Source organism: Moschus berezovskii, chromosome 9, assembly GCF_049115385.1.
Source record: "Moschus berezovskii isolate FMDL1 chromosome 9, NW_MosBer_1.0, whole genome shotgun sequence".
In the NCBI taxonomy this organism is placed as follows: Eukaryota; Metazoa; Chordata; class Mammalia; order Artiodactyla; family Moschidae; genus Moschus; species Moschus berezovskii.
Window position 1 is genome coordinate 43913258 of NC_142468.1, and position 144179 is coordinate 44057436.

At 40.6% G+C, this 144179-nt stretch overlaps 3 protein-coding genes and 1 pseudogene across 10 annotated transcripts in view; 2 read left to right on the forward strand and 2 right to left on the reverse strand.

Moving 5' to 3' along the window:
* The first annotated feature begins 612 nt into the window (after positions 1-612).
* On the forward strand, positions 613-55563 carry SLC27A2 (solute carrier family 27 member 2). The gene is made up of 10 exons (XM_055436079.2): positions 613-1296; positions 16020-16229; positions 20141-20299; positions 25912-26036; positions 36760-36954; positions 40789-40879; positions 43519-43717; positions 45394-45491; positions 53317-53447; positions 54735-55563. The coding sequence occupies exons 1-10, from the start codon at positions 819-821 to the stop codon at positions 54909-54911; spliced, it is 1863 nt and encodes a 620-aa protein (XP_055292054.2). The 5' UTR covers positions 613-818; the 3' UTR covers positions 54912-55563.
* Positions 55564-62619: 7056 nt separating this feature from the next.
* HDC (histidine decarboxylase) lies at positions 62620-85975 on the reverse strand. Its single transcript, XM_055436155.2, has 12 exons — positions 85772-85975; positions 82843-83015; positions 79428-79541; positions 78367-78489; positions 74990-75124; positions 74599-74742; positions 72969-73035; positions 71961-72123; positions 71778-71868; positions 67447-67545; positions 63804-63905; positions 62620-63670 (listed from the first exon to the last, which is right to left on the reverse strand). Exons 1-12 carry the CDS (start codon positions 85800-85802, stop codon positions 62936-62938), a joined length of 1977 nt encoding a protein of 658 aa, XP_055292130.2. The 5' UTR covers positions 85803-85975; the 3' UTR covers positions 62620-62935.
* A 6937-nt stretch (positions 85976-92912) lies between these two features.
* The window catches only part of GABPB1 (GA binding protein transcription factor subunit beta 1), an 80125-nt gene continuing 28858 nt past the window's right edge, over positions 92913-144179 (reverse strand). For 4 of the 8 annotated variants that reach the window (XM_055437484.2, XM_088839602.1, XM_055437483.2 and 1 more), the window contains 8 exons: positions 138501-138608; positions 133061-133228; positions 130021-130215; positions 127949-128096; positions 127483-127596; positions 107071-107256; positions 104130-104245; positions 92917-99278 (listed from right to left, as the gene is read on the reverse strand). In XM_055437484.2, the coding sequence (XP_055293459.1) occupies positions 99126-99278; positions 104130-104245; positions 107071-107256; positions 127483-127596; positions 127949-128096; positions 130021-130215; positions 133061-133228; positions 138501-138608 (1188 nt within the window). In that variant the 3' untranslated portion in view covers positions 92917-99125. Of the gene's footprint in view, positions 99279-104110; positions 104246-107070; positions 107257-127482; positions 127597-127948; positions 128097-130020; positions 130216-133060; positions 133229-138500; positions 138609-144179 lie in introns of all 8 variants that reach the window. The other 4 variants (XM_055437489.2, XM_055437488.2, XM_055437485.2 and 1 more) reach the window with 4 other exon arrangements.
* LOC148776440 (mitochondrial import receptor subunit TOM6 homolog pseudogene) lies at positions 140554-144122 on the forward strand (annotated as a pseudogene).

Below are 144179 nucleotides of genomic sequence, written 5' to 3' on the forward strand. Positions count from 1 at the left end.
AAGCTTGATTTCATGTGGCAAAGTGTGGCGCCACCTCCAGCCTAATCTGGGCTCGCTGGGCCCTGCAGGAGGTCTCGGATTAGAGCGCCCGGGCCTCGAGCATTGCCGCCCCGGGCAGGGATGAGCTGGAGGCGCCAATCGAAGGCGCTTTTGTTCACCCTTGAATTCTTTATCACTAGAGCCTGCCTGGCAATTAGCTCGGCGTGGGAGTGGCGGAAAGCAAATGTGGGAAACAGAGACCAGGCGGAAAGCCCCTGAGACCAGGAAGGAGAGACGGGACTCTGATTTGGCAGTGGCACCTGCTACCCGCTACTAGGAAATCAGAGGACTGTTCTCCTATTTATAAGGCACTTTATTAGTAATAACCATCAGTCATCTCTAAAAGGTACACTAGCAGCGCTGCGCCTGTATTATCCCCTCTAATCTTCTCAGCGTCTTCTAAGGCGTCTTACGGTCTCCATTTTTATGAGGTCACACCGTCGGGGAGCCCAGCTTTGCCCCCAGCCCTCCAGGCTCGGGCGGGGAGGTGGCCGAGGCCGCAGCGAGCCGCGGCGCCGCCCTCCCAGCCCGCGGAGGACCGCCGGGGCGGGGCAAACGCGCAGGTGGCGGCACCCTCACCAGCGGGCAGGCTCAGCCGGCCTGTCACACCCAGCAGCCAGCACCGCAGCTGCCTCTGCCAGAGATCCCGCAGCGGTGCGCCGGCGGCCCGAAAGCGCCACTGTCGCCCCCTCCTCGCTGTGCCTCCCCGCTCCGCCGCCGCCCTGCTCTCCCGCAGTGCGCCCACCACCCTGGAGGGGCTAGGGGGCCCAGCCGCCGTCATGTGGCCAGTCGTCTACGCGGTTCTGGCGGGGTTGTTGATGCTCCCGCTGCTGGTGAACCTCTGCTGCCCTTACTTCTTCCAGGACTTGCGCTACTTCCTGCGGGTAGCCGGCGTGGCCCGGCGGGCGAGGAGGAATGCGAAGAGCCGGCCGGTGCGCACCATCCTCTACGCGTTTCTGGAGAAAGTGCAGCAGACGCCACACAAGCCTTTCCTGCTCTTCGGCGACGAGACGCTCACCTACTCGCAGGTGGACCGACGCAGCAACCAAGCGGCTCGGGCGCTGCGCGACCACCTCGGCCTGCGGCAGGGAGACTGCGTGGCAGTTTTCATGGGCAATGAACCAGCTTACGTATGGCTGTGGCTGGGACTGATCAAGCTGGGCTGTGCCATGGCGTGCCTCAACTACAACATCCGCGGGAAGTCCCTATTGCACTGCTTTCAGTGCTCTGGGGCGAAGGTCCTACTGGTCTCACCAGGTGAGCCTGGGGACCACCTCACCCTGGCACTGGGCTCCTCTTCTTGACAGCCTGGCATAGGGGTTGCAGGAGACGAGGGTTCAGATCGGAACTAGAGATGGAGAGAGGGGATGGCAACCCTTCCTCCAAATGCTAATTAATGGTCATTAGAACCTTCTGTTGTACAAGCTGATCAAGCCAGAAACTACGTGAATCGCAGTACATATAGTGTTGCTGGTATTACTTAGAACAGATAGGGCTGACTTTGCAGATGAAACCAGTCAGGCCAGAGAGGTGACGCTTTAAGTCCCAGATCACAGAATTGGGAGGAGGGGATTGACTAGATCTGCCTACCTCCAGAATTCAAGTTCCTAGCTGGTGCTGACGGAGAAGGCAATGGCAATCCACTCCAGTACTATTGCCTAGAAAATCCCATGGATGGAGGAGCCTGGTAGGCTGCAGTCCGTGGGGTCCCTAAGGGTCGGACACGACTGAGCGACTTCACTTTCACTTTTCACTTTCACACATTGGAGAAGGAAATAGCAACCCACTCCAGTGTTCTTGCCTGGAGAATCCCAGGGACGGGGGAGCCTGGTGGGCTTCCGTCTATGGGGTCACACAGAGTCGGACACGACTGAAGTGACTTAGCAGCAGCAGCAGCAGCAGCTGGTGCTGACAATGTCTGCATTAAAATGCAGAGGGTCTAGAGTGTGAAGTCCAGAGGATCCAGAGAGACTGTTCTCCCCTCTGCTCCTTGATTGACTGTATAATCCTGGGAAAGTCACTTTCCCTCTCCATATCTTGGTTTCCTCTTCTATAATGGTCTTCAAGACTGCTTCCAGCTCTCAAATTCTGTTAGCCTCCCTGGATTCTCACTGCAGAGAGAATCCACCTGATCCCGATCCCCGAGAAGACTTTGATCACCTGCTGCAAGCCCTAGTGAGCTCTCATTATGTTTATAGCAACAGTGACCTTTAGTTCTGTAGTTGCCTCCTGCAACTTTTCAACAAGACCTGAAATGGTAACTTCATGCTCCAGTGGTGACCAGGTCAGGAAGAATCCGAGAACCTGTTACCCAAAGGACTAGTTGGGCTTCCTATCCCAGGAAGCTTGTCCCTACACTTGAATAAGGACCAGGGATTGCTTTTCATTCTCTCAGTAAGAGGAGGCCTACACAGTAGGCTAAAACATGTGGAGAAATAGGGAGCCAGGAAGTCTCACCTTTCTGGAATGTCTTTCTTTCTGTGCCAAGCTCTATGCTGGATGCTTTTATTACCCTTAGAATTAATATATCATTACTCCCTGTCACACAGCTGAAGAAACTGAGGCTTAAAATTCCAGCCTAGGTCTGTCTAGTTTCAGAGCCCATGATTCTCCCTACACCATGCTACCTTTCTCTTCACAAATGAGAAGTGTTTGAGCTGGAACAGACTAAGCATCCATCTTTTCTCCGCCTTCATTTCATAATTGAGGACTCTGAAGTACGCTAAGGAGTTTGCCCAGTTAGAGTAAGTCAACATGTCTATTCATTTTGGGAAGCCAGGAAACTACACACCTGTTTCATCGGACATAAACAATCCAAAAAGAAATGAAGGCTTTGTATAAAAGCTGAAAAGCAAAGGGGTAATTTTAAAGGCATTATTTTAGGGCTTCTCATGTCGCATAATGGAGAAGGCAATGGCACCCCACTCCAGTACTCTTGCCTGGGAAATCCCATGGATGGAGGAGCCTGGTGGGCTGCAGTCCATGGGGTCACGAAGAGTCTGACATGACTGAGCGACTCCACTTTCACTTTTCACTTTCATGCATTGGAGAAGGAAAGGGCAACCCACTCCAGTGTTCTTGCCTGGAGAATCCCAGGGATGGGGGAGCCTGGTGGGCTGCCATCTATGGGGTCGCACAGAGTCGGACACGACTGAAGTGACTTAGCAGCAGCAGCATGTGGTATAATGGTAAAGAATCCGCCTGCCAGTGCAGGAGAGGCAAGAGACTCAGGTTCAACCCCTGGGTCGGGAAGATACCCTGGAGAAGAGCATGGCTACACACTCCAGTATTCTTGCCTGGAGAACCCCATGGACAGAGGAGCCTGGTGGGCTACAGTCTGTGGGGTCACAAAGAGTTGAACAAAACTGAGCACCTGAGCACGCACATGCACGTGCACATGTGCGTGCACACACACACACACACACACACATTATTTGAAAGGGATAGCCTTTTGAAGAAAATTCCAAACAATTTCTAGTTGCCTGGGAAGAGAGACAACTTCACTATTTAGTAACTGGAAGAGACTCTTAAACCTATTTACCAGTTGATTCAGAGGAAAGTTATTAACACAGTGATCTGTGTACCACTTCAGGAGAGATTTAAGTACTTTTTACCTGCATATTATCCCAGGTTCCCCCGTGAGGGAGTCAAGGCCTGGGAGTTTTGTTGACAAAGAAGCTTCGATTTAAATGACTATACTGGAGTTTGCTTCTGTAATCAAATCAGAAATACAACCAGATATCTCCCTTTATGCCCAGGCAATGGTCTTCTGTCACTGAGTATTATGCTTTGGTCAGCATACGTAGACAGTATAAATGAAATTCCAACTTTCAGGTCAAATTTGAATGACTTTCCAGTGGACCCAAAGCACTCTGACAGTAAACTGACCTTTGAGAGAGGCCACACATTTGAAAACCATTCTGTTTTTGCAAATCACTGCGAGACCATTACACCACATGCAGAATTACACTCTGATCCAAAACAGTCACTGCCATGGGGGTAACAGAGTCCAAAGTCGCATGCTGATTAGTAAATGTGCCCATGTGCAAATGTGTTGAATGGACTGATTCTTCAAATTCTTTAAAGTTGGAAAGAATCTTAGAGATATCCTAAGATTAACAAGTGTGTTATATAACAACTGTGTTGTTTATATAACTCTTAACAAGTGTATTATACTGCAGTAAAAAGTTTAGAAGAGTCACTTTAATGAGTGGAAGAATCACCTGGGGAGCTCATTTTAAAAAACAATTTTCTGAGCCTCATCCCCCGAAAAACACTCATTCAGCAGAACCATGGGGGAGGCAGGAAATTATATATTTATAGCAAGCCCCATCCGATTCCTAGATGATCTGGAAGCAGATCATCTAAAGAATAGGCTTTGAGTCTGGCAATTCCCACTTTGTTTAATAGTTGTTTGTTTAATACTTGAATGAACAAAGGCCCAGAGGAGTGATAGCAATTGCCCAGGGTCAGAGAGAGCTAGAGACAGAACCCAGTTATCTTTGCCTCACTTCTAGGATGCTTTTTATATTCTATTATACCATCTAAACATGGGACAGAAAGATGAGACGTTTTACAAATGTTGGAGGGGTGACTGTTCAACAGGATTTGATTCTTTACTTCAAATTTCAGCCTCAGGGCTCATGGGTTTCTTGAGTTTCAACTGTGTCAAATTCTGGAGCATATGCAAAGGACTAGCACAGTGGTGTTTATGATGAAGATTGGTCCCTTTGTCATGAATTTTGGAGACTCGTCACAAAACTTAATAGGGCTTAACCCTGTCAGGCATTTCAGTGCCCAATTTTTTCCATCAGAACTTACTATACTTAGAGAAAGCCAAAGACTCACAACACCTCCCCGCAACAAGCAGAAACACCCATCTCCCAGAGAACAGAATTTTTTCTGTGTGGTACATTTCAGGATCCTTCTCCTTAGAAGGCTCTAATGTAAGTAATCACATGGTAAAATTACCTTCAGCTACTGGAACCTCCATCAGTGTTGTAGTTGATAGAAACCAATTTTTTGGGCCAGTAGTTTTTCAAGCAGTTTCCCAAAACAGGTAAGACAACATAGAATATTAAAAAAAGAGTCCCCCAAATAGTGAAATTGCTTTGTTTCCGTTTATGCTAACATTAAGATTGTTGCTAACCTAGTTCTTCTCCTGGAAGGATAACTCCTTCATTAGCTCACTGGCCAGGTCTACCTTGCATGGCACCCCCCAGCATTGATACTACTCTTGTATAAGGCTTTAGTAACAAAGATGGGCTTCCCAGGTGGCACTAGTGGTAAAGAGCCCACCTGCCAATTCAATAAGAGACCTAGGTTTGATTCCTGAGTTGGAAAGATCCCTTGGAGAAGGGCACAGCAACCCACTCCAGTATTCTTGTCTGAAGAATCCCATGGACAGAAGAGCCTGGCAAGCTGCAGAATATAGGGGCACACAGAGTCAGAGACGACTGAAGCAACTTAGCACGCATGCAACAATTAAAGATACACGCATGCAACAATTAAAGATACACGCATGCAACAATTAAAGATACTTTGTATTTCAAGATTGAGATCCAGAGAGGTTATAAAATGTTCCCAATTATCTTTGACCTGGCCTTTCAGGGCTGTGAAAAATAAAATTTGACCTCTTTTAAATAATGTGATAAGATAAAATGCTTCCAATAACTTTCAAAAATATTGCATAACTCAATGTTCTAAAAGAGGAGAATGTTCTGAAACTAGTGTCAGGACCAAAGAGAACTCTTGTCAAATAAACTTTTGAGGTTAGATGCAGAAAAGCAGATGGTATAACAATTTGATATCATATCAAGAAACATTTCCCACAAGGTACAAGCTAATTGCCCTGGTGTGAGGCAGAAAGAAAAAGCTAAATTAGTTTAAGGATCTTACAGTCCAGTTGAAGAACTAAGTCATATATACACAAATGATTGGAATGACCAGGAGAATGTAATAAGTATACTGGGAGGGCTTCAGAATGCTATAGAGGAAAAAGAACAGAGGATGAATGTTTCTTGGGGGCAATGACAACAGAGCTGCTGCTGCTGCTGCTGCTAAGTTGCTTCACTAGTGACTGACTCTGTGTGACCCCATAGATAGCAGCCCATCAGGCTCCTCTGCCCATGGGATTCTCCAGGCAAGAATACTGGAGTGGGTTGCCATTTCCTTCTCCGTGACAACAGAGCTAGGTAAGTGCAATTGGGGAGCAGGAATTCTAGGCAGGAGCCCAGAGGCATTTTTCATCAGGTCTCCAACTCACTCCAGTATTCTTGCCTGGTGAATCCCATGGACAGAGGAGCCTGGCAGGCTTCAGATCACAGAGTCGCAAGAGTCAGATGTGACTTAGTGACTAAACCACTGCCAACACAATGAGATGCTTTGTTAATGAGTTTTACAATGTAAGGACTACAGCAGGCTGGACTTAAATGTTTAGTCATTTTTAAACTATTTACTGAGGAAACTCTACTGTAGAGAAAATAGGAATCAGAGAACCCAAGGAATGGCCAACAGTGGTGGCCTCACACTCATGCAAGGAGATAATTTTCTAGTGCAAACTTCAGTCAAGAATCAGGGCATAGAGGTAGCCTGTCTCCATTCCTCTTCTGGGCTGCTCAAGGAGTAACTTAGGTGTGTTGCAACTTAGGTGTGTTGCTTCAGTATACTTTGTCTCAGCAGCTTACAGTTCTCTCATATATCTTTGAATAATGCCTTAGTAATACGTAGCACATAGTCGTCACTCAGTAAATGTTTGTGGCATTAATCAATTCAGTTCAGTCGCTCAGTCGTGTCCGACTCTTTGTGACCCCATGAATCGCAGCATGCCAGGCCTCCCTGTCCATCACCAACTCCCGGAGTTCACTCAAACTCATGTCCATTGAGTCAGTGATGCCATCCAACCATCTCATCCTCTGTCGTCCCCTTCTCCTCCTGCCTTCAGTCTTGCCCAGCATCAGGGGCTTTCCTAATGGTTCAGTTCTTCGCATCAGGTGGCCAAAGTATTGGAGTTTCAGCTTCGGCTTCAGTCCTTCCAATGAATATTCAGGACTGATTTCCTTTAGAATGGACTGGTTGAATCTCCATGCAGTCCAAGGAACTCTCAAGAGTCTTCTCCAACACCACAGTTCAAAGCATCAATTCTTCAGTATCCAGCTTTCTTTATAGTCCAGCTCTCACATCCATACATGACTACCGGAAAAACCATAGCTTTGACTAGACAGACCTTTGTTGGTGGCATTAATAAGTTCCATTTTAAAAAAGTTCCATTATTTTGGTTGGTTGTAACAGGCTTTCTTCTTTGAAGTTTAAGAACTATTGGAATGGTCATGCGGGCATGAAAAAAAATGATGTTAAAACAGTCAAATATATCCTGATTTGAGAAAATCCATTTAGACCCAATCTGCCCCAGGCCCAGCCTCTCCCTCCCACAGACTTTTTTTTTAACTTTTTATTTTATATTGGGATATAGCCAATCAACAAGCAGTGTTGTGATAGTTTCAGGTGAACAGCAAAGGGATTCAGCCATACATATACATGTATCCATTCTTCCCTAAACCCCCCTCCCTTCCAGGCTGCCACATAACATTGAGCGGAGTTCCCTGTGCTAGTAGGTCCTTGTTGGTTATACATTTTAAATATAGCAGTGTGTAGGTGCCCATCCCAAACTCCCTAACTATCCCTTCTCCCCATCCTTCCCCTCAGCCCCGGCAACCATAAGTTCATTCTCTAAGTCTGTGAGTCTGTTTCTGCTCTATAAGTAAGTTCATTTGTATCATCTTTTTTAGATTCCACATATGAGGGATGTCATACAATATTTCTCCTTCTCTGACTTACTTCACTCAGTATGACACTCTCTAGGTCCATCCATGTGACTGCAAATGCATTATTTCTTTTTTACATCACAGACTTATTTTACCTCCCAGTTTTCTTCTGGCAGAGGGCTACAAGAAAGACTCTCTCTCCAGGACTCAGAGAGGGAGCTGGTGATGGGCACAGAATGGGCTGCTGGGGAGAGGAGTCTGTGCCTAGGATGGAAGGTCACAGAAACCCGGACAACAAATGAGGAGGGTATTCAAGAGCTAGGATCCCAGCCAAGTAACCCACGGTCTGAAGGGAGAGCTTGCTTAAAGACGTTCTGTAAAATTTTTCTTCTTGACCTGCTCATAACTAAAGCTTGCAAGGGAGGACGATTGTACATCTCCATTCAAAAACAAACCAGCACATTGCTGGCATGTTTGGGAATGTTTATCAGTTTATTTTCTTTAGCAATAAGAAAGGAGTGAAGGGGTAAAGACAAAATAAATTCTAAATCCACAGTGAATGTTATTGAATCCGGAAGAAGGATTGAGTTCAAATTATTCTGCATAATGAATGTAAGCAGCCAGTGTTTGAAAAAGACCTCCCACAGCCTCTGAGAAACCAGGAAGTACACAGTTGGTAGATAGGTGACTTGTTTGCCTACGGATATCAAATGATTATAATTATACAGGACCTGGTATGATCTGGTAATCTCTGACAAGGAATTACCTTTGATTCTAGGGCTAGTTAGAAAGCAAGATATTTTGACCAAGAACTTTAACTGAGAGAAGTGAAAAATAATGTTAAGAAATTATGTAACTATATAAATATGAAATGAGTGTATATCTCCCTGCTAAAAGTTTCTTTACTCCTGAGGGACTTAGCCTTGATTCAATGTCTTTCTGACCTCAGGGTGATTTGCATTGTGGAGGGAAGGTGAAGGTATGAGAAAAGTGAAAGTGTCAGTCATTCAGTTGTGTCTCTTTGAGAACTCATGAGCTGTAGCCCCAAAGGCTGTAGCCTGTCAGGCTCCTCTGTCTTTGGGATTTTCCAGACAAGAATACCAGAGTGGGTTGCCATGATCTTCCTGACCCAGAGATTGAACCCAGGTCTCCTGCATTACAAAAAGATTCTTTTCCATCTGAGCCACCAAGGAAGCCCTGGGGAGATTATGCATGCCTCTATCTAAAGGGTGGTCTATGACATTATGTTGATGTACAGACTATACGCTAGATTATTAATTACTATAATTCCAAACTGCCAATAATAGAAATGAGAAATCACAGTTACAAACTGTATTTTTAAAACTATTTTCAGACTGTCTCCATGATCTGTGTTAGAACCAGTTTGTTTCAGTTGCCTTTCTGACTGAAGGAAAGTCTTCAATCCTAATTTGTTCATCCGCCAACCAGTTCACATCATCCTGAAATTCTGATCAAAACCATTTCCTTTCACTACCTTCTTTTCAAATCTTACTTTATTGGTAAACATTTCTGGGGTGTTTTATGTAACTAACTTGGTTAGTTACTCGCTCCATGAGGCAATCTAATAGCAAAACAAGCTACTAGATTGAGTGCTTTTCCTATTTAAAAGCAGTGGGTTTAGCCAGTAACATTTTGCCACTATGGTGATGAAGATTGATTCAGCTTACTACCCACCCTCTCTCCCTGCTTTCGAGGAATGGGCCTGTGTCCTCAGAAATTTCTCTTCTGACCTTCTTTAAAAATTAAAAAAAAAAAAGTTGTAAGTGGGAGAGGAAACTTCATATGCTAACTTGATTTTTTCTTTTCTATAAAATGGATTTTAAGGAGTGCGGATTTTATAATAAGTTGATTTTCCATCATCCAAATGTGTACTGCTTTCTCTGAGGTTCTATAAGTGAAAGTGTTAGTCACTCAATCATGTCCAACTCTTGTCTCCTACATTGCAAGCAGATTCTTTACCATCTGAGCCACCAAGGGAGCTCTCTGAGGTTCTACACCCATCCATGATTTCAGCTCAGGCTAATGAAGAAAGGACAGATCTACTGTACACCCTTCAGGTGCAGGCAGCTTTCTTTGAATACTGTTTCTCATACCCATGCTTTTCATAAAACTTGAGGTTATTCTCTTCATCAGAAAGACAAATAAGAGATGATCCATATTACTATTGAAAGGCAGATCTGAATGCTTTCACAAGCACTGAGCATGTCAAGTAGACAGTGTCTTCCAAAATCTCAAGGTCCTTTACCGAAACTTGAATGACTAGTACAAGAAAGTGGTAATCCTAGAAGCCCAGTATAATTCTTTTCATTTTGTATGTAATGATCCATATAGAGACTCACTGAGCTTCTGTCCTCATTTGTAGAAACAAGGTTACCATCGTCTCTAACACAGGGTTGTTGTGAAAATTATGTGAGGTGATGTATGTAAAGCTACTATACAAACTGTCCTCCACAAAAGAAATTTGTAAATTTTTAATCAGTAAGAATGAAAGGTGTGGTGGATGCTGTGATACGCTGCCCAATTCCCCACTCCAGGACTGAGGTATCCCTTCTTCTGCTGCTGGAGGCATTGGCAACTGCCAGCCGTCAGTTGAGAACCATTCCAGGACTTGCCGCTGGTTGAAGAAAGCCGCTTTGCCCAAGGTCAAGCACTGCCGCCCCAATCTGCATCCAGTGACTGGTTGGTGGTAGACACAGAGGTAGAACCCACTTCGTTTCATTTGGGACAGCCTGTAGGTCCATCCTGGGCCCAGAGTCCCTATAAGATCAATTGAGGGAGGCCACTGTGTGGCTTCATCGAAGCACAATCTCTTCCTCCATCCAGTCTACCTCCATTGCAGCCCCACAGGCATCATTCCCAAGAGCACCCCTACACAAAAATCTCAGAATTCCAGGGAGCTCAACCTGTGTCAAGTAGAATTATTTTATCTTATGTGTCCTTGTTGATTGCCACGTCTATCTTAAGTGGGTTTCCCTGGTGACTCAGATGGTAAAGAATCTGCCTGCAATGCAGGAGACTCAGGTTTGATCCCTGGGTTGGGAAGATCCCCTGGAGAAGGGAATGGCTACCCACTCCAGTGTGCTTGCTTGGGAAATTCCATAGACAGAGGAGCCTGGTAGGCTACAGTCCATGGGCACAGAAAGACACAACGATATGGGCACATGGACACAACTGAGCAACTGACACTTTCACTTTTCACTTACTCTTCAGTAAGCAGACTTTACAGTAATAATTACCAAAAAAATACATGTGTGAAGCAGAAAACATGAGGACCAGTCCTATTTATAACAGATTTAAGAAAAGACATTAAACATTAAATATACAGTTAACGAGTTGCATTCACATTCAGAATTTCCCTTCCAATCTCAGTTTATATATGTGCATATAGATGTATTTATATAAATATTGTATCTTTAGCTTAAAGGGGAAAAGTCTGCTACCATACGACATATGTTGTTCAGTCTTTGACTCTTTGGCACCCCATGGACTGCAGTACACCAGCTTTCCCTGTCCTTCACTATCTCCCTGAGTTTGCTCAAACTCATGTCCATTGAATCCATGATGCCATCCAACCATCTCATTCTCTGACAACCCCTTCTCCTCCTGCCCCGAATCTTTTCCAGCATCAGGGACTTTCCCAATGAGTTGGCTCTTTGCATCAGGTAGCCAAAGTAAAAGTCAGTATAGGACATATGAGGTATGCCTTGATATGATTGGGAGCCACTCGGACCTCAAGTCAATATCCAAACGTAAATTCTACACCAGCAGCCCAGAGGTCAAGTAAAGAAACTGTGTTGGGCAGGGGCAAAGGCCTTCCCTTCAGATAAGATGATCTCTGAAAGGTCAGGGATTATAAACCAAAAGCATGCAGAGGGCCAAGTAGAAATATGAGGGAACAGAAGCCACAATTGTCCAAATTACTTGAACTGTGATCAAGCCTACCAGATTACTTGCATTTCCTTTTATCTTTATTATTCTGTTGTTGTTCAGTCACTAAACTGTTACATGGACTGAAGCATACCAGGCCTCCCTGACCCTCACTATCTCCTGGAGTTTGTCCAAGTTCATGTCATTGAATCAGGTGATGCTATCCAACCATCTATCTCATCCTCTGCTGCCTTTTGCCTTCAATCTTTCCCAGCATCAGGGTCTTTTCCAGTGAGTTGGCTGTTTATTATTAGTATTATTATTTTATATAATAATTATAAATTATATAAGAAACTACTAATTTTAGATATATCACTAATGCCTGCATACATCTTCTTTCAAAAAATTACAGAAAAAATTAAAGTCTCTTTTGACATAATTTTTCTCTCATCAGGACTTACCAAATCTTGTCTGTTCTACCTCCCAAACATCTCTTAAATGCATCTACTTCTCTCTAGGCTCTGTGGCTACCTTAATGCAAAGTTTGATCTACCAAATGATCTCCCTACCTCTGGTCCTTGCCTTCTCCAACCCACGTACCTGACGTAAGCCAGAGACCTGGTCCCTACCTACATCCAATTTCTTCTTCCAACCTTTTTCCCTCTCATTCTATGTTGCTGTCTGCTTTAGCCTCTTTGAGCTGCTCTGGCATCCTGCTGTTTGCCTCTGGGCTTCCCTGGTGGCTCAAACAGTAAGGAATCTGTCTGCAGCATGGGAGACGGAGTTTTGATTCCTAGGTCAGGAAGATCCCCTGGAGAAGGGAATGACTATCCACTCCAGTATTCTTGCCTGGAGAACCCCATGACAGAGGAACCTGACAGGCTACAGTCCATTGGGGTCACAAAGAGTCAGACTCGACTGAGTAACTAAAGTTCACTTGTTTGCCTGTGGGTCTTTACATAAGCAGTCCCTTGGCTACAAACAGATTCAGTCCATCTCAGGTGATGTTTATCTTGCCAGCTCCTACTCACCCTTGAGGTCTCAGTTGAGATAACACTTCCTCTGGGTTGTTTTCATGTGCCTCCTCCATGCTTCCAAAACACCACCTATGACACCTTATTTTAATGGATTATTTCTTGATTCCTCCCTCTTAGACCTGGACTCTGTGAAAACAGCATTTGCTGTACACACTCTTGCTTCCAGTGCTGAGAACCGTGCACACAGGAAACACACTTTAAATAGATGTCAAATAGCAGTTGGGAGAGAGAGAGGAGAGGAATAAGAAATAATCCAGACAATTTATGAACACACTAACTAAATAGGCTCAGTCTCAGGTAGAAAAGAGGGCGGGAGAGAGATTTCTCAATTCTTTAAGTAGCAATAGTAGTTTTGTTTTGTTTTTAATTTACTTTCTTGTCCCTTACTTGGATGTAAGACATACCTCTATCACAAAAATGATTTAATTTTGCATTTTACTGGAGATTTACCAACTCACAGTATTGCAATATCTAAATTCTTTAAAGTCAACGGCTTTAGCTTATTCCTCTGTCTCTTCCCCAGTGGCTAATACAATACTTTATGTAGCTTCTTTCAGCTGTAAACATTTGCTGAGCACTTAACAAGATGATCAAGTTATAATCCCTTAACCTCAAAGTTTTCACTGCTAAATAGAGGAGAAAAAGAAGTGAAGCATGTCACACTACATACTAAACATACTGCTAGACGTATAATGCAAACTCCTGTGGGAGGACCACAGAGTTAAATGCAATGAGGCTGCTTTGAAGGATGAACAGAAGTTTTTCCAGTGACCAGGGGGTGGGGGCAGGAGGGCATTCCAAGCAGATGAAACCACCGGACAAAGGTGGTAAAATGTGAGAATTATGACTCCATTCCCTGGTGGCTCAGCCGGTAAAGCGTCTGCTTGTAGTGCGGGAGAGCCGGGTTCCATCCCTGGGTTGGGAAGATCCCCTGGAGAAGGAAATGGCAACCCACTTCAGTACTCTTGCCTGGAAAATTCCATGGACTGAGGAGCCTGGTAAGCTACAGTCTATGGGGCCGCAAAGAGTCAGACACCACTGAGCGACTTCACTTTCACTTCACATAAATCAGTGTGGTTAGAAGAAAGGGAACAAGGGTAGTTAAGAAGATGACATCAGAAAAATTAGGGCGGGGGATGAAGGCTGAGAAGAACCTTAGAACCATCCACTGCATTAGAAATATTCTATCACAAGGGATATGCAACCACTGAAGGATTTTAAACAAGGCAGGAACAAGAAGTCGGGCAGTGGGGTCACTGATACTGGAAGCAGGGAGAGGTCAGAAGCAAGGAGATCAGCCAGGAAGCTATTGTGCCCATTTTGGTAGGAAATAATGAGAGTCTGAACCACGGCACTGGCAAGGGACCTTAGCACTCCAGTTACTGTTTTTACAACAGTAATATTTCTGATGATCTTCTCGAAATACTGAAGAACTAGAGAGCAACCATTCAAAATGAAAGAGGAGAGGAGAGCATCAGAAGGAATAAGCTGACCTGATGGAGGTTGAAAAAGAACTGAGACAAACAGTACATTAAGGAATGATACCCAGTAGACACTCCAGGAGAAAACTGTTCAAGAGAGGAAAGATGATTATAGTGTGTTACTTGGCTCTCCAGTCGTATTTGAAATAATTACATTGTCATAATCTTGTCAATCCTGATTATTTGTTCTAGAATTTCTAGAGTCAACACATCCGTTCCGTTCCGTTCCGTTCCGTCGCTCAGTCGTGTCCGACTCTTTGTGACCCCGTGGACTGTAGCCTACCAGGCTTCTCTGTCCATGGGATTCTCCAGGCAAGAATACTGGAGTGGTTACCATTTCCTTCTCCAGGGGATCTTAAAGCTAGAAAGACAGAAATATAGTCTCAGAATAGATAAAAAATACCATTAACCCTGATAACATAAAGTGAAAATAACAACTGTTGGGGGTGAACAAGGGGGGAATGGGGGTGGGTTTCAAAAATTGTAAGTCACGAGATAGCAGGAAAAGTATGTAATTTGGTGATGAAGAAGTGACTGCTAGAAGAAACAGCTAAAAAAAAAAAAAAACCCTAAAAGTTATTGCCTCCAGGCAGCAGGTTTATTTGTGAGATAAGGGCCTACTGACTTGCATTATAAACTCTTCTGTACTATTTCATTTATATTTATCAGGTGCATAACTGCTTTGGTTAAAAAATTTTTAAACTTCTTAAATGTATCTGTCCAGATGCTAGCTCATGTTTTGATGGAGACATCGTACGTAAATATCTAAAAAACAAAGCATATAATATGAGTCAGATATAGCCTCCCTAAGGTAATTCCCTGGGATATTGAGTCACCTTCCTATTAAGAATAAGCCTATTCACTTCAGTTATCACAATTCAAGACAAAGAAGCTTAAAGAGCATCTCATCTTATGATTTAAAATCTAAAATAAAATTTAAAATGGCACAAAAATTCAAGTAACAAACTTGAAATGTGATTTGCACATTACGTCAATGCCTTTAAAATTTTTTACCTTGACCCCTATAAAAACTACGTTTGTGTGTAGCTCAGCGCTCGCTCACACACTCACATAGCTGAAACTCAAAAAACAAAAAGAATACTTACCTCTTCCTATGTATGATATAGTTTCTATTTTATTTTTTAGAATAATCATCTCTTTAAATGATTTTAACAATCCACTGCTGTATTGTGACTCAGAGTTTGAAAAACATGCTAATCAGTCCCTTTTTTTCTTAGGTCAGATAATGTGCTTATGAAATTTGGAGCTTATGTCTCAGATCAGCTGAACCTTCCTAGTAGAACTACTTGTTGCTGATATTTTAAAAATGTGTTACATAAAGTTAGCTTCTATTATCCTTTCAGTAGCATGGTTCCCTTCATTTCTCTTTTTCCTTAAAATTTTCTTTTTTTTAAATCTCTGGTCCTGTGGGACATACATTGGGAATAACTAAATTCATTTCTGGAGTGTTTTGAGATATATATATGTCAGATATGCATATAAGTCATACACATATAATCTTGGTTTTTACCCTTATGTGATTTGTTTGCACTTGCCATGTAATGTACAGATTTCAATCATCTGTCGCTTTTTAAACCATCTAAACTCAGCCTTCCCTTAAAGATTTGGATCTTGTGATATTTTCAGACATGGTAAATTCCATGTTAGAAATACATAACTATAAACATTACTGGGTCTACATGTTTTAACAATGCTTAGTGGAAACAAAATCACTACAAATTTTATTGCACTAATAGAGCTTGAATGGACTAATTTAGTTTGTTTGGATTTTTTTCTCTTATTAAATTAAGAACTACAAGCCGCTGTTGAAGAGGTACTGCCAAGCTTGAAGAAAGATGATGTGGCTGTCTATTATGTGAGCAGAACTTCTAACACAGATGGGGTCAACTCTTTCTTAGACAAAATGGATGAAGTGTCAAGTGAACCTGTCCCAGAATCCTGGAGGTCGGAAGTTACCTTTTTCACTCCTGCCTTATATATTTATACTTCTGGAACCACAGGTAAAAAATAAAGAGAGGATTCTCAAAGCAATGGACCTATCCTGAAAGAGTTAAATGTTGGGTTAGATTTTTAAATGCTCTCTTTCTTTGGCAAAGCTTATCAGATAACTAATACTTCAGGGGATTTAGCTCATTGCCTGTGGGAAGTATGATCTTATTCCACAGCATATGAAACCGTTTGGGTTTCTCTGAGGTATGTATACTTCCCCCAGTTGGTGTATAGAATAGGTAGAGAGGTTAACCAAGAACTACAAAAATAATTATGGTGATGATAAGATTTGGCGCTGAATAGGTTGTTAGGATTTTTTTCCAAATGATTGTTGCTTTTTGATTAAGATTTGGCGCTGAACAGATTTTAGAATCTTTTTAATGATCGCTACATTTTGATTATACTCTAGCATCCAAATATAATGTATAACCAATTATAAGTGGACCACCAAAGAAGACTATAGAACAATAATGGGGTTATATTTGTACAAACATTTTGATCACTGTCTTTCCATGCAACAATGACTTGAAGCTGTTTGGTTCTGTGGGTGTAGAATGGCTCTTAGCTCAGGGCCTAAAGTGGTGTATTTCATCAAATCTAGGATGTCTTACACCTTCGGTGTAAGCTGTACTATTATTTTAAGTAAGCCGCTAAGAGAAAACACTGCCAACTGTCGTATTAGTGAAACACTGCTATGTGGGACAGGCAACATTAAAGGTAGGATGTACTAGGTGCTCTTCTAGGAGCTCTGTGGTATTTGTTCATACATTTCTCCCACTACTCTTAAGACAGGTACTACTCTTACTCCTGTTTTACAGATTCAGAAACTGATGCCTAGAGAGTTTAAGAACTTCCCAAGATAGGCAGTAGAAGTGTCAGGCTTCACTTTGCTAGGCTGACTCCACAGCTCATACAACTGACCTCTCTGCCAGAATACCTCCTAGTTCATCAGTCTGATAGCTATTTGGTGTCTGGCTCAGAGGTTAAAGCGTCTGCCTGCAATGCGGGAGACCTGGGTTAGATCCCTGGGTCAGGAAGATCCCCCAGAGAAGGAAATGGCAACCAACTCCAGTATTCTTGCCCGGAGAATCCCATGGACGGAGGAACCTGGTGGGCTACAGTCCATGGGGTCGCAAAGAGTCAGACATGACTGAGCGACTTCACTCTCACTTTACTGAAGGTCGGGGGAAATGTTACCAAAATGTAATTATATGAAGACTGAGAGATGCGTTTAAGAAAGGATAGGAAGCTACCCCCAGCATCCCAATTTTTCTTAATAATATTGGGAAGTTGAATATGTGAGTCATTTGGTTAAAATTTTAACTCAAGCAGATAATTCTAGCATGCATTTTCCTAGTAAAATAATCAAACATTAGAGATAAGGGTTACTTTGAGCCTTATGAGGAGGGGTGGCTTGGGATGACCTATTAAAGCTAATCTCCAGAGCATAATAGCTATCATTCTTTTATTTGTCAAAAGTTCTATTTCACCATGTCAACAGAATGGTAGGATGACATGGTTTAACCAGATGCTTCCACTACATCCAGAACTACCTCAACATATGGAACTTATACCCGCATTTTTTAATAGAATGGTAAAACTAAACTGTAAACTTTGATTTGAAAAGTAATTGAGGTAAAACAAGCCCTTAACTAGTGACTGGGAGTTCTAGTCTTAATACTAAATAGATAAGTACAGAACTTGTTCACAACTGCAGGTTTTGCCATGAAGTATAAAACCCATTTTAAGGGAAAAAGAGAATAAGCACTCTTTCATCCAATCCCATAATTCAGAATTTAGATTTAATTGGAATATAATTGGGTTGATGTTTATTTTACCTTTCTTCCTATCTCTGAATATAATATCTGCCAAGTTACTAGTATAAACATTAATAAAAAGAATTCATTTAAGCAATCCGAAAACAAAATGTTTTCCCTGTTCCTCAAAGGCAGTCATTAGCACAAAATTATATAATAGTTACCAAATATTATTTCTTTATTAATACAAAAGTTTAAATTAGGAAGTTTTCTTTTTTTTTTTTTTTTGCTTTTTTTTTATTGGAGGCTAATTACTTTACAATATTATATTGGTTGGTTTTGCCATACATTGAGGAAGTTTTCTGAAAGTGCTTAACACCAGCAAAAGATGTATGTTTCTTTTTTTAAAAAATATAATTCCGAGTTTTTACTATCTGGATAATTTTTTTTCAAGGTGAATACAATTGATTTGTTGATGCTTTCTTTTGTTTCTCATTATTAGTATAGAATGGAGCATTAATACTAATGACATCAAAGACCATGAATTGTGAACTGTGTTTACGATGATGGTAGTTTGCCAGTCATACTGCTTTGCCTTACAACAAATTGCTTTTATCTAGGCAATACTATCAAATATTGAAGCATCTTAATCTAAACAGAATTGCCTTTCTCTTCACAAAGCCAACTGACCCACTCAGGTTTTAAACTCTGGACCCATCTGCTTTGCAATGACTTCATGCCCTCCCCAACTAAACTGACTCCCATGGGCAACAATATAAGCATACTCTTTCAATTGAGTCTTATAAAAAATTTACATGAATTATAGTTAAGAAAATACAAATATACTTAGTGTACTAAAAATATACTAAGATACCATTTTTTCACCTGTCAGATTGGCAAAAATTCCAACATTTGAAAGGACACCTTGGAAGAGCTATGAGGAAACAGATGCACTCATGTATTACTGATGGGGGAGTCAGTGGGGACAGCCCTGATAACTGGCGAAGTGGCAGTGTCTATCAAAATGACAAGGTCTAATAACCTTTTAGCCCAGCAGTCTCTCATCAGCAAATTGATCCTACAGATGGAGCATCATTCACAGTGTGAAGTGCCATGTGGACCAGGTTTTTCCACATGTGGACCAGCGTCATTTGACATTGCAAAACAGTGTAAATAAACTATAAAACACACACACAAAGGAGTAAATGCAGAGAGAATAAATGGATGAAAAAATAAGGGAAATTTCTACGTACAAATATAGACAGAACTTTAAAATACTTTGTTAAGTGAAGGTGGGAAGTGCAGAACAGTATGCTTTTTTTTTTTTTAATTGGGGGAAAGGGAAGAACATATGAGCAAATGAGCCTGTATTTACATAAAAAACTCTAGAAGAGTATGTGAGAAATTCATAGAAGTGGCTATGAAGGAAAGAGATAGGATGGATAGGCTCTGTATTCTCTCTGAGTCTCAGTCTTCTCATCTGTGAACTAGAGAATATAATTCTACTTATATCATTAATTATGAGAATTGAGTGAAAAATTGACAATACAGCTGACCCTGGAACAACACGAGGGTCCACACAGCAGAAGATCTACATATAACTTATAGACGGCCCTCCATATAGGTTCTTCTGCATCTGCGATTTTTCATCCATGGAGTCAACCAACCATGGGTGTGTTTACCACTGAAAAAAATCCTCATATAAGTGACCCCAAGCAGTTAAAACCCCTGTCCTTCCGGGATACTTAGCAAGATGGTAGACCCAAAGCAGAAATTCAATAGACATTCATTCGTTTTTCCTCATCTTACCACTCTAATAACCAGCTAACTCAGGGGTCAGGAAACTATAGCCTGTGGGTCACAAGCACCACACCACCACCAGTTCTGTAGTTTCATGTCCACAGGGCCAAGTTCATTACTTTTTGTGTTTAGCTGCTTTCAGCTATAATAGCAGCATTGAGTAGTTGCAATAGAGACTTATGACCCTGCAAAACCTAAAACGTTTACCATCTGATCCTTTACAGAAAACTGTGAACTTCTGGTCTCACCAAATGCAATCTTCTAATCACTAGATAATGAATCTTCCTAAGACATCTCTCTCCCAGACCATTGTCTGTGAATAACCATTCTTGATTCACTCATGCTTCTCTTGTTCCTTTATGCAGGTCTCCCAAAAGCTGCAAAGATCAATCATCTTCGCATTTGGTACGGAATTGGCGTTGCTCTTGCCTGCGACTTTACAAAGGATGATGTGATCTATACCGCCCTACCCTTGTATCACAGTGCTGCACTTCTGATTGGCTTACATGGATGTATCGTGACTGGTAAGCTTTTCCTCTTAGCAGGGTATTGAAGCCCAGTACACATTCAATGTGCTCATAAGGAAAAGTAATACAAAATTTGCTATTTTCCTGTATGCTAGGAGAAGGCAATGGCACCCCACTCTAGTACTCTTGCCTGAAAATCCCATGGACGGAGGAGCCTGGTAGGCTGCCGTCCATGGGGTCGCACAGAGTCGGACACGACTGAAGCGACTTAGCAGCAGCAGCAGGAATAGTGTTTAATTCCATGTTAATACTGAGGTTGTTTGGCTTACACATAGCAAGTATCTAAAACAATTTATAGTGAATTCCATGATGGTCCATTGGTTAGGACTCCACATTTTCATTGCTGAGGGCCTGGGTTCAATTCCTGATCAGGGCACTAAGATCCCACAAGCCCTGAGGCCAAATAAATAAATAAAAAGAATTTCTATTTTCTCATGCTTACATTTCTTTTAAATAATGCTTTAATTGTTCAGCATATCAAAGAGCAAGCTTCTTTTAAATCTTTTAGGTCTTTATACAGGTTAAGATACTTGATCCTTTGATTCCACAAATAATTCTCTTATGTCATTTCTATTTTCAGAAATCTGCATGTTGATCTCCATTAGCACCTGGTTTAAACTTCTCATTCAGTTGGTCCATTCTACTTTATTCTTCCCCCTCCCACGGGCTCTCAGCTCTGGTCAGAATACTTAGATTTTCCCATCTCTTCTCTTTCCTTCTGAAACTTTACCATTTAAATTAGAATTGCCATTCTAACTACTGTCAACAGAATTTCTGCGCCTTGTGTACATAAAGTCTCAGTCCAATATCCACCTCTTCCAGGAGACTACCTCTAACTTTCTAACTAAAACTAAAAAACTTAACTTTTTCTCCCATGTGACATTTTAAGTAATTATATACGTATATATAGTAACATATCCATATATTAATTCATATACAAATACACATGATTGTCCAAGCCTCTGCTCCTTTTCCTCATCAACTTACTGATTGGCTATAAAACACTTAATCCAGCACCAATACCAGCCTCCAAATCAGCAAGGAATGCCTGGGTCTGAGCATACTATTGGGCCCTTCAAAAACAGAATGACTCTGATGCCCTTCTGGGGATAAATCAATCACTCATACATCTACTTAAGCATAATAGATAAATGCTAAAAAGGAAAATATGGTATTTTTAAAAATTTCTCCTAAAACACTTGATTTTGCATGTTTAGGAGTAGAAATAAACTAATAACATAAAAATATCTATGATATTTTTATTTCACTATACTACATTTCATGCTTATGTTAGGTTGGATATGATAGGTACATTGTTTTTACCTATCGTATTAGTTTTCTATTGCCACTGTAACAAATGACCACAAACTTTGAGGTTTAAAACAACACAGGTTGGTTCTCTCCCTTTTTTGAAAGTCAGAAGTCCGAAAGTCAAGATGTCAGCAAGGCTACATTCCTTCTGGAAGCTTGTAGGGAAGAGTCCATTTTCTTGCCTTTCCTAGCTCCTGGAGGCTGCTCACATTCTTTGGCTTGTGGCCCCTTTTTTCATCTTCAAAGCATTTCACTCCAGTCTTTTGTTTTTGTTATGTTTTCTCCTACTACCCTTGACCTTCTTGACTTCTTCTTATCAGCACCCTTGTGATTACATTGGTCTCTCCCAATCAGTGCAGTTCAGTTCAGTCGCTCAGTAGTGTCCAAATCTTTGCGACCCCATGGACTGCAGCACACCAGGTCTCCCTGTCCATCACCAACTCCCAGAGTTTACTCAAACTCATCTCCATTGAGTCGGTGATGCCATCTAATCGTCTCATCCTCTGTTGTCCCCTTTTCCTCCCACCTTCAATCTTTCCCAGCATCAGGGTCTTGTCCAATGAGTCAGCTTTTCGCATCAGGTGGCCAAAGTATTAGAGTTTCAGCTTCAGCATCAGTCCTTCCAATGAATATTCAGGACTGATCCTTTAGGATGGACTGATTGGATCTCCTTGCAGTCCAAGCGACTCTCAAGAGTCTTCTCCAACACCGCAGTTCGAAAGCATCATTTCTTCGGTGCTCAGCTTTCTTTATAGTCCAATTCTCACATCCATACATGACTACTGGAAAAACCGTAGCTTTGACTAGATGGACCTTTGTTGGTAAAGTAATGTCTCTGTTTTTTAATATGCTGTCTAAGTTGGTCATATCTTTTCTTCCAAGGAGCAAGCGTCTTTTAATTTCATGGTTGCAGTCACTATCTGCAGTGATTTTGGAGCCCAAATAAATAGTCTGTCACTGTTTGCACTGTTTCCCCATCTATTTGCCATGAAGTAACGGGACCGGATGCCATGATCTTAGTTTTCCGAATGTTGAGTTTTAAGCCAACTTTTTCAGTCTCCTCTTTCACTTTAATCAAAAGGCTCTTTAGTTCCTCTTCAATTTCTGCCATAAGGACGGTGTCATCTGCATATCTCAAGTTATTGATATTTCTCCGGACAATCTTGATTCCAGCTTGTGCTTCATCCAGTCCAGCATTTCTCATGATGTACTCCACACTTAAGTTAAATAAGCAGGGTGACAATATACTCCCTTGACATACTCCTTTCCCTATTTGGAACCAGTCTGTTGTCCCATGTCCAGTTCTACTGTTGTTTCCTGACCTGCATACAGATGTCTCAGGAGGCAGGTCAGGTAGTTTGGTATTCCCATCTCTTTAAGAATTTTCCAGTTTGTTGTGATCCACACAGTCAAAGGCTTTGACATAGTCAATAAAGCAGAAATCGATTTTTTCTAGAACTCTCTTGCTTTTTTGATGATACAATGGATGTTGGCAATTTGAATGCTGGTTCCTCTGCCTTTTCTAAATCCAGCTTGAACATTTGGAAGTTCATGGTTCATGTACTGTTGAAGCCTGATTTGGAGAATTTTGAGCATTTCTTTGCTATCGTGTGAGATGAGTGCAATTGTATGGTAGTTTGAGCATTCTTTGGCATTGCCTTTCTTTGGGATTGGAATGAAAACTGACCTTTTCCAGTTCTGTGGCCACTGCTGAGTTTTCCAAATTTTCTGGCATACTGAGTGAAGCACTTTCACAGCATCATCTTTTAGGATTTGAAATAGCTCCACTGGAATTCCATCACCTCCACTAGCTTTGTGCATAGTGATGCTTCCTAAGACCCACTTGACTTCACATTCCAGGATGTCTGGCTCTAGGTGAGTGATCACACCATCGTGATTATCTGAGTTGTGAAGATCTTTTTTGTATCGTTCTTCTGTATATTCTTGCCATCTCTTCTTAATATCTACTGCTTCTGTTAGGTCCATACCATTTCTGTCCTTGATTGTGCCCATCTTTGCATAAAATGTTCCCTTGCTATCTCTAATTTTCTTGAAATTATCTCTAGTCTTTTCCATTCTATTGCTTTCCTCTATTTCTTTGCATTGATCATTGAAGAAGGCTTTATTATCTCTCCTTGCTGTTCTTTGGAACTCAGCATTCAAATGGGTATATCTTTCCTTTTCTCCTTTGCCTTTCACTTCTCTTCTTTTCTCAGCTATTTGTAAGGCCTCCTCAGACAACCATTTTGCCTTTTTGCATTTCTTTTTCTTGGGGATGGTCTTGATCCTTGCCTCCTGTACAATGTCATATATCTCTGTCCATAGTTCTTCATGCACTCTATCTATCAGATCTAATCCCTTGAATCTATTTCTCATTTCCTCTGTATAATGGTAAGGGATTTGATTTAGGTCCTACCTGAATGTCCTAGTGGTTTTCCCTCCTTTCTTCAATTTCAGTCTGAATTTGGCAATAAGGAGTCCATGATCTGAGCCACAGTCAGCTCCTGGTCTTGTTTTGCTGACTGTATAGAGCTTCTCCATCTTTGGCTGCAAAGAATATAATCAATCTGATTTCAGTATTGACCATCTGGTGATGTCCATGTGTAGTCTTCTCTTGTGTTGTTGGAAGAGGGTGTTTGCTATGACCAGTGCGTTCTCTTGGCAAAACTCTGTTAGCCTTTGCCCTGCTTCATTCTGTACTCCAAGGTCAAATTTGCCTGTTACTCCAAGTATTTCTTGACTTCCTACTTTTGCATTCCAGTCCCCTATAATGAGAAGGATATCTTTTTGGGGTGTTAGTTCTAGAAGTTCTTGTAGGTGTTCATAGAACCTTTCAACTTAAGCTTCTTCAGCATTACTGGTTGGGGCATAGACTTGGAATACTGTGATATTGAATGGTTTACTTTGGAAACGAACAGAGATCATTCTGTCATTTTTGAGATTGCATCCAAGTACTGCACTTCAGACTCTTTTGTTGACTGTGATGTCTACTCCATGTCCTCTATGGGATTCCTGCCCACAGTAGTAGATATAATAGCCATCTGAGTTAAATTCACCCATTCCAGTCCATCTTAGTTCACTGATTCCTAAAATGTTGATGTTCACTCTTGCCATCTCCTGTTTGACCACTTCCAATTTGCCTTGATTCATGGACCTAACATTCCAGGTTCCTATGCAATATTGCTCTTTACAGCATCAGACTTTACTTCCATCCCCAGTCACATTCACAATTGGGTGGTGTTGTTGCTTTGGCTCCATCTCTTCATTCTTTCTGGAGTTACTTTTCCACTGATCTCCAGTAGCATATTGGGCACCTTCCAACCAACGGAGTTCATCTTTCAGTGTCCTATCTTTTTGCCTTTTCTTACTGTTCATGGGGTTCTCAAGGCAAGAATACTGAAGTGGTTTGCCATTCCTTTCTCCACGTTTTGTCAGAACTCTTCACTGTGACCCATCCATCTTGGGTGGCCCTACCCGGCATGGCTCCTAGTTTCATTGAGTTAGACAATGCTGTGGTCCATGTGATCAGATTGGTTAGTTTTCTGTGATTGTGGTTTTCAATCTGTCTGCCCTCCCATGGAGAAGGATAATCTCCCCTTTTTAAGATCTTTAGTTTAATCACATCTACATAGTCCCTTTTGTCATGTAAGGTAGCACATTCACGGGTTCTAGAAATTAGGATGTAGATGTGCTGGGAACCATTATTCTGTCTATATCATCCACCACAGAAGAATATTTCCTGCTTGCTCAAGACATTAACAAACTCTCCAGGATTACAACCCTAGCTGCTTCTCCAGGTTCATCTCCTTTGACCCACCCATCTTTCACCACTCTGGTCACAGACCAACTGAATCTTGGCCATCCCCCAACCTTCTGGACCATCCTGTCTTTATATTCATGTTTTTTCCTCTTCCAGGAATTCTCTCATTTTTCTCCATATTCACTTCTCAAGACCTAATTCAAATCCTACCTTTTAAAAAAATATGTCTTTCTTAGCCCTTGCCCAGGAAAAATTAATCTACCTCCCCCAGTACACACACACCCTTAGGGCTTCACTGAATTGTGTTTATTGCAAGCTGACTTTTACTAGAAAACCTTATGTCTTCTCCCCCACTATACTGTAATCTCCTATTGAATAAAACCATGTCTTATTCTTTTTTTTTTTTGCATTGAATATAGTTGGTCCCTAACACTAGTTTATGAATGTAATTCACATATAAACTTCAAAAGTGAAAAATATAACTTGGGACTTTTTTGGTAGCATTCCTTTATTGGTACATTCTATTCCTTCTCACTAGGTGCTACTCTTGTTTTACGGACCAAATTTTCAGCCAGCCAGTTTTGGGGTGACTGCAGAAAATATAACATCACTGTCATTCAGTATATTGGTGAACTGCTTCGATATTTATGCAACTGTCCTCAGGTAACACTTCCTATGTTTCATTATCTTTTTGAAATGCTTAAGAAGGGAATTCAAGTCACTTTGGATCATGCTGGGTTTCAACTGCTTCTTATATATCAGTTTTCAGTTTATACTATAGTTTCTCATTATAAAGTTCTTGGCACCACACCTACCATAGGGAATTTGTTGGTTAGTGTGTTAGTGGCTCAGTCATGTCCGACTTTTGCAATTCCATGGACTGTAGCCTGTCGGGCACCTCTGTCCATGGAATTCTCCAGGCAAGAATAATGGAGTGGGTAGCCATTCCCTTATTCAGTCGATCTTCCAGATCCAGGGATCAAACCCGGGTCTCCTGCATTGCAGGCAGATTCTTTACTGTCTGAGCCACCATGAAAGCCATTACTTGATGGCAATCATTGCAATAGGGCTTCCCAGGCAGCTCAGTGGTAAAGAATTTGCCTGCCAAGCAGGTTCGATCTCTGGGTCAGAAAGACACCTGGAGAAGGGAATGGCAACCCATTGCAGTATTCTTGCCTGGACAATTCCATGGACAGAGGAGCCTGACAATCTACAGTCCCTGAGGTCACAAAAGTCAGATATGACTGAGCATGCACACAAAGCAAAGTTGCTGTGATAACATTATTCCCTACCTTTGTACCTGTTTTTCATACTTTTCCCTCTACCCAGCATATCCTCTGCTTCCTTCTCTACGTGTTTAAACCCTGCTGTTGCTGCTGCTGCTGCTGCTAAGTCGCTTCAGTCGTGTCCGACTCTGTGCGACCCCAGAGATGGCAGCCCACCAGGCTCCCCCGTCCCTGGGATTCTCCAGGCAAGAACACTGGAGTGGGTTGCCATTTCCTACTCACTGTTAAAGCCCAGCTTCAGTGACACCTCACACGTTAAACTAATGTGAGTCACCCAGACAGAAGTCATTGCTTCATGCCTGTACCTCATTTGCTCCTCCTCCTTTGTGGCCCTTGTCACTTTACGGGTGTTTGTCTTCAGGCCTCCCATGTGACCACATCTTGTCGCCTTGCCCTCTCTTATACCACATTCATGCAGAAAACTTTTACTTAACGTTGCTTAGTGAATAAACTTAGGAACCATCTGACCAAATCTGTTACCAAGCCTAGAACAGATGTCCCAAAGTAATAACTCCAAGTACTGTGGATCTGCCCTGCCTGTAGATACCCATATATCTTAATGGGGTTGTTTGAAAGAGCTCGTTCTGCCCAGGTTCTCAGCTCTCATCAGAAAGGGCAGTCTGCCTGGGACCACATCAAGGTCCCAATTTTTTACACCCATTATTTTGCACCCATTCATTCTTTACTGTATGAATTTATCCCGTGCACCATAAGGATGTTTAATAGCATCCCTGGCTTTTATGCAGGACATGCCAGTGATACCCTCCTCATCCTCCCAGGTCATCATAATTAAAATGTCTTCAGACATTGCCAGATATCCCCTGGCAGGCAAAATCAACCCTTCATTAGGAGCACTAAACTAAACAATGCAGTAAACTCACCAGATTCTACTTTCTTTAATCCTTTTACTCATCAAAAGAAAACAAACTCAAAGGATCACTAAGTTGATCAACTGCTATTTATAAGCACCAGTTATGTTCAGTTTATATATAGGCTACCTTAGAAATGTTGCAGATCTAGTTCCAGACCATTACAACAAAGCAAATTCCACAATAAAGCAAGTCACATGAATGTTTTGGTTTCCCAGTGCACATAAAAGTTATATTTATACCCTGCTGTAGTCTATTAAGTTTGCAATAGCATTATATCTTTAAAAAGCAGTGTATATATCTTAATTTTAAAATACTTTATTGCTAAAAGTGTTAACCATCATCTGACAATGCTGGCTTGCCACCAACCTTCAATTTGTAGGGAAAAAAAAAGAAGTATCTGCAAAACACAGTGAAGCAGAGTATGCCTGTAACAGAAGCAGTGTAACATAAAGAAGTATAAGATGCTCTTGCCTTAGTTCTTTCTCTTCTTACTTCATGTGGTCTCTGCCCACATTCACTTCATTAGAGAGATCCTTCCTACTAATTCTCAAACATACAATACTGCCCCTTACCATGCATCTTGTGGGTTACAGATTTCTGTGGCACTGTCACTCCTGACACAGTGCAGGTTTGTATGACTGTCTTCCTCCAGTTAAATGAAAGCTCCATGCACCAAGGGCTTTGTTGATCGCCAGATCTCTGGCACTGAGATCTGTATCTGGCACATTCTAGGCATCAACAAATTTTACTGAATGAACCTCTAAATTCTTGCTCCTAAAAGATGTATAATTGACTTGAGGGAAGTAATGTGTTCCCCAAAAATATTTGGGCTTAGCACACATTATTTATAATTCATGAGGCAGATTCACCAGATTCCTGAGGGTCATAATTAGCTATGAGTTGGGTGAGGACCTTTCCCATAGCAATTTCTGTTGATGTCATTATTGAGTGTTTTTCACATTAATATTCCACCTGGTCTGGAAGATTGCATGCCTCTCGATCAAACCCCAGAAATCCATATAGGGCCCTGCTATTTGACTTTTCTTCTCTGCCTTAAAAACACCTCTTTGTCAGTTAGAAGTCTCCTGGGGGAGGGGGCATGTTAGGTTTTTTTTCTGTTAGTTCTAAGGGGAGCCACCTTTGGAGTTGAGGAAAATAAACATGTCCGATGGCACTTTTTCAGGGTCATACACATACACACACTTCTACATTTCCTTTTTATTAATATTGTCTCAGATGCTGGAAAATATTCAGTTTAATTGGGGTTTTACATCATCAAAATATATTATGATTTGGTGTATAATAGTAGTACATGGACAACCTCTAATCTAGAAAGAGATTTGGAGTTTCTGTTTGCCCTTGATTTACCCCACCCCTGAGTTCTGGACTGGTTTGTCTGGAAAATACTTATTAGTAAGAAATGCTCAAAGTCATCTCAAAAACCCTTCAGTTAAAGATTTGTTAAATGTTATGATCTTTTGTATAGAAAATGCAAATCAAAAATACAATGAGGTAGCATAGTGGTCAGAATGGCCGTCATCAAAAAAATTTACAAACAAGAAATGCTGGAGAGGGTGTGAAGAAAAGGGAACCCTCCTATAGTGTTGGTGGGAATGTAAATTGGTACAGCCACTATGGGGAACAGTATGGAGATTCCTTAAGAAACTAAAAATAGAGCTACCATTTGATCCAGCAATCCCACTCCTGGGCTTATATCCAGAGAAAAACATGGTCCAAAAGGATACATGCACCCTAGTGTTGACTGCAGCAGTTTAAAATAGCCAAGGCATGAAAGCAACCTAAATGTCCATCAACAGAGGAATGGATAAAGATGTGGCACATGTATACAATAGAATATTACTCCGCCATTAAAAAGAATGATATAATGCCATTTGCAGCAAGATGGATGGACCTAGAGGGTGTCATACTGAGTGAAGTAAGTCAGACATGAAAGAGAAATATCCTATGTTATCACTTAAATATGGAATCGTAAAAGAAATATATAAATGAACTCATTTACGAATCAGAAATAGACTCACAGACTTAAAGAACAAATTTATGGTTGCCAGCGGGGGAAGGGATAACTAGGGAGTTTGGCATCGACATGTACACACTGCTGTATTTAAAATGGATAACCAGCAAGGACCCACTCTATATCACAGGGAACTCTGCTCAAGATTATGTAACAACCTAAATAGGAAAAGAATTTTTAAAAGATTAGAAACATGTATATGTATAACTGAATCATTTTGCTATACATCTGAAACTTTCACAGCATTGTTAATCAACTATACGCCACTAAAAAATAAAAGTTAAAAAAGAGATGATATATATGTATAATAATATACTGCTCAGCTATAAAAAAGAATGAAATATTGCCATTTGCAACAATAACAACAAAAGTGGATATAAACTAGAACTATGGTGGAAGGCTCTGCATCAATGTCATCAGAAATGCCCTCGGCCTTCGAACTTCTCGAATAGGCTGATCCTGGGGCAGCTCACTCTACCGTCAGCCCCCAGGCACTGGATATCAGGGAGGCAGCTCCAACCCTAGCTAAGCATGTGAACCAAATGACACCCATCCACAGAATGACCTGGTTTGTCAGGAGAACCTGGGGCAGTGTTGAGAAGACGCTTCTCCTCCCTCTCCTGAGTCACGTTCAGTAGCTCCCTCAGTAAAGCAGAGGACTAGGGAGAAATGTACCCACCACCTTAGGGCAGGAGTTCAGTTTTGGCTCAACAGACTTAATGTAGTGCTTAAGAGCAAGGACTCTGGAGGCAGCAGGTCTGAACTCTGACTATTTGCGCAGCATGGTCAACTTCTCTCAATCTTTTATCAGAGACAGGAGACTTATTGTCTGGGGACGACCTCGAGAAGCTGTGAGCTTCTCAAGGGCCCTAGGAGCAGAGGAGGGCAGGGGTTGAAGCACTGAGAGCACTCCCTTCCCCTGCACAGCTTTCAGGACTCAAGTGGTAAGTGATGCTTGCAGGCAGGATGTCGGAGGAGAGTTAGACTTTGTTGGTGTTGTTCAGTCCCCTAGTTGTGTCTGACTCTTCACGACTCCATGAACTGCAGCATGCCAGGCTTCCCTGACCCTCACCATCTCCTGGAGTTTGCCCAAGTTCATGTCCATTGCATTGGTGATGCCATCCAGCCATCTTAGGGAGTTATTCTTAGGGAGAACTAAACTTTCCCAGAAAAGAAACTGGATGTTGGCTCACTGCCACTTCACTAGACAGAGCAGCTCAAGCATCTTGTTGTTGCCTTGTGTGTGCTCAGTTGCTTCATTGGTGTCCAACTCTTTGTGACCCCATGGGCTATAACCCATCAGGCTCCTCTGTCCATGGGATTCTCCAGGCAAGAATACTGCAGTGGGTTGCCCTGCCCTCCTCCAGGGGATCTTCCCAACCCAGGGATCGAACCTGCATCTTTTATGTCTCCTATATTGGCAGGCGGGTTCTTTACCACTTAGTGCCACCTGGATAGTCTTACTCCTAAATATAAACAGTTTCCAAAGGAAAACCTCTAACAGGAAAGATCATTTTTAAAAAAGAAGAAAAAGAAAGAGCATTAATTCAGACAGTAGAAGAAGACTTCCAGAAATCAATAATTAATATTCTCAGAAATGTTAGAGACGATATTATATCCATAAACCAAAAATAGTATGCTACTAAAAAAGCCAGAATAATGCCTCCTGAAAAATAAAAATATGATTTAAAAATTACTTAATCCATAGAAAAGTTGGCAGATAAAGTTGAGTAATCTTACAGAAAAATTGGAGGAAAGATAAAGTGATAGACATGAGTGGAGACAAGAAAATTAGAGGATCCAAAAGATTAAGTATCTGATTAACAGGACCTTAGGAAAAGGATAGCAAAAATGGAGAGGAGGAAATTATTAAGAAATAACACAAGAAAACTTCCCAAAACTGAAGGATGCAGTGAAAGAGCTAATTGAGTACCTAAGAAAATGAGTGGAATTTTTTTTTTTTAATGCTTAAACTACACTATGATGTTAAGACTATCAAAAGAGAGAGAAAATTCTATATAAATAACATTTGACTTGCCAACAGCAACACTCAAGCTGGAAGACACAGGAAGCTGTGCCTTCAAAATTCTAAGTAAACGTTATTAACTATCTAGAATTGTATATCCAACCAAATTATTAATCAAGTGTAAAATAAGATTTTCAGACATTCAAAGGCTCAAAAAAAAAACCTTACCTCCTGTATACCCTCCTTTAGGAAGTTCCTAGAGAAAGTATTCCATCCAAACAGGAGAGTAAAAAAAGAAAAAGGAAGACCCAGGCTCCAGGGAAAAGAGGCAAAGGGTATTCCTAGATCTGGAGAACTAGTCCAGATTGGAAAAAAAGGATAAAAGAAAGAAAAATGGAAAAAAGGAAATTATTCATCTGGTAGAAGGAGGATCATTGTATTTAGATGCTTTTGGAGAATAAGGAAAGAACTACAGATAAAAACTCAGAAATCAAGCAAATGGGCAGGGAAGAAATTATTCCTAGAAAAAACAAACATTTGTTCAAGAATTTGTTCATAGTATGTTACTGAGTTCATCAGTGGTGAGTTAGGGGCAGAATAATGTGAACATTGAATATTGATTTAACCAAAAATTGTGGTATTGGAAAATTGAGAGAGAGTTTAATCCCCATCCAGCACAATGAGAAATCAGTAAATAATGTCTAAAGTGTTTACTGAAAAGATCGCAGATCTTTTAATTTAGAAACACGGAGGTGAGAAGCAGCAGCAACAAGCATTAAAAGCATCTGCCTCTGGGTAGTAGGCTGGAGGCAAAGGATGAAGACAGATAAATGGAATAACATTTCTTCATGTAAAAGCCTTTCAGTACTGTTGGGTTCTTAAACTCTGTGTGTGTGTTGCTTTTTTTAACTAAGGAAAAGCATGCTCGCTGAAGTCATATAGATTTGGATTTAAATTTTGGGGCAACTGTGTTTCTAATTACTTTAAACTTTTCAAAGTTCTGTTTCCTCAACTGTAATCTGAGGCAAATACTTGATTATCTCTCACATTTCAGTAGGGCACTTTCAGACCTTAAGATAATACAGGGCAATTGCCTGTTACATAGCAAAACCCTCAATAGAAGTCTTCTGTTTCCTCTGATTACCTGGCACCCTGCACCCTCTCTGAACACCCTGATCTCTAACCCTTCATCAGTCATTCAATCCACAGTGGATTAAAATGCCCCAGGTGTGTTTGCATGTTGCACCTCACCTGTATCGTGGAATAGAATGTTTGATCTTTGTTTAAAAAAAATAAAGAACAGGTGACCCTTGACCTAAAATACAGTTCCTTTGGGGAGTGGCTCTGGTGATGAGGAAATTCCAAAAAGAGAAATACTGCTACTCTCAGGCCCTGGTGATCAAAAGCTTAGGTGAGAACCAGACATCTCCGAAGGCTCCAGGATCTCTCAAATATTTCCAGCCTACAGCCTTAATCTCTTTTGCTGGTGTAATTGGATCTCTCAGTTTATGATGAACACTAAGCTGGTGGTATTGTGACTGTGAGCCCAGCTACCTGGCACCTGCAGGTGACAGATGCACCTGTGAGGCCCACCCACTTCCCACATTTCAGAGCGCTGCAGCCTCCTGCATCCTAAGCCCTCCCTGTGTGATGTCCCAGCTGTGAACTGTTGAACAGGATGGCTGGTGTTTTCATGGCGAAGGTTATGTCTTCTTTTACTACAGGAATTGCACTCTATGCAAAGCACAGGGCCAGGCACTATGGAGGATATAGAGATTTGGCCTCAAAGGCACTTACAGTCTAATTAGACAAAGAAATGAACTAAGAGGGCAGTGGTGGACTGCATGTAGAAGAAGTAAGGTCTTGGGTTTATACACTGATTTGCTATTCTTGAACTTCTCACGCAGGCCTGGGGACCAAGTCAGCCCCAAGTCAGGTGGTTATTTTTAAGCAAATATTTTTGATATTTTATTCTCAGAGTGGCAGTGAGGCACACTAGTGTGGGGGCAAGGATAGTCTCTGGAAAGCTGACAGTCCTTGCTGAGGAATAGTGCCCTATAGACAAGGTGACCCTATCTATAAATCACTATCCAAACAGGGCCATTTGAGAGCAGAAGGTGTGTCGCTAAGAAGCACATCAGAACAACAGGTGTAAACCAGGACCAGCCCTGGCAAACCAGATGTATGGTGTCCTGACTGCTGTTGTTGTTTTATTCACCAAGTCATGTCCAACTCTTTTGTGACCCTGTAGACTATAGCCCACCAGGCTCCTCTGTCCATGGGATTCCCCAGGCAAGAATACTGGAGTGAGTTGCCATTTCCTTCTCCAGGGAATCTTCCCCACCCAGGGATGAAACTTGTGTCTCCTGCATTGGCAGAAGGATTCTTTACCACTGAGCCATCTGCAAAGTCCATTCTGACTTATTGGTACTTGATAATTATAAAAGGGATCCAAGTAACCTAGGGACCAAGAGAGTTGATGAAGAGAATAGGTTCCCACGCAGAACAAGTAGATTCGTGCAAGTTCAGAAGGCTTCTCAGTTAAGACTCCTCAACACACTGGTTAAGAACCACTGACTCAGATTTCCCTGGTGGTCCAGGGGTTAAGAATCTGCAACTCCACTGCAGAGGGTGCAGGTTCGATCCCTAATAGGGAACTAGTATCCTGCAAGCCATGTGGCAGGGCCAAAAAAAAGAGCTGCTGGCATGAAGCCCCTAGTCTGTCTCTCTGCCTACACATTTCCTCCTCATAAGACTGCACAAGGGGCCCGCTTTTAACTAGGGACAGGTATGGTCCACCTCTCTGGTTCAGTTCAGTTCAGTTCAATCGCTCAGTCGTGTCCGACTCTCCGCGACTCCATGAATCACAGCACGCCAGGCCTCCCTGTCCATCACCAACTCCTGGAGTTCACTCAAACTCATGTCCACAGAGTCGGTGATGCCATCCAGCCATCTCATTCTCGGTCGTCCCCTTCTCCTCCCGCCCCCAACCTTTCCTAGCATCAGAGTCTTTTCCAGTGAGGCAACTCATCGCACAAGGTGGCCAAAGTATTGGAGTTTCAGCTTTAGCATCAGTCCTTCCAATGAACACCCAGGATCGATCTCCTCTAGAATGGACTGGTTGGATCTCCTTGCAGTCCAAGGGACTCTCAAGATTCTTCTCCAACACCACAGTTCAAAAGCATCAATTCTTCGGCGATCAGCTTTCTTCACAGTCCAACTCTCACATCCATACATGACCACGGGAAAAACCATAGCCTTGACTAGACAGACCTTTGTTGGCAAAGTAATGTCTCTGCTTTTTAATATATTATCAAGGTTGGTCATAACTTTCCTTCCAAGGAGTAAGCGTCTTTTAATTTCATGGCTGCAATCAGCATCTGCAGTGATTTTGGAGCCCAAAAAAATAAAGTCTGACACTGTTTCCACTGTTTTTCCATCTATTTCCCATGAAGTGATGGGACCAGATGCCATGATCTTTGTTTTCTGAATGTTGAGCTTCAAGCCAACCTTTTCACTCTCCTCTTTCACTTTCATCAAGAGGCTTTTGAGTTCCTCTTCACTTTCTGCCATAAGGGTAGTGTCATCAGCATATCTGAGATTATTGATATTTCACCCAGCAATCTTGATTCCAGCTTGTGCTTCTTCCAGCCCAGCGTTCCTCATGATGTACTCTGCTTATGAGTTAAATAAGGAAGGTGACAATATACAGCCTCTCTGGTTAGGTCTCCTGAAAGAACTTTATCACTTGAATTTTGACCAAGGAGCTACTTAAAAATTAAATGCTCACACGCTGCTCCACTGGCTCCTTGACACCTCTCTCATGGAAACCATTCAAGTTTTTTTGGTTTGGTTTTTAACCACCGGATCAAAGGTTCTCCCCTTGTCAGAGAACTGCCAGCCTCTCACTGCAAACAGTTTTGTTTTCTTTTTCCAAAAAGGGTCTCTTATTCCAAAATCATTTCACAGTGATTTCAGAGTAAGAAATAATGTAGAAATGCTCTTCAGAATGTTTGCTCTTTTAAGCAAATCTCTGTTCAGTTAAAGAGATTCGTATTTGACAGGAGAGGAGAACCATAGTCACCTAGCACTTTCACCTCTCTCTGTCCTGTTTTCTCTTAGAGTAAAGGTCATCGAGCTACACATTTTGCAAGTTAAAATTATACCTATTAACCTTCCCCTCCCTCCAAGCTGTGATCTCCTGACCTCAATCAATTGCCTCATTAATATAAAATATCATTAAAGTTACCTAAGGTTTGGGCATATTTGTAGGGCCTCATAAATATGATTGAATGGAAAACAGCCCAGTTCTTATCCACCTCTCTCGCTGATTGATACAAGCTCAGCTTTCAGTTCTTATACTCAAAACAGCTTTTCCATTGTGATTTCTATTTATAGCAAAGCATATTCCTCCAGCCACCTGAGGCAGCTGGAAGCCAGTTCGCTCCCCCTTTTCCTCTTCCCTTGGTTCAGCTCCACCTGCTCTTGTGATCACCTGGTCTCTCTAGACAATGAATGCGTGAACAAGAGGCTTCACTCCAGTCCCACCAGGCCCTCACATGAGTGTTCTTGGATGACACTATAGAAAATAATTCTCTCTCTCTCCCTGGACTGTGTTCCCATTTTCTTCTTCATCGTCAAGTGAAGACTATAGCTTCAGATTTTATCACTCTCTGACAGACCTCTTCCCACGGCATCTACAATTCACTGAGATTCACCAGCCTCATCAAGAGAACAATCAACATGCACAGGGAGCTCAGCTTGGTGCTCTGTGATGACCTAGAGGGGGGATGGCTGTCCAAGAGGGAGGGGATATATGTATACATATAGCTGATTCACATCATTGTACAGCAGAAACTAACATAATATTGTAAAATAATTATACTCCAATATAAAACTTAAAAAGAAAACAACATGTGACTCAAGCTTCAGATTGGATGGGGATTAAATACTGGCATCACTTAGTTTTCCGTCCAGTTGTCTCATATCACCTCTTAAAACTCAAAATGGGAAAATACAAGTCTTTCAGCTATTAAGTTCCCAGTGTCGGCCCATACTGTGTTTGGGAATGGGGGTGGGGTGGGTATAATATGTCTGGGGGACAATAAATGTGTGCACTAAGGTCAATTCATAACCAACATAAATATGTAGAAACACAAAGGCCATTATTAATATGCAAGTACAGCCTCCCAAGATGTTTCAGCTTGGTCTCCTCTTTCTCCTGCTACAGAAACCAAACGATCGTGACCACAAAGTCAGAATTGCAGTGGGAAATGGCTTACGAGCAGATGTGTGGAGAGAATTCATCAGGAGATTTGGAGATATTCACATTAATGAGTTCTATGCTTCCACTGAAGGCAATATCGGATTTATTAATTACACGAGAAAAATTGGTGCTGTTGGAAGAGTAAACTACCTACAGAGAGTAAGTATTCTGGAAAATGAGGGCATCTGTAGCCAGCTTTCAGTACATGGAGATTTCTTGAAAGCTGTATCATGATGATGCTCTTATTAGAATTCCATGACCCATCCATATCACCAAGAGAGGTTTTTCTCATTCTCTATGACAATGACCTAAAAATAACAGGGTCCTTTAATTTTAACATGTTGATTTCTATTAATGACAATCCATTATGATTTTCCATCTGTAACTTGTGTGAAGTTTTCTAATGCCATTTATACTTGTATATGTTAAAAACATTTGAAGGTTACCAGTTCTGTATGTTAACTACACACTGTGAAATGTGGTATTTCTCTTTCACTGTGACATGTGTTACCATCAAGAGGCTGGTGGGGGGGGTCTTTTTATACATATAGGTGCAGGGCCCTGTCCCCAGAGCTTTGGAAGGAGGGACACCTTGTGTTCACCTTTGTTCAAAGGAGGGTGGACCCAGACATCAGTATTATTTTTAGCATTTTGAGAAATAAAGTTTTTAATTGGAGGATAATGGCTTTATAATGTTGTGCTGGTTTCTGCCATCCAGCAACATGGATCAGCTTTGAGAGTGTGTGTGTGTGTGTGTATGTGTGTATCTTCGGTCTTGAACCTCCCTCCCACCCACCTCATATCCCACCCTTCTAGGCTGTATTTTTAAAAACTATTCAGCCAAGATTAAGAACTGCTCCTTTGAGAGAACCAGGATGCATCCGAGTTCTAGGATCTTGTAAATAATTGTGTTCACCTGGTAACCACACTGGGCCTCCCAGGTGGTGCTAATGGTAAAGAACCTGCCTGCCAATGCAGGAGACTAAGAGACGCAGGTTCCATCCCTAGGTTGGGAAGATCCCCTGGAGGAGGGCATAGCAGCCCACTCCAGTATTCTTGCCTAGAGAATCCCATGGACAGAGGAGCCTGGCAGGCTACAGTCCATAGTGTCACACAGAGTTGGACACGACTGAAGTGACTTAGCACCACGCCACAGCAACTATACCAGAAAGATATTTATTTTGTGTAAGCCAGCTCATGCAGTATTTTCTTTTCCCTCTCAGTCATTTTATTGCCTCATCTCCAGACAATCTCTTTACCTTTTATTGTGTCTGAGCAGTCAGTCTTCCAGATGACCACCTATTCTGCAAAATTCCAGAAACATTCAGCAAATGCTGACTCTTCACTGGCTTGAGCAGGCATTACTGTTGTTATGCCTGGAGCGCCTCATCCTGCCTGGGCATGAAACAGCCACACCAGAGTTCCCAGGCAACCGATGCCCCCAGGGGCTGACCAGCCAAGTACAGAGGACAATAGTCCTCATGCATGAGAGCTAGCCCAAGAGACCAAATTCCACTACCTTCCCAGAATAGCCCAAGGTCATGCCCTTTCCCATGGTCATGCCTCAACTTCAGAAATAACACAAAAAGGGAAAATATGGAGCCTAGTGCCTGGCCCAAACTTATGTAATAAGGGGAAAGAGTTGTTGAAAGAATTTCATTAGATAGAATATAGCCCAATGCCTGCCATATAATAGCCTTGAATAGCTGTAAAGATTATTATCGTTCCATTCTTTGTATCCTGGCCTGATCTCCTGGGATGTCCACCTCTCTAACAATAACAGCCAAGCCTACACTACACATGTCCCTCCACTGGCCTCTACACCTGTGTCACCCAGTACAGTAGCCACTAGCTACACATGGCTATTTAAATTATGTCAATTTTTAACCAGTTCTTCATTTGACCTAGCCACATTTCAAATGCTTAGTAGCCACATGTGTTTAGTGACTGCCACGTTGAGCAGTACAGTTATAGAATATTTCCATCAGCATAGAAGATTCTACTGGGCAGCTCTTGAGAATCTACAGGCTTGAGAATCACAGTTGAGAGGGTCAATCTTCTCTAGTCAGGGTCAGGCCAACCTGGATGAGGCCAAACCTGGGAGACCCAGGATAAATGCGGTTCAAAAACAAGAGAGGGCAGAAAGATGAGCTGAGGCCTGGTGCAAGATATCTATGTTGTCACTTAAGTGTTAGTCATTCAGTCGTGTCTGACTCTTTGCGACCCCATGGACCATAGCCCTCCAGGCTCCTCTGTCCTTGGGATTCTCCAGGCAAGAATACAGGAGACGGTTACCATTCCCATTCACAACCCAGGAATTGAACCTGAGTCTCCTGCATTGCAGGCAGATTCATTACCATCTGAGCCACCAGGGCACTACTGACACTCAAAAACGTGAGTTGCAAGGACTTCTCTACTGGTCCAGAGGTTAAGATTTCACTTTCCAATGCAAGGGGTACAGGCTCAACTCCTGGTTGAGGAACTAAGATCCCACATGCCTCGCAGCCAAAAAACCAAAACAAAAAGCAGAAGCAATATTATAACAAATTCAATAAAGGCTTTTAAAATAGTCCACATCAAAAAAAGATATCTTTAAAAAGTGAGTTGCAGGGAAACATTCGAACCAAACCTGAGCACTTGAGAAGTTGGTGTTGTGTATTACTAGTTCTTTCCTTCTCATCCACTGATTGCCATGTTTTGTTTTTTTCTACTTTAAACAAAACCATATTTTTTAAGTAAAAAAAAAAAGATTACCATACATTTGATAGGGAAAGAAGCAATAATTACCACCCCTAATTTTTTTAGATTCTTGCAAATAAACAAGATCTACATTTGTTGACTATGTATGCTATTTGGTTTTTAATGGTTATCTGCTACTACAAAAGCATATGATTGGTTAATTTATGTATAGATTTGAATATAAATTTGAAATGGACATAGTAATCATAGTTAATAATTAAGTCTAAATACTATGTGTTTTGCTGAAAGTATAGAAAATAATATACTTATTGCTCTGAGTTATATAAATTTAAATTCTTATGCCCTTGGATTATAGTAACAAGAAACACAGTAGAATTTTAATAATTTTATAGCCGTGGCATGAAACAAATTATACCATTGTACCACTGAATCTTAAATGTATTTGAGGACATATCCCTGGAACACAAAACATTTAACAGTGCTGTATTAAGGTTAAACAAGATTTCTTTTTTGAAGGGGGTGGGTGTTAAATAAGACTTTAAAAGCCCATTAGTGACATATCCATCAAAGAACATGTATGAGAATGTTCATAACAGCTTTATATTTAATAGTCCACCTCATGCGACGAGTTGACTCACTGGAAAAGACTCTGATGCTGGGAAAGGTTGAGGGCGGGAGGAGAAGGGGACGACCGAGAATGAGATGGCTGGATGGCATCACCAACTCTGTGGACATGAGTTTGAGTGAACTCCGGGAGTTGGTGATGGATAGGGAGGGCTGGCGTGCTGTGATTCATGGGGTCGCGGAGAGTCGGACACGACTGAGCGACTGAACTGAACTGAAACTAGAAACAACCAAATGTCCATTAACAGGAAAAGAGATAAATAAAGTATGGTATATTCATACAAGGAAAGTTGCATGGCAATAAAAAGTATGCCACTGACACAAACACCAGCAGGGAGGGAGGAATATCACAGACATGTTGAGTGAAAGCAGCAGATACGAAGGCATATATTTATTTCATGTATTTGATGCTTAAGACTACTTGATGGTAATAAAAATCAGAATAGGGACTTGAGAGAGAGGGGCAGGAGGAAACTTCTTAAGGTAATGGAAATGTTTAGTATCTTGATCTGGGCAGTAGTTACATACGTGTATGCATATGTAAAAATTCATCAAACTGTACACTTAAAGTATCTGTACTTTATATACTTTCTGTATGCTATAAAACAGTAAACAATGAAAATTGGTGAAAGAATATGTGCTCAAAATGATCCATTTTAATTTTACTAGAAAATCATAAATTATGAGCTGATTAAATATGACATAGAGAAAGATGAACCCATTCGAGATGGAAATGGATACTGCATCAAGGTTCCCAAAGGTACAGTAAAATTTTGTTATATTAACCTGTCATGTCTTATCTTAACCAAATGAACCTTAAGAACTAACATATCACTGCTAAACATAAAATTTTTCAGAGTGGGTGGGGGAAGAGGTTTACTTTGTGTCCCTGGAAATAGAGAAATTCCAAAAGGTAATAATTTACTACTACATGTAATGTAACTATAATTTGAAACCTTGCTTAGTAACTTCTTAATTATGAAGGGGATATGTAATTATGGTTACAAAACTATAGCTAGTTTTAGGGGGCTTTTAAGCTTAAACTACCATGTATTTGTCAAATTATGTATATAAATCATTATTCAGTAAAATGTTAGTATTAAAAGGATTACAAATGTGTAACCATAGAGAATATGTACTCTGTGTGTGTGTACATTGTGTATATATGTCTGTATATGATGTACATGGAAATACATGTACACGTGCATGTAAAACAATACTTTCTGCAGCCAACTTGTTACCAGTGGGTTGTATGCCATCTGTTTGAAAGGCAGGTTAATAATTAAGTTTTCCAATCAAATCCCTTATGATTATACAGTGGAAGTGAGAAATAGATTTAAGGGACTAGATCTGATTGATAGAGTGCCTGATGAACTCTGGACGGAGGTTCGTGACATTGTACAGGAGACAGGGACCAAGACCATCCCCATGGAAAAGAAATGCAAAAGAGCGAAATGGCTGTCTGAGGAGGCCTTACAAATAGATGTGAAAAGAAGAGAGGTGAAAAGCAAAGGAGAAAAGGAAAGATATAAGCATCTGAATGCAGAGTTCCAAAGAATAGCAAGGAGAGATAAGAAAGACTTCCTCAGTGATCAATGCAAAGAAATAGAGGAAAACAACAGAATAGGAAAAACAAGAGACCTCTTCAAGAAAATTAGAGATTCCAAGGGAACATTTCATGCAAAGATGGGCTCGATAAAGGACAGAAATGGTATGGACCTAACAGAAGCAGAAGATATTAAGAAGAGGTGGCAGGAATACACAGAAGAACTGTACAAAAAAGATCTTCATGACCAAGATAGTCACGATAATGTGATCACTGACCTAGAGCCAGACATCTTGGAATGTGAAGTCAAGTGGGCCTTAGAAAGCATCACTACTAACAAAGCTAGTGGAGGTGATGGAATTCCAGTTGAGCTATTTCAAGTCTTGAAAGATGATGCTGTGAAAGTGTTGCACTCAATATGCCAGCAGATTTGGAAAACTCAGCAGTGGCCACAGGACTGGAAGAGGTCAGTCTTCATTCCAATCCCAAAGAAAGGCAATGCCAAAGAATGCTCAAACTACCGGACAATTGCACTCATCTCACACGCTAGTAAAGTCATGCTCAAAATTCTCCAAGCCAGGCTTCAGCAGTATGTAAACCGTGAACTCCCAGATGTTCAAGCAGGTTTTAGAAAAGGCAGAGGCACCAGAGATCAAATTGCCAACATCCGCTGGATCATGGAGAAAGCAAGAGAGTTTCAGAAAAACATCTATTTCTGCTTCATTGACTATGCCAAAGCCTTTGACTGTGTGGATCACAATAAACTGTGGAACATTCTGAAAGAGATGGGAATCCCAGACCACCTGACCTGCCTCTTGAGAAACCTGTATGCAGGTCAGGAAGCAACTGTTAGAACTGGACATGGAACAACAGACTGGTTCCAAATAGGAAAAGGTGTACGTCAAGGTTGTATATTGTCACCTTGCTTATTTAACTTATACGCAGAGTACATCATGAGGAACGCTGGGCTGGAAGAAGCACAAGCTGGAATCAAGATTGCTGGGAGAAATATCAATAACCTCAGATATGCAGATGACACTACCCTTATGGCAGAAAGTGAAGAGGAACTCAAAAGCCTCTTGATGAAAGTGAAAGAGGAGAGTGAAAAGGTTGGCTTGAAGCTCAACATTCAGAAAACAAAGATCATGGCATCTGGTCCCATCACTTCATGGGAAATAGATGGAAAAACAGTGGAAACAGTGTCAGACTTTGTTTTTTTGGGCTCCAAAATCACTGCAGATGCTGATTGCAGCCATGAAATTAAAAGACGCTTGCTCCTTGGAAGGAAAGTTATGACCAACCTTGATAGTATATTAAAAAGCAGAGACATTACTTTGCCAACCAAGGTCCGTCTAGTCAAGGCAATGGTTTTTCCTGTTGTCATGTATGGATGTGAGAGTTGGACTGTGAAGAAGGCTGATCGCCGAAGAATCGATGCTTTTGAACTGTGGTGTTGGAGAAGACTCTTGAGAGTCCCTTATACTGCAAGGAGATCCAACCAGTCCATTCTAAAGGAGATCAATCCTGGATGTTCATTGGAGGGACTGATGCTAAAGCTGAAACTGCAATACTTTGGCCAACTCATGCGACGAGTTGACTCACTGGAAAAGACTCTGATGTTGGGAAAGGTTGGGGGCGGGAGGAGAAGGGGACGACGGAGAATGAGATGGCTGGATGGCATCACCGATTCTGTGGACATGAGTTTGAGTGTACTCCGGGAGTTGGTGATGGACAGGGAGGCCTGGCGTGCTGTGATTCATGGGGTCGCGGAGAGTCGGACACGACTGAGCGACTGAACTGAACTGAACTGACTGCTCGCACATAAAATATCTATATACTTCCTTCTGTCTTAGGTGAACCTGGACTCCTGGTTTGCAAAATCACACGATTAACACCATTTAATGGCTATGCCGGAGGAAACAGTCAGACGGAGAAGAAAAAACTGAGAGATGTCTTTAAGAAAGGAGACGTCTATTTCAACAGTGGAGATCTCTTAATGATTGACCACGAAAATTTTATCTACTTCCATGACAGAGTTGGAGACACATTCCGGTTGGTTTCTCTGAATTATTGAACCAAAAACAAACACATGCACAATTTGGCTTACTCCTAAGTTAGAGTCATGTTCCATTTTGGTTGTGGTGTTCCATTTCCTTCTATCTCTTTGTTATGTCAGTTCAACCTCCTGTATTCCCAGAAAGGTCTTCTCTGATGGCTCAGCGGTAAAGAATCCACCTGCAATGCAGGAGACACAGGTTCGATCACTGGGTGGGGAAGATCCCCTGGAGGAGAGCATGGCAACCCACTCCAGTATTCTTGGCTGGAGAATCTCATGGATAGAGGAACCTGGTGGACTGTAGTCCATAGGGTCTCAAACAGTCAGACGCAACTGAAGCAACTTAGCACACACACGCATTCCCAGAAAACATGGAACAAAATACACAGGGTGTCACTCTGCAGTGCACAGTGAACTTGGTTGAGCAACCAGATGAGACTAGGAGAGAAAACCTGTGCCTGATTTGGGGCACCTCAATAATGTAGTCTGTTCAATTCCTCTCATTTATCATCAGTTATTACCAGTCACTCAGGTCAGCCAGGGATGTTCACACTGTTTTCTATCATAAGGCTTTTCTTCAGATAAAATCAAATGCAAATTAATGTGAAGATGATGTAGTTGAAGAGGAGGCAAGGGTTCTGAGCCCCACCTGGGCCTCTCCCTCCCACTTTCCATCCCCAACCAAATGGTTTCCCACAGAACCCCCAAGTCAGCACAATGGACATTGAAAGTCATTGTAATAGACCATGAAATTAATTCTCGGCAACAGCATTGTCTCCAGCCTCATGACACTTTGTTTAACCCAGCTTCCTTATCGTATAAACTCCCTGAGGCCAGACTCTGTGTCTGCTTGTTCACCCCCAACCCCAGCACTTAGCACAGTGATTACTTTTTGCGTGAATGGATAAGGAAGAGATGGGAGTTGTCTAGTAGAAAGAGCATGGATATGAATGAGAACTCAGCTCCCAGGCTTCCTTTACCCGTGAGCAGATGTATTATCAAGGCAGGTAACCTTTCTCCACCTCGGTTCCTTCACCCATGAAATGAATCAGGTCCCAGTGATCCTTAGGGTTCCTTCCATCTCTAACACCCCATGACTCTGGATCTAAATCATTAGTTTATGCCGCCTTCGTGTTACTAAAAAGATACTTTGGGGATATCTAAAGAATTTTAAATGTAAGTCAAAATTTAACTAAAATTCAACATTTTATTCTCCCTATAAATAAAGTATATTTTCTTTCTTACTAAGAGCATTTTCACAGACATAAGACCCTGAAATACAAATATGAAATTCTGTTTAATAGAAATTTGCTGACTGAATTAAGTAGCCAAGTTAGTGAATGAGGAAAGGGAGAGACCTAAACACAGCAAAGAGTCAGAGATTTATTTTTTATTCCTAGTGCCTTTCTTAGGCCAAACCTGTATTTTAACATTAGAACATCATTCTGTGTATACCACATTTCATGTCGGGAGGTTAAAATTCCACATTTTATTATTTGTCTTTCATGCCTCAAGCAGGACGCCTCTCCCATGAGTTAAGTTGAAGATTTTGAGGACCAAGGTGAGGAAGACAAATGCAGCCACCCCACAGAGGCCTGTAGAAAACACCTGCCACAGACCACCTGAACCACAGACCACCAGTGACCTCTGCTAACCTTGCCTTTTCTTCCAGGTGGAAAGGGGAAAATGTGGCCACCACTGAAGTCGCTGACACAGTAGGACTGGTTGATTTTGTCGAAGAAGTGAATGTTTATGGTGTGCCTGTGCCAGGTATGCACAATATATTATAAATCAAAGCCAAAACTCCTACACTAGCTGAACATAATTTTAACCCCAGGGCAAAGTTTGTCATCATTTTTTCCTGCCACCTGGAAAAGCAAACAACTCTTTCCCAGCTCCTGGGAGAAAGGGGCTCATATCTGGTTTATGTGCATTCTAAACCAGCCATGTGAGTCCCTCTGAACCTGGCCTTCCTCTGTGGTTCAGCTCCCCAGCTGTTTTGAGGCTCTCCAGCAAGACAAATCTCCCAGAGATGCAGGGTCCATGCAGCGTTTGGCATGCCTCAAGAAAAGATGTGTCACACTTGAGAGCTTAGAAATGGTATCTTGGCCTCTGAACTGGAAGGCGCAAATAATAGTCTAGTGCAGTTGCTACAGGAAAAAAGCCAAGAAGGGGCTGAGTTTTTCCAGACTCTTAGAGCAAGTTCCTGATCCCCGCTTGCCCCACTGAGTTTGAGAAGCTTCACACAAAGTGCTGTCACCAAGCTTCTGTCTGCTGATCAGCCTCTGCTAAGAGAGAGGGGAATGTGGGGTCTGATTTGGGGTCCTGACTCCAACACCTGCTGGCTGTTTGACTTCAGGCAAGCCACTAAATTAGGGATAATACCAACCCTGCAGTTAAGATTGCCAAGAGAACTAATTCATTTTAATTACATAAATACTAAATATATGTTTATCAGATATGTACATGAGGGTTGTCATGAAATTATAATTATAGATGTCAAGAGAATTAAAACCTCCAAATCACTATCCAAATATAAGGTACTGGGGTAATGGTGTTTCCTAGAACTCAGTACTTGGGATTCTCATGTATATTCAAAGTCCCTTTTTCTTGAGTTATGATGGTTTCACATGACATCGTGCTGTCCTTTTGTTTATTAAAGACTATTTGAGGTTTTCTCTTGCCTGTTCCCCTCCAACTCTGTGACAGTGATATGATAGGAAGTGTAGCCACATCTTGGGTCAGAGTCTGACCCAAATCCAACTTCTCATGTTGGACTTCAGGCTGAATTAACACAAGGGCCCATATCCTTGTTGTCAGCCATCGCACCGTGTTCTCACAGACCCCACCCAAAATGTTGCATGCACTTCTAAATGCTGGATTTTTTTTTTAAGTAACAATACAAAAGAATGAGTATGACAAGGTAAGAGAATATAGGAAATGGAATGAAAGGCCTAATCCATGTTCTTCAAAGTGGTGTCACCTATAAATTGGCACTTGCCTTTGGCACTTGCCATCTGCCTCTACAAGGATCAAATTATGAGCTTCTACAGCTGGAGTTCAGGGAAGAGATCAGGAATTAGGCAATCTGTGCTTGGGAAAAGCTGGTAGAGCAGGTCTTCAGATAGATATTTTCAGAAGATTTTATGAACCTAATTCTTGTATCTCCTTTATCTATTTGTAGAAAAGCACTAAAATTCTTCATGGTGATATCTGCTCCTCATGACTAGCAGTAACCTGCAAAAAAAAAAAAAAAAACCTGCTTGATTGCATGTACTCCCCATTCACTAAAATCTTGTATATTCTGATCTTCCCTGCTACCTCTTTGGAGCATTTTCTCAGAGCCATCTGAAATGCTATCTTCCAGGCTATAGTCCTCATTTTGCCCTCAAATAAAACTTAACTCACAACTAATCCGCCTGCAATGCAGGAGATCTGGGTTCAATCCCTGGGTTCAGTTCTTGGAGAAGGAAATGGCAACCCACTCCAGTATTCTTGCTTGAAGAATTCCATGGACAGAGGAGCCTGGAAGGCTACAGTCCATGGGGTTTCAAGAGTCAGACATGACTGAGCAACTAAACAACCACTTACATTGTGCTTTTTTTTTTTTTTTTTTGGCTGACAGTGGGGTCCCTGGACCAGCAACAATATCATTGCCTAGAAGCTTGTTAAAAATGTGCTATTTCTCATATCAAAAATGCCCACCCCAGACCTACTGAATCAGAATCTCTGGGCTAGGGCCCCAGGAAGCTGTGTTTTAACAAGGCCTCCAGTGATTCTTAAAAACAATCAAGTGGTTTGAGGTGATGAATATTTTCTAGAACTAGATACTGGTAAGAATTGCACAACATTGTAAATGTCACTGAACTGTATACTTTAAAATGGTTAAAATAATAATTCACTATTTTACCATAATTTTTAAAAAACACTAAAGTCTGAGAAGCATGGAGGCCTAGTGCTTCTGAAAATCTATCCAGTCTTCAGAATCATCTGGGAAACTTTCTAAAGCCAGGATCTAACGAATCAGAACCTCTGGGGTTTGGGACTCAATCTTTTGTGTCTTTTTTAAAATTCTATTCCCAAGTGGGTCTAACAACCACTAATGTTTCAGAGCCATTGATATAGAACAAAGAAGAGGAGGCTAATGGGTTTCAAATGATTGGGAGACATCAGATAGAACAAGGAGCAGGTGTATTCATATTGCTCTGGAGAACAGAATAAAAATGGATGGATTGAAATGACCAGGGAGCAAATTTTAGCCTGAGAACTCTCCTGTAACCTGAGGGACCAACAACAAAATGCACTGTCTCCTGAGACAATGTCCCACCAATGTGTAAAGAGGCTGCTTGTCCACCAGGAATCCTATGAGAATTCTCACAGCAGTGAAAGATCAGGTACAAATCCTAACATCTCTCCTGTTTTCAGATTCTGTGAGTCTCAGTTCAGTTCAGTTCAGTCACTCAGTCATGTCTAACTCATTGCAACCCCATGAACCGCAGCACACCAGGCCCCCATGTCCATCACCAGTTCCCAGAGTTTACCCAAACTCATGTCCATTGAGTCAGCAATGCCATCCAACCATCTCATCTTCTGTTGTCCCCTTCTCCTCCCGCCCTCAATCTTTCCCAACATCAGGGTCTTTTCAAATTAGTCAGCTCTTTGCATCAGGTGGCCAAAATACTGGAGTTTCAGCTTTAATATCAGTCCTTCCAATGAATACCCAGGACCGATTTCCCTTAGGATGGACTGGTTGGATTTCCTTGCAGTCCAAGGGACTCTCAAGAGTCTTCAACACCACAGTTCAAAAGCACCAATTTTTCTGCACTCAGCCTCTTTATAGTCCAACTCTCACATCCATACATGACCACTGAAAAAAACCACAGCCTTGACTAGATGGACCTTTGTTGACAAAGTAATATCTCTGCTTTTTAATATGCTGTCTAAGTTGGTCATAACTTTCCAAGGAGTAAGCATCTTTTAATTTCATGGCTGCAATCACCATCTGCAGTGATTTTGGAGCCCAGAAAAATAAAGTCAGCCACTGTGACCCCATCTATTTGCCATGAAGTGATGGGACCGGATGCTATGATCTTAGTTTTCTGAATATTGAGCTTTAAGCCAACTTTTTCACTCTCTTCTTTCACTTTCATCAAGAGGCTCTTTAGTTCTTCTTCACTTTCTGCCATAAGGGTGGTGTCATCTGTATATCTGAGGTTATTGATATTTCTCCCAGCAATCTTGATTCCAGCTTGTGCTTCATCCCAACAGCCTTGAAATGTGGTAGGTTCATCTAGAGAAAGACATAAGTCCACTGGGGTGATTCTCAGTTCCAAAGGACTGAACAAGGCTTTTACAGATTTCAGCTTTGAACCAGGAAAGAACTTCCAAGTTTGGGTCTAAAATAGAGATGACACCAGAACTGCCAAACTCCTCTCTAGAACTTTATATTATCAACAGAACTTTATGCAATGTTCTGAAAATGTTCTATATCTGCACTCTCAGTATGGTAGCCACTTGCTACCATATGGCTGTTGAGCTATTGAAATATGGCTGGTGAAACTGAGGAGCTGAATTTTTCATTTAATTTAATTAATTTTAATAGCTACATGTGACCGGTGGCTACCATGTTGGATAGTGCAGCTCTAGAGAACCCCCAGCTAAAATTGCGGCAGATAGGAGCCTTCCCCTTAGAGCTGAACTAGCCCCAACCGACCTCTGGGAATCAGGACAGAGACCTGAGATCCATCAGCCCCATTCGCCTCTCAGAAGCAAGGTGCCAGCTGACACTGAAGATTTCTGTTGCATCAGCCTCTGCCTTCTTTCTAAAAGGAACTCACTGGAGACATTCAAGATTCCTGAGACTACTGCCTTTGACACTAGTTCACACTAGCTGCCCCTGGCAGCTACCAGGGGCCCCTAAAGAAAGAGGGTCCGGTGCCCTGCCTCCCTCCTTCAGATAAGAGGCAAAGCAAATGTGGATGCATTTCCTTTCTTGTAATCTTTCCTCTTGTTTTCTTTAGAGTCATAGGTAAACATGCAATCACCATGGGAGAGATTTCGAAAGCTGGGGCCCAAGTGACAAAGGGTGGCTCAATCTCCTTCTCTGGTTACAGTTAAGTAGTTCAGAAAAGTGGACCCAGACTCCCACTGGGTCTCCTGGATCAGGTAGAAGATGTATTTATAAGTAATTACCACTGTCCTCACAAGAAAACAATGGTAATTGTTCTGAATGCCTCTCCACTTACGGCCCTACTTATAGAATCTGTTTTCTCTGTGGAGAGTTCAACCTCTCAGGACTAGATGGCATCAAGGTGGGGGGTAGGGATGACAGTGGTCACCCTCAATCTGCCTTCACCTTCCCATCTGTCAGCCTCTCTGAAATGCAGAGGCAAAGCTGTTCAGTTCAGTTCAGTTCAGTCGCTCAGTCATGTCCGACTCTTTGTGACCCCATGAATCACAGCACTCCAGGCCTCCCTGCCCATCACCAACTCCCGGAGTTCACTCAAACTCATGTCCATCGAGTCAGTGATGCCATCCAGCCATCTCATTCTCTGTCATCCCCGTCTCCTCCCACCCTGCTGCTCCTAAGTCACTTTCAGTTCAGTTCAGTTCAGTTCAGTCGCTCAGTCGTGTCCGACTCTCCGCGACCCCATGAATCACAGCACGCCAGGCCTCCCTGTCCATCACCAACTCCCGGAGTACACTCAAACTCATGTCCACAGAGTCGGTGATGCCATCCAGCCATCTCATTCTCCGTTGTCCCCTTCTCCTCCCGCCCCCAACCTTTCCCAGCATCAGAGTCTTTTCCAGTGAGTCAGCTCGTCTCATGAGGTGGCCAAAGTATTGGAGTTTCAGCTTTAGCATCAGTCCCTCCAATGAACATCCAGGATTGATCTCCTCTAGAATGGACTGGTTGGATCTCCTTGCAGTATAAGGGACTCTCAAGAGTCTTCTCCAACACCACAGTTCAAAAGCATCGATTCTTCGGCGATCAGCTTTCTTCACAGTCCAACTCTCACATCCATACACGACCACGGGAAAAACCATTGCCTTGACTAGACGGACCTTGGTCGGCAAAGTAATGTCTCTGCTTTTTAATATACTATCAAGGTTGGTCATAACTTTCCTTCCAAGGAGCAAGCGTCTTTTAATTTCATGGCTGCAATCAGCATCTGCAGTGATTTTGGAGCCCAAAAAAACAAAGTCTGACACTGTTTCCACTGTTTTTCCATCTATTTCCCATGAAGTGATGGGACCAGATGCCATGATCTTTGTTTTCTGAATGTTGAGCTTCAAGCCAACCTTTTCACTCTCCTCTTTCACTTTCATCAAGAGGCTTTTGAGTTCCTCTTCACTTTCTGCCATAAGGGTAGTGTCATCTGCATATCTGAGGTTATTGATATTTCTCCCAGCAATCTTGATTCCAGCTTGTGCTTCTTCCAGCCCAGCGTTCCTCATGATGTACTCTGCATATAAGTTAAATAAGCAAGGTGACAATATACAACCTTGACGTACACCTTTTCCTATTTGGAACCAGTCTGTTGTTCCATGACCGGTTCTAACTGTTGCTTCCTGACCTGCATACAGGTTTCTCAAGAGGCAGGTCAGGTGGTCTGGGATTCCCATCTCTTTCAGAATGTTCCACAGTTTATTGTGATCCACACAGTCAAAGGCTTTGGCATAGTCAATGAAGCAGAAATAGATGTTTTTCTGAAACTCTCTTGCTTTCTCCATGATCCAGCGGATGTTGGCAATTTGATCTCTGGTGCCTCTGCCTTTTCTAAAACCTGCTTGAACATCTGGGAGTTCACGGTTTACATACTGCTGAAGCCTGGCTTGGAGAATTTTGAGCATGACTTTACTAGCGTGTGAGATGAGTGCAATTGTGCGGTAGTTTGAGCATTCTTTGGCATTGCCTTTCTTTGGGATTGGAATGAAGACTGACCTTTTCCAGTCCTGTGGCCATTGCTGAGTTTTCCAAATCTGCTGGCATATTGAGTGCAGCACTTTCACAGCATCATCTTTCAAGACTTGAAATAGCTCAACTGGAATTCCATCACCTCCACTAGCTTTGTTCGTAGTGATGCTTTTGTGTCCAACTCTGTGTGACCCCATAGACGGAAGCCCACCAGGCTCCCCCGTCCCTGGGATTCTCCAGGCAAGAACACTGGAGTGGGTTGTCATTTCCTTCTTCAATGTGTGAAAGTGAAAAGTGAAAGTGAAGTCACTCAGTCGTGTCTGACCCTTAGCAACCCCACGGACTGCAGCCTACCAGGCTCCTCCGTCCATGGGATTTTCTAGGCAAGAGTACTGGAGTGGCTTGCCATTGCCTTCTCTGCCTCCCACCCTAGGAACCATAATAACTAAGTCTCAGAGGTGACATTTGTACCTGGAAGCACAATAAATCTGACCTGCTACTTAAAGAACAACCTGAGCCCAGTTATCCCTGACAGGGGAACAAAGGTTTTTCATCACAGTTCAAAAAATTTCCTTTAGCCACTAGTTCAACCTGTTGTCCATACGGTAGTTTACATCTAGGCTGTCAAACCTCAACATGAATCAGCCATAGGTATACATATATCCCCTCCCTTGTGAACCTCCCTCCCATCTCCCTCCCCATCCCACTCCTCTAGGTTGATACAGAGCCCCTGTTTGAGTGTCCTGAGCCATTCAGCAAATTCCCGTTGGCTGTCTATTTCACATGTGGTAACGTAAGTTTCCATGCTACTCTTTCCATACATCTCACCCTCTCCTCCCTTCTCCCCATGTCCATAAGTCTGTTCTCTAAGTCTGGTTCTCCACTGCTGCCCTGTAAATAAACTCTTCAGTACTTTTTTTTCTAGATTCCATATATATGCATTAGAATACGATATTGATCTTTCTGTCTTACTTCACTCTGTATAATAGGCTCTAGGTTCATCCATTGAACAAGTCTTTTAATGTCACTAAGCCTCAGTTTCTTCACCTGTAAAATGGAGAGAACATTTGTACCCCTTCATAAGGTTGTCATGAGGTTAAATGAGAAGTACATAAGACACATTTCATGGACTTCCCTGGTGGTGCAGTGGGTAAGAATCTGCCTGCCAAAGCAGGGGACATGGGTTCAATCCCTGGTCCGGGAAGATTCCACAGGCTGTGGAGTAGCTAAGCCCCTGGGCCACAACAACTGAGCCCTCGCACCACAACTACTAAAGCCCACATGCCTAAAGCCTGTGCTCCACAGCAAGAGGAGCCATTGCAATGAGAAGCCCATGCACCGCAACTAGAGAAAGTCCATGTGCAGCAATGAAAACCCAACACAGCCAAAAATAATAAATAAAGATAGCAGTGTGTACATGTCAAAAAATAAAGATACAAAAACACATTTCGTAAAGGGCCTGGCGTGTAATAAAGATTCAATCAATGTATAGCTTGTTGTTTTGTTATCATTAATTCACTTCAGAATTTAACTTCAAAATATATTTTGAAATACAAATTCCAGCTATCCAAAGGAAACCCATGCCATAATGTCTCAGTTCACTATCCTCTGACCTAGCAAAGCGTCATAAAATAAACTATCTATAACACATCTAATTTTTATTCACTTTAACTCTAGGTCATGAGGGTCGAATTGGCATGGCCTCAATCAAGGTGAAGGCAGACCATGAATTTGATGGACGGAAACTCTTTAAGCACGTGGTTGATTACCTGCCTGGTTATGCAAGGCCCCGCTTTCTAAGAATACAGGTGAGACCCCGTTGTTATCAAGTTCAGTTATCCTTTCTCTTGGAGACCCCTGCCTCTTAGGAAACAACTCTTCTCTACCATGGCAACCTTGCCAGCCAAATTTTCACTACCCTTTTCAGGAAGCTCAATGAGGAAGCAGAAATACCAGAAGATAAAACTAGCTGAAACCGAATCCTAATCCCTTTCTCCTTAAAACGACAGACAGTTCATTCAGCAAGAATGTTAGCAAATAACTCACAACGTCTGTTTGTTGCGGTATAACAGACACATAAAATAGAAATGCTCTGACCATCTTATTGTATCCAGTTTTAAAGAATGGTTTAAAAAAAAAAAAAAACTCACTGAAGTCCTGCACCTGTCTATGGCCTAAAATTTAATTGGGCATCATTAGCCAGTCAGAACTCCAAAGCTAAGCTATCACTGACAGAGGGACTGTTTTCTTTCTCAAACATTAACCCCTTAGTTTAGCTCACTTTTGGACCTTGAGCGCTGTGATTCTGTAGCTGAGGATTTAAGAAAAGCAGTGTTAGATTACCAGATATTGCTAGGGTTATACAATTATCTCTGTTGATATTCATAAAGCCCTGACATTTGCTTTACAATGAGACGTTGAGAGACATCAAAGTTGAAATATCCTCAAATCAACACCTATTTAGTGAAGCAGAAACAAGAAACAGTGGGAACAAGCAGATCTGTCTGTGTGTAGATGTTTGCTTTCCCTGCCTCACCATTAATCAGAGTTTTCCAGCAGTGCCTGAAGCTTGCCAAGCAAGAGATGCTTCTGCTTCATATTCTGCTGTCACAGCCCCTTCCTCCCCACAAGGGATCTTTAAGCTTTCAGTTCAGTTCAGTCACTCAGTCTGTCCGACTCTTTGCGACCCCATGAATCACAGCACGCCAGGCCTCCCTGTCCATCACCAACTCCCGGAGTTCACTCAAACTCATGTCCACAGAGTTGGTGATGCCATTCAACCATCTCATTCTCAGTCGTCCCCTTCTCCTCCCGCCCCCAATCCCTCCCAGCATCAAAGTCTTTTCCAGTGAGTCAACTCGTCACATGAGATGGCCAAAGTATTGGAGTTTCAGCTTTAGCATCAGTCCTTCCAATGAACACCCAGGACTGATCTCCTTTAGAATGGACTGGTTGGATCTCCTTGCAGATCTTTAAGCTTTAAGGGAAGGAAAAATACCTCCAAAGAGGGCCCCCTAGTGGAGGTTCTGAAGACAGGCTATACTGGTATCATACAGAACCCATCTCACAGCTCTCAAATGATTGATGTTTTTCAGGACACCATTGAGATCACTGGAACTTTTAAACACCGAAAAGTGACCCTCGTGGAAGAGGGCTTCAACCCTGCAGTTATCAAAGATGCCTTGTATTTCTTGGATGACAAAGCAGAAATGTATGTGCCTATGACTGAGGACATTTATAATGCCATTAGTGATAAAATTCTGAAACTCTGAATATTACCAGCATGATAACTCAATGTATTTCCAAAAAGAAACTGAATGAAACTAGTACAGCCAACTGTTGATATAATCCAACTTTAATTTGATTGAAGATTGTATGGTGCATTTATTTTATGTATAGCAGTAAGGGGAATGTAATTTTATGTAATTTTTATAATACATAATGTAATTTTATGTAATTTTAAAAATTGCACCTGAACCTTTGTAAGTGAAAAGATTTAGATATAATTATTTTTCAATTTGCACCTGTTTGCAAACTAAGCTTATTAGAGGGAGGATGTTATTTTTTTAATATGCAATAAAATAAATGAATGCCAAGATATGAAATGGCACTTTTTCCTGACTTGATTCTAAATGCAGACCCTTCAACAAGGGATGCTGGGAAGACTGGTCAGTTGCATGTAAAAGAATGAAATTAGAACACCTTCTAACACCATACACAAAAATAAACTCAAAATGGATTAAAAACCTAATTGTAAGATCAGAAACTATGAAACTCTTAGAGGGAAACATAGGCAGAACACTCTCCGACATAAATCACAGCAAGATCCTCTATGACCCACCTCCTAGAGTAATGGAAATAAAAAGAAAAATTAAACAAATGGGATCTAATTAACCTTTAAAGCTTTTGCACTGCAAAGGAAACGATAAAGTGAAAAGACAACCCTCAAAATGAGAGAAAATAATAGCAAATGAAACAACTGACAAAGGATTAATTTCCAAAATATACAAGCAGCTCATGCAGCTCAATACCAGAAAAACAAACAATCCAATCAAAAAGTGGGCAGAAGACCTAAACAGACATTTCTCCAAAGGAGACATACAGATGGCTTATCGACGCATGAAAAGATGTTCAACATCACTCATTCAGTTCAGTTCAGTTCAGTTCAGTTGCTCAGTAATGTCCGACTCTCCGCGACCCCATGAATCGCAGCATGCCAGGCCTCCCTGTCTATCACCAACTCCCAGAGTTCACTCAAACTCATGTCCACAGAGTCGGTGATGCCATCCAGCCATCTCATTCTCGGTCGTCCCCTTCTCCTCCCACCCCCAACCTTTCCCAGCATCAGAGTCTTTTCCAGTGAGTCTACTCGTCGCATGAGGTGGCCAAAGTATTGGAGTTTCAGCTTTAGCATCAGTCCTTCCAATGAACACCCAGGATTGATCTCCCTTAGAATGGACTGGTTGGATCTCCTTGCAGTATAAGGGACTCTCAAGAGTCTTCTCATTATTAGAGAAATGCAAATCAAAACTACAATGAGGTATCATCTCACACTGGTCAGAATGGCCATCATCAAAATGTCTACAAACAACAAATGCTGGAGAGAATGTGGAGAAAAGGGAACCCTCTTGCACTGATAAATTGATATAAATTGATACAGCCACTATGGAGAACAATATGGAGATTCCTTTAAAAAAAGGGATAAAACTACCATATGGCCCAGCAATCCCACTACTGGGCATACACCCTGAGGAAACCATGATTGAAAAAGACACATGTACCCCAGTGTTCACTGCAGTGCTATTTACAATAGCTAGAACATGGAAGCAACCTAGATGTCCATCAACAGATGCATGGATAAGGAAGTTGTGGTACATATACAAAATGGAATATTACTCAGCTATAAAGAATACATTTGAGTCAATTCTAATGAGATGGATGAACCCAGAGCCTATTATACAGAGTGAAGTAAGACAGAAAAAGGAAGACAAATATCGTATATTAACGCGTATATATGGAATCGAGAAAGATGGTATACTGACGATCCTACTTGAAGGGCAGCAAAGGGGACAAAGACATAAAGAACAGAGTTCTGGATATAATATGGGAAGGAGAGGATGGGATGATTTGAGAAAATAGCATTGAAACAGATACATTACCATAAGTAAAAGAGACAGTCAGTGGCAGTTTGCTATATGACATAGGGAAGCCAAAGTTGGTGCTCTGTGACAACCCAGAGGGGTGGGATGGGGTAGCAGATGGGAAGGGGTTCAAGAGAGAGGGGACATATGTATACTTATGGCTGTTTCATGTTGATGTATAGCAGAAACCATCACAATATTGTAAAGTCATTATCCTCTAATTTTAAAAAAATTATTAAAAAAAAAGAAATACAAGACTGAAAAATAAATGCAAACCCTGAACCTGACAGCCTAATTGGTCATTTTTCACAGGTCTCCCACTTATAATGCTAATGGTATTTTAAGTAAAGAAGGATAAGGAGGTGGGAGGTGAGGGGGTAGGTCCCCAGTGAACAACCCAATGGAAGTCCAGATCTACTCTAAGGCCAACCCTATTCCCCAAGAGCATCCTGGCCACTGTCCACAGCATTATTCACCATGTGATAAAGCCAACTATAGTCTCAGAAGAGGCTTAAGTCTAGAGTATCAGAGTTCTATACATAAAAAGGTGTTCAGCAAACTCTTCAGCTAGAGCAAGGGTTGCAAACTCAAGTGTCTTCAGGATTTGTTTTGGTAATGTGGATGAGGAGAGAGGTCACAAATGAATGTGGAAAACTTGGGGACAGCCACGGCACAGTTTTAGTCAGCTGATTATTGTTGTAGGGCTATACAGCCCAGGTACTTGGGAATGACCTAAGGAAAACTCCATATGCCACTGCATCTATGTGAATTTGCCAATAATGTAGAACGATGGTGGCTTGTGGGTCAGCATTTGGGAATTTTTGCAAAATACTAGGTATCTCTGCCTTTGCTTTACTGATCTCCTTGTGAAAATTTTAACCCAGGTGATCGGAGATAGCCAAGCTTTTGACAATGTAACTGTGCAGTTTTGTTACTTGGAATCTTGTTAAAGTGACTCATGTTGTAAGTAGTGATTATGATAAAGCAGTCCTGTCATTCCACATCACATGGGACCTTTTTTCAGGCAAGAGGTCAGCACTTACACCACGGCCATTAGAGTTCCAGGAACCAAAACCTGCTGGGGCCTGACTACCTTTGACCCACATCTTAGACTTTCCAGGAAACTCAGATGGCCTCCTCAGTCTCTCACTTCCCCAAACCTCTGAGATTCAAGTCAGGAACCACAGCTCTGTTGGGATGAACAGAGGCACCACCACAATATCCTCAATACCTGGGTTTGCATTTGTGTAAACAAAATTAAGCAACCCATCCTGTGACCAGTAATCAATTTTAAAGACTAATTTTTCTCGTTTAAAAGGATCAAAAATTGTGTGTGTTGAATTGTCTGTATAAGTCACCTTCTTGATTTGAAAGCACAAATGGATATTTTTTTAATACACTGATACCCATGTAAATGGTTGGATCTCCTTGCAGTATAAGGGACTCTCAAGAGTCTTCTCCAACACCACAGTTCAAAAGCATCGATTCTTTGGCGATCAGCTTTCTTCACAGTCCAACTCTCACATCCATACATGACCACGGGAAAAACCATAGCCTTGACTAGACGGACCTTGGTTGGCAAAATAATGTCTCTGCTTTTTAATATACTATCAAGGTTGGTCATAACTTTCCTTCCAAGGAGCAAGCGTCTTTTAATTTCATGGCTGCAATCAGCATCTGCAGTGATTTTGGAGCCCAAAAAAATAAAGTCTGACACTGTTTCCACTGTTTTTCCATCTATTTCCCATGAAGTGATGGGACCAGATGCCATGATCTTTGTTTTCTGAATGTTGAGCTTCAAGCCAACCTTTTCACTCTCCTCTTTCACTTTCATCAAGAGGCTTTTGAGTTCCTCTTCACTTTCTGCCATAAGGGTAGTGTCATCTGCATATCTGAGGTTATTGATGTTTCTCCCAGCAATCTTGATTCCAGCTTGTGCTTCTTCCAGCCCAGCGTTCCTCATGATGTACTCTGCATATAAGTTAAATAAGCAAGGTGACAATATACAACCTTGACGTACACCTTTTCCTATTTGGAACCAGTCTGTTGTTCCATGTCCAGTTCTAACAGTTGCTTCCTGACCTGCATACAGGTTTCTCAAGAGGCAGGTCAGGTGGTCTGGGATTCCCATCTCTTTCAGCTGCTGCTGCTGCTGCTGCTGCGTCACTTCAGTCGTGTCCGACTCTGCGTGACCCCATAGACAGAAGCCCACCAGGGTCCCCCGTCCCCGGGATTCTCCAGGCAAGAACACTGGAGTGGGTTGCCATTTCCTTCTCCAATGTGTGAAAGTGAAAGTGAAGTCGCTCAGTCGTGTCCGACCCTTAGTGACCCCACAGACTGCAGCCTACCAGGCTCCTCCATCCGTGGGATTTTCTAGGCAAGAGTACTGGAGTGGCTTGCCATTAGGCTCCTCCAAGTCCTATTCTTAACTGGGCCACAACCCTGAACAAAATAGCAGCAGAGTTTCTAAGAGTTCAAGGCCACACACCTCGGATATCCCCTTAAAGTGCCTGCCTGAGAAAACCCAAGGCTGCCAAAGTATTTACTACTTATTCCAGCCAACACTTGAAGATAGGGTCCCTATCTCCCAACCTCTGTGGAAGGGTAGGGGCCTCACTTCCATAAGCACCAGTTAGCAAACCCAGGTGGGCTTTCCATGGACCAAACCCCTCTCCTGCTTTTGGTAATTTTTCACTTCCCTAACCCTGCTGCTGCTGCTGCTGCTGCTAAGTCACTTCAGTCGTGTCCGACTCTGTGTGACCCCATATACTGAGATCAAATTGCCAACATCCGCTGGATCATGGAGAAAGCAAGAGAGTTCCAGAAAAACATCTATTTCTGCTTCATTGACTATGCCAAAGCCTTTGACTGTGTCGATCACAATAAACTGTGGAACATTCTGAAAGAGATGGGAATCCCAGACCACCTGACCTGCCTCTTGAGAAACCTGTATGCAGGTCAGGAAGCAACAGTTAGAACTGGACATGGAACAACAGACTGGTTCCAAGTAGGAAAAGGTGTACGTCAAGGTTGTATATTGTCACCTTGCTTATTTAACTTAAATGCAGAGTACATCATGAGGAACGCTGGGCTGGAAGAAGCACAAGCTGGAATCAAGATTGCTGGGAGAAATATCAATAACCTCAGATATGCAGATGACACCACCCTTATGGCAGAAAGTGAAGAGGAACTAAAATGCCTCTTGATGAAAGTGAAAGAGGAGAGTGAAAAGGTTGGCTTGAAGCTCAACATTCAGAAAACAAAGATCATGGCATCTGGTCCCATCACTTCATGGGAAATAGATGGGGAAACAGTGGAAACAGTGTCAGACTTTATTTTTGGAGGCTCCAAAATCACTGCAGATGCTGACTGCAGCCATGAAATTAAAAGACGCTTGCTCCTTGGAAGGAAAGTTATGACCAGCCTAGATAGTATATTAAAAAGCAGAGACATTACTTTGCCAACCAAGCTCCATCTAGTCAAGGCTATGGTTTTTCCCGTGGTCATGTATGGATGTGAGAGTTGGACTGTGAAGAAAGCTGAACGCCGAAGAATTGATGCTTTTGAACTGTGGTGCTGGAAAAGACTCTTGAGAGTCCCTTGGACTGCAAGGAGATCCAACCAGTCCATTCTAAAGGACATTGATCCTGGGTATTCATTGGAAGGACTGATGCTAAAGCTGAAACTCCAATACTTTGGCCACCTCATGCGACGAGTAGACTCACTGGAAAAGACTCTGGTGCTGGGAAGGATTGGGGACGGGAGGAGAAGGGGACGACAGAGAATGAGATGGCTGTATGGCATCACCGACTCGATGGACATGAGCTTGAGTGAACTCCGGGACTTGGTGATGGACAGGGAGTCCTGGCGTGCTGTGATTCATGGGGTCGCAAAGAGTCTGTCACGACTGAGCAACTGAACTGAATTGAACTGAACCCTACTGAGCCCCTGCAGGCGTCCTCCCTGTTCCCACATTCTCCCTCTAAAGTGCCCAGTGACCTCTGTACAAATATAGTTAAGCCTAGTTCACAGTGGACTCATTTTTCTATAGCAAATAGTTATTACTGATTGAAAATCTGTTCTTACCAGGACTTCCCTGGTGGTCCAGTGGTTAAAAATCCACCTTCCAAAGCAGAGGATATGGCTTCCATCCCTGGTCAGGGAACTAGATCCCACCCACATGCCACAGGGCAATTAAGTCTGCGCGTGGCAACTAGAGAGAAGCTCTTGCACGAAACAAAGACCCAGAAGCCAAAAAAAGGAAAAAAAATGCATCCTTACCGTTTTAACTAGCAGCCACTTTAACAGTGTTAATATAACCAATTTCTGAACTACTCCCTATAAAAGTACCATCTGAAATGGAAAGAACTCACCATGGGTAAGCTGCTTGGGAACAAAACTTTTATTTGACTACAGGGTCCAGAAAAAATGAAAATGCAACCTAGAGAGGGAACATTTATTGTAATGAAGAATTAGAGAGGTCTTATGAATAGTGAGATTCTGATCAAGGACAACGTTGAACAGTATGGTCTGGTGGGAATAGCATAAAGATAAGGAGTCCTGGGCTTGCGCATTTATAAATTGTGTGACCTAGCGTCTCTATTTTCTCATTTATAAACTGTAAGTCACAGTGTCTGGCTCAAACTGTCTGCGTTTTTCCTACCAAGGGCTTCTCCAAACTTTTTCTCACATTAAAGTCAGATCTTTAGCATACTAAAAATCTGTAAGTACATTCATTTAGGCTCCATAACATGCCCTGGTTAATAAATCAATATTTTAGTGGTCAGAAAAAGAAACCATAAACAAACCAAAAAAATGACAACTTACAGACTAGAAGAAAGTATTTGCAAATAATGCGACTGACAAGAGTTCAATTTCCAAAATATACAAACAGCTGATACAACTCAATAACAAAAAACAAACAACCCAACATAAATAGACATTTCTCCAAAGAAGACATACAGCCAGCCAAAAGGCACATGAAAAGATGCTCAACATCGCTAATTATTAGAGAAATGCAAATCGAAACTACAGTAAACTACCACCCACACTGGTAAAAGTGCATCATTAAAAAGTCCACAAACAATAACTGCTGGAGAGGGTATGGAGAAAAAGGAACACTCCTACACTGTTGGTGGTAATGTACACTGGTGCATGAAAAGCAGTATGGAGGTTCCTCAAAAAACTGGAGTTGCCATATGACCCAGCAATCCCACTCCCAGGCATATCTTTGGATAAAACTATAATTCAAAAAGATACATACAACCCAATGTTCACAGCAGCACTATTTTCAATAGCCAAGAAATAGAAACAATCTACATGTCCACCAAAAAATGAATGGATAAAGAAGATACAGTGTGTGTGTATATATACACACATGCACACACATATATATATACACAACAGAATACTGCTGAGCCACAAAAAAGAATGAAATACTGTCATTTGCAGCAACATGGATGCAACTAGACATTATCATACTAAATGAAGTAAATCAGAAAGAGAAAGACAAGTACCATATGATATCACTTATATGTGGAATCTAAAATATGGCACAAATCAATTTATCTACGCAACAAAAGCAGATTCACAGACACAGAGAACAGACTTGTAGTTGTCAAGACAGGGGTAAGGGTGGGGGGATGGATTGAGAATCTGGAATTAGCACATACAAACTATTATATCCAGAATGGATAAACAACAAAATCCATCCCTGTCCTGCTGTGTAGCACAGGGAACTATATTCAAAACCCTGTAATAAACCATAATGGAAAAAGAAAAACAAGTATTTCAGTGGTCAATTGAGTGACACAGAATAATTTATTTCAGAGACAAGCACAATTTATTTCCACATTATGTTTCATGAAACTTGAAAGTCTCAGTGTCACAAGCTAAACCACAGAAGCTGCCCATCAATGCCCCACCCTAGACCCTTTCTCTCTAGCCAGCCTGCTGGAGTCTTCTGGACCATGCTGGCTTAAATTCTCTATTTGAATCCTATCATAGGTCATGAACCTCTATGAGGTTCCTGAGAAATCATTGGCTTTTTCCCAAGAAAAATGCACATACACATAAGCACATAAACTCAGAATCAATTTTAAGAGGTTCAGAGACTCCTTAAAACACATTTAGGGACCCAGGCTGAAACCCCTGGTCTAAACCATTGCCTGCAGAGGGCAGCAGGGCAGCTGCAGCCCACACTGAGAGCTGCATTCAGGAAAGCTGGGGACACTGTAGAACTTGATTAGCTTTTTGAAGGCACTCTTCTTCAGCAGCATCATCTCTTCTGGGAACCTAGAAAAGATTCTGACCCGGGAGGAGCCGCCATTCTTCAGAGAGCCTTCTGTGGTCAGTTGCTTTTGAGCACTCACAGGCACGCTATTGCAACTGAGGGAACGTACCGCCTTCTTCTTGTTCTGCACAGACAAATAACTGAACAGGAAGGAGGACAGCTTGTGCTCGGTGACGTCTGGAGCCTCTTCAGAGAAGCAGTCATCCAGTGGGTTCAGCAGGGTTTCAAGATGGCCGCTCACAGGACTGGCTCCCACACGCAGAGGCTGCTTGACGATCTTCCTGGAACGGGCTGGGTCATCGCCTGCCCCGTCGACAGGGGGAAAGGACATCTCCTTGGCCAAGGCTCTGGGGCCCCTGGTTGGGAGGATAAGGTTCGCCCCCTGAGGGCTGGGTTGGGAAGTACAATGCTGACTCAGGATGAGAGTGGCAGCATCCTGAATGAGATTCCAGTCTCTCAGGATGTCATCCCTGGTGGTGAACTGGGATGTCACAGTGAAACGGATGATCAACTTGTCCTGGATAGTGGCTGGAATGAGGAAGAGACGGCCGGCTTTAGCTATTTCCTTCAACACGCTTTCTGTGAGGCAGTTAGGACCCTGTTTGAAGGATAAAGACAAGAGCATACCACATTATTCCCAGTAAGCATCCCCAGAAGCCCAGTATTTACATTTCCAAGAGGCTGAAAGTCACCAAATAACACCCTTCACGTGAGACGGAAGATGGCATTACCTTGAGACGAAAAACCACCAGGCCTAGGTGCCTCTTGGCAGGAATTTCAAAGAAAGGGTCATTTCTGACCAGAGATTCAAAATACTTAGCCATTTCCGTGCCCTAGAATTGTGAACATCAAGAGAACTGAGATTATTAACAGGAAGAGAAGAATGCATAAAACTTCACCCTGCTAAACAGGTTTAAATCTGTCACACCTTTGAACCATAGAGACCTAAGTGACTTCTGCCTGATTTTCTTCTCCATTTGATTTTGTTCCAAGCTGTAAAACCTCCAGTGGCTCTGTATTTCTTGTCATATTAGCTCCACTTTGAGAACTCATGTCTCAAGGCCCTCTTTCAACCCACCTTCAGAAAGAGAAGAATTGCGGGATCCTAGTTTCCCAACCAAGGTTTGAACCCAGGCCCTCAGCAGTGAAAGCACAGAGTGCTAACCATGGTCCACCAAGGAATTCCCAGAAGGCAACTGCTTTGCCATTAAGGCAATGTGCCCTCATAAACCAGCTTCAGGTATCTCAGCTTCCAGACTGGCCAAGGGGGCGCTGGCAAGGGCCCACACCCAGCCCACGTTCTACAGTCCCAGCCAGGTGCCTCTTGCAGGATGCAAATGCTCAGAGGAAGCAACATTTGTTCCTCCTGCACATAAAAGAACAATGTGGGCTGCTGACAGCCCTGCCCCCATATCCTAAGTCTCCATCTTCCCCTAACCTCTCAAACATTTTCACCTCAAATGCCCTTTATCCTCTTTTTTCTGACATTCCACAAAGAATATATTTTTACCTATTATCCTCATGGAGAAGGCTTTAAACCTGTTTAATGGGTACAGAGTTTCTGCTGGGGATGAAGGGAAAGTTCTGGAAATAGTAATGACAGTTGCACACTTTGTGAGTGTACTTAGTGCCACTGAATTGTGCACATAAAAATGGTTAGAGTTGTCTCTGCTCAGTGTTATGTGGAAGCCTGGATGAGAGGGGAGTTTGGGGGAGAATGGATACGTGTATACGTATGGCTGAGTCCCTTGCTATTCACCTGAAACTATTACACCATCGTTAATCAGCTCTACCCTAATACAAAATATGTTTTTTCAAAAAAGAAAGAAAAAAAATTTTTAAGATTAAAGTTTAAAGGTTATGTTATCTATATTTTACCACAATAAAATAATTTTAAAGCTTTGTACCATATTGATCTTTCACTGAAGTTATCATTTTTAATTTCCTATTTTTTTTCCTTAGAATTACTAACTAAATAAAGGCTAAAACTTGCCCCTTTTTTTTTGGCCCTTCATTTTTAAAAATTTCCCCAGGTAACCAGAAGGATCTTAATAAACTATTTGCTAAATAATTGCTACTACCTGACTCTCACACTGGCTACTCTATTTCAAGAGAAGTCAAAAGGATTTAGCTAACAGTCCTTTTGATTTGCTACATACCTGATCCAGAACCACTTTCTCTCTCCAAGGCACGGTCTGTTTAAAATTATCTCCAATCCCTGCCTAAGCACTTTCCATTTTCAAGTCCTAAAACTCTCTCTCAGGGGAAGCACTCCACTAAGTGTTTTCCAGCTGTTTTATATTTTTGCAATTTCCTTTCTAATTCTGTCATCATTGCCCCTGTACCTCCTTCCCTCCAAACCCATTTCCATCTTGCCCTACCAATTTTGAGAACTTTCTGTGTAAATTTTTCTTAAATCTACACGAGTAAGACATCTCAGGTACAAATCTAGAGATGACAGCAGGTGGGATAGTGAGGGAAGCTCCTGGGAGAAGCGGAACTTAATCTACTGGATCATTTGGAGAGGAGAGGGTGGTTCAGGAGGGTGAAACACAGGCAAAGGTGCAGAGGCATACTGAGGATGGAGCTGGAGGGGCCAGGAAGAAGCCTGAGCTTCGAGGCTGATAACTGGGTCCTCGAAAGCCAGGCCCCAGAGTCTCAGCCTAGTGCAGGAAAAGGGGAGCTGATGGGAATCAGGGACTTTGAGTTGGGAAGAAGCAGCATGAGGGGAGTGGGCCAGCACTTGCAGGTCAATATCCGGTCCTAAGTTGGAAGCAAAAGCATTTTCCTGACGATTTGTAGCCTCCACCACCTCATCCCCTAGCGACTACATTTCAGTCTTGAGTCTGAGGATCAATCTAGAGAAAGCAAAAGTGCCTCATGTCCCTCAGTAGGCTAGGTGATAGCCACTCACTGATCAGCACCCAGTAAACCAACACTTTGATGTTAATAACAAATGTAAAATTACCAACAGTAAGCCAGTCATCCTTAGTGAGTCAACCATTTCATTTGGCTTTGTGTTTGTTAAAGGAGGAAGGAATTCCCCAGAGGAAAGGTGGACAGGAAAAGACACACAGAGGAACAAAGGGCGACATTTTTGGATTGAGCCCGCTGCTCTAATTCAACAACCTTGTCTTTCTCGTGGGCACTCATAAAAATGAGAGGAAAACACTGCTGACAAAAATTCTTAGTTAAGTTCCACCCCTTCCAGGAAGAATATGACAGAGCCTTAGGCATTTTGTCTAGTGCTGCTTGACAAAAATCTTAGACATAATACAGATTGCAAGTCACTGCACGCACCTGGCTCAGTTTCTTACCTGTGAAGTGCCCCTACAGAGGTATCACAGTGGAACTGTCATTGTGAAATTTACCGACAAAATTTAAATGTGGTCTGAATAAATTTAAACTTTTATTTTTATGTAGTTATAAATTCACAGGTACTTATAAGAAATTATAGATCACATGCTCTCTTACTCATTTTATTATAATGATGGCAGCCTGCAAATTTATACTATAGTATCACCACCAGCATATTGACATGGACACAATCTATGAATTTTATAGATTGGGGGTTACCAATACTCACCTGTGTGTGTGCTTGTGTGTATTTTGATCAGTGCAATTTTATCACATGTGCAGGTTTAATAAATATGAAGGTTTACAAACAAACAAAAAAGAATGACAGAGGGACTGTACCTATCTCAGTCACCTCTGGGTCTCTTTCCTAACACAATAATTTTTTTGCTGAATTGAGTTGAAATAAATTGTACCAAATATGCCTTCAGTAAATACCTATTGACATAATTCACGGAAGTTTGTTCCAGACTTGGTAGGTCTACATGTCTAAGCCAGGAGAGGAGGTTTCTGGCATAACCATGAGAGTGACTAACACTTCCTGACAGCTGTGACAATCCAAGTAATTATTTACAGGCTCCTACCCTGGGCACAGGGAGGCCTGGCGTGCTGTGGTTCATGGGGTCGCGGAGAGTCGGACACGACTGAGCGACTGAACTGAACTGAACTGAACCCTGGGCACATGCCGCCCTTAGATTTACTCTGTTTCTTTCTCTGCAAACCAGGCTCTAGGGCCATGCTTCCCTGGTGCTCGATAGTAGCAGAAGGGATGGTGAGACACTCAGGTGGGCAGGACAGACACCAGACAGCCCTTGGTGTCACGTTCTGCTCGGTGATCATCGAGCTAACAAACAGATGGCCACCCTGAATAATCAAGTCCCAGGAGTTCAGGAACAGGCCCAGACATCTGAGCCATGCATCACAAGTCCCTAGGGCAGGTCTGCAAAGCAGAAACCAGCCTTCCTCCCCACTAGGCCACAAAGAGAACCCAGACTCCGCCCACATCTGCCCACTACATACATGTCTGACATGCGCTTGAAGATTCTTCACCCCAAAGGACCGAATCACGAACCAGAGTTTAATAGAGCGAAAGCGCCGGCTCAAGGGGATCTGCCAGTGCTAGAACAAAGGAACACAGTGCCCGTGGTTAAAGACAGGGACCCCCGCTGCTCCCACACACCCCCCTGGGCTTCATCATCAGTTGCCCACACAGCCCTCCAGGGAGGCACGCTGTCACCATGACTCCCGAGCCTGTTGGTAAGAAGCCAGGCAAGTTACCCGGAGGCCGCTTCATCATGTGACCAAACCCTAGTGATGTTGGCCCTAAGAGCAGCACAGGTGGACACCAAATCCATGACCCTGAACCAAGGAGAAGACATTTTGTTTTAAAAGCTACTTTAAACGTTTCATCCCAGGCTAAAATTCAAGATAGGGCAAAATAACAACTTTCTCTAAAAAGAACCTATGTTACTTGAATTGCAGAAAATAAAGTTTTATTTCTATTCCAGAAAATAAAGTTTTATTTCTGTTACAAAAATGTAAAGTATGGGGGTCAAGAGCTCAGATGCTTGAGTCTTGAAAGCCTGGGTTTCTCCTCCAGCTCTGCCTCTTACTACCTGTGCCCCTGGGCACTGCTGCCTCACTGGCTCCTCATGAGACAAGAATGAGCAGCACCTCCAGGGAAGTAGTGTGAAGAGAACCAAGGTGAAGAGCTCCACAGGAAACTGTCAGTAGGTGTTCGCTGCTGCTGCTGCTGCTGCTAAGTCACTTCAGTCGTGTCCAATTCTGTGTGACCCCATAGACGGAAGCCCACCAGGCTCCCCCGTCCCTGGGATTCTCCAGGCAAGAACACTGGAGTGGGTTGCCATTTCCTTCTCCAATGTGTGAAAGTGGAAAGTGAAAGTGAAGTCGCTCAGTCGTGTCCAACCCTTAGGGACCCCACGGACTGCAGCCCACCAGGCTCCTCCATCCATGGGATTTTCTAGGCAATAGTACTGGAGTGGCTTGCCATTGCCTTCTCCGAGGTGTTCGCTATTTAGATGATAAAATGTGAGCCACCCATCACATCAGCATTTCTGCCTAGAACCAAGATGATTGTTACTTAATATCACTGTCCTGTCCTGAACGTTCCCTGTGATGTTCCTGTGTCCTCAGGAGGCAGCATTCCAGTCCTCGGATTTCAAATAAGCAAGCACATCTCAGCCTCTGTTAGACTCAAACTGACCCTTTGCTCCTGGTGACCAAGTCCAACAGAGCTTAAAGTTCAAGGCTGCAGGCACCAAAGAGCTGAAAATGTTCAAACCAATTCCACACTGATCTCTAAGGTCTGAGAGCAAAAGGTTTGGAAAATATTTGCAGTTGTCCTGATGAGTAATGTGAGTTCAAATGACCTCCTCCTCAAGTGTCAGAACGCTTTGCCACAATTTCTGTTGACTAAAAATAAATATTTATTCCATCAAATATTTATCTAGTCCTTCACAGAATGGCCTAATCCTCAAAACTGTGCACATCTGCATATTTCACCCCAGTTCCCAATTCAGGCACAGTTTGGATATGACCCCTTGGTTGATGGACAGTGTTTCTCTGTATCAAGTACTAAGCCTTTGATTTCCAAGCAAAACACTCTAGTGTTGACGACCAGCTTGGGGACTTTCTCTACCAGCAGAGGGCATCAAAACCTGGATACAGGACAAAAATCTGTGACAGGGAAAGTGTCAACTCCACCCTTTGTTAGATGGACACTCCAGATGTAGACCATTGAATGGATAATAGTGGTCTTCCCTAAAAATATAGTTTTCCAGATGGCTATGGCCAATTGACTACAATAATTGACCAGCAAATTAAATGAGAAGCAGAGATGATTTTCATTTTGATTTCTTTACAGTCTGTCTATATCCCCCAGTTGTTCCTCTTGTCACTATTCTGAAACCAATCCATGCTGACCCAGGAGGGTGATTCTAGCTGACATTTTCTGTTGGAACAGGAAATTTGGACATGGCTCTTCTTTAACTCAAGGTATCACCAAATCTTTTCTACGTCCTATCAAGGTTTCGCCAGTCTCCCTGCCGAGGACAAGACAATGCCCTCTCCACTAACTGTGGGGAAAAGAGGAAGCTTCCTGATGTCAGAAGAATCTAGCCCTGTTTATAGGTGGCTCCAGGGTCCCAGGGATGAAGTCCTCAAGTCTTCTCTACCAGGTTGCTGCTCTATTTCTGGCTCATCTTAAAATGCCTGAGCTTTTATTTAAAGTTTCAGTCACCTGGGTGAAAAAGAGCTTGAGGTATGAATCAGAGCAGCAGTGAAGACCCCTGGGATCACAACAGACAGCAGCTTCACTTTTCTAGGAATTGCTTCAAGATTTAAAAATTAAAATCCATAAGGTTAGAGGTGGGGGGAAGAAAAAATAAAGTAGCACCTTCTGGTTGTAGAAATATTCATAGTAAGATTCCCCTGGATCAGTGCTAAGAAAAGTTCAATTTAACATTTTTATGAGTGATCTGCAAGAGACAGAGCACCATAAAATCTCGAAAGTGATGGGAATGTGCCACAAGAAGATCCTGAGATAGGGTTGTAGACAAAAAACAAAAACACAAAAAGTAACATAAAATCCAAAATAGGCCAAGGTAAGAAAATGCTCTTAAGTTATGATGATCCAAGTTTCCTTACAGGAAAATAGGCATCATATCATACTCAGAAGAGAAACCCAGAATTATCCCTAAAGATATATGGCCCTTGGGCTGCTGTATACTGAAAACCCACTACACAGGGCAGCAGCAATGAAAGAACCATTATTCTTCTATTTTTATCAACTTCTGGAGGGTCCTCCCGGACCACTGCAAGCTTATTGACTGAAATTCTAATCAAAAAGCTTTGAAAAAAAATCTAAAGAAATGTGAACTGGTCCAAGGGATAGTAACCAACACAATCAAGAGATGAAAGAGTGATTATTTTAGGACTAAAAGGGCTAGATGCTTCAGCCCAAGGTGAGAAGACAGAACCGTCTCTTCACAAAAAATGACACAGATAGCAGGCATTGCTCTCTGTGCATCTCTGAATTCATTCATTCAATCCTCACAGCAAGCCTAAGAAGACAGTACTGGTATTATCACCCTCATTTTATAGATGAGAAAACCTAAATAGTTTAAGTCATTTGCCCAAGTCCACACAAATTAATAAATGGAGAAGCCAGAATTCAAACACAGTTCCTCTGTCTTTGGTACCTACATACTTAATCTCTCTACAACAAATCTCTGCAGCTTAAAAGAAGAGCTTTTAGAAATGTCATGCCTACCATTTATGGAGCATGTACCACATCCCCAGTAATAAGTGACCTACATGTATGTTTCCATTGCAGCCTCACAATACCCTATGAAACCAGTACCACCATGCCCATTTTGCAGATGAGAAAGGCTGAGAGAGGTTCACTAAGTTTCCCGAAAGCCCACTGCTTGTATGGAATCTCAGAGCCAGCTCATCTCACTATCCCTTGCTTTGGCTATGTTATATGTAATTTACTAGTTTACATCACTGTGCTAAGTTGCTAAGAGTCGTGTCCAACTCTGCAACCCCATGGACTGTAGCCCGCCAGGCTCCTCTGTCCATGGGATTCTCCAGGCAAGAAAACTGGAGTGGGTTGCCATGTCCTCCTCCAGGAGATCCTCCAGACCCAGGGATCGAACCCACATCTCTTACTTCTCCTTCATTGGCAGGGGGTTCTTTATCACTAGCACCACCTGGGAAGCTCTTACATCCCTGTCACCCCTATAGTTAAAGGAAGGACCCATCTTCAGGGTGAGAAGTAAATCTGAAGAAACTATTTCCCCAAGAGACGGTATAGACTGAGGATGTGGACAGCATTAGGAGACTGAGGGGCAGCTACTGGGCAGGCAGGAATGCTTGGAGGCATCCAGAACTTCAGGAAGGGCACCCATTGCGCCATCCCCATCGTGCAGCTTCCCACAGTGCCTCGACAGGGACAAAAGGAGCACAGTGGTGTGAGCAAGGAGCCTCTTTTCCTGCCTGTGGAAATTCTCCACCCTGCCCTGCTGCTGGGGAGTAAGCAGAAAAGATTACCCAGGACGGAGGCAGAAGGGAACTGGGAGAATTTTTAAATACCACAAGTACTTAGGAAACTTGCACACTGCCTCAAAGGTTGGTCACATTTTCTAGGGTTTTTTATAACGTTTTCTGGGTTTCATTCTGTATGCTCAGGCACAGTTTGAATCTGAAGGCACACAGCATCAATACTGTGGGATGGGCTCCGAATGTGAGGGAAGGAGACCCTCGGGGAGTCAGAAGCAGCCAGTTTTCCATCTCAGAGGCCGCCAGGCTGTCCACGCCCGACCACTCACCATGAAGTCGGTGGCCACGCCCGAGTCAGCGTGCCTGAGGTAGACGGGGTCGACGCTGAAGGTCTGCTGCAGCTTGTACTTGTCCTTGACCCTGTCGGGTTCCAAATGGGCATCAGTGGGCTCAGGCCTCTCTGGAGGAAGTGAGGCCTTCCCACAGGCTGGGAGCCCAGCTGCCACACTCACCAGAAGCCGGTACAGTCAAAGTGCACCATCATCCACTTGGAAGGGTTGAAGGTGAAGGAATCGGCATACTCGATGCCCTTCAGAAAGCCCCGGAACTCAGGGCACAGGAAGGCAGTGCCTGCGTAGGCAGCATCAATGTGGAGCCACAGCCCCTCACGGGCACCTAAGGGGGCAAACGTCACCTGCTGGGGGTGGCATGCGGTTGGGCGTTGGTTGTCACCAGCCAGCTAAAAGGCATCTTTCACCTGGCCCGGCTGCGAGGGAAGGACTGGGCAAGGATGCCCAGGGTGAAACAGAGGCATGTGGGCTCAGGGGGAGGGTGTCTATGCAAGGAGTGGGGCTCAGGGAGGCATAGCCACCCTATGGGGAAAGCCTACAAGCCTCATCCTGGCCTTTCCTCTCACTGACCAGAGGGGCGACACCCTCTTGGGCTCCACTCAGAGCTTTCTGGACCAGAAACCAATTTACAACTGGCCCAGAGAACAAGGTTAATGCATCTAATACAAATATTAGAGAGGGAGGGGGTCTCTTTCCTAGTGGACTTCTCACTTGAGAATTCTAAACAGTCACATTTGGGCTTCTTTTCTGCCTTTATTCCGCAACCCCCCCCCCCAATTAGGGGTTTACTCTGCCCTACCCTTTTCATTTTCTTAGCCGAGACTAGAAAATATTCCACTATGCCTCATTTACCCCGTGTTTTGGATACACCCTGCTTTAAGCAGATTTCAACATACAAGGAAGAGGGTGAGAGACCTGAGGACCTTCCACTGCTGCCTCGAGGATAGGATGCAAGGGAGGTCAGCTCAGTCCCCCACTGGGAGAAGCAGTGACCTGGCTGCCTGGGAGAAGGCACTTGTGACCTCTGGTGACTCCTCCCACACTCTAGGCCTTGACCAAGGAGGAACAAGAGAATTCCACTGAGCTGGCTTCAGGCTCTTACTCTAGGGAACATGTTAAAACTCATCACTTGTCTTCCTAGCCAGAGGTAGCCCCGGGGCAGACACTTACAGATGGGGCCCAGCTCTGACAGGCAGTCAAATGCACAGACCCCAGTGGTCCCCAGCGTTGCACAGACCTGGGGGGAAACAAAGGCAGTCAACATGGGAGGATAGGCTTGTGTGACACATTCGGCCTGAAAAAAGATTTTGTCAGAGACATTACCCCATGCATCCGACTGGAACAGGGGATATTTCACTCTATATTTTATCATGACCCACAGGAAGAACTTATGCACTGAAGAACTGATGATTTCGAATTGCGGTGCTGGTGAAGACTCTTGAGAGTCCCTTGGACAGCAAGGAGATCAAACTAGTCAATCCGAAAGGAAATCAACATTGAATATTCATTGAAAGGACTGAGGCCAAAGCTCCAATACTTTGGTCAACTAATGCGTTCAGTTCAGTTCAGTCGCTCAGTTGTGTCCAACTCTTTGTGACGCCATGAATCACAGCACGCCAGGCCTCCCTGTCCATCACCAACTCCCGGAGTTCACTCAAACTCATGTCCATCGAGTCAGTGATGCCATCCAGCCATCTCATTCTCTGTCGTCCCCATCTCCTCCCGCCCCCAATCCCTCCTAGCATCAGACTCTTCCAGTGAGTCAACTTGTCGCATGAGGTGGCCAAAGTACTAGAGTTTCAGCTTCAGCATCAGACCCTTCAATGAACACCCAGGATTGATCTCCTTTAGAATGGACTGGTTGGATCTCCTTGCAGTCCAAGGGACTCTCAAGAGTCTTCTCCAGCACCACACTTCAAAAGCATCAATTCTTCAGCGATCAGCTTTCTTCACAGTCCAACTCTCACATCCATACATGACCACGGGAAAAACCATAGCCTTGACTAGACGGACCTTGGTTGGCAAAGTAATGTCTCTGCTTTTTAATATGCTATCTAGGTTGGTCATAACTTTCCTAATGTGTAACTAATGTGTAACATAACGTAACTAATGTGTAGAGTTGACTAACTGGAAAAGACGCTGATGCTGGGGAAGATTGAGGACAGAAGGAGAAGAAGGCGACAGAAGATGAGATGGTTGGATGGCATCACCGACTCAATGGACATGAGCTTGAGCAAACTCAGGGAGATAGTGAAGGACAGGGAAGCCTGGCATGCTGCAGTCCACGGGATCACAAACAGTCGGATACAAGTTAGCAACTGAACAGCAACAACAGTAAGAAATATCTTTTATAGAGCCACCTAGGACATATACATTGGAGAAGGAAATGGCAACCCACTCCACTGTTCTTGCCTGGAGAATCCCAGGGACAGGGGAGCCTGGTGGGCTTCCGTCTGTGGGGTCGCACAGAGTCGGACACGACTGAAGCGACTTAGCAGCAGTAGCAGCAGCAGGACATACACACATGTGTATTTGAAATGAAAGTTTTACCACACAATGCATATTCTTAATACAGGAAGGTACTCTCATATTTTCTATTCTATTTCTTGTTTTTTTCTTTTAATGCTGGTTATGACCCACACAACTTATTTCCTAACTTATCAACTCATACTTTGTAAAACAATGTATTTGAGGAACTTTTGGCTCTTGTTTGCAGCCTGTTACTTACCTGAATTCTGCCAAAATTCCTTCCTCACCTTCCAACTCTACTGTTCTAAGCTGAGAATGTGGTCTGACTTACAAAGATGGGCACCAGGCCCCTTCCCCTGTCCTCCTTGATGGCTTTCTGAAGAGCTTCCCCTCGGAGCGAGAAGTTCTCATCCACAGGGAGAAATTTCATCTTGACCAGGGAAATCAGACCAGCCTTTTCCACCGAGGAGTGGGCCTAGAAGGACCACGGAAACCTGTTAGCAGAGTTGTCCGGGAATGAGCACTCCCAGAAACCACTGAAACCAGACAAAGGGAAGCAAATACAGTATCTAATATCTGTCTTCCCCCACGGTTCCTTGGAAAATCTCCCAGGCCTGAGTAGCCCTGAACCCAGCAAACTTCTGTCTATAGGGAAATCACTCAAGGATTGACTCCAGAAGCCAAGCCCTGCCTGAAGGCTTGGCCTGTGTTGGGCAACTCACCTGGTCGGAGGCATAGGCCACAAGCCGGGCGTTCAGGAAGGACTCATCCGCCTCAGGCTCAGAGGCTTTCATTTCCAGGATTTTGTTCTTCCTTGCTGCCAGCAAGGCGATCAAGGTGGACTCGCTGACTGTGCTCTGCAGTGGAAGAAGGGTTTGCAGTGGTAGCCTCTCCGTGTATTCTCTTGACAAATTCCCCAGCTTCATAGGGGTGTGTGTCTGTGTGTGTGTGTGTAATAGCTATTCTCCTCTGTGTGTGTGTGTGTGTAATAGCTATTCTTGAGGAAGCACACACACAGTTCCTCTGTGTGTGTGTGTGTTGTGTGTGTTGTATGTGTGTGTGTGTATGTATGTACTAGCTATTCTTGAGGAAGCATACACACAGTTCCTGTGTGTGTGTGTGTGTGTGTGTGTGTAATAGCTATTCTTGAGGAAGCACACACACAGTTCCTCTGTGTGTGTGTGTTGTGTGTGTTGTGTGTGTGTGTGTGTGTATGTAATAGCTATTCTTGAGGAAGCACACACACAGTTTCTGCCTAAGGAGCTGCCCCCGCCCAACTCCCCAGCTCACATGCCTGTTCTCCCTCTCCATTCACAACCTGTTATGCATTCCTGGGACACCTCCCTCCCTCTCCTATAACTTTCCAATTTTCAACAACATCTTTATAGACCACAGGGACCATAAAGAGAACGTCCAGAGAATGCTCGATACATGTCTGCTTTAGATATGCTTGTTCCCTTTGTTTAAAAAAAAAAAAAACACTTTCGATGTATTAATTTGGCCAAAAAGTTCAGATCTTTGGCCGAAAAGCTCGGATCTTCCCATACCATCTTATGGAAAAACTCAAACTTTTTGGCCAACCCAGTATTAGGTGTGAAAATGGAGTTTGTTTCCACAGGGATATCCCAGAGAGGGAGGGTCACGGCCCACGGGCGAGAGGACTTGGGCCTCAGTGTTCCTGCCGATGGCTCTTGTGACCTTAAGCTAGTATCACCCCTCCAGAAGGCTCTTTTCCATTTATAAAATGGAGAGCAACTGTTTAGTTGCCTCCCAGAGGGGGACTATCATTATCCAAAAAAGATTAGGTAGGATTTTGCTCTTGCCGTGACTGTGGGAATCCTGGGGGCCACCTCAGCAACCTCACAAGAATCTTGATGTTTCTCATCATTCGTTTGCTCAGTCGTTGGTGTCCTGGCTTCTTGAAATCTTCAGGTGACCTACAACTGATTGGTCCCTGCCGAAAAGCCTGGCAGACTGTCACAGAGAGTGGTATAGACCAGATTCCACAAGATATTCAGTGGCTGAAAACTACTCCACAATAAGGAAGCCAGCAGAATAGTAATAATAATATAATGACACCACCTTCTATCCACATGGACATTCATAGTTTACAAAGAACTTTCTGCCATCCCACTTGCTCCTCATCAGACCTGCGTCACGTGATTACTGTCTGCATATGAGAACAGTGATGCTCAGGGAGATGACAGGACTAAACCAAGTTCATAGAGCTGATGGATACAGGAGAAAGCACTATTTGGATTTAGACAGGCCTGGGGTTTGAATCCTCATTCTTCCACTCACCAGCTGTATGATCTGGAGCAAAATTTTAACCTCTCTGAGCTTCAGTGATCTTGTTTCAAACATCTGGGATGATGTTTAAATGACACTATTTACCTACAGGATTCTTGAGATAATTAGATGAAAAGCAAGATCATGCCCAGCAGACATTTAGCATGTTTTTCCAGATATAATATCTGAAACTGTAACTATCTGCTAACACCCAGAAGGTCTACAGCATGCAGTAATTTGTCTTTCTTGTGAGGGTCAGATTTAATCAGTACAAGACTGGAAGGAGATGGGACTTCCCTGGTGGTCCCAATGGTTAAGAATCCACATACCAATGCAAGGGAAACAGGTCTGATCCCTGGTCCAGGAAGATTCCAACTAAGCCCGTGTGTCACAACTGCCAAGCCCAAGTGCCACAACTACTGAAGCCCGCACACCCTAGAACCTGTGTCCTGCAACAAGAGAAGCCACCACAACGAGAAGCCTAAGCACCACAGCTACAAAGTAGCCTCCACTCACCACAACTAGAGAAAGCCCATGTGCAGCAACAAAGGCCCAGTGCAGTCAAAAATTTATAAATAAATAAATAATTTTTTAAAAAGACTAGAGTGAGAGAGGGAGTCACTCAGCTAGCAAATGGGTGCAAAAAACATCCCAGTTCTCATCTCAGGGCAGCACAGCTACTTTTATTTAATAGATGAATTCACTGAACCCTAACATCCACCCTTTGAGGGAATAAAAATTATGATCATTGTTTCTCTACCTAATCATAAAATCAAGAAAATGACACATTACAGAAGAATTCAAGAATTCGGGGCTTCTCAAAGGTCTCAGAACCAAACCCTCATGAACGTCAAGGGTTTATAGATGCAGAAGTACCAAGCAATGTGCACAGTCTATGGGAGGCACCCAGCAAGCTCCTCTGTGCTGCACTGATCTTGACAAAAAAATTAATATTTGAAGAACTATCATTTGACAGATATTCAAAAGACAGGATTAGAGGGTAAGATATATTGATTGTTAATTTCTCTCACTTGCAAGGATCTCCTGGACCTAAAAGAGTGGGAAAGAAGTCTCTGCTTGCCTTCTCTTTTCCACTTACCATACGGTGTATCACAGGACAAGAGAGGGGAGTTGTCAGATTATAAACTAAGAAACTTGAATCAGGTGATCCCAGAAATGTGATCACGTGTTGACATTTTTTGTGTGTGTGTGAGTGCATGCTAAGTCACTTCAGTCGTATCCGACTCTTTGCGGCCCCATGGACTGTAGCCTGCCAGGCGCCTTTGTCCATGGGATTCTCCAAGCAAGAAAACCGGAGTGCATTGCTGTGCCCTCCTAGAGGGGATCTTCCAGACCCAGGGATCATACCAGCGTCTCCTGCATCTGCTGCATTGGCTGGCAGGTTCTTTACCACTAGCACCACCTGGGAAACCCTGTTGACATCTTGTGCTGTGCTGTGCTTAGTCGTTCAGTCGTGTCCAACTCAGAAGCCCTGTTGACATTTTAATCATTTTCCAAAAAAAAAAAGGTAAAAGAAGAGTGGAGAGAGTGGTAGCAGCATTTAAAGGCAACAGAAGTCAAGATGGTAGTGACAGCAGTGGAGGGAGCGAGGACTGTGGTGGGGCTGTAATATCTGTGACGGTCGAGTCGGTCATGACAGTGGTAGTGATAATGGTGACAGCGGTGGCAGTGATGGTGGTGGTGTGAGTGACATGGCAGAAAAATGAGAACTGCCCAGGCAAGCTTGGCTTCTCTTTTCCTACTTAGTCTTTCCTACATATCTTTTCCCTTAGTCCCTATGAGGAGGCACCTGCAAGACGCCACCCCCCTGGCTGCCGGGGTGGTGGTGCAGGAAGTGCTCCGGGAGTCCCAGCATTTTTGCCAGCCAGTCCATGACGTTCATCTCCAGCTCCGTGCACACAGGACTGGAAGCCTGAAAAAGAGGAAGCAATTTCATCTGGATTGCTTAGGAGCACCAAGATCCCCCCACCGGCCCCAAACACATCTGTCTCTGCCTTGACCTTCCCTAGGCCTAACATATCTTGTCCCTGGAGAAGGGAGAAGGGACCACTTTCAGGTCCTGTGTCCCATCCCTGCCCCATCCTCTGCCAGACCAAAAGGGGAAAAGAAAACAGGGCTTTGGTTCATGCCATCCTCAATGAGGTAAATTCTCCTGTGACTCCAAAGCCTTATGGACAAATGGGCCCAGAAACTTCCATTTGGCTTCCATTTGGCTCCCTAAGTCCCTACAATATCCAACTGAAAAGCATTCTAAAGGCCAGGGGGAAGTTTTAGGACTAAGAAAGAAACCACTTCCTCCTGGAAAAGATAGCAATTCTCCCAGCTTGCAACCACCCCACCCACCCACCCCTACACACACAACACACACACCCTATAATAGTCAAGACTTAAAATACAGAGCTGTTCTAGGAGGATTCTGGCACAATTTAAAGCTCATTGGTGCTTAAGATCTTATTAAGGGAAGTCTTAGGGAATATCCCTAACCCCTCAAAGACAATGTCACCATTAGGTATCAAAGTGCTTAGAGAATGTCACAAACTGGTAATAACCAGATGTCAGTCCAGATCTCATCTCTATCTCTATGAGCTTTGTGGCCTCAGGGAGATAAGTTACTTAAGCCTTAATTTCTTAATTGGCTCCTACGAAATGGGGCCAATACTCATAGTTTCATAGGGTTAAAGAATAAGGTGAGATCATTTATATAAAGCTTAAGCTCAAAGAATGTATCCATTGTTAATATTTAACTCGAAACCCTATTCAGAAGCGAGGACAAAATATATCTGTCCCAGGATGTCCCTTCCTGCTCTGCCCCCTTTACCACTGGTTATAGCCACAGCCACTGCTACTCACCCAGGTGAATCCCAAGCAGTTGATGGCATCAGCCAGCATGTCTCCCAGCAGTGATGGCCAAGAGGTGAGGGCTGGGTAGTAGGCATGCATATGGGGACTTTGCCAGTGTACCACCTGGAGGCAGAGCACAGACACAGGTGGCACCAGTGGGCAGGTCCTGGGGCTTTCCTCCTCCAGAGACCCTCCCTGGCAAGGGGAAGCACCCACTCTGGAGACTGGCTGACACTTTTAAGACAACCAAACAAGTGACACAAACCCATAAAAATAAGACATATTCACAGTTCTTGCTGCCCACATTTCTCCTATTCTAAGCTCGTTCATCAGTGGAGCATTTGCATATAGGCAAAGACCAGAAGGGAATGTGCAAGATGAAAATCGCTATAGGAATCAGAGTTGTGGATTCTGGGTACTTTTTGCATTAGTCTACAGAGATTGTGCTCTATAGCAGCAGGTGGCTTATCTCATCCAGTCATTGGCAAATGGCATCCCTAGTTCCCTGGGCAGACAGCTCCTGTAGAGGTCAGTGTGCATGGGCTCAAAGCTGTACAGACCAGTCCAAGGATATGGGACCCTGATTCCAGGTTAAACCTTGAGCCCACAGTTGGACTAACCAGATGAAAGGAGGAGCCAGTGGACAGGAAGGACTCCCTACAACAAATCTCAGAAATATTTTTAATGGCTCATCGGCCCCCTCTGGCTTCATCTCACCAATCTACAAAATGACCCATTCATATCTGTGATCACATCTTTGAGCAAAGCTGTGTTCCCCAAAGGAAGGCACTTCTCATACAGACACGATGTTCCAAAACCTATTAATTCTTAGAAAGCTACTAAAAGTGCATTTCCTCCATGATCCCTGCCCCAGCCCACATTGATCCCTTCCCCAAACCCAAGGAACGTTCTCATTCTAGATATTTTACCCTATTGAAAGCCCATGAGAAAACACTGTAGTTTATTACTGAGTTATTTCACGTGCACAAATCCCTTTACTCCTTCAAGAGCAAGGACAGTGTTCTAGAGAGTGTGTATAGTAGAAGGAGCACAAGATTTAAGCCCAAGGACACAGGTTCCAGTTCCGTTGGCTATAACAAGCTGTGTGACCTTGTAGATTTACTGTGAAGCTAATGAACTTAAGCATCAAGGTCCCATGTTTGCATGGGTCTCTTTCAAGATTAAGTCTTCATTTTTTTTTCTTTAAGGGGGTCCCAAATTTTGCATCTAATTAAGACCTCATAAAACCAGGATCCTCCCCTGTACCTCTCTCTCTCAACCTCAGTTTCTCATCATAAAATAAATCCCATCTCCTGGGGTTGTGTGAATTAGCTTGGGAAGAAATTTGTAAAATGTAAAGCACTAATGTTAATGGTAAGCTAATCACATGGTGATAAATGCATCACATCCTGACTTGACTCTTAGGTAACAGACCTCTTCCTCTGAATTTCACCAGGCAGAAGGTGTCATAGGTAATAACATCTTCCACTTTCTATGCTTTATCTTATTTAATTCTCACAGTACTCCTATTAGGAGTTTCTAGCATCATCCCTGTTTTACAGATAACAACTGGGGCTGGCAGAGAGAGACAACATCCCCATGATTGCATACATCTGGTAAGGACAGATGGCAGAAATCCAGGACTGCCTGACTCTGGAGCCCAACACCTAAGCAGGATGGCACTCTGCCTTCTCCCCCTCCTCTTCTCTCCCTTCCTCTCTCCCTCGGTTTCTCTAACCAAGGTTGAAATTAAGGCAAAAAGAGTTTTTCTTCTTCTGTTTCTAGGGCATGGTGTGGAAGGGGAAATTAACCCAGTTTTCGATGAGGCGCTGACCCATATGAGAAAGCAAAGGGCCAACTGCTTTCAGGCCAACTCTCAGAGGCTGGTGCAGCCTGAGAGATGAGATGAAAGATTGGGTCTTCATTATCACTGTTTTTAGTGACAGTATTTTGGAAACCCCAGAGAAGGGCTTCCACCTCCTGGCCTTATCAAGAGGCAATTGTCTGTTCTAATAAGATACATGAAATCAGATAAGCTGGAGGAATGCTTATCAAAACAGACAGACCTCTAGGTCCAGAAATGAGCCTCTTTAACCACACCCCCAGCAACTGCTGGAATTTCTTTCAGTCAAATGAATCAGCTCATTTCCACCTCTTCTGACAGTTGCTTTCGGTCTCACTACCTAATTACGGTTGGTGCCTCTGCCGATTACATTTTACAGAATGAAATCCATGAGATAATCTTATCAGGAAGCTAGCCCCTCTGGTAGAGCTTTGCTGATATAGAAAATTTCAAACGATGCTTATGAAATAGGCTGAATGGTCAGAGATGAGCATTTGCCTTTGTACAAATTTGCTATCACTTGCTGTATTTGAAGACTATCTCACCCCTGCCTCCAGGTATACTTCTGGCACATCTAAGTCCAAAACTCTTTGGGGGTGATGGGAGCAAGTGTCAAGTCATGCTGGGGAAGGGCAGATGGACACATGGGATTCAAGACACCAGCACCCCATGCAGGGAAAACTGTCACTTTGGAAAAACAACTAAGCTGTCTGAGCCTCAGTTAGGGGATAAAACAAGCCAATCTACAATGTAGCTAATATGGTGCCTGGCACGTGGCGTGGAGCACAGTAAAAGGCAGCCCCTCAGTGGGAGGAGCACAGTGCACTTGCAGCAGGAGCACTGGGCACAGCTCCTCACCTGGTGCTTCGGGATACCATCACAGCCCACGGTGGCCCCAGCACAAGCCCCAGGCAGCAGCCAGCCTCTGTCAGCTCCCTGGCCCCCCTCGCACTGTCACCAGGCTGTGCCCCTTGTCACCGAGAGTATAGATGACTCAGGGGGAGCTCCTCCCTACTCCTGAAAAGCAGATCCATCGGGAGATCTCCCTTGGTCAGGAAGGATATAGTTCCCACTTCAGAGGGGAAAGTGACCGGAACTCACTTGGCTTCCTGGCCCCCCAACCTGACAATCAGAATGCCCTCAGAGGAGGGTGTTCTTGGCTTCCCTCGTTCCCTTTGGCACATATCAGGATTCCATAGGAGAGCCCCCAGCTCTGCCAATGGGAGCACCAGGAACCAACTCCCACCGCCCCTCTCCATCTTGCTCCCCACAGTCATCCTTCCCCCGCTGGCCCAATTTTCACCTTATCCCATCAGATCTCCCCCCTTCTGTCAGACAGGCCCTAGGATGCAGTTCTTACTCCCTTCTGCTCCCCACCCAATTCTACAGGTCAGTCCTGGCACCAGAAACCTAACTTCAGTCCAAGTCCTGGCCCTCCAAGTGCCCAGGAGACAGGCTGGGATGTTGGTGGTCTAGGGGCTGGGGGTCATCTCACGTTTACTCAAAGCAGGGTTTCCAGGCCTAGCGCCCACCCTCCTTCACCCCGACATCCAGAATCACCCTGAGGTGACTGCATCTCACCCCAGGCATGATGATTCGCTCAATGTCCCCAAAGATGCTGTCCCAGCTGTCGGGCTCCACAGGCGCACTATCAGGCAGCTGGGCTCGCAGGTAGCCAGGCCTCACGTCTGGAGTCACCCGCCTCTCCCGCAGAGTGGTCAGGTACTGGCAGATGTAGTCCACCATCTCCTTTCCTAAAAGAGAGGCAGAGAGGCCAGCCTCATGTCCCCTGACTGGGCCTGGCTAACCCATGCCCATCGCCCTTGGGGTTGAGGAAGGAGATGGATTCGTGGGCTGAGTCAGGAAGGGTCTGACCCAGCACACAGATTGTTTTCAATTAAAAAATTAAGTGTGCAAAGGAGTGAATGAATGATGCAGAGAGTATGTGACTATATAAATGAACAAGAGGAAAAATTTCCAAGGCCTCAAACTCTAAAACCGAGGTAAAAAAAGTGAGAGTGTTAGTTGCTCAGTTGTGTCTGACTCTTTGCAACCCTGGGCTTCCCTGGTGGCTCAGCTGGAAAAGAATCCGCTTGCAATGCGGGAGACCTGGGTTTGATCCCTGGGTTGGGGAGGTCCCCTGGAGAAGGGAACGGCTACCCACTCCAGTTATTTTGGCCTGGAGAATTCCACGGACTGTATAGTCCATGGGGTCACAAACAGTCAGACATGACTGAGCAACCTTCACTTTGCAACCCTATGGACTATAGCCTGCCAGGCTCCTCTGTCCATGGGATTTCCCAGGGAAGAATACTGGAATGGGTTGCCATTTCACCAAGGTAAAGTATCTATTTTTCCTCCCCTTCCCTTCTCCCTATCAGTCTTGAACAGCTCTCCCACCTTTCTTTTTCTTTTCAAAATACAGAGTATGTATTTATTCATCACCTTACAGGTTCAGTATAAACACTGTGGCTCTTTCTAACCAGAAATCATACACACACACACACACACACACACCCTATACTCTTTGTTGGCACAAATGGCAGGCTTCCACACCAGGTTCTAATAAAAGATTTAAAAATTCTATTAGTTCACCATTTCCACTGGACCATTAATTCCTCACATTTTTGGACCTGTGAACATCTTTGAGAATCTGATTAAAACTGTAGATTTATACACACATGATTTTGTGTATAATTTCTGAGGTGCATGGATTCCCCAAAGTACAACCACAGGCCCAGACTAAGAATGCTGCACTAGCCTGAAATCTCGGGGAAATGCAGGACTATGTCTTAATCAACTTATCTCCCTCAATTCTGTCTCCACCAACACCTCAGTGCCTGGAACAGTTTTCAGATGCTCAAAAAATTTTGTCAAATGAATGAATAAAATAAGGAAGAAAACTCAGACCTTATAAAGCTAATGTGGGATACGATTAAGCAAAGCAACAATTATTATGAAAGATTCTCCTTTACATGTTTTCCAAATAATCTAGAAACAAATTTTATGTGTGTTTCATACATAGATTTCATGTCTTATGGGTCAAATCATGTCCCCTTTTTCTTATATCTACTTCCAGTAAATAACCAAGAAGAATGAAATCTGTCAGAGGAAAATGTGGTACGTTGATTGAATATTATGTATGTTATAAATCTTTTGAAAATTCTCCTCTAAGACTTCACAGTAGTCCTTCCTTTCCCTATTTTTTTCTTAACTGCAATCATACCCACTCAAACTTTTGATCCCTGAACAAGGGTGATATGTTCGAGAGGTATACTTCATTTAATGAGGACTTAACAGGGAAAAAAAGAAAGAAGAAAAACACCCAAGTCAAATACTTGAAGTCACTGCAAATTATCTATTCTTTCTTCCCTTTCATTTCTGCAGAAAAGGGTCTCTATCTTCAGAGCCTCTCTTTCTGTCATTGTTTCTCTGCCTGTCTGTCTCTCTCAATATCTATCATTCCTCCTTAGGACTCCCTAGGCTCCTTTCTCCCTGCAAGAGAGAGACAAGGAAAGAGAATCAGTCTTCCCAATGCATCAGCTCACGAAAAAGTCTTATGAACAGAATTAGCCCCAGACATAACTGTGAAAACTTCCAGTACCCGTCTCTCTTCTTTGTGCTCTCCTCCAACCCTGCCACGGCCTGATGCCTCTCGTGATTGCAGCAGCATCCCCCCGGTGCTCTGAGAGCCTTGGACCTAGCCCTCCACTTGTCCAGGGACTGTATGGAATGTTTTTGTGTTCCACACACAGGATAAATGTCCACAGGAACCTGCTCTCGGCTGAATGCCTTTGGAAAGCAATGGAATAAGCTAACGTCCACTGAAAAGCAAAGACATATCTACTTAGCGAGTTATGTCTGGGTAGACGAGAGGAAAAGTTGGATTTTAATATAAGACCATGACTTACTGCAAAATAACCTACTAGTGGGGATGAGGATATAAACACCTATAAAAGGAAAAACTATAAGCAACTACCTATTTCCCCTCTTAGGACAGCCATGCTTGAAAAACAGGATAACCATCTGGCTTTGTTCATCACACAAGGTTTGAGACACAGTAGGTGCTCTTTAAATATGGAATGAATGACTAAATGAAAGAACTCTTCAGGCAGAGTCACACAGAAACGAACAGGAAGAAAGATGAGATTTTTGCAGTGACTGCAGAATACTAAGAGGAATTATCTTCTCTTTCAGAAAATGAATGATCCCCCTTTTTCCCATTTAGTGGATCAGAAATACAAATGCCCTATTCTGTGGGAAAGTGGAAGGAAGAGCGTGGCTCAGCAGTGTGGACGTCCATCAGAGTCAGTGCCTGAGAGGGATGATGAACAAGAGGCTGGGAAAAGTTTTAAACTCTGATCCCACATTCCCTTCTCAGGAAAAATTTTGCAGAAGCCACCTCTCAAGAGTCAGCTCTAATGCTCCAGTCAAAAGACAACCCAACATCTAAGCAGCAGTTTCTAGAAGAGTGGCCATGGGGGAAAGGCCCAGGGACACCCGTGCTCACCCCTCTCTCTGTACTCTTCAGGCTCCATCATATCCCTCAGGCTCAGGGCTGGCTCCTTCTTGCAGAGGACACGTAGAGGATGCGCTCCTGGGTAGCCCTCTGTGCGCCCTTTATTTAAAGGGTTCTCCTCTCTTCCCCCCTTAGCTCCACCCCTCAATGTCTCTTCCTCTAGGTTTAATTAATTCCACCCCTTCTTCCCCCAGTCCTTGTTGGGAGCAGAGACCACAACTTTAGCCGGTCCAGAGACCTAGGATAAAAGGCATGTCTAATTAAACAGTGCACTTAAGCAGGCAGCTTCCAGGTGGATATGGTAAAGAGCCCTCTTTTCTTTCTGCCCCTGGATTCATACAATGGAGCTCGAGCCTCACACAAAGCTCCCAGCTCTGTAGCCCAGAATGAAGCCAATTGGGTGCCGAGTAAGCAGCAAAGGTTATTAGTATCATTCTTGCCACTGGGTCCCCATCTGAGGCCAGGAAGGAGAAACAGCACTTACAGGGATGCTGTTCTGCTGGCCACACGGGTACTCAGGAACAGGCAGATGTTATCATCTAATACGACGGATATTTTTTTTCTATTAGTACTACATAATACTTATTGCTGTAGAGATAAGAAAACAGATAAGCAAAAAAAAAAAAAAAGGAAACATCACTGAGATTTAACAGTTGAAGTACTTAAAAGGCTGTGCATGCCTGTGCTTGGAAACAGACATGTGGAAACTACCGTGGGGGAGGGGAACACTACTCCTGGAGCTTGATTTCTGAGTAAAAAGTGATCAAATGCTTTCAGGTTGTCAAACAGAACAAACCGTTTGTTTCCCATCTTCATCTTCCCTGTCCCCCTGGTGGAGTTTGATGGTTACTCCTCTCATGGCATGGCCCCTTATGCTCCTCCTTCCAGCTCTCCAGCTGCATGTCTCCTCCGTCTCGCCCTTAAGTGTGGGCATGCTTCAGGGGATTGCCCTCCCCTCATCCTTCTTCCTAGGTGGCCTTATCCATTTCTATGACTTTCCCCCCTATTTCTATGGCTTTAAATGTTAACTGCTGAGGGACTTCCTGGTGGTCCCCCATGCTGCTACTAAGACTCAGTGCAGCCAAATTAAAAATAAATAAACAAATATTACCAAGTGATATTATTATAGATAAAAATCCCATGTCAAATTCATACCATGACACCCTCCCAGGTTTCTGAGTTCAAAACCTTACATTCAACTGCCTACCAGAAAAATCTCCTTGCATGGCTCTTAGGCACAGCAAACTTAACATGTTACAAAACTGAATTTTAGTCTTTCCCTAAAAACCTGCTTCTCATTCAGTCTTCCCCATCTCAGTTCATTATATCTCCATCCATCCATCTATTCAACAGAATATAATGAAAGGGAACGAGCTACTGATAACAGCTACAACATGGATAAACCTTGGAAACACTACATTAAGTGAAAGAAGGTAGTTATACAGGACTACATATTATATGATGCCATTTACATGTAAAGTCCAGAATAGTCAAATTTGTAGAGACAAAAGGTAGTATCAGCTACCAGAGGTTGACAGCTTAGGGAAATAGGGTTTGGCAGTTTTATAATTTTTTTTATTTTTTTGGAGGAGGGGATGATTTTTTGGAAAGATTAAAATGTTTTAAAAATTTTGTAATGGTTACACAAATCTGTGAATATACTAAATGCATTGAATTGTATACTTTAAATGGATTTACTATGACAAAGGACAAGAATATACAAGGGAAAAATGTCTCTCCAATAAATGGTGCTGGGAAAACTGGACAGCTACATGTAAAAGATGAAATTAGAATATTCTCTTGTACCTTGTGTGTTAGTCACTCAGCTGTGTCCTCTTTGTGACCCCATGGATGACAGCCCTCCAGGCTCCTCTGTCCATGGAATTCTCCAGGCAAAAATACTGGAGTGGGTTGCCATTCCCTTCTCCAGGGTATCTTCCCAACCCAGGTATCGAACCTGGGTTTCTCCTGCACTGCAGGTAGTCTTTACCATCTGAGCCACCAGGGAAGCCCACAGGAATAAACTCAGAATGGATTAAAGACCTAAATGTAAGACAAGAAACCATAAAACTCCCAGAAAAAAATATAGATGGAACACTCTCTGATATAAATTTTAGCCATATTTCCTTGGATCTGTCTCTTAAAGCAAAGGGAATAAAAGGAAAAAATAAACAAATGGAAACTAACTAAACTTAAAAGCTTTTGCACAGCAAAGGAAACCATCAACAAAATGAAAAGATACCTACTGAATGGGAGAAAGTATTTGCAAATGATTTGATCAATAATGGGCTAATATCCAAAATATATAACTCAACATAAAAAAAAAAAAACTGATTTAAAAATGGGCAGAAGACCTGAACAGACATTTTCCCAGAGAAGACACTGAGATGGCCAATATGCACAGGAAAAGATGCTCCACTTCATTATGCAAATCAAAACCACAAAGCAGTATCACCTCACACCAATCAGAATGATTATCATCAAAAAGTCCACAAATAAAAAATGCTGGAAATGGTACGGAGAAAAGGGACCCCTTCTATACTATTGATGGGAATGAAGATTGGTGCAGCCACTATGGAAAGCAGTATGGGATTCCTTAAAATTAAAAATAAATAAAGCTACCATATGACCCAGCAATTCCACTCCTACACATATATCTGGAAAAAATGACAACTCTAATTTGAAAAGATATATGTACCTCAGTGTTCACAGAAGCACTATTTGCAACAGACAAGACATGGAAACAATCCAAGTGCCCATCAACAGATAACCTGGTTCAAGATGGAATATTACTCAGCCATAAAAGAATGAAAATTTGCCGCAGCAACATGGATGGACCTAGAGAATATTGTGTTAGTGAAATAAGTTGGGAGAAAGAAAATACTAATGATATCACTTACATGTAGAACAAAAAAATAATAAACTAGTAAATACAACAAAAAAGGAAAAATAAATAGGAGGATTTAAAGTATGCTGTTGCTGCTGCTGCTGCTAAGTCACTTCAGTCGTGTCTGACTCTGTGCGACCCCATAGATGGCAGCCTGCCAGGCTCCTCTGTCCCTGGGATTCTCCAGGCAAGAACACTGGAGTGGGTTGCCATTTCCTTCTCCAATGCATGCATGCATGCTAAGTCGCTTCAGTAGTGTGCAACTCTGTGTGACCCTATGGACAGCAGCCCACCAGGCTCCTCTGTCCACGCAATTCTCTAGGCAAGAGTTCTGGAGTGGGTTGCCATAATAAAGCTGTTGATGAAGCCTGAGGAAGTGGAGGAGAGCAGGAGGAGAAAAACCTCTGGAACATAAGGTCTTTGATGAATAAATGTCTTAGTAGGTTTGGATCCAATGATATTGTCAATAATATAAATTTTTCACAGGAGTAGGAAAACAATAATACTGACAGTGATAATAGCTGGCGTTTATTGAGCAGATGAAAACTGTTAGGAAGTTTCAATGACAAACTACAAGTTATTTTTCTCTTCAGGTGTTGCTTCTGCTCCTTCTCTTTCATTCAACTTCAATTATGCCTATGTTAAACTTTTTAACCAGCATCTGTGTATGTATACATACATATGTTACATAATATGTGTTATATAAATTATATATTTTATATTGTTTTGTTTCCCATCTTCTTTTCCCTCTGAGTTTCAGTGTGGCAATGAACACCCAGGACTGATGTCCTTTAGGATGGGACTGGTTGGATCTCTTCGCAGTGCAAGGGACTCTCAAGAGTCTTCTCCAACACCACAGTTCAAAAGCATCAATTCTTTGGCGCTCAACTTTCTTGATAGTCCAACTCTCACACCCATACATGATCACTGGAAAAACCATAGCTAGACGGATCTTTGTTGGCAAAGTAATGACTCTGCTTTTTAATACACTATCAAGGTTGGTCATAACTTTCCTTCCAAGGAGTAAGCGTCTTTTAATTTCATGGCTGCAATCAGCATCTGCAGTGATTTTGGAGCCCAAAAAAATAAAGTCTGACACTGTTTCCACTGTTTTTCCATCTATTTCCCATGAAGTGATGGGACCAGATGCCATGATCTTTAAAGTAGAACAATTTTGCACAGTGAGATATTTCTTTCAATAAATTCCTAGAATTGCTGAGTAAAAGAGTTTTGGTGGGTTTTGCAAAATGCCTTCCAGGAAGAGTAAGTATATCAATGTTTCCCCATCTCTCCACACATAGGTACAGTGAGTTCTGTTCCTTCTTTCAGATGTGAACAGATTATATAAAATAAAAGTTATAGTAATAACTTGTTACTTTTATGCAATTTGCTGTTTGGAACGTTTTAAGTTCTGCTTAAGAGAACTGAGATGTGATGTCTTCCACATTTGGTCTATCCTTTTCACTTTTAACTGAATTTAGGAAAGTAAGAAGTTTAGTGGTGTGTGCCTTAAAGCCAGGCAACAACAGAAATAAGAGCCTAGAACTCCAACTTCACTGAGAAACTCCACAAATAAATATTATGCTTGTCTGATGAACGAGGGAAATGTGAACTGCAAATAAAGTGGTGAAACTGCCACCAAGGAAATGAGATTTTACTGGAAACAAAGGAATTAGTAGGACTGAAGACAGAGCTATGCCCTCCAAGGAACTGCTTAGAACTGAGGAATTGGTTTCACTTTCAGCCATGTAATGAAAGGGGATTGCTGTACCCATAGTAATGGTACTTTGCCCCCTGAAGAAGCACTGGGCACAGAAGTGATACAGATGTAGGCTAGGGCCAGACTAAAAGAGGTTACATGATAGGAGGGAAAAGGAAGTCCAGCTTCCTCCAGGGAGCAACTAGTTGTACAAAGAGCAACCAGGCTTAGTTGCTCACTGGGGAAGGTAGCATAAGGATGGAGTGGACAGCAGAAAATCACACTTTTGTGTCCAGCCTTGCAGTTTTAATACATAGGATTTGGTTCAATCTTCACAACCTAGTGAAAGCCATTTTCTGTCTCATCCTTGAGAAACTTAGTCTCAAAGAAATTAAAACACTTGGCTAAAATTACACAAAACAATAATTGAAGGGACCAGGATGTGAACCCAGGATTATCTGCTTCAATATCCATAGTCTTTCTATCCCAACAGGCTGCTTCTCTCAACTCTGGTATCTATAGCTTTTAAGACACCAGAGCTTTAGGGTCAGGGCTAGTGAAATTTTAATTTTCGGAGGTTTTGCTATAAATGCTTCTGAATGCTTGAGCACACATCACATGCAATAATCCAAACATTGTCCTTTCAAATACAATTCAAAACACAACCGTAAAATATCAAAAGAAAAATGTAGTGCAAGAATTGAAAAAAAATTACCTCGACTAGTATATTACATCTTCTAAAAACAGTAAGTGTGGAAATGAAATTTTTTCTAATTATCTGGAAAAGTATATTTAATAAAAAGGAGATAGTATTCAAATAAAAGAGAAAAAGACTCAAGCTGTAAATTAAAACTTCATTCCACCTTATACATAGGCTCCTTGAGTATTACACTGATATAATATGCTAACTCAGCCTGGCACTGGGGTTGCACATAATACTTAGTAAACATGTACTAATTGAGACAATTTTAAAAAGCTTTTTTTAAGTAGGAAACTGGGGGAAAATATTTACCACCAGCAAAAGATTAGTTTCCAGAAAAAATATTAAACTTCAACAAATCAATAAGAAAAAGACACAATAAATAACAGACCATGAACTAGCAATTCACAGAAGAATAAACGCTAATGGACAAGAAACAGGGAAAAAGTGTTCAGCCTCATTAATAATAGGGAATTACAAATAATGAGAACAACTTCAGACCAATGTACATTGGCAAAATAGTGTAATAAAATCATGTGTTTGTTAGATGTGGGGAAGTGAGAATTCTCGTCTCTATTCAGAGCCACTCTGGAAAGCAATTGGACAATGTCTGGTAAAACCGGTGACCCATCATCTAACAATTCCATTTTCTGGGAAAACCTAGCACACGCATGTACATACAAAGATAACAAACATATGAGGATATTCATTACAGGACTATTTATAACAGCCAAAAATAGTGACATATCTATACATAAAACAAAGAATAAATACACATCATATACAGTAAGTCCCCTACATACGAATGAGTTCCAAGAGCAACTTCCTAAGTCCAATTTGTCTGTTTAAGTCCAACAAAGTTAGCCGAGGTACCCAACTAACACAATAGGCTATATAGTACTGTACTGTAATAGATTTATAATACTTTTCACACAGATCATATGTATATAGGAAACAAACACAGAAAATAAAATTTTTTAATCTTATAGTACAGTTCCTTGAAAAGTATAGTAGTACAGTACAACAGCTGGCATACAGGGGCTGGCATGAATGTTTGCATCTTTCAAAGTCTGCATCTTGGAAGGTTCATGTGTACGGGACTTACTACATCCTTATTTAATTTTATATAACAGTCAAAATGAATGATTATTCAGATATTAATGTCTAAAATGCTAACAAACTGAAAAAGTTGACAGGCAGAATTATGTATAAAATGATCACTTTAACAAAGTTTAAGAACCACAGAAAACTCTACCCTATGTTTATGAAATTTGGTATGAAGAAAAAGCATGAAAATGTAGGTAGAAAATATCTCAACCTCAGGATAGTGGCTGTCTTTTAGGAGAGGAATGAGATGACAAGTGGGGATAAAGGGACTTCAACTACATCTGTAAGATTCAGTTTCTTAACAGAAAAGATTTGAAGCAAAGAAGGTAATTTTAAGATTTATTAAATTTTGGTGTAGGTACATGGATGTTTGCTAAATTATTCTCTATGTAATTCTATATGTTTTGAAGCTTTTATTAAAGCAACAAATGAGTACTGAATTTTATCTAACAAAGTAGTAAGCATTCTTAGCATACTTCAGCGTTTGATGCCAAGAGTCTATTATACGCAGAGGAAAAGTTTGGAAGTAGTCACTTCTCTGGCATACCGGAATATCTTATAAAAAGAGAATACAGGTTCATTTAGGTGTAAGCTTTCTTAATGTATGTTACTTTTCTATAGCAAAATATGCAAAAGCAAATTAAACTTAATTCTTGAAATATAAGGATGGCAGGTATAGGATAAATATGAAAAATAGTAATACAAAAGTTAATGCTTTACTGACTTTAATCTGGCATACAAGAAAAATATTTTTACAGAAAAACAAAGGAGACATTAAAATTCATAAAATTCAAAATTATAATTCATAAGACTAGAATTGTATTTATTTATATACATAGAAAACATATTACATATTAGCCATGCACATGAGATCAAAACCACTCAAACGAAAAACTGAGTAAGCAGTTAACAGAGAATACTGGTCAGAATCACAGAGATCAGGTCAGAATTTTTCCAGGAGGAAAACAGCAGTTTTGGGGAGAATTACAATACTTATCTAAAAATGAAGAGTCCCAAGAACCATTTGGATATTATTAAAGTGAAATCTTTTTAAAGGAGCTCAGGGTATCAAAATGATTTTAAAAAACTATATATTTGGAAAAGTTTCAATAAGTCACAAAAATATTGATATCAAAATTTTGATTTGGAATCAGAGGTATATTTTCTGTTATAAATTATACAGAGTAATCTGAGAATGAATTCAGAGCTTACGTCAAACTGAGTCCATGTGCACTGAGATGTTATCACCTAACAGAGAAAGCAAATAGCAAACATCATTCAAAACTACAAGAGACTAGTTATCTATAATGAAATCCAACTACAGTAAATATGACTTAATGAAATAACAAATATATTAGTTAGCTCATTCCTCAGTTGATCTGACATGATGGAAGGAGATATTTACTCAATAGAAGCTAGGTGAATAGAAAAATTTTTTTTTCTATTTGCTATATAAGCCTGAATGCTGATGCCTTGGGAACCCATCCATATGGATATAAAGGTTCCTACAATTGTTTTGTGATTTTATCTGAAAAGGGTTTTCTTCTTGATACATTTTGATTTTTCAGGTAAGACACAAATAAATTTTATAGATTTTTATCTGGAAGAAACTTTGTATGAAGTAATACAAAAAAAAATCATATCAGCATAGGGCATCCGTGAATATGTCTGTCAACTCATCAGTCCCTGTTATGTGCAAGGGTTTCTTCTAGTTTTCAATAAATAATATCACAAATGACTATGTTGAAGAAACACAGTGGCACAGATTTTCTTTAGCAATATGTTTTGACTATATTTTGTATACAGATCTTTTTGCTAAAAAACATGTGTAGTCCAAATTAAACGGGACTTCACATTTATTTCCTTTAGTCTTCAGCTGTTATTTTGAATGTTACAGAAGAAAGCTCTCCAAGACCCAACCCTCAACCATCATAGAGAAATACAGAGCTAGAGTAAATGAAAACCTATCTTGCTGTTGATATTAGGAAAGACTGACATTAGAAAATAACTTCTAATAAAAATAAATCACATCACAAGCCCTTTGGGGAAGTAATTGAGAAATAAACAACAATAAATGAAAATTAGTTGAGAAGTACAGTCTCTGCAGATATCAGTTGTTAGAAGAGGCTTTCTGAAATCACCACAGATCAACCTAGAATTTATAATCCCAGAGTTCTAGCAACTCTACACAGTGAAGTCTTAAGTAATTAGGCAATCAAGACATGTAATGAACTCAGTGTCTAGACAGTACCTAACCAGTACTATTCCAGATGCATGGAAAAGAAACTAACACATTACCAGGAATTAATTCATCAGGCCCTAACCTTTAGGACATTAGGGCTTGATTCTGCAAGGGTTTGATTCTCTCACAGAACCCTAGTTGAGAAGGGCTGCTCAAGAAGGTGTCTATTAATTTAAAATCAGTATCTCACTCCTTTCATGAAAATATAAACAGAAACATGCTTAACCCAATGCAAAAATTAATATCACCATGCATGTTTGTTTCTCACACAAATACTGCAAATGTGGTTTTCTAAAAAAGAAAATAACGGTGTTCATTTACACATAAGTGGAAATAATTAGCTATCAATGTGGCAACCTGATGACCATTAACTATAAATCCATCATTATGTATGAGAAACACATTAAATGTGGACTGCCAAAAATTTTTAATATTTTATTCTCAGTTCTTTTAAATCTCTGTCCCTAACAACACTGAGAATAAGTAGAATACAAAGCTTTTCCAGTCCACCTCAAAACAGAAGCTAAAAAGAGAAAAGAAAAAGCATACCCTTTTCTAGTTATAAATTCTTGTCTAAGTTTTTATTTTATAGTACAGTGAATCAGGCATAGATGATTGAGCAATTAAACAAGTCCAACATAACAGATTCTGAAAAAAGTGGACTTCCCCCAAAGTCACAGCCTCCTGTACAATATTGTGAACCTCTGTCCATAGATCTTCAAGCACTCCGTCTACCACATCTAATCCCTTGAATCTATTGGTCATCTCCAGTGTAAAATTATAAGGGATTAGGTTTTGGTCAGACCTGAATAGTCTAATGGTTTTCCCTACTTTTTGCAATTTAAGCCTTAATTTTGCAATAAGCAGCTCATGGTCTGAGCCACAGTCAACTCCCGGTCTTGTTTTTGCTGACTGTATAGAGTTTCTCCATCTTCAGTTGCAAAGAATATAATCAATCTGATTTTGATATTGACCGTCTTGTGATGTCCATGCATAAAGTCATCTTTTGGGTTGTTGGGAATGGGTGTTTCCTATGACTAGTGCGTTCTCTTGACAAAACTGTTAGCCTTTGTCCTGCTTCATTTTGTACTCCAAGGTCAAACCTTCCTGTTAATCCGGGTATCTCTTGACGTCCTACTTTTGCATTCCAATCTTCTATGATGAAAAGACTTCTTTTTTTGATGTTAGTTCTAGAAGGTGTTATAGGTCTTCATAGGTCAACTTCAGCTTCTTTCCATCAGTGGTTGGGGGCACAGACTTGGATTACTGTGATGTTGGTTTGCCTTGGAAATAAACCGAGATCATTCTGGCATTTTTGACATTGCACCTAAGTACTGCATTTTGGACTCTTGTTAACTATGAGGGCTACTCCATTTGTTCTAAGGGAATCTTACCCACAGTAGTAGATATAATGGTCACTTGAATTAAATTCACCCATTCCCGTCCACTTTAGCTCACTTTTTCCTAAGATGTTAATGTTCAATCTTGCCATTTCCTGCTTGACCACATCCAGAAACAGTAAGGACCTAACAGAAGCAGAAGAAATTTAAAAGAGATGACAAGAATTACAGAGAAGACTATTTTAAAAAGGTCTAAATGACCCAGATAACCACGATGGCATGCTCACTCACCTAGAACTGGACATCCTGGAGTGTGAAGTCAAATGAGCCTTAGGAATCATTACCACGAACAAAGCTAGTGGAGGTGATGGAATTCCAGCTGAGCTAATTAAAACCCTAAAAGATGATACTGTTAATGTGCTGCACTAAGTCAGCAAACTTGGAAAACTCAGCAGTGGCCACAGTACTAGAAAATGTTAGTTTTTCTCCCAATTCCAAAGAAGGGCAATGCCAAAGAATGTTCCAACTACAGTACAATTGCACTCATTTCACATGGCAGTAAGGTTATGCTCAAAAACCTTCAAGCTAGGCTTCAACATTACATGAATTGAAAACTTCTAGATGTACAAATTGGGTTTCAAAGAAGCAGAGGAACCAGAGATCAAATTGCCAACATTCATTGCATCAAGGAGAAAGCAAGGGAGCTCCAGAAAAATGTCTACTGCTGCTTCACTGACTACACTAAAGCCTTTGACTGTGTAGATCATAACAAACTGTGGAAAATTCTTAAGAGAGATGGGAGTACCAGACCACCTTACCTGTCTCCTGAGAAACCTGTATGCAGGTCAAGAAGTAACAGTTACAATCGGACATGGAACAAACTGGTTCAAAATTGGGAAAGGCATACAATTAAGGCTATATATTGTCACCCTGCATATTTAACTTATATGTAGAGTTCAGTTCAGTCACTCAGTTGTGCCCAAATCTTTGTGACCCCATGAACTGCAGCACACCAGGCTTCCCTGTCCATCAACTCCCGGAGCTTGCTCAAACTCATGTCCATCAAGTGTATGTAGAGTACATCATGCGAAGTGCTAGGCTGGATGACTCAGAAGCTGGAATAAAGACTGCCAAGAGAAATATCAACCTCAAACATGGAGATGATTCCACTCTAATGGCAGAAAGTGAAGAGGAACTAAAGAGCCTCTTGATGAGGGTGAAAGAGAAGAGTGAAAAAGCTGGCTTGAAACTCAACATGAAAAAAACTAAACTAAGAAAAAAACTAAGATGGTATCCGGTCACATCCCTTTATGGCAAATAGAAGGGAGAAAAGTGGAAGCAGTGACAAGATTTTGTTTTCTTGGGCTCCAAAATCACTGCAGATGGTGGCTGCAGCCATGAAATTAAAAGATGCTCACTCCTTGGAAGGAAAGTTATGAACAACCTAGACAACACATTAAAAGGCAGAGACATCACTTTGCCAACAAGATCCGTATAGTCAAAGCTATGGTTTTTCAAGTAGTCACAGGTGGATGAGACAATTGGACCATAAAGAACATTGAGCGCCAAAGAATTGATGCTTTCAAATTGTGATGTAGAAGTCTCTTGATAGTCCTTGAACTGCAACAAGATCAAACCAATCAATTCTAAAGGAAATCAACCCTGAATATTCACTGGAAACTGATGCTAAAGCTGAAGCTCCAATAGTTTGGCCATTTGATGAGAAGAGCCAACTCACTGGAAAAGATCCTGATGCTGGGAAAGACTGAAGGCAAAAGGAGAATAGGGCAGCAGAGGATGAGATGGTTAGATAGCATCCCTCACTCAAAGGACATGACTTTGAGGACACTCTAGGGGACAGTGGAAGACCTGGTGTGCTGTAGTCACGGAGTTGCAAAGAGCTGGACATGACTTAGTGACTCAACAGCAAGGGTGGAATATTACCATAATACAGAGAACAAACTTTTTAATGTGTGAAAAAATGTGGTCAAAAATATAAGTCTACACTGAACATATGTGGAAAAGAAAGATATTTAATTGTAAAATAGAAAAGTAGGCCAGAGTACAGTTTTAAGGGTAACTGCTTCTTTATACAGTATAGGTAATCTAGAAGGGTCTTAGGGTTAAACATTTTCATAAAGCAATAAGACATTAAAAAATAAACCAAGAAAAGAGCTTGAAGTTATGTTTTACAAAAAAAGCAACAGTATGTCAGAGTTTAACGTCCATACTTTTGTGGAGTTCAACAATACTGTGATGAGAGCCAGTCACAGCACAGACTTACAGCTTTCACAGGGAGAAGTAAAAGTTATGTTAGACATATCTATAGCATCACTGTAGTACAAAAAGTTCTTGTTCTACATACAAAAGCAATTTTTTTTTTTTCCTGTAAGAATAATTTCCTGGGGGGGAATGAGTCCATGAAGTATTTCAGAAACCCATTTGTTTTGAGTTTTCCAAAAACATTATCTTAAAATCCAGTGCCTTAAAGTGCTTTCATGTGGAAATCATGATGGAAGGCACAGAATAGTTTCATGTCCCCACTACGAAATTTTCAAAAAAGCATAAATTTTGCAGTTTGCAAATTCAAGATATCTTGTAAGCTGCTCCTTCCAAGAACATTGTCATTCCAATAAAACCAGCTGCTAGCTTACTTAGTTTCAAGGACCTACAGAATAGAAGGGTTTCTTTCTTTCCTAGTAACTTTCATCATCTTTGTGGGAAAAATAATACCTATGCAAGTGATGCATTCCAAAATTATAAAACATGCAGAATATGTACAAACAGAAAGTTTTAAAAAATATTTGCTTCATATACATGTAAATCTACTTGGGTATAGCTGAAATTGAACAAATATAAAAATCTGCTTTCTAAAAAATGTTTTCAGAGAATCTGAGACAACTTAAAGCTGTACAAAGATTTCCTGGTAGAAATCTTCTCTTCATATAGAAGTTTATACCAACAGGAGTAATTCCAGCATCAGTCCACCACATAATTATTACACATTTGGTCTAATCAACAACGATCACCCTTAAAACTGTTCCATTTCTGAGAAATTAAGGTTTGTACTAATATCAAAAAGAATTCACAAAAACGGTGGCTTATTGTGTTTTTGGATCTCTTCAACAATCTTTATCAACTCATTTGGAACTGTAAAAAAAACAACTATTTACAGAACTCAGTTTTAAATACATTTCACAACTTCTAAAGTTTTATGTTACAAGAAATCAGAGCTCATGGCTTAAGTCCAATTATCCATCTGCAGTCTCTTCAATTATCCTGTCTTCCCATGACTGCACCTTATTGTGTACAGTTCAAGATTGTATTCTTTCTTGACCAAAAGTAAACTCAAACTATATGTTCATTTCAATTAAACAGCTTCTTTATTAGTCTGAAGACGCGTCATAGCTTCTAATTTCTGTCTGTAGGCCTCTGCTTCCTGTTCTTTCTTTAGAAGTTGCTGTCGGTATTTCTGTGCTTCTCGATTAGCTTCATCCAGCTGTTTCTGAAGAGCTTCTCTCTCCTAATTTAAAAAAAAAAAGAGTTTTTTTCATAACTGCACAAATACATTAACACATTCAAGCATATATCCTACAAATAAAGAAACCTGTAGCAGTTAAAAGTAGCCATCTATTGGTATTTCTGAGACATCTTGCCTTTTCAACCAATTCCCTTATAATTCAAGCCCTCATTTTCTGCTCCTTACTATGAGATAAAGATTAGTTTCTGACCTCAAGGAAATTATTTGCTAATTAGAAATAAAACTACCATGATGAACCCAAACTGGGTACCTGTACTTTTATACCAACTATAAAAACTAGTGAAAAACTTAAATAGGGAAATATATAGCTATACCTCTTTACATCTTTATCTGTGATGTTAAAAAGCTACTAATTATAAAAGAAATAGTTATTTATTGAAAACCTATTATATATGTTGATAAACAAGGTGATTTCCAATAACAAGTCTCTAAGATAGATCTTATGCCCATTTTATAGATGAGAAAAATGATGCTCAGAGATGATGTAGCTTTCCCATAACACAATAATAAGGAGTCAGGTTTATAAGGTTCTACTATTACTGTGTTTAAAACTATCATTTCCTATGACAGCAAGCAAGATTCCTCACCTTCAAAATGAAGACAGCTGGTCAAGATTAGTATTTCCTAAATTATACCATTATACAAACCAGTAAAATATTAATTTCTCTATGATTCATTATATATTATAAAACACATGTATTAAGTTCCTGAAGAAATTGAGAGGTGAAACGCAAATCTGGTCCAATGAAAATGATATTCTTTCTCCTCCTCCTCACTCTGCCCTTATACAGTTGTCTAAGGGAAAACATTTCAACTCCTTTCCCATACCTCCAGTAAGCATATGGACAAAAACTCAACTTGCACAGACCCAAGCTCAATCTCATCTCAGAAGCACAAGCCCTCTGAATGAGGTGGGGGCCAAAAGCAGAACTACTAGTCACAAAATGAAGCCAGGTTCCCACGGGACAAGACATTTAACCAGAGAGAACTGAAGGTAAAGGCAAGGGGTCGGCAGCTTGCTGGGAAAGAGGACACTATGAGGGTCTCCTCCACTCTTTCCTTGACCCATGTCTATTGGGAACACCAAAAGATTCCTTTCCCTTCACTATTCACATGGTCCATAAGGAGGAACATGCATAATGGTCCTGCCTTCCTGTGATCCCACTGTCTTCCCTACACAGGGAATGAGGCCAGATCCAACTTTAGTTTTTCCCATGAGTCCACCAAAAGTTGGAGTGACTGATTACACATGTAGTCTCCAAACTGTCCAATTACATAAAATGTATAGTAGAAGAAAGGTGTGCCCATCATCTCCAAGTTAAGAAATGCCTAAGTCCTACCCTGCTACTCTTTTCTCCTTACTACAGGCAAGATGCCAACCTCATGTAAGCAGTGGACATCAGTCCCTGGCAGTGAATTGCAGGACTTTAGAAAGGGTGCAAGCTAGACCACCTTCCTCTGGTAGGTGAACACACAGCTGTGCACTGAAATGTTTTACAATTTTACCTGTCCTAATAAGATCCTTTGCCAGTCAAAGTTTTGAATATGGATAAAAACTTGCCCTGATTTGGTAGGAAATATTAGAAAAGATAAACTTCAAGGTATCTTATAAAATTAGCTATTTATTCACATTTAGACAGAGCAAGAGATTCACAATTATTTCAGTTTATGAAATCAATAAGGAAGGTATTTATCTTACACTACAACTTCATGCCCAACAATATATTATTATTACATATTACATTACATTATTACATATTACATAATTAGGCAATAGAATAATGGAACAAAGGCTTTGAATTTGCTTTTTTATTTCCAAATAAGATTCTCAAATTCTGCTTCAACTATTAGCAATTACCTTTTAACTGTTTTATGTGATTTTTTAATATTCAAATTTATTTTAACTTTACCTATTATAAAGCAAAAAAGTCATAATAGTGATTTACCTTCTACCATACCTCAGTGTAACTTATAGAAGATAACAATAATAGCAAGTTACTGAGCATTTACTATATGCTTACCACTGTACTAGTCCTTCACATGCATTCTCATCTGAGCCTTACAACAATTTGATAATGTAGATGCTATTATTTTCCCCTTCTTACAGATGGGGAAGCTGAGCCTTGACCAATCACACTCAAAAATTATCATTCAAACCTAAATTTGATTTCAGACTCATATTCTTAACCATTAAATGTTTTTTTAAAAAAGAAACTGAGTCAGGGTGTGTGAGCTGTCCGCTTGTGTGTAAACATTCTCTAACTGCCATGGGCCAAACACGATCCTACTTTTATAAATAAAGTTTTACAGAAATACAGCCATACCCACTCATTACCAAACTGTCTGTGGCAGCTTTTCCACTATGAAGGTTGAACAGAAGGCAAAATACACCCTATGGAATGTTTAGCAGCATCCCTGGCCTCTATCCACTAAATAAATGTCAGTGGATATGTATCCAGATATGTATCCAGAAATGTATCCAGATATTGCCAAATGTCCCCTGGGGTCAAAACTGCTCCAGTTAAGAACCAATGATTTAGAGAAATTTTTGAGGTTTTTGGCCAAGCAATCACTTAGAAAGGAATATAAAATTATATCCCTAAGACAACTCTACTGGTCATCTACAAAAATAAAATCCAAAGAACTACTTCATGTACTCTAAGGAAATGGTTTACTGAAAACATTGGAGGTCTCTCTTCATTCTGTATCCCCTACCCGCCTCTACCATCTCTGCTCACTCTATGTTTCAAGGTCTCTCTGAGATCTCTCTTGATCTCTCTGAGATCAAGGTCTCTCTTAGATCAAGGTAGCTCTAAGATTATGCAACTTTGGCCTGAACATTTCCGGTGATGGCAAACAAGATTTCTATTACCAGATAACTCTAATTACAAAAATTAAGCTGAAACTCTAACTTCCTTAAGTTCTTTATATCAAGGTAAAATTCCATCTCCCTGAAGTGCTGTCTCCTTGGTTCTAGTTAATTTATATACCTCAATTCATACTTCCTTGTTATTTGTAATTATTCTCCCAGGTTTCTGAAAGACTGTAGGTGGAATCAGGGTGACCGTTGAAGAAAACAGCAACTCTCCCTGGCTGTTAGGTAAATAAAAGTTACAGGCTACATATTTACTGTTTTAAAAATGGTGAACTGACATAAATCAACCGTACTACAATTAAAAGAAATGTTGAATTGAGTCAGTTCATGTTCAATAAAAATTCAAGTAATTTAAAAATGTTTTATTAAATAAAGCAAAGTACATGACAAAATCTTTTTCATTTTATGTGTCAGAAAAAAAGATCAACTGATTTATCTGTAAAAAATATTAAAGATTATTAAATAATAAGTATACTGACACCATTCAATGAAATAAATGGTTAATTTATAAGAACTTTAGTGTATCACTCTATATTTTGAAGAAATAAAACAATACACCCTCAATAATTAAACATTACTAAACATCTGGTTAAACCATGAATTAAATTCTTAACTCAGTAATACATACTTTGAGATTGTAGCCACTAGTCTTATATGTAAATGAATTTGGGCAAGAATATTTTCTAACTGTGCTCCGTTAGAATTATGTTTCCTTTAGGTGACATTTTTAAAAATTCTTTCTGTTTTTTTAGGCAAGGAATAATGACTTTATTTGGAAAGCAAGTAGCCCAAGGTAGGTGATACACGTCAAGGTAGGTGATTTGTCTGCTGCTGCTGCTGTTAAGTTGCTTCAGTCGTGTCCGACTCTGTGCAATCCCATAAACGGCAGCCCACCAGGCTCCCCCGTTCCTGGTATTCTCCAGGAAAGAATACTGGAGTGGGTTGCCATTTCCTTCTCCATCTTTTTTTCGATAATAACAAGAACCTTAACAAAAAAATTCCTAAATACTCACCAATGTTTACTATTCACATACATTAGATATTATGAATGTGGACATAACAGTAGGCTGGCTTTTTCAACTCTCATAAAACCCCCAAAATGCAGATATTGTTATCCTAAATTCAAATGTGGGAGGAAATAAAACAGAAGTGCAGAAAGGTAAGATAACTTGCCTCAAAGCTAACAGGAGGGGCAAGAAGTGGGATTCAAATCCATCTCATTTAATTTCAAATCCAAACTTCTTGTCTTTACATTGCAGTTGCGCTTTCAAAGTTATTCAAAAATGATCTTATTTTCATTTTGATGTTAGTTAATTATAAAATTTGGGGAACAATTCGATTTACAGTAATGTGAGAAAAAAATCTATGAGGTAACTATAGTATAGGCACATTTACAAACTAGTTTACAGTGTCAAACTAGATTGGCAGAGGTAAAAAAGGTGACCCTATCAACAGCTAGTCTACATTTAATTTCCTTAATGAACTCAACAGTGAAATAAGCGGTTATCTATGGCTTTTTCAAAAAAATGACTCAGTTGACAAACTCCAACACTCTTTAAAAGGATCTTCCAGCCCAAACAGACATTTGCATTTCATTTTTGAAAGAAAAAAAATGTTTAGTCAATATATAGTGACATTCCCTTTAGTGACTGTGAGAATGATGTATGTAAATTTAATAGAAAATAAAGGATGAAGTGCAAAAACCAAAGACATTCCAATGTTACCATGATGAAAGACTTTGTTACAAACAGATTCTTCACTCATTCATTCATTCATTCAGTATTTATTTATTGAAGGCTTGCTATATGAATAAGGCAAAAAAAAAATTAGACAAAAAAGTACTCATTCTATACCAAAACAATACTGTCAATAATAAATATAAAAGACCAAAAAAAAAAAGCAGATGAAATTTATTTTGGATGACTGCAGCAAAACACACCGGGTAAAAGACTCCTTACTTCTATTTCTGCAGACTCCACCCGGTTTTCAATTATTTCGATACATTGTCTTTTGGCTGGTGGCTCTTCACTTATAACAGTTTCTTCAGCAATGTCCGTTGCTGGCACTGTTAATACTAAAATGAAAAAATTTACTCATTACTTCATTTTCAGATAGGTTTGGAAGAATTAAAACTAGTCTTGATATTGTTGATGCAACTCATCTAAGATAAATATATTCCAAAAACAGTAATTTCATAACACTGATTTCCTTTTTATGAGAAATGTCCACATTTTTGTCTTCAACTTCTTGCCTTTTTACTGAAAATTATTATTTAAAGTGCCTATTTTTTAATTTTATAGACAATACATTCATTCATATGGCTCAAAATCAAAGTAATATTTAACAAGCATGTTCTGCTAACAGATAATTGCTTTCATTGGTTTCTTATGCACTGTTCTTGTGTTCATTCACGCAAAAACGAACATGAATTTGCAATTCTCTTTTTTCTCTTTCTTACACAAAAGTATCTGCTGTTTTCACTTCATATATCTAGGTACCTTTCATCAATACTTACAGAGCTTTCTTTAACTTAGCTGCATTATATTCCACTATGTGGATGCACTATTATGAACACTGTCTGCTCATAAGCTTTGCTAGTCCATTGGGTTGTTGGACCGCTCCAATTTTTAGTTATCTATTTATACAAATGTAAATATACTGAGAGGGAGAGGCTGTCCTTGCTTTGCATAATAGAGCAAGAACATAAAAATGAGTGTGTAAGCTTAAACTATGCAAAACAGTCTTACTAATCATTGGCGAAAACTGTCCCACAGCTTCTAACATCAAAACATTAAAAACTCTCCTACTGTCATTTAAAAATGTAAACAAATGAAAAATAGTAAAACTATTATTAATTAAAAACATTAGAAATACTGAGAATTAAAGTATTTCTTTTAATTTATATCATACTACATTTAAAAATTTACTCAAAAAGAACTGAGAACTTTACATTTGTTTCATTGGACTGTCTACATAGTCTATATAATCACATGCCATTTATAATTTTAAAGTAAGAAGATTTTAAATGTTTACATTAATATTCAGTAAGTTCCCTTCACTGCTCTTCCTCCTCTTCCATCAATATAAATTTCAGAATCAGTTTGGCAAGTTCCAAAAAAAGACCTATTGGTTTTTATTATGGCCTAAATTGTGTCCCCCTCAAAATTCAAATGTTTAAGTCCTTCCTAATCCTCAGTACCTCAGAATGCATTTGGAGACAGGATCTTTAAAAAGGTTAAACAGGTAAAATTAGGCCATTTGAGTGGGTCCTGATACAGTATGACTGCTGTCCTTTAAGAGGTTAGGTCGCAGACAACATACACAGACTGAGGGATGGTTCTATAAGGACGCAACAAGAAGGCAACCACTGTACGCCGAGGAGAAAGGCCTCAGAAGAAACCAAACCTGCCAGTACCTTGATCTTGGACTTTCAGCCTTCAGGACTGTGAGAAGATAAATTTCTGTTAAGTCACCCAACTGTGATAGTTTGTTATGGCAGTGCTATTAATACAGCCTTTTCCCCCCCATCACATTACATTTATCAATTAGGTCAGGAAAAATTGAGAGCTTTATGACAGTGAGTCATTTTATCCAAAAACATGAGTTTCTTTCCATGTGTTCATCAATGAGATTCAGTCTGTATGCGTAATACCGAGTTTTGTAAACAATGTTGTATTTGCTTAAAACAAATACTCTGAAAGCTTCTTCTATTCTCTATGTTAGAATTAGTTCTTAAAGCTTGTGAAAGTCCTTGGTCTTGATCCAAATCCTGGAGCACCTGCAGGAGAGAAAAGTCTCCCAGGCTTCACAGGTCAAGCGTTTCTTCCTCCACTGCTAAAGAAACAAAATCTTTCTTTGAAACCAAGTCTCTCTGCAGGGCCATACCTCCCTGCCACTCTCAACCAAACCTGGTTTAGGAGGACTTCCCTTCCCTTCCCCCACTTCCTTCATGGCCATGAAGAGGCTTAGTCTTTACAATCCTGAGTCGTTTTCCAGAAGGTTATGTGTGCACATACTTTTACATTAGGGCAGGGACTGGGAAGTACTGGGTATAGGGTGATGCTTGCTCAGATAGGAACTTTCTGCACCTTCTCTTTCTGCTTCCTTCAGCTTTCATGTCTAGTCTATCTTAACCCTACTTGCAGCACTGCCCACTCAGACTGGGCCCTGTCTTGCTGGAAGTGTGTATTTATTGCTGATTTCTGAGCTCAACTCCTTTTCTTGATGCACAACTATGGGTTTCCCTGAGTGTTCTCCTGCCCTGGCTTAGATTTTAAGATGTATTTGGCAATCACTTAAAATATGGAATTTTGTGGTTTCCTCAGCCTTTTAGTTTGATTAAAATGTACCTGGGGCTTATATTTCATCCATTTTATTACTACTCTCTCATTACTCAAAATGAAAAAAATGGGACAATTATCAACAAAGTTGCTAAAAGTTGCCACCGTGTCCAACTTCTTTTTAAGTAGCCTTTTCTCACATCGTGTTTTTACAAGCTCATACAATATCTGAATTGTATTAAATGGCCTAGGAAAGTACTGTCCTATACTGATATTGAAATATTTACTTAAGCTCGTTTTCCATTTAGAATATTTTGGGGAAGTTCCTCTTTCTACCTAATATACACTCAGAGAAAGCAAGTTAACTTTAATAGTGTCCTAGGCCTGGCGTACTGTGATTCATGGGGTCGCTGAGAGTCAGACACGACTGAGCAACTGAACTGAACTGAAGTTGGACATAACCTAGTTGAGTGAACAACAAAGAAAATAAAATTAGACAAGTCTGTTGTAAAATGTTACAAGAACATAATTTAAGGCAAAAATAAATGTTTTGAAAAACATGACACAATTTCCTGAGAATAAAGAATAAACACCATTTATGTAAATACCTTCTACCAACCTTGTTGTCCATCTGGCATGGTCACAATGATGGGCTGACCTATTCCACTTGTTGGAATGGAGTGCAAATTTCCAAGCTGAATTCCATCTGTAACTATTGTGATGACTTGCTGACCCCCTGAACTAACTACTTGCTGAATTGCACCATCCACAGATTCTGCAGTAACTACTTCCTCAGTAGCCACTACTGGAAAAAAAAAAAAAAAGTGAAAATCAATGAACATACATAGAAGCATGGAGAGAAGTTTGTTTTTGCTCTGCTACTTTTGCTGTCCTTGCTTCTTTCTTATGAGTGTGCTACCCACTCAGCTGTGTCCAACTCTTTGCGACCACATGGACTATAGCCTGCTAGGCTCCTCTGTCCATGGGATTCTCCAGGCAAGAATACTGGAATGGGTTGCCATGCCCTCCTCCAGGGGATCTTCCCAAACCAGTGATCGAACCCAGGTCTCCTGCATGGCAGGCAGATGCTTCACAATCTGAGCCCCCAAGGAAGCCATCTTTCTTATACAGGAGAGATTTTACATGGTTTTTAAATTCAGTCTCTAGTGGTGCTGTAGATACCTATATAAACAGCTGATTACAAGTTCCACAATTTACAATAAGGGAGTTTCAGCTATCTATGCATACATGTGTTTAAATAAACTGCCTTCATTTAGGCCTATGAGGTGCAAAATTTATAAGATCTCCTAAGGTCACAGATATGACAAAGTACTTATACCATCTTAATAAAATTCTAAAATCCAAAAAATAAAATACTGTATATGGTGATACTCCATCTAAATTTACAAATGAGTCGATATACATTTCCCATCCAACAAAACATGGAGCTCTGTACTTCTCAAGCAGACAGAATAAACAGCATTCCCTTTTTGGATTGTGTGAGCAAGGGCTGCCTTTATAATAAGTGGCACATGGATCTGGTACTGTTGGATATCAAATAATACATTAACATTTATGTAAATAAAATTCAAAACTATGCTCTCAGTATTTTATGAAAGGTTCAGACAGGATTCTGGCAGCTGAAAACAGCAGCACTCCAGGTCTTGCCTAGGTAAAGAAATTGCCAAAATCCTTTCCCACAGGCGATTCTATACCCAACTACTGATCCTGAAAGATATACTTAGAAACATTCATAGCAGCTTTACTCATATTAGTCAAAAACTTGAAACAAATCAGATATCCGTCAAAAGTAGAATGAATAAACAAACTATGGTAGATTCACACACTGGAATACGACATAGCAATTAAAGTGACTAAATATAAAACATGGATAAATCTGACAAAAAAAAACATACTGGGTGGTGTAAATCAGACATAGTATACATAATGAGTACTTTCCATTTATGAACTGAGCAATGAAATTAGACAAAGAGTATTTACCTTGTGACAATTCATTGAACTATACATTAACGGATTTTTCTATATATATATATATATTATATTACACATTTTTTTAAAAAGGCATCAAAAGGAAGAATGACAGCAGATGGATTATAACACATTGAATTTTTTAAAATCCACTTATCCAAGATAATATCTTATGAAAGAAGAGAGAAAGGGGGAAAGAACTAGGATCTTCTTGATAGAAGAATGACATTAATTAACAAAAGAAGAAAAATTATCACTGTAACCCCCAGCGTAATAACTTATTTAAGAAAGCATCACCAACTGATGTTAAAAAAAAAACACAGGTGAAATGTTTTTGAGAAACAAAATGTTCAAATGAATCTGCAGAGTTCAAAGTCACAAAGAACAAGCAAGGGGGACTTCCCTGGTGGTCCTGTGGCTAAGACTCCGTGCTCCCAACAAAAAGAGCTAGATCCGGTCAAGGAACTAAATCCCACGTGCTGTAACTAAGACCCTCCATAGCCAAATAAACAAATTTTTTTAAGCATAAAAAAAGAAAAAAAAAAAAAAAACAAGCAATACAGTAGGACTATTCTAGTTTTGGGGAGACTCAAAAGACAATTGAATACAGTGAGTGAACTCTTTCTGGATCCCAGATGAAAACATACCATTATAAAGAACATTTTGGGGTTGAGCAAACTTGAATATGAATCACGTCAGATAATATCACTAAATTAATGTTGATGTTTTTAATATAAACAAATAGAAAATATAATAGGATGGTGAATATGTAGGAGGTGTCCTTGTTCTTGGTAGATACATGCTGAAGAATTTAAGGATGAAGTGCCATGATGCCTGTAACCTACTTTCAGATAATTTGGCAAAATAAAAGCACGTGTCTGTGTGTGAACATGCAGTGGTGGCAAGATGTTAACAGGTGTGAATACAGGTACAAGGTATAAAGTTCATCCTCCAATTTTTCTATGAAAAAAGTTTTAATATAACTAATTCTGAAAAAAGAAATGACAAAAAAAAACTATTTCTAAATGATATGGTTCTCTAAAATGTTTTATTTGAGGTAACACTTTACCAAAAGTGTAATGAAATAAAATAATTCTCTCTTAAAGTCATGCTACCCTTCAGATACACATTTACTCTGAAACATGCTAAGCTGCTACCAACTTCCAGCAGAACAACATGGATATCAACAACCACAGGATTCACTAAATATAGATATGCCTTAATTAAACAAACTCCTTTTTTTTAAACAAAAAAAGGCAAGATAGGTACCGGGACCCTAGTTTTCAGGATGAACTCACGGCAAGAGATATGGCTGTAACTCTGCGACTCTGTTACTTGGGTAATCAGAGATCACAATACAAACCACATATGATATTCAAAATGCAAACAATCTTTATGTTTTCAGTTCTATTTTTGTTTGTCTTAAACTATAATTATACTTTATTACCAAGCACTTAAGAAAATTTCGGGAAGATAATTATAAAATGAAATGTAGGGCATAAAACAGTAATATATTCGACAGAATAACTACTGAGGTTTTCAAACACATTAACTATTGCTTTGATTTTTCTTTTAAATATCCATATGAAAAAGAAATGTTCACTCTCGATGAATGGTACCTGTAACTAGCAAATATTTCTAAAACATAATCATACGTAAGAAATTTCTGAGATCACACATAATCAAGACACAACTCAAACTTTCATCTTTGTATTCTTTGCAATGACTGTCATTAAGATAACAGAGTTCTGGACTTTCATCTAAAAAGCTTTCTTTTTAAGTTGTACTTTGGTGAGGAATTAAGAAAAAATTATAAGGAAACCAATTATGTAAGAAAATAAAGTACCCCCTGAGTAATCCTAAGAACAACCTAACAGTAAAGTGTTGAAACATATAAGAATAAAAGAGAAAACCTAAAAACTGTACAAAGAATGTCATTTAAAAAAACTATAAATCCACAGATATATCCAAATATAAAACCCCTAGATAAAACAAAATAACTAATAAATATTCATTGCTAATTTAAAAGTCAAGCTGTAATATACAGAGAGAGGCTAGATAACCTGCAGCATCTTTGAAAATATTTGAGACCTCTTGTTCAACATAACTTCTGAATTTTAATGCCATAAAATTCAACTAAGATAAGGAAAAAACTGTCTTTGAGGTATTCTTAAAAGACTGAAAATTCTATGTATATAAACATTTCAACAATAAAATAAAAACTATGCTTACTGAAGAAAAGCATAACATTTCAAAAGTATTATCGCCTGAATTAGACCCTGAAATTAAAAAAAAAAAGAATAGGCAAAAACAAAACAATATTATGAGCTCCACTAACTTATCCCTGAAAGCCAATTCACTATTAGGAGAAAGGAGGGAAACAGACACCAGACTCATTATACCTTTGGAAAAACCACTGTATTAACAATTAGTCAAAGTTGCACTAAAGACAAAAAGAAGGGTAGTCACAGATATTCATTTACTCAAGGGATTATAAAGCTGTGAAAAAAGATGTCTAAGCAATGCAACATCAATGTAAGACTGCAAACAAGAGCCATAAAATAGTTTTATGAGAGCTAATTTCTAAAGGACTAAAACTACACTGTATATGCAAGGCCTACATCTAACAATTTTAACTTCCAATTCTATATCCAAATAAAGTGTAAGTGAAAGTCATTCAGTCGTGTCTGGCTCTCTGCGAGCCCATGGACTGTGGAATTCTCCAGGCCAGAATACCAGAGTGGGTGGCCTTTCCCTTTTCCAGGGGATCTTCCCAACCCAGGAATCAAACCCAGGTCTCCTGCATTGCAGGCAGATTCTTTACCAGCTGAGCCTATCCCTTTTCCAGCAGACCTTCTCGACCTAGGAATTGAACCGGAGTCTCCTGAATTACAGGTAGATTTTTTACCAACTGAGCTATGATCCAAATAACTCTCAACTCTATTCACTTCTTACTATCTCTTTGCCAGATCTTAATCCATGTTACCATTACTTCTTCCCCAGGTGACTGCAACAGACTCCTAACTAAACTCCCTTTAGTTTCATGCACAGAAAAATATACTAAGAGAACATTTCAAATATGTATGTTTCAGGAAGATGTTTGTTTTCTAAAGTTAGTGAAATGAGAGCATAAGAAAAAAATAATGAAGCATATTTTAAGGAAACCTCTGCACAACTTTCCAGTCAAGTGAAATGGTCAATTGTGTCTAAACATATAGAACGCATATATTATTTTCTGATGGTAAATCTCTTACCTGGCTAGGTAACTACTATGACAAATCAAATAAAGCAAAAGAACCTAAATACTAAAGACGAAAAAAATGAACCAAAACTAGACTGCAAATCAGATTTATCTGGTATAAGATGATGAAATATCAGACAAAAGAAAAATATAATTCTTTAAATTATCAAGCACCATGATGGTAACTTCCAGCAAATATAATAGAAACCTTAACTTAGAGGTGAGTTAAAAGATGAAAAAGAAACGCATTCCCTTAGTTTAAATAGAAGTCCACATTTAGTCCCCTGATAGAGTGTATATACATATACATTTTTATAAAGAGGTCAGTAATATTTTCTTTAAATCAAAATTTTATCAAAGCTCACTAATCAGCACCTGCTAAGATACAATTTCACAGGAGTAGCTATAATCTATAAAATTTTTCTAATGTGTTTGGGCAGAAATCAGTATACCAAGTAACAGTGTGTACAAATAAAGAAAAACTTATAAGAGGCACGTGAGTTACAGATAAATAAACCCTACTGAATCTATAGACTATGACAGTGAATAATTACTCTGTTTTATATTTGAAGTGCTCAACATAATATCCTTCTCACGTCAACTTGAGACATATGATTTTGACAATCTGTATCACATTTTTGTTTAAATTATATCCTAACTGAACCAGAATTGAAAGAGACACGTGTACCCCAATGTTCATCGCAGCACTGTTTACAATAGCCAGGACATGGAAGCAACCTAGATGTCCATCAGCAAACGAATGGATAAGAAAGCTGTGGTACATATACACAATGGAATATTACTCAACCATTAAAAAAATACATTTGAATCAGTTCTAATGAGGTGAATGAAACTGAAGCCTATTATACGGAGTAAAGTAAGCCAGAAAGAAAAACACCACTACAGTATACTAAGGCATATATATGGAATCTAGAAAGATGGTAATGATAACCCTGTATGCGAGACAGCAAAAAAGACACAGATGTATAGAACAGTCTTTCGGACTCTGTGGGAGAGGGTGAGGGCAGGATGATTTGGGAGAATGGCATTGAAACATGCAAATTATCATTATGTGAAACGAATCGCCAGTCCAGGTTCGATGCATGATACAGGACCGCTTGGGGCTGGTGCACTGGGATGAACCAGAGGGATGGGATGGGAAGGGAGGTGGGAGGGGGGTTCAGGAAAGGGAACACATGTACACCCATGGTGGATTCATGTCAATGTATGGCAAAACCAATACAATATTGTAAAGTAAATAATAAAACAAACTGAAAAAAAAAGAGGAAAAAAAATTATATCCTAATTACCTGAAGGTTGCTACTTAATAAATCAATTCTTAAAAAGATTAAGTAGCAGTATCAGTGACTCAGTTCAGTCACTCAGTCATGACCAACTCCTTGCGACCCCATGGACTGCAGCACGCCTGGCCTCCCTGTCTATCACCAACTCCTGGAGTTTATTTAAACTCAAGTCCATAGAGTCGGTGATACCATCCAACCATCTCAACCTCTGTCACCTTCTTCACCTTCCACCTTCAATCTTTCCCAGCATTAGGGTCTTTTTAAATGAGTCAGTTCTTCACATCAGGTGGTCAAAGTACTGGAGTTTCAGCTTCAGCATTAGTCCTTCCAATGAATATTCCTGACTAATTTCCTTTAGGATGAACTGGTTGGATCTCCTTGCAGTCCAAGAATACACAGAGGAACTATACAAAAAAGATCTCCACGACCCAGATAATCACAATGGTGTGATCACTCACCTAGAGCCAGACATCCTGGAATGCGAAGTCCACTAGGCCTTAGGAAGCATCACTACGAACAAAGCTAGTGGAGGTGATGGAATTCCAGTTGATCTATTTCAAATCCTAAAAGATGATGCTTTGAAAGTGCTACACTCAATATGCCAGCAAATTTAAAAAACTCAGCAGTGGCCACAGGACTGGAAAAGATCAGTTTTCATTCCAATCCTAAAGAAAGGCAATGCCAAGAAAGCTCAAACTATGGCACAATTGCACTCATCTCACACACTACTCAAGTAATGCTCAAAATTCTCCAAGCCAGGCTTCAACAGTACGTGAACCGTGAACTTCCAGATGCCCAAGCTGGATTTAGAAAAGGCAGAGGCACCAGAGATCAAATTGACAACATCCGCTGGATCATCGATAAAGCAAGAGAGTTCCAGAAAAACATCTGCTTTATTGACTATGCCAAAGCCTTTGACTTTGTGCATCACAACAACCTGTGGAAAATTCTTAGAGAAGGGAATATCAGACCACCTGACCTGCCTCTTGAGAAACCTGTATGCAGGTCAGGAAGCAACAGTTAGAACTGGACATGGAACAACAGACTAGTTCCAAAACAGGAAAGGAGTATGTCAAGGCTGTATATTTACCCTGCTTATTTAACTTATATGCTGAGTATATCATAAGAAACACTGGGCTGGATGAAGCACAAGCTGGAATTAAGATTGCTGGGAGAAATATCAATAACCTCAGATATGTAGATGACACCACCCTTATGGCAGAAAGCAAAGAAGAACTAAAGAGCCTCTTGATGAAAGTGAAAGAGTAGAGTGAAAAAGTTGGCTTAAAACTCAACATTCAGGGGAGGAACAAGATGGCGGAGGAATAGGACGGCGAGACCACTCTCTCCTCCACAAATTCATCAAAAGAACTTTTGAACGCGAGTAAAGTCCACAAAACAACTTCTGAATGCTGGCAGAGGACGTCAGGCACCCAGAAAAGCAGCCCACTGTCTTCGAAAGGAGGTAGGAAAAAACATAAAAGATAAAAAGCGAGACAAAAGAAGTAAGGACGGAGCTCCGTCCCGGGAAGGGAGGCTTTAAAAAGAGAGAAGTTTCCAAACACCAGGAAACATTCTCACTGGCGAATCTGTGGCGAGCCTTGGAAGCTCAGAGGGCCACATAACCCTCTTTTTTTTTAAGATTTTTTAAAAACCCACAGATTACCCGCCAAACGGTAACTCCCAGCGGAGAAGCAGCGCAGACGCCTGCATACGCCATTAGCAAGCGGGGGCTGGGCAGGGAGGAGCCGGCTGAACTGCTTAGAGAGAGGACTGGGCTTGAATGCCGCGAGAACAATTTGAGAGAACTGGGGAGAGCAAAGCAGACTGTGGGATAGCTTCCCTACGAAAAGGCGGAAAGCTCTAACCTATGACTCGGCCAGCCCCGCTCACAGAATAAAGGACTGAGCAGAGTGAGCTGGCTGCGGTCGGCCCATCCCCCATCCCCCGCCGAGACAGGCAGGGAGCGCAGCCAGAGCCGGAGTGGGCAACTGCGGCGGCCCCAGAAAGGCATCCAATACAAACTGCAGACAGGCTTGTTGCTAATCAGGACTTCTTGGGCTCGGGCCGGTCGATATCCCCCTGAGAAGGTGCGCCGGTTGTACACCCAGAAAACTGAGTGGCGGGGACTGGGGAGGCGATAAGTCGCAGAGACCGCGCTCGCCAAACACCTGGTCCCCTGAGCTGCTCGGACCGGGGAAGGCACAAAACGCAGGCCCAACCAAGTCTGCGCCTTTGTGGAGTACCTGAGAACATGAACTTGAGCCGCTCAGACCTGGGAAGTGCATACAACCCGGTGCCGGCCTCGGACAGTTCCAAGCAGAGCAACCTAGAGCCTGTGCAGTGTAGACTGGGACAGCATACGTGCTGTGAGCGGGGGCAAACCCAGTGTGGCCGAGACGCTGCGAGCACTCCCCACAGACGCCAGAGATATTCGACTGCAGCGTTCCTCCCTTCCCAGAACAGGACTGAACAACTGAGCCTTAAAAAGTGTCCACCCGCCCCCTAGTATCAGGGCGGAAATTAGACACTGAAGAGACCAGCAGACAGAAGCTAAAACAGAGGGAACCACCTTGGAAATGACAGATAGAGACGTCTAGAGACTACTCCAAGAATAAGACCAAAAACCAGAGGCAAGAGGCTTAAGCCCGAATCCTGAGAACACCAGAGAAGTCCTGACTCCAGGGAACATTAATCGATAGGAGCTCATCAAACGTCTCCATACCTACGCTAAACCCAAGGGTCAACAAGTTCCAGAGCAAGACATACCACGCAAATTCTCAGTAACACAGGAAACTAGCCCTGAGCTTCAATATACAGGCTGCCCAAAGTCACTCCAAACCCACTGACATCTCATAACTCATTACTGGACACTTCATTGCACTCCAGAGAGAACAAATCCAGCTCCACCCACCAGAACACCGACACATGCTTCCCTAACCAGGAAACCTTGACAAGTCACCTGTCTAACCCCACACACAGCAAGGAAACTACATAATAAAGAGAACTCCACAAACGGCCAGAAGAGGGAAAGGCCACCCCAAGCAAAGCATTATAAGCAAGATGAAGAAGCAGAGAAATACCCAGCAAGTAAAGGAACAAGATAAATGCCCACCAACACAAACAAAAGAGGACGATATAGGGAATCTACCTGATAAAGAATTTCGAATTTTGGTGGTGAAAATGATTCAAAATCTTGAAAGCAAAATGGAGTTACAGATAAATAACCTGGAGAAAAGGATTGAGAAGATGGAAGAAAGGTTTAATAAGGACTTAGAGGAAATAAAAAAGAGCCAATATACAATGAATAATACAATAGATGAGATCAGAAACACTCTGGAGGGAACAAACAGTAGAATAACAGAGGCAGAAGACAGGATAAGTGAGCTAGAAGATAGAATTGTAGAAATAAATGAAACAGAGAGGAAAAAAGAAAAACAAATTAAAAGAAATGACAACAATATTAGAGACCTCTGGGACAATGTTAAACGCTCCAACATTCGAATCATAGGAATCCCAGAAGAAGAAGACAAAAAGAAAGACCATGAGAGAATACTTGAGGAGATAATAGTTGAAAACTTCCCTAAAATAGGGAAAGAAATAATCACCCAAGTCCAAGAAACCCAGAGAGTCCCCAACAGGATAAACGCAAGGCGAAATACTCCTAGACACATATTAATCAAATTAACAAAGATCAAACACAAAGAACAAATATTAAAAGCAGCAAGGGAAAAACAGCAAATAACACACAAGGGGATTCCCATAAGGATAACAGCTGATCTTTCAACAGAAACTCTTCAGGCCAGGAGGGAATGGCAAGACATACTTAAAGTGATGAAAGAAAATAACCTACAGCCCAGACTACTGTACCCAGCAAGGATCTCATTCAAATATGAAGGAGAAATCAAAAGCTTTACAGACAAGCAAAAGCTGAGAGAATTCAGCATTACCAAACCAGCTCTCCAACAAATGCTAAAGGATCTTTTCTAGACAGGAAACACAGAAAGGGTGTATAAACTCGAACCCAAAGCAATAAAGAAAATGGCTACGGGATCGTACTTATCAATAATTACCTTAAATGTAAATGGGTTGAATGCCCCAACCAAAAGACAAAGGCTGGCTGAATGGATACAAAAACAAGACCCCCATATATGTTGTCTGCAAGAGACCCACCTCAAAACAAGGGACACATACAGACTGAAAGTGAAGGGCTGGAAAAAGATATTCCATGCAAATAGAGACCAAAAGAAAGCAGGAGTAGCAATACTCATATCAGATAAAATAGACTTTAAAACAAAGGCTGTGAAAAGAGACAAAGAAGGAAACTACATAATGATCAAAGGATCAATCCAAGATGAAGATATAACAATTATAAATATTTATGCACCCAACATAGGAGCACCGCAATATGTAAGACAATTACTAACAAGTATGAAAGGGGAAATTAACAATAATGCAATAATAGTGGGAGATTTTAATACCCCACTTACATCTATGGATAGATCAACTAAACAGAAAATTAACAAGGAAACACAATCTTTAAATGATACAATAGACCAGTTAGACCTAATTGATATCTATTGGACATTTCACCCCAAAACAATGAATTTCACCTTTTTCTCAAGTGCACATGGAACCTTTTCCAGGATAGATCACATCCTGGGCCATAAATCTAGCCTTGGTAAATTCAAAAAAGCTGAAATCATTCCATGTATCTTTTCTGACCACAAAGCAGTAAAATTAGATCTCAATTATGGGAGAAAAACTATTAAACATGCCAACATATGGAGGCTGAACAACACGCTGCTGAACAACGAACAAATCATAGAAGAAATCAAAAGAGAAATCAAAATATGCATAGAAATGAATGAAAATGAAAAAACAACAACCCAAAATCTCTGGGACACTGTAAAAGCAGTGCTAAGGGGGAAGTTCATAGCAATACAGGCACACCTCAAGAAACAAGAAAAATGTCAACTAAACAACCTAACTCTACATCTAAAGCAACTAGAAAAGGAAGAAATGAAGAACCCCAGGGTCAGTAGAAGGAAAGAAATTGTAAAAATTAGGGCAGAGATAAATGCAAAAGAAACAAAAGAGACTATAGCAAAAATCAACAAAGCCAAAAGCTGGTTCTCTGAGAAGGTAAATAAAATTGACAAACCACTAGCCAGACTTATCAAGAAACAAAGGGAGAAGAACCAAATCAGTAAAATTAGAAATGAAAATGGAGAGATCACAAGTGACAACACAGAAATACAAAGGATTATTAGAGAATACTATCAGGAATTATATGGCAATAAAATAAATAACCTGGAAGAAATGGACAAATTCCTCGAAAAATACAACTTTCCAAAACTGAACCAGGAAGAAATAGAAAATCTGAACAGACCCATCACAAGCACGGAAATTGAAACTGTAATCAAAAATCTCCCAGCAAACAAAAGCCCAGGTCCAGACGGCTTCACCGCTGAATTCTACCAAAAATTTAGAGAAGAGCTAACACCTATTCTACTCAAACTCTTCCAGAAAATTGCTGAGGAAGGGAAACTTCCAAACTCATTCTATGAGGCCACCATCACCCTAATCCCCAAACCTGGTAAAGACCCCACAAAAAAAGAAAACTACAGGCCAATATCACTGATGAACATAGATGCAAAAATCCTTAACAAAATTCTAGCAATCAGAATCCAACAGCATATTAAGAAGATCATACATCATGACCAAGTGGGCTTTATCCCAGGAATGCAAGGATTCTTCAATATCCGCAAATCAGTCAACGTAATACACCACATTAACAAACTGAAAAATAAAAATCATATGATTATCTCAATAGATGCAGAGAAAGCCTTCGACAAAATTCAACATCCATTTATGATAAAAACCCTCCAGAAAGTGGGAATAGAAGGGACATACCTCAACATAATAAAAGCTATATATGACAAACCCACAGCAAACATTATCCTCAATGGTGAAAAACTGAAAGCATTTCCCCTAAAGTCAGGAACAAGACAAGGGTGCCCACTCTCACCACTACTATTCAACATAGTTCTGGAAGTTTTGGCTACAGCAATCAGAGCAGAAAAAGACATAAAAGGAATACAAATTGGAAAAGAAGAAGTAAAACTTTCACTGTTCGCTGATGACATGATCCTCTACACAGAAAACCCTAGAGACTCTACCAGAAAACTACTAGAGCTAATCAATGATTACAGTAACGTTGCAGGATATAAAATCAACACACAGAAATCCCTTGCATTCCTATACACTAATAATGAGAAAATAGAAAGAGAAATTAAGGAAACTATTCCATTCACTGTTGCAATGAAAACAATTAAATAATTAGGAATATATCTACCTAAGGAAACAAAAGACTTGTACATAGAAAACTATAAAACACTACTGAAAGCAATCAAAGAGGACACTAATAGATGGAGAAATATACCATGTTCATGGATTGGAAGAATAAATATTGTTAAAATGAGTATACTACCCAAAGTAATTTATACATTCAATGCAATCCCTATCAAGCTACCAACAATATTTTTCACAGAACTAGAACAAATAATCTCACAATTTGTATGGAAATACAAAAAACCTCGAATAGCCAAAGCAATCTTGAGGAAGAAAAATGGAACTGGGGGAATTACCCTGCCGGACTTCAGGCTCTACTACAAAGCCACAGTCATCAGGACAGTATGGTACTGGCATAAAGACAGAAATACAGATCAATGGAACAAAATAGAAAGCCCAGAGATAAATCCACGCATCTATGGACACCTCATCTTTGACAAAGGAGGCAAGAATATCAAATGGAGAAAAGACAGTCTCTTTAACAAGTGGTGCTGGGAAAACTGGTCAGCCACTTGTAAAAGAATGAAACTAGAACACTTCCTAACACCATACACCAAAATAAACTCAAAATGGATTAGAGAGCTAAATGTAAGACCAGAAACTATAAAACTCCTAGAGGAGAACGTAGGCAAAACACTCTCCGACATAAATCACAGCAGGATCCTCCATGACCCACCTCCCAGAATATTGGAAATAAAAGCAAAAATAAACAAATGGGACCTAATTAAAATCAAAAGCTTCTGCACAGCAAAGGAAACTATAAGTAAGGTGAAAAGACAGCCTTCAGAATGGGAGAAAATAATAGCAAATGAAGCAACTGATAAAGGATTAATCTCCAAATTATACAAGCAGCTCCTGCAGCTCAATTCCAGAAAAATAAATGACCCAATCAAAAAATGGGCCAAAGAACTAAACAGACATTTCTCCAAAGAAGACATACAGATGGCTAACAAACACATGAAAAAATGCTCAACATCCCTCATAATCAGAGAGATGCAAATCAAAACCACAATGAGATACCATTTCACACCAGTCAGAATGGCTGCTATCCAAAAGTCTACATGCAATAAATGCTGGAGAGGATGTGGAGAGAAAGGAACCCTCTTACACTGTTGGTGGGAATGCAAACTAGTACAGCCACTATGGAGAACAGTGTGGAGATTCCTCAAAAAATTGGAAACAGAACTGCCATATGATCCAGCAATCGCACTCTTGGGCATACACACCGAGGAAACCAGAATTGAAAGAGACACGTGTACTCCAATGTTCATTGCAGCACTGTTTATAATAGCCAGGACATGGAAGCAACCTAGATGTCCATCTGCAGACCAATGGATAAGAAAGCTTTGGTACATATACACAATGGAGTATTATTCAGCCATTAAAAAGAATACATTTGAATCAGTTCTAATGAGGTGGATGAAACTGGAGCCTATTATACAGAGTGAAGTAAGCCAGAAAGAAAAACACCAATACAGTATACTAACACATATATATGGAATTTAGAAAGATGCAAATGATAACCCTGTATACGAGACAGCAAAAGAGACACAGATGTATAGAACAGTCTTTGGGACTCTATGGGAGAGGGTGAGGGTGGGATGATTTGGGAGAATGGCATTGAAACACGTATGTTGTCATATGTGAAACGAATCACTAGTTCAGGGTCAATGCATGTTATAGGATGCTCGGGGCTGGCATGCGGGGATGACCCAGAGGGAGGATAAAGGGAGGAGGGAGGTGGGAGGGGGGTTCAGGAGGGGGAACTTATGTAAACCCGGGGCAAATTCATATCAATGTATGGCAAAACCAACCAATATAATATTGTAAAATAATTTGCCTCCAATAAAAAAATAAATTAATTACAAAAAAAAAAAAAAACTCAACATTCAGAAAACAAAGATCATGGCATCTGGTCCCATCACTTCATGGCAAATAGATGGGGAAACAGTGGAAACAGTGACAGACTTTTATCTTTTTGGGCTCCAGAATCACTGCAGATGGTGACTGCAGCCATGAAATTAAAAGACGCTTGCTCCTTGAAAGAAAAGTTATGACCAATCTAGACAGAATATTAACAAGCCAAAACATTACTTTACCAACAAAAGTCCATCTAGTCAAAGCTATGGTTTTTCCAATAGTCATGTATGGATGCGATAGTTGGACTATAAAGAAAGCTGAGAACTGGGGTGTTGGAGAAGACTCTTGAGAGTCCCTTGGACTGCAAGGAGACCCAACCAGTCCATCTTAAAGGAAATCAGTCCTGAATATTCAGTAGAAGGACTGATGCTGAAGCTGAAACTCCAACACTTTGGCCACCTGATGCAAAGAACTGACTCACTGGAAAAGACCCTGACGCTGGAAAGGACTGAAGGTGGGAGGAGAAGGGGACAACAGAGGATGAGATGGCTGGATGACATCACCAACTCAATGCACATGAGTTTGAGTAAACTCTGGGAGTTGGTGATAGACAAGGAGGCCTGGCATGCTGCAGTCCATGGGGTTGCAAAGAGCCGGACACAACTGAGCGACTGAACTGAACTGTTGTTCCATGTCCAGTTCTAACTGTTGCTTCCTGACCTGCATACAGATTTCTCAGGAGGCAGATCAGGTGGTCTGGTATTCCCACCTCTTAAAGAATTTTCTACAGTTTGTGGTGATCCACAAAGTCAATGGCTTTGATGTAGTCAATAAAGCAATGTTTTTTCTGGAACTCTCTTGCTTTTTAGATGATCCAACAGATGTTGGCAATTTGATCTCTGGTTCCTCTGCCTTTTCTAAAACCAGCTTGAATATCTGGAAGTTCACAATTCACATACTGTTGAAGCCTGGCTTGGAGAATTTTGAGCATTACTTTGCTAGCATGTGAGATGAGTGCAATTGTGCCGTAGTATGAGCATTCTTTGGTATTGCCTTTCTTTAGGATTGGAAGGAAAACTGACTTTTTCCAGTCCTGTGGCCACTGCTGAGTTTTCCAGATTTGCTGGCATATTGCGTGCAGCACTTTCACAGCATCATCTTTTAGGATTTGAAATAGATCAACTAGAATTCCATCACCTCCACTAGCTTTGCTCATAGTGATGCTTTCTAAGGCCTACTTGACTTCACATTCCAGGATGTCTGGCTCTAAGTGAGTAATCACACTATCAATGATTACCTGGGTCGTGAAGACCTTTATTTATAGTTCTTTTGTATAGTTTTTTGTTCATCTTCTTATACCAAGGTAGCAGTACGCTCAACTATCAAAGCTATTAAGAAAGCCATTCCTCTCTCCTACATCTTTTCCTTAGTAGAGATTCACCTATGCACCCCATATTAGTTGAATAAATATTAAATTACACATAAAAGTGAAATAAATAAGAAATATATATTACTCAAGCAAATCTTTGCTGTAGTACACTCACAATCTTTAGATAGTTATTATATCCAACTTAGTAGTAGTAAAAAATAGATCTTTTAAAATTTGCATCAAATTCTCAGTCACTTTTGAGAGCACATTAAAAATATTGATGTCAGGGCCTCACCCTATCCCTATTGAATCAGAATCCACTGGAAAAGAACTGGGACAAATGAATTATTGAGAAGGTGACTCTGATTCACACAAAATTTAAGAAAGCTGCTCTTATGATATTATCATATTAATTCAAACTACATAACTGAGAGAAGTTTAAATTAGTAGAAAACTTGAATCACAGAATATTTAAAGGAATACAGCCTTCTAATCATTGGGTACATAAATTAACAAGATAATTTCCAACTATTTCCAAGCAAAAATTCTACTAGTTTTAATAATAGAAAATGACAACTATTATATTAATATTTGAGCTGCCTGATATTTTTCCTGACTTATTCCATTCCAACATTATGAAGGATGTTCTACTTATTTTATTTTTTTAAAAAAATTTGAACCCCCCACAGGGCACGTGGGATCTTAATTCCCCAACCAAGGATCAAACTCACGTCCCCTGCATTAGAAAAGCAGAGTCTTAACCACTGGACCACCAGGGAAGTTCCTATAAAGGATGTTTTAAACAAGTATTTCGTAAACTGTGGATGCATACTTTTTGTTTTGTTGTTGTTTAGTCGCCAAGTCATTTCCAACTCTTTTGGCACCCCATGGACCGTAGCCCATCAGGCTACTCTGTCCATGGGACTTCCTAGGCAAGAATACTGAAGTGCATTGCCATTTCCTTCTTCAGTTGATCTTCCCATCCTAGAGATTGAACCCTCATATCCTGCTTGGCAGGCAAGTCCTTTACCACTGAGCCCCCAGAGAAGCCCTGATACTTTGAGAGGCTAGAAATTTTTTCACTCATTTATTTCCAAAATGAGCTAATTTCATATATCAAAAGACAGTTGTATCCTCCCTTAAAAAGAAGTTAAAAATAAGTAACTTAGCATTTTGACTGATGTATCACTTTCTTATGAGTTTGCTGAGTGAATAGTCCCTTATATTAACTCAGGATGTAATAATAAAATATTTCTGAAACCCTGAAACTGAAAACTAAGCCTCATGGTCAATGACAGTATATTAATTCAGATTGACTATTGTGACAACAAAATGACATAATGCAAATAGTGCAAGTAAAGCACTCAGCACAAGCTCATAGCAAGAACCCTGTACATACTAACCATCGAAAGTGAAAATGTTAGTCACTTAGTTGTGTCTGACTCTTTGCAACCCTGTGGTCTGTAGCCCACCAGGCTCCTCTGTCTATGGGATTCTCTAGGCGAGAATACTAGAGTGGGTATCCATTCCCTTCTCCAGGGGATCTTCCCAACCCAGGGATCGAACCCAGGTCTCCTGCATTACAGGTGGATGCCAAATTAAATTTATGACTTACATCAATTGTTTCATCATCTTTTTCCGGCCTCACCTGTACCAAGATAGAGCTAGTAATTATTTAATATAACTATGAAAATTAGCATAGGCCTATGGACTGTGAAGAAAGCTGAGTGCTGCAGAATTGATGCTTTTGAACTTTGTTGTCAGATTAGACTCTTGAGAGTCCCTTGGACTGCAAGGAGATCCAACCAGTCCATCCTAAAGGAGATCAGTCCTGGGTGTTCATTGGAAGGACTGATGCTGACGCTGAAACTCCAATACTTTGGCCACCTCATGCAAGGAGTTGATTCATTGGAAACGACCCTGATGCTGGGAGGGATTGGGGGCAGGAGGAGAAGGGGACAACAGAGGATGAGACGGCTGGATGACATCACCAACTCTATGGACATGAGTTTGGGTAAACTCCGGGAGTTGGTGATAGACAGGGAGGCCTGGCGTGCTGCAATTCATGGGGTCACAAAGAGTCGGACATGACTTAGCAACTGAACTGAACTAATGGACTCAGGAACTGCAACAAAAATTCTCAAAAAACCAATTTAATAAAAATGAACATTAGCACCAAATTCATCAGGGTATAATGAGACTTACAGAATTACTTTTTTGTACTTCTATTAGACAAAGAATTATGAAAATTAGGCATGGAGATTAAGAATTTAATCAAACAAGTTAAATGCTTAGCAAAATAAAGGTTTATGAGGAAAGAACAAAATTGGAAATATTTACATAAAAATACTAGTAAGGAAGTAATTTAGCAACAGACTCTAATCAAACATTGGCAATCCGAAGTTATATTTGCTTGTAACATCAAGAAGACGGAGGTATCATTGGGTTTCACAGTGAAAGCATTATACTAGACTGATTTCCTTTATGATGTTCCCATTCAACTAACATTAAGATTTGTTTCATACATCAAAGATGCTTCTAACATAATCATGAAAGAATGTTTTAAAGCCATAGTTCAAATGAAACAGCATGGTTTCCTAGACTATCATAAGCACCAATTTTCTATATATAGGACCATATATTCCAGCCTGCCTCCATTTCAAATGCAATTCACTTGTCCGGTTATATAGTATCAGAAGACATGTTAAAGGAAAGAATCTGAACAGTACCAATTAGTGTACTGAGGGTTCTTATATTTTGTTCTTCAGCCATTTAAAAAGGGCAAAAAGGAAAACATTTCAACAGACTGTTTCAACAGATATACCTCAGAAGTAAAAGTAGTGATAATTACAAATATTTATTCTTATCACAAACCAAATTATAACCTGAAGAAACTGCAGAGAGGAAACGGTGTATTTAGTAGTTTCCTCTGACACACAACTTCGGAGTAAGTCAGACCCTGAGCACGAACTTCCTTTCATCACTAAATAGCCATGCTACTTTGTGCAAAACTATTTAGCCTTCACAAAACTTCAATTTCATCATATATAAATGGAAGTATTAATTAATTTCCCAGATCCTGAGATGTCCTTGAAAAATCATACATTTCTAAATTAGGATGAGTCTGACAACTGATATCAACAGAAACTAGACATCTAAGAGACAGAAATAACTTGACTGAGCATGTGCAAACCAACCTGTGAGAAGATATTTCTTTATGTGATTACACACCTCAGCTGAGTTGTTTACGCTGGTGTCAATGTACTCACCTGAACTTAAACTTAATTCAAACTCTTAAAATATCTTCAGAAAGATCCCACTATGATGTAGCAGTGAAATGAAAAATTATTGTGTTCACAGAAGATTGTAAGTCACATGCAATAAAAGTCAACTATTATTACCAATTCTCTCAGACTGGACCACACATAACATTTTCAAAGGTTGAAGAAAAGTTGTTATGACCAATTCATGGAGCCAAAAGTCTAAATGCCAAAATTTCCAGCTGACTTTGAAGAAAGGATTCATTTACAGTGATATGTACTTTAATAAAGGCAAAAAAATTTACAAGTTTAATCAAACAGAAACCCACCAATGAAATTAACTTTCTTTGATATGCTTTTGCAATTACAAAGGTTCTGAAGAGATCCTTTGGCATAGGTCATAAAAGCCACATGTCAATAGGATGATGCACATAGCTACTAATGGGAAAAGGTGATTCAGAAAACCGATTACAATGCTAAAGAAGCTGGAGAATGAAGAAATGTTTACTATCACTAGTTGGGGGTGGAGGTGTGAGGAGAAGGGAAGAGAGGAAGGTAGGGAGGGGGAGAGAGAGAGAGAGAAAGGAGAGATAGGTACTCCCTCCCCTAAAAAATACATCCTCCAATCATCACCTTAAAGACACAAATCCAGTACCTTCAATCCTTTTGGTGAAGATTAAATGAGATCGAAAGTAAAATGTTTGCCATGGTGCAAAGCACACACCAAACTAAACTGAACTGAACCGAAAGCACACACAGTAAACATGCAGTGAACTGTTGCTGTTATTATTATTAGTCACATTTCTAAAAAAACATTAATTTAAATAATGAATAACAACAAATTATTCTTTACTTTCATAAGCACTGTCCAAACATAGTGGCTTAAGCTACAGTAAGAAAAATAATTTTGTGGAGTATTTTAGTTCTCAAATTAAAAAAAAAAAAAAAAATTCACTTACATAATTACAGCAAGAACTACTTTGGTTAAGTATTGGGTTGGCCAAAAAGTTCGTTTGGGTTTTTCCATAACAGCTTATGGAAAACTCAAATGAACTTTTTGGCCAACCGAATATAATAAGGTAAACCTTATAATATAATATAAAGTAAACCTTATCTAAACTGGCTATTAATATTGTCTGTAATCATTTAACCCCAGGTTACCCTATAAGGGTGGTTGTTGGTATACTATTTCCTAGTTTTGTCAGTCATTAAGATTTTATGTCATTCTAATAGAACTGCCAGAATTTAAAAGTTATGAGAAAGACAGCAAGTTCATATATATTTATCTACTTTTTACACAAAGTCACAGACTAGTAAAACAAAGCTAAATTGGGTAAGCAGATATGTTTCCCGTGAACCATACAAGTTTGTTTCTAATTTTAATTAATTTTAATTGATTGCCAAAATTTTATATCCTTTTAAAACCCAGATTTTCAGCTTCCCATGAAAAAAATAGAACCTGGCAACACTGACTGAGCATCTTAATAAAATTAGCTAGAGCTGAATAGGATGTACACCCTCACCCTGCCCGACTCTTCTCAGATGGCCATAAACTCAACGCTATCCCCTTTCGCCTTTTAAATTTTCTTCCTGGCCTTTGTCAATATTTGAATCTCCAACTTCTGATGTACACATTTTGACTTATTTTTCTAACCTGGAGTTTCGGAAGAATTGGACAATGGAGCAGATGCTTCAGCTAAGGCAGCTAATGTAGCTAACACTGATGTAGAGGAGTTTCCAAACTGAACAGCAGATACACCCGTTTCATCTACAAGAAAGGAGAAAACAGATTTGAATCTTTAAGGAATTTAATCTAGTGCATTTTTCTGACAAACTACTTTACTTTATTCAACTGTTAAATGAAGCTTAGATAATATTAGTTTTGTGAAAACAAGCTTGGATAGCATTAGCTTTTGAAAGGTCATATTGTAGTATGTTTTGCAATATCACCTTTCTTTAGATTATTTTTCTCATAAAAGTTTGATTTTTGCCAATTATAAGGAAGAAAACCAAGGTGGCTAATATAATCTTACCCTTATTCTCCAACAGTCCTTTCTTAAAAGGATGTATACCTACTAAAGCATAAAATCCCAACAGCTATCCTATATGCATCTCAATACCTGTTGCCTTGGATGAATTTTCTGAAGATACCAGACCTGTTAGGTTCACCACCCCTCCAGGTCCAATGATAAACTGCGGTGTTGCAGCATGTATCGTCACAGTGTCGGGACTCTCTGGGTTTGTGTTGATTTGGTTCTGCATAGCAATCTAGGCAACAAATTACCAGAGCTGTTTTTCAGAATTACAACCAGAACATACAGCACAGACTTTTAATATCATACAAACACAAATATAAAGGAACATTCTGTAATCTAAGAATTATTATATAATACAAATGGAAAGTTTTGTTTATGGTCTATTGAAAGTACAGACGTAAATCATAGGTATGGATTTATATTCTAAGTTTCCTGATTAGGTAAAGCAGCAAAAATCCCATGTGAGGAGAAATTAGTATCTGAGAGACTTTTACAGAACACAGTTGAGGAAATTCCCTGGTGGGCCAGTGCTTAGGACTCTGCTTTCAATGCTAAGGGTGTAGGTTCAACTCTTGGCTAGGGAACTAAGATCTTGCAAGCTGTGCGAAGGGGAAAGGAAAAAAATATATATATATGTGTGTGTGTGTGTGTGTGTGTGTGTGTATTACAATTGAAAGATATTCTGCTGCCCTGTAGTTACAGAAAACAAATTATTTAAATCAAAATTATTTTGTCTACTATGTTTGGCAATATATAACACTACCTATATAAAGCACATCCTTCCCAATTGTTCTCCATCCTCAATTCTAGGCCCAAAACTGAAGTTAGAAGAAACAAAAATTGAAAGAAGCACAGTATGTGTTTATTTCCCTGAATATACAACAAATTTTAAGTAACCAGCTGAAGTTAAACAGACTCATATGGTCTTATAGAAGAGTTCTACTGGGAAGAAGAACAAGCAAGCAGTAAATAAAGAAGATAATTTACATCAATGTTGTCTAGCTAAAGAAAAGAGAAGTAATGCTGGTTATTAGGAAAACTTGTCCAAAAGCCATAAATAACTGTGTTCATAAACAGACTTTTTTGAGGATGGTGAAAAAATAAAAGAAACCAATCAGAATGATGAAGACTACTATTACTTACCAAGGGGACATTATTATGGTTACTTAAAAAAAACTTCAGTGGGAGGACAACAGAGTTGAAAAATGATATGGTATCCAAACATGCAACAAAATAATTAATAGAATAAAATGTCTATACGGGAATTCAGAACCTTAAAAACACCGAATCACTTTATCTAATCTTCTAATGTTACATGCAAAGACTATGGTCTTATAATTAGGAAAATAAATAGTAATGAACAAAAAGGAAGTGAAAGAGGAATAGGTCTGTCCAAAATAATGTCCAAAATGAAAAACTATAAGCTAAATAATACCCTGAGGGAACCAGGGTCAAAAAAGACACATGTATCCCATTGTTCATTGCAACACCATTTTCAATAGCTAGAACATGGAAGCAAGCCAGATGCCCATCGACAGATGAATGGATAAAGAAGTTGTGGTACATATACACAATGGAATATCACTCAGCCATAAAAAGGAACACGTTTGAGTCAGTCCTGATGAGGTGGATGAACCTAGAACCTATTATACAGAGTGAAGTGAGTCAGAAAGAGAAAGATAAATATCGTATTCTAACACACATATATGGAATCTAAAAACATGGATCTGAAGAATTTATTTACAGAGCAGCAATGGAGAAATAGACATAGACATAGAGAATGTATTTATGGACATGGGGAGACGGGGGAGAGGGTGAGATGTATGGAAAGAGTTAACATGGAAACTTACATTACCATATGTAAAATAGAGAGCCAACAGGAATTTGCTGTATGGCTCAGGACACTCAAACAGGGGCTCTGTTTCAACCTAGAGGGGTGGGATGGGGAGGGAGATGGAAGGGAGGTTCACAAGGGAGGGGATATATGTATACCTATGGTTGATTCATGCTGACGTTTGACAGAGAACAACAAAATTCTGTAAAGCAACTATCCTTCAATTATAAAATTTAAAAAAGCTATAAGCTAAATAGTTAAATCATCCATATGACAGAAATCTTTATTATTTTCTATTTTATTTTCTTAAGTTAAAAGTTACCTGTAGTATCTCTGCTAAATCTTCATTTCCATTGTCTATTGAAATATCAAATGCAGTTTTGCAAAATTTACTTTGCGTGTGTACATCAGCACCATATTTGATTAAAAGTTCCACCACCTCTTGATGATTGTGTTCCGTGGCCCAATGTAAAGCTGTCATCTTCAACATGTCCTTTGCATTAACATCAGCACCATGCTATAAAAATATTTCAAAATAAGAAATTTCTAAAATATGAAATATAAATAAGTCCTGATATGAAAATACTAACCACTGTGCTTTAAACCAAGAAGTTGTTACTAACATGATCAACTCTTATTTCTGTGTGCTGAATAATCTACCTGTTCCCAGAATCACCATACATCTATTACTTAGTCAGTTTCCTATCATGCTGGCTTTCCCAACTGCCTTCTAATTTCTCAGGAATACAGCAACTATTTTTTCAGCCACCCAGTCATGAGCAAGAAGGGCTAAAATGGCATAAGGAGTGAAGGAAAACTATATGGCTTACTCCAAAACCCTCCAGCCCCTTATTTATACAAAAATATCCTTTGCTTTCAAAACCAATGTATAATGAATTAATAGGGATCTTCCTAGAGGTACAATATTCATAATGGTAGTCACTAGACATATGCTGTCTGAATACAGATTCTGTGTATTTAAATACACAGGAATTCAAAGACATCACACCAAAAAAAGGATGCAAAACATCTCAGTAATAATTTTATACTGATTCATATTGAAATAATTTTTTACATATACTGAGTTAAATAGAATATGAAAAACTTTTACTTTTTAAATGTAGCTAATAGAAAATCTAGAGTTACATGTGATTTATGGCTTACACTGTATGTTTTTTAGATAAGTTGATCTAGAGGTTAGAATAAAAAGGATTAAGAATATCTACATCTAACACTCTCTGTTTCAGAATTTTCTCTTTGGCATTTAGATAATTAAAGAAAAAGCCCTGTCCATACTGTTTGTTTGTTAATTATCCAAACTAACATTCCCTGATATGCAGATGACACTACCCTTATGGCAGAAAGTGAAGAGGAACTCAAAAGCCTCTTGATGAAAGTGAAAGAGGCGAGTGAAAAGGTTGGCTTGAAGCTCAACATTCAGAAAACAAAGATCATGGCATCTGGTCCCATCACTTCATGGGAAATAGATGGAAAAACAGTGGAAACAGTGTCAGACTTTATTTTTGGGGGCTCCAAAATCACTGCAGATGCTGATTGCAGCCATGAAATTAAAAGATGCTTACTCCTTGGAAGGAAAGTTATGACCAACCTAGACAGCATATTAAAAAGCAGAGACATTACTTTGCCAACAAAGGTCCGTCTAGTCAGTTCAGTTCAGTTCAGTCGCTCAGTCGTGTCCGACTCTCCGCGACCCCATGAATCACAGCACGCCAGGCCTCCCTGTCCATCACCAACTCCCGGAGTACACTCAAACTCATGTCCACAGAGTCGGTGATGCCATCCAGCCATCTCATTCTCGGTCGTCCCCTTCTCCTCCCGCCCCCAATCCTTCCCAGCATCAGAGTCTTTTCCAGTGAGTCAACTCGTCGCATGAGGTGGCCAAAGTATTGCAGTTTCAGCTTTAGCATCAGTCCCTCAATGAACATCCAGGATCGATCTCCCTTAGAATGGACTGGTTGGATCTCCTTGCAGTATAAGGGACTCTCAAGAGTCTTCGTCGTCAAGGCTATGGTTTTTCCCATGGTCATGTATGGATGTGAGAGTTGGACTATGAAGAAAGCTGATCGCCGAAGAACTGATGCTTTTGAACTGTGGTGTTGGAGAAGACTCTTGAGAGTCCCTTGTACCGCAAGGAGATCCAACCAGTCCATTCTAAGGGAGATCGATCCTGGGTGTTCATTGGAAGGACTGATGCTAAAGCTGAAACTGCAATACTTTGGCCACCTCATGCGACGAGTTGACTCACTGGAAAAGACTCTGATGCTGGGAAAGGTTGGGGGCGGGAGGAGAAGGGGACGACCGAGAATGAGATGGCTGGATGGCATCACCGACTCTGTGGACATGAGTTTTGGTGAACTCCGGGAGTTGGTGATGGACAGGGAGGCCTGGCGTGCTGTGATTCATGGGGTCGCGGAGAGTCGGACACGACTGAGCGACTGAACTGAACTGAACTGAAGACAAAGTTATGGGTTGCTGACCATAGCAAAGATCAAGATCTAAGAAATCAAACTGTTCTGATTTAACTAAAAACATACATACAAGTTTTTTTCCCCCACAAAATAAAACTTTAAGATAATTTTCATTTAAATGAATGCTTACACACAAAAAGTGAGATAACAGGCATAGAAAAGGCAGACATTCAATCAAACTGAGACAGGCTGGGACCTTAGACCCTTTGCTGCAGTGCCTGCTGCTGCTGCTAAGTTGCTTCAGTCATGTCCAACTCTGTGCGACCCCATAGACAGCAGCCCACCAGGCTTCCTCTGTCCCTGGGATTCTCCAGGCAAGAATACTGGAGTGGGTTGCCATTGCCTTCTCCGTTGCTGCAGTGCCTACACCTGGACAAGCATCTCCTCTAGCAAAAGAATACAAAGAAACTATAGGGACTAAAAATAACTGTGTGTGCTATTGGGGCAAATTATGAACATTAAATACAAAAAGACCAAAATCCCAACTGCCACTTCTGAGATGTTGGGAGCAAAAGCTAGGTACTATACACAGCTCCACCAAGGGGGAGGGCAGACCACTCAAGCAACCCCTCCTACCTAATGGCTGGACTGGCCCCTACCCTCACCCTATTTAAGGGACCAGCTTCTCCCTCCTCAGAGAATGAGCAAGAGAACCTGTTACTTATTTTAACTCCCTCATGCTGAAGCACAAGTCCCTAAAAAGCCCTACCTGAATTTCTTGTCTGGTCTCTTAGAACTTCTATTGATTAAGGAATCCAAGGACCCTGGCCAGTAACAAAACTAGTTCCCTTCTACCTCTTACAAAACCACTATGGTTTTATAAACCTTTGTGGGCTGACTTTCAAAAGCAGAATACAAAAAGAGAACATATACCTTAAGCAAAACTTCCACTATGCTGGCATGGCCCTCAGAGGCGGCCATATGCAATGGCGTTCGGTCCACTTTGGTCCTGGCATCTCTACTTACACCAGCTCGGAGTAGTACTTCTGTGGTGGAATAATGTCCATACTGTGCTGCCAGATGAAGTGGAGAAGTTCCCAGCTACACCACAAGAAAAAAAAAATCCACATGGATAGTCATTTTTAAATATACTTATATTTCTACCTTCTATTTTATATATTGTGTCCACAGAGCAAACATTATCTTTTTATCAAATGTTAACAGTAACTCAAAACTGAAAAGGAATAATTTTTGCTGATCACAGTCTCTTCAAAGGAACCTTCAAGAAGTCCCATTCATTTCTCAGTGAGGAAGAAAGGTCAGTATTTCATTTAATTCAAAGGTGCTTTGTTTTTTTTAATCAGATAAAGTCTAAACAAAATTAATTTCATCAGCAATTAGAGTTTGCGATATTTTTGAGTACTAGGATGTTTTCCCTATACTACTCACACAAAACTTCTTTTCATCTATGACACACATATCAAATAAATGTTAGTGTATATTTTTACATTAAACTATTTCATAGGAATTACAGCACCTCAGTAATCTTTTTAAAGGAGTTCATACAGTCATTTTTCAAGGGAAAAATCTGATCTGAGGTGCACTGCCAAAGGTAAGTTAAGACAGATCCAAAATTCACAGCAGAAACTAATACAACATTGTAAATCAACTATATGTGCCAATAAAATTTTTTTAAAAAAGAACCAAAACAGAGCCCAGTTCTCCTGAAATTGATTCCATGTGGCCCAGTCACTATATTAACACAACATTCATACAGGGGAAATACATACTAATATGTGAAGAAGAGCTTTATCAGGGGTATAATTTTTAATAGGTGAAAATTAGAATTATACTATATCCCAAGCACTTAGAAGCACAGAAAGCCCCTTCAACTCTATGATTATCAAGGCATTCATTTTAAAGAACCAAGACAGTTCACTAGAACAGGTGATTTGCGAAGACCACTACAGTAATAATAGCAACTAAGGCTTTTATTTCCATAGCAAGCACTATTCTAAGGCCTTTACACTTATCTCATTCAATCTCCTTATAACATAGGTATGATTACTATCCTTATTTGGCAGTAAATGAAACTAAGCACAAACAGGTTATTAATATGCCTGAAGTCACACAGCAAGAGTCATAATCAAAGCTGGGCATGTGCTCTTAATACATGGTATAAATGGAAATCACTTACCCTTGGAATACTTATTTTATTACTATTCAGAGCCTTGTATTTTTAAGGGATGGTCATTCCAGCAGATCAAAAAAGATTCTTAAACAGTCCTTTCTTTCTCCATATTCTGTTTCTTAAACTGGCCCTTTCTATACTCTTAAATTCTAATATTTAATAAGTATCTCTGAAGCCCATTTAGCAGCCATGAGTTCTACTTAGTATGATATAAGGTTTATATTTTCTTCTTGAGACCTTACCTTTTTGGTTGTTGATACAAAAAATACATATATATATATATTCATATATAAATGTAGTTTGAAGGGAAAAAATAAGGTAAACACCACCATCACAGTCTAGAAATAAACATTACCAAAATTTAAAATCTTCCTACATGCCACTCCCTAAAAAACCCTTCCCTCAATCCCTGAAGTTGGAATAAACATTGTTTTACTTTGCTTTTTTTCTTTTATTACTATGTATCTCTAAGTAATATACTTTGGTTCTGCCTGCTGAGCTTTATTTAAATAGAATCATATTTCATGTATTTCCCTGAAACTTGCCTTCTTTTGCTTAACCTCATAAGATTCACCCATGTTGATGAATTTAAGTGTGGTTCACTAACTTTCTCTGCTTTGTAACTTTCTACCAAGTGAATAAGTCACAATTAACCAATCTATTGCTGAACATTAGAATTTCTAGTTTTTTGTTATTATGAATAATGCTGCTACTAAAAATAGTCTTATACATGTCTCAAGTATATGAACAAGAGTTTCCTTTGGGAATATTATTTGAAGTTGAATAGCTATTCCTTAGAGCAGGTACATATTCAGACTTACAAGGTATTGCCAACTTGTTCTCCAAAATGTTTCTATCAATATATGAATCTCCTCACCAATAGCTGGTACTGCCAGACTTCTTAATTTTGTTTTTGCTAATCTGGTGAATATGCAATAGTATTTCATGATTTTACTTTGCATTTGCCCAATATTAATGTAGTTGAGCATCTTTTCATGTTTATTGGTCATTTAAAGTTTCACTTTAGTAAAGTACCATATCAAGCCATTTTCCCTATCTTCTTTGTCATTACTGTCATGGGAATTTCTATGTATTACTGACATTAATTTTTCTTATGCTTTTTTGCTGTTTGTTCAAGGTTTATTTTTTTAATTGAAGTATAACTGATTTACAGTATTATATTAGTTTCAAGTATATAGCACAGTGATTCAGTATTTCTATAGATTATACTTCATTAAAAGTTATTATAAAATAATGGCTACAATTCCCTGTGCTATACAATATATCCTTGTTGCATATCTATTTTATACATAGTAGTTTTTATCTCTTAATCCTATATCCTATTTTGTCCCTCCTGGCTTCTCTCCCCACTAGCTTGTTTTCTATATCTGTGAGTCCAGTTTCTGTTCTGCTATATATATTTATTTTTAGATTCCACAAACAAGTGGAATTATACGGTATTTGCCTTTCTCTTACATTGCTACAAATGGCTGAATTTCATTCTCTTTCATAGCTGAGTAATAGAAGACTCTTGAGAGTCCCTTGGACTGCAAGGAGATCCAACCAGTCCATTCTAGAGGAGATCAATCCTGGGTGTTCATTGGAAGGACTGATGCTAAAGCTGAAACTCCAATACTTTGGCCACCTCATGCGACGAGTTGACTCACTGGAAAAGACTCTGATGCTGGGAAGGATTGGGGGCGGGAGGAGAAGGGGACGACAGAGAATGAGATGGCTGGATGGCATCACTGACTTGATGGGGGCGAGTATGAGTGAACTCCGGGAGTTGGTGATGGACAGGGAAGCCTGGCGTGCTGTGATTCATGGGGTCGCAAAGAGTCGGACACAACTGAGTGACTGAACTGAACTGAATATTCCACATCTTCTTTATCCATTTTTGTGTTGGTAGTCACTCAGATTTCTTTTATATCTTGGCTATTAAAAATAGCACTGCTATTTATGGATGCATGCAGGTCTTCAAACTGAGAGTTTTCATTTTTTCCAGATAAGATACCCAGGAGTGGAACTGCTCGATCACACTAGCAGTATGATACTAGTGGAACTGCTAGATAGTTCTATTTTTAATTCTTTGTGGAACCTCCACACCGTTTTCCATAGTGGCTGCACCAGTTTACAACCCTATCAACAGTGCACAAGAATTTCCTTTTCTCCACATTCTTGCCAACATTTGTTATGTGCAGATTTTTTTGATAATAGCCATTCTAACAGGTATGAGATGATACCTCATTGGTGTTTCGAAGGCTTTTTTCTGTCTTGACGTACTACAGGATCACTATGATGTGTGCAGATGTGTACTGATTGTTTCTGTTGATCCTGATGGAGATTTGCTGGGTTACTTGAATCTTTGAGCTACCATCTTTCACCAGTCTTGGGAAATCTAAACCATTATCTTTTAAAAATAATTTCATCCCTATTCTTACTCTCCTTGTAGATTTACGATCAGATATATGTTAGACTTTCTCACACACTAGCCTTCATGACTCCTGACATTGTTCATATTTTCTATTTTTCTCTGTACTGCACTGTGGATGACTTTTTTTTCTACCTTTCAATTTACTAATTTTCTCTTCAGCTGCTCCTCATCTGTTATTAAAATCTTATCTACAGTCCTTATAAGTCTGCTTAATGCTATCAGTTGTTCCAGTGGGTTATTATCCACGTTGCTTTGTGTCCCTGTGTCTTCAATTATTTTTGACCATTCATTTTCCGTGGAATTTCATTTGTGGATACAAAGCTTGGGGTGAAGTAGGTCCCTCCAGAAAGGATATTCATTTTCTCATGTCAGAAACCTGGGGAAACTTCTAGTCCAAAGACCACTTTAAATTCATTTTTCACTTCGCGGTTTTGCAGAATACATAAGTATTTATGAGTTAAGTCCACAAATGTTTGACTCCAAATTCACATCAACAAAAATTTTCCTCTCTCCATTTGATACTTAGATCAGGCCGGTTGATTTGTCTTGCAGTATCCAACAACAGGGGCAAGGGCAGGCAGGAGGAAGGAAGGGGTATTCCTGGTTTACCCTTACCATGAAGGTACATCTCTCTGGGATTCCAGTATTATGGGGAAAGGATCTCTATAAGACTTCTCTCTGTGAGCAGTCTCAGGTCTTCCTCTAAAGTCACCTATGCCAGGGAGGTGGGAAAACCAACAAGCAAATAAATGTACTGAGTCGGCAAATGTTCTAAATGTGAAATTTCTCTGGCTGTGGCCTTGGCTTGGTTTTTCAGGTTGATAATCCCTGTCTAACTCATTGGTGCACTAACAATTTTTTTTGTTTAACATTCAATCAAAAAATCTTTATCTTTTAAAGACAGGTGCTGAAATCTATGGTGAAACAAAATGGTTCCTGAAATTTACTTTAAAATAATACAAAATAAATAAAGTAAATGGGACTATAGAGAAAACAAGACTCATTTGATTTGATAATTTTTGAAGGGTATGCAGGGGTTAATGTGTTTGAAATTTTCCATAATAAAAAAATTTGTTCTGAATAAAAAATAAAAAAGAACATGGAACAAGTAAGCTGAAAGCAACAAAATCAAAACTCTGGAATTTTTAGTCGTTACCAGTGGGAGAATTGATCCAGATTCTTAACCCTCCATACTATCAAGAACATCCCTTTTGATTTACCTGCAGAATTGAATAGTTATGGTTATTTTATCTTCTTCACAATTCTCTTCTATAATTACTAAGAACTCCTTCCCATTCCTTTCTTCCTTCTGGGTCATGTTTGTAATAGTTTCACAAGTATCAATTGAAATGCAAATATTTTTACTTTTTAGAATCAATAACATTAACACCAAATTTGTTTTCTCTGAATTATACATTCTACCTGTGCTATTTATAAGGCCTTCAAATTAAATCTCAAGCAGCTACATTTTACATTCATCCTACATTACTGAAATCCATAACTTAAGGAAAAATCCATGGTTGGACAGAATATTTAGATAAGGCTGTTCAATGTTTTTTTAAAAAAAACTATATGAACCATTCTCTTTAAAAAGCTAGCTATAATTCTAAAACTGCAAACAAACTTGCAAAGAAAAAAATTACTTTTCACCATTTATAAACACAATACTGACTAAGCTTTTGGAAAAACAAAAAGTGAGAACAAGAAGAAAGAAAAAAAAAACCCACAACATTAAAATCATTCTTTACCCAGTCTGTAGTAAAAGGAGCTCCATTAGCCATCAAAATACGAACTTCATCATCTTGACCTGCTCGTGCTGCTTCTAAAAGCTTCTTTCCCAAATCTACCAGGGACATCTAAACAAAACACAGATGAATTTAACATCTCCATTTATATATTATGACATGACTTCTTTCCCCTAATAAAGTTATTACTCAATTATCTCTTTAAAAGGTTGTGATACAGTTAATCTGAAACTACAGATCACACAAAAGTAATTTTTATTTGAACTGTGGAAGAGGATTTTTCTTTCTTATTAAATTTTTACCTAGGGTAATAAAATTAGTTTGAATTCTCCGAACAAAGCTGGTAAAAAAAAAAAAAAAAAAAACAGAAGAGGTAATAGGTAGAGAAAGCTTGTCTAGAATTTAAAACCAGCAACAAACTGTTTTCACTGGAGGAGTTGCAGCAATAAAATTATCTCACAAATATAAACATAAATAAAGTAAATACATTACCCTCTTTGGTAAAAATTTAAAATAAATCTACCATAATTTTCTTCTGTAACAGTAAATGTGCTCAGAATTTGAAAATAAGTATTTTCAATCCTTGTATAGGTATTTGCATGTATGTTCTTTCAGAAAAGGCACAATTTACATTTAATGAAAATAAGGAAAAGAGAGTCTAACAGTATTATCAATAGAGTATGTGTCTCACTAAGCTTCTATAAAGTAAGTATGCCCTGTACTTGAAATCCTGAATACAAGATATACAAGGTATCTGAAAAAAACTAACGTCACAGTCTAGGGAGTGGGTGGGTGTGTGTATTGTCCTGAATAAGAAACACTGAAATATCTGTTGGGGAAAGAGCATAACAGGAATATGTAGGGAAAGAAAGATTTTAAAGTATCAGAAATGCTCGAATCCAAGGGAAAAGAAAGTTCCCAAATCCAGAAAGACTATTCAATGATGTTATATGTATCCACAGGAAAGGCAACAGAGAGAATCTGAAGGTTGTGCAGAAGGGAAGATAGACAACACCTTAAATGTACACAAGAAACATGAGTGGTGTATGAATTTGTCTCAAAAAGTGAATACTCTTTGAGTTGAGGGGAAATAAATTACAAGCGAGGAGTGTTAGGTTGATTAGTGTATCCCAGTCTGCTATCTAGGAAGAGGGGAAAGGCGTATGTGTGTGAGAAGATGTCGACAGAGCTCAGACCTGAGAGGAGCAGAATGCATCACACAGGAAATCTAAAAGGGCTGATCAAAAAATGTCCCCAAGAGTACATGTTTGTGCTTAAATTATTCTATTTTTTTAGTAGATTTCATAACATAGAAATACCAAACAGAAAGAGTAACCAGGAACAGATGTTAATACTGGGAGGCTCACACCATGACTAGGTGGGATGCTTATGTCCAAAACAGGCATTTGTCACTAGACAGGAAAGAATTTCTTAAAGCTGTCCAATTTGTAAGAATACAAATAATTCATAATACAACCTATGTGAAGAATAAGAAAACAACCATATGCTCCTGTGGATTTTATGTGGGGGGTTTTATATGCCTTTTTGTGACACAACATTTTCACCCTTGAATTTCTGATATTAATTTCTTTTTCCTCCCATTCTCTTATTCATACCTTGCTGTAGTCACCGGAACCCAAAATATTCCTTTATCCCACTAAAAATACTAAAATCAAAAGAGGTTATTGTTCTTCAATGAAAAATTTTTCCTAGGGAATATGTACCAGCTGGATGTGAATTAACATCGTATTCACTAGGCAAAGAATCTACGATAATAATGTCCTACACTAAAGGCTGCTGCTGCTGCTGCTAAGTCACTTCAGTCATGTCCGACTCTGTGTGACCCCATAGACGGCAGCCCATCAGGCTCCCCCGTCCCTGGGATTCTCCAGGCAAGAACACTGGAGTGGGTTGCCATTTCCTTCTCCAATGTGTGAAAGTGAAAAGGGAAAGTGAAGTCGCTCAGTCATGTCTGACTCATAGCGACCCCATGGACTGCAGCCTACCAGGCTCCTCCGTCCATGGGATTTTCTAGGCAAGAGTACTGGAGTGCAGGATGAGGTAAAAAAAGAAAGACCCCTGTTCTACAGAAGCACAGCAAAATCTAAACTGGCCATACTAACAGAGATAGTAATGGATGACCACAATTTCATATTAACCTGCTTTTACAATGAAATAAGTCTTTCCCCCAAATATGCATTTTAAAATATGTCTTCAGTTCAGTTTAGTCGCTCAGTTGTGTCCGACTCTTTGCGATCCCATGAATCACAGCACACCAGGCCTCCCTGTCCTGGACTCCCTGTCCCCAACTCCCAGAGTTCACCCAAACTCATGTGCATCAAGTCGGTGATGCCATCCAGCCATCTCATCCTCTGTCGTCCCCTTCTTACATAGTAATAAATCAATTTGCATTCATTCAGCACACATACCGCCTGATGGATCCTTTGGATATATGGAGGCATTTTAGGGATAACTTGGGAGGAAGGATGGGATGAATAGTTAACCTTCATTTAAAGGGCAAGTGTCAGGGATACTAGAGGTCCAGCAACGTAGGGAACAATCTGGTATGGCAAAGAACTGTCACATGTTGATTGACTTTCAAAAATCCCACTGAATATATCTAAAACTAGAAATAACTAATAAGTAAACAAAATGTATTTCCCCACAGTATTAACGTATCCCAAATTTTCTAGAATGCAACAATTCATCTCTTTCATTCAGAACTTTAAGTGTTTTTCACCATTTTGGAAAATGATGTCACCAATGCCATTATCACTTGGGTACCTGATTCGCCAATATAATACTATATTTTAAGCAGCTTTCACAGTTATTACATTCACAGTGATTCTACATACGGGTACATTTCACTACCTTCTGCTTCATCTAATGTAATCTGCTCCAGTACTTACATATTGAAATACACATATTATTATAAATTGCTTTCCTTCTACTTCCTTTTATATTAAAATTAGGGAAATACAATGATTTTTAAATTGTACAGATAATACTAACTATAGCTTTCATTTAAAGCTAGGAGAGTGGGCAAAACAAAATATGTATTATAAAAGCAAAACTAATGAATATAATAATATTGAAAAATCAACAGAAGAACATATATGTATGATCAAGTAAGACCATAATCAAAGATGATCTCATTTTCTTGTCAAGATAGTAAAAGTTAAGATGATAAAAATACTAAAATATAGCAATTTCACTCCTACTTCTCACCAGACAAGAACCATGAACACCACAGTAGAGTAATTCCGACCCTTAAAGGAACTCAATTTTGTTAGGACAACAAAAATGACTAAGGGGACCATAGCTCCACATCGAGTCATCAGTTTACTTACTTCATTATCTATATATTAAATCCTCAGAGATAAAGAGTTAGATTTATATAAAATCACTTAAAGACTTAGCAGAAAAGATTGCTTTTTTGCTTTAGCAAAGTGGCAAATATCTTTCCCACAAGGAAATGGAGAAGCCTAATTCAATTCAATAAATTTTAATGAAGGTTTAAAATATTTACTGAAAATATATTACATGTATGGTACTGAATGCCATTTAGTTTAAAACTCTTCTTGAGAAGAAAGCAAAACAAAAGCCACTGCAAAATATTCCCTCTTGAATTTCTTTACTACTTCTAAAACAGCTTATCATAATCTGATATAAACCATTTTTAAACTCCAATTAAAATGTATGTTAATAAGATCTATAGAGGAATTTCAAAATGTCTATAAACTAGCTGCTGCTGCTGCTGCTAAGTCACTGCAGTTGTGCCCGACTCTGTACTTTTGCTCAAAAGTACCTGCTGAGAGGGCCATCTAGTGGTGACAGAAATTACTGCCAGTAATTAATTTGAAAAAAGTCTATTTTGTTTTGAATTTCTGTAATCCATAGTTCAGAAGTAGCCACAGAATTGGAAAAGGTCAGTTTTCATTCCAAACCCAAAGAAAGGCAATGTCAAAGAATATTCAAACTACCACACAACTGCACTCAACTCACATGCTAGCAAAGTAATGCTCAAAATTCTACAAGCTAGACTTCGATAGTACGTGAACCAAGAACTTCCAGATGTTCAAGCTGGATTTAGAAAAGGCACAGGAACCAAAGATCAAATTGCCAACATCCAGGGGATCATAGAAAAAGCAAGAGAATTTCAGAAAAAACATCTATTTCAGCTTCACTGACTACACTAAAGCCTTTGACTGTGAGTATCACAACAAACTGGAATATTCTTCAAGAGACAGGAATGTCAAACCACCTTACCTGCCACCTGATAAACCTGTATACAGGTCAAGAAATAACAGAACCAGACATGGAACAAGACACTGGTTCCAAACTGGGAAAGGAGTACGTCAAGGCTGTATATTGTCACCCTGCTTATTTAACTTATATGCAGAGTACATCATGAGGAACGCTGGGCTGGAAGAAGCACAAGCTGGAATCAAGATTGCTGGGAGAAATATCAATAACCTCAGATATCAAGAACCTCAGTGTTCTTGCCTGGAGAATCCCAGGGACGGGGGAGCCTGGTGGGCTTCCGTCTATGGGGTCACACAGAGTCGGACACGACTGAAGTGACTCAGCAGCAACTCAGCAGCAGATATGCAGATGACACCACCCTTATGGCAGAAAGTGAAGAGGAATTAAAGAGCCTCTTGATGAAAGTAAAAGAGGAGAGTGAAAAAGCTGGCTTAAAACTCAACATTCAAAAACGAAGATCATAGCATCCCGTCCCATCACTTCATGGCAAACAGAAGTGGAAACAATGCAAACTGTGACAGACTATTTTCCTGGCCTCCAAAATCACTGCAGATGGTGATTACAGCCATGAAATTAAAAGACGCTTGCTCCTTGGAGGAAAAGCTATGAATAACCTAGACAGCATAGTAAAAACCTGAGACATTACTTTGCCAACAAAGGTCCATCTAGTCAAAGCTATGGTTTTTCCAGTAGTCATGTATGGATGTGAGAGTTGGACCATAAAGAAGGCTAAGTGCCAAAGAATTGATGTTTTTGAACTGTGATGTAGAGAAGACTCTTAAAAGCCCCTTGGACTGCAAGGAGATCAAACCAGTCCATCCTAAAGGAAATCACTCCTGCATATTCACTGGAAAGACTGATGCTGAAGCTGAAACTCCGATACTTTGACCACCTGATGTGAAGAACTGACTCATCTGAAAAGACCCTGATGCTGGGAAAGACTGAAGGCAGGAGGAGAAGGAGACGACAGAGGATGAGATGATTGGATGGTATCACCGACTCAACTGACGTGAGTTTGACTAGGCTCCAGGACAGGGAAACCTGGTGTGCTGTAGTCCATGGGGTCACAAAGAGTCAGACACGACTGAGAGACTGAACTTAACTGAGAGTTCTTACAGAGAGCGGAGGTGCTGCTAAGGCTTTCAGTGGGGCCGGCGTGACTGCTGCGGGCTCAGCAAATGAAGCTCCCAAAATTCCAGACAACGTGGGAGACTGGCTTCAGGGTGTCTACTGCTTTGGCATCAACAGGAATGACTTCCAGAGGAACTTGATTCTCAATTTTGGACTCTTTGCTGCAAGAGTGTGGCTGGCCAGAATTTGAGTGACATTGACCTAATGGCACCTCAGCCTGGTGTCTAGCTGTGAAGACACATAGAACCCCTGTACTCAACCCTTCCAAAAACAGCCTCTGATCTA

Coding starts and splice junctions, on each gene's coding strand:
- HDC (XM_055436155.2), bottom strand. CDS start 85,802: ATGATGGAGCCTGAAGAGTACAGAGAGAGGG. Junction 75,125..78,366: donor AGGGGGGTGGCGTCTTGCAG/GTGCCTCCTCAT, acceptor CTTCCACTGCAG/AGCACAGTCAGCGAGTCCAC. Junction 67,546..71,777: donor GCGTGGCCACCGACTTCATG/GTGAGTGGTCGG, acceptor CCTTTGTTCTAG/CACTGGCAGATCCCCTTGAG.
- SLC27A2 (XM_055436079.2), top strand. CDS start 819: ATGTGGCCAGTCGTCTACGCGGTTCTGGCGGGGTTGTTGATGCTCCCG. Junction 20,300..25,911: donor ACATGGATGTATCGTGACTG/GTAAGCTTTTCC, acceptor CCTTCTCACTAG/GTGCTACTCTTGTTTTACGG. Junction 40,880..43,518: donor CTGCATCAAGGTTCCCAAAG/GTACAGTAAAAT, acceptor CTTCTGTCTTAG/GTGAACCTGGACTCCTGGTT.